Genomic DNA, 143,716 nt, shown 5'->3' with positions numbered 1-143,716 from the left:
ATATATGTACTTCTGTGTGCACATGTATGTATTTCAAGGAATTAGAGACTTGCAGTGGGAACGCTTAAAAGACTGATAAAGGGGGCTAGTTTTAAAATTCAAAACGACTGAATTCATTCAATAGCAATACACATCGTGCTAATGGCTAGCTCTTGCTTATAATTAATCATAACTGCTACTTCCATAAAGCTTTCAGCCTATTACAACTGGACGCTATGTGAGCTGTGGCTGTGCAGTAGCTGCTACTGTACAGCTGGTGCTGAGTTCTCTCTAGTCCTTAAGGTGATCAGAGAGCTCCTTCCCCAGAGCACCCAGAACCAGGCGGACAGTCTGTCTGTCTGCATCTTTCCCCACTCCCTGCTGCTCCTTACCCCACCTGCAGAAAGCAGGGTTTCAGCTCCTCCCTGTTCCTCAACGTGCTTCTGGTTTTGCTGGTCACCCTCCTGTGCCTGGGGCAGGACGTCCGGCCCTTTTTCCTTCCTGTCCTCATTTTGGTCTTGTCAATTCTGTTGCTTGGATGTCTGCAGAGCACAACTGCAAGTTTTTCTTTGCTGCTTTGATGGCTATATTGCTCGCTACATGAAATGCTTGTGCATTCTGCTGGGCTGTGCTATAGCAGTATTACAAAATACCTGCATGCTGTTGATTCTGCTCTTTAAGTATGCTTAGATTTGGGTTCTAGGCAAGCTCATATTAATTATACCCAGATCAATTCACAGATGTCCACTTCAACTATGCTAGCCACAAACCTTGCTCTGCGTTGCTGTTACCTGTAATTCCAGTAAAGAAAGAGAATCCTCTCAGACGACTGTAAATTAAATCCAACTTCAGGGTGAAAATCATTGTTCTTAAAAGAACTGGACCTGGAGGACCTGCGTGCAGAGTTTCTGACTGCAGAATGCATCACCTTCAGTTCAACACGGGGACAGGCTTGTCTTCTCCTTACATTTGTCCCATCAAAGGCCTTTCTGTAAGGCTGTAGGTTGTAATTCTGAAGCTGTGGCTGTACAGATACTGGTAGGTGGGAAATCTGTTCAGCCTCTTCCTGTGTTGTGCTGTAGTGCACTAAAATGTGAGCTTCTAATACTGCATCGCCTGATTCCAGCGTGCAGGTTGTAGAAGCTGAATCAAATACGGTCAAGCAGAGAACCTGCCCATGTTAGAGACAGTAGGGGGACAGTTCTCTGTGATATATTTATAATAATGTTTAAACATTCTGCTTGCAGACAACCTCGAATTACTTTTGAGCATGAATTACTATTTTGGTTATCATAAACATTTTATTGTTTCATACTTCTCTGCATTATTTTGGAAAGATGTGCAGGAGGAAGAGACCTGTGTTCCAATAAGGATACAAAATTGGTTTTCATTCAGTTTCTTAAAAGAGAGACAAAGACGCAGTAAAAATTGAAATATAGAAGACGGGGGAAAAATTCCTATATGAGGGTGCATTTTATTATTTCTGAAATGCAGAATGCTAATTTTTTTTAAAGAATAGGCTCAAATACCCTTCTGGTTTTGAAGTGGAAATACTCCCCTTCAACCGGATTCTTTCTGCGAGCTGGGTGTCAGAATGTCACTGTCGTAATGGTGAGGTTTTACCTTTCCTATCTTTCTAATGTGCCCAGGCAATGAAGGATTTCTTCTGTCGGATTTCTTTTCTGTGTAATGTTTGTTCTTCGGCTGAAGCAACCTGGGCTTCATCTAAGATAAATATACTCTACAGACACAGCAGCCCTGTGTCTTTGTATTGTTTGTTAGGGCTAGACTTCTCAAGTTTTCAATTCATTTAAAGATTTAATTTTAACATTTTCATTTTTCCAGATTATTCCGGGTAACCCAGCAAGCCCTATAAAGCTATTCTACTGGGAGGGTTGGAGAGGGGAAGCAAACAAAACCAACAGCCCCTAACAGCTAAATGAATACAGTTCTCCTGGATGTAACTGGGTGTTACAGTCTTACCGAGCGTTTTTATTGTTGGACAAAAATGACAAGTGGTAGGTACAATAAAAGCTGTAGCCTGGAGGCCGGTTTCAAGTTCACTTCTTTTGCAGCCATTGATTTGTCAACTTAAAAAAAATCTGGCTTAGCTGACTAGTACAAAAAAATAAAAATGTATGGGGATACAGATAATTTTGCTACTTACCCCTGTATAATTTAAACATCTTATACAAGACAGATTGAGAATTGTATTACATTGTGCTATTTCAAACTTTTTTTTCTAGCTATCCTAATTATTTCTACAATATTTAGTATTTACATCAATTATTTATTATGGTTTGAAAAGTAAATGAAAATGGTGTTTTGATCCTGTGCTTATTTTGAGGACACACCTGCTGGGTTTAGAGGAAACTTGTTTTGCACAAGTATTTGCACGGAGGCACAAGCAAGCTATGTACATGCAGGGTGATCCCTATCTCCTTCGCACACGGAAAGTGGTATCTTGATTTTTAGTTACATGGGTTGCCTTTCAGTAGAAAATGTCTATTTTCACTGCAATTTGAGTCAATTTATCTGGAAATCATAGAAAATAAATACGAGTGAATGCGGTAACAGGTAAGTCACTCTTCACAGATGTCTTTCAGAAGTGTCTCTGCTGCTGCTGCTTAATCTTCTATTTTCAATTTAAATTCCACTTTTCCTTCGTAGGGATCATGAACATTATCAAAGGTAATCCCAGCTCCAATGATTTTGCACACTATTTTGAGTTCTACGTTCCTTGTAAGGTTGAGAAATTTCACAGCTACCAGAGGATTGCTGTAAGTAGGCTAGGAGAAAAAAAAAACAACAATGGGTACTTTAATTTTACGTTATTGGTTTCAAAATAAACTCTCGAAATTAACCTTCTCTCCAGTTCACGTAAGATCACAGAAATGATCAGATGGGCATTTCATCTGATTCACAGATGAAGAAAACCCAAGCTGACGTAAATGAGCACCCACCTGTGCCTTTTTTCCGTAGTAAGGGAAGTAGTGCAGGTTGAAGGTGCCATTCGCTGGGTAGTAGTCCACCTCCAGCGGGCGAGACTCATCGCCCTGTGAAAGCAAGAGGGGATTTGTTGGCCAGCCCTGTGCAAATGTTTTATTGCTGTTAAAAGCTGCAGAGTGTGTATTAAAACGCGAGTTCAGCAGTCTGTTTAGTGCCAATTTTATTTTTCAAATAAAAGTGGAAATCTCCTGCTGTTTCTATTGCCAAGAGAAACAGCCAAGTGGTCTTTTGTAGCAGTTGGGAACTCAATGAATTAGGATCTGCTGAAATTTGCAGAAAGCCTGCAGGACTTGCTCTGATTCATAAGCTTCACTACTGGGAGAGGAAAACAAATAGCAAAAGTTTTTGTGTTTTTCCTGCAGCATGGAAAAACAATTTTAGGTGGTTTAAAGATTTTTTTTTCCTTTTTTTATGTTCTTAGGATGCCTGCTGGTGCCAGAAATTGCCCAGCACTAAGAACATTCCTACTGCGCTTTGCCAGAATGACCCGATTTCCAGAGGTGCAGGGTGACCTTTCTGTTACAGCTTGCCCTCAGACCTGCAGTGCTGGAAGCCTTTGAGCCCAGGCCTTACGCACTTACCACGTATGTGCAGTCCACTCTTGGTGCAGTGCCATTACCGGGGTAAAACTTGATAATCTGAAACAGAAAGCACATGTTTGGTTATCTTGGAATTTGTTTCGAGAGGGAGAAGTGAACAAATGGTTAACTGAGCTTCAGGTGCTGCTTAATGTGTTTCTGCACAAGGCACTGACAAACTGATTGGCTCATTTGAGGTACCTGGCATGGAAAAAACTTGTTGGGTTGATATTTAGGACTCAGGACAGTGCATTCTGGGCTGGTCAGTGCTTTAACACACCCAGGTTGTGTCGTGCTGCACCTCCTGGCAAGTCCAGCTCATTGCCTGCATGCAAGGGTTGCTCTTTCCGAAATCCAGGCAGTCGGGTGTCCCTTAAAGCAGGTAGTTGGGTGAAAATTACAAAGAAGCTGTGCCTGTCATTATCTCTTACTAGGAAGCCTTGGCTTGAACAGAAACTCTCGAGTCCATTTGATCCTGTCAAAATAGTAGGGTCGTGCCCTGTGGCAGCATGAGCAAAAGGAAGTAAAGTCCCTTGAGCACTGCAAACATGTATTTCTCCTGCCCTGGCTGGCATGCAGCAAGCAAAAATTTTCCTTGGGGAAAAAGATTTTCCTTGCAGGTTGGAGAAATAAGGTGTGCAAGAAGCACATCTCTGAAATCACTTTATTTATGGCTCCATCTTCACTCTGTAACTGAAGCCACAGGATCTGTGTATTGCAGGAGAGAACCACTGGGGCAGCAGGCTATAGAGCAGCTCCCCAGTGGAGAATCATGAGACCTGGTGACTCTCAACTAATCGTTTCTTCTGTGCAGTCCGAGGCTGTACTTACCCTGTTCATTTTTATAATAAAGCAAGGTTTGCCTTCTGGAAATCCAAAAGTAGGATCTGCAATGCCAGAGCAGTTCTGAAGCATATCTGATGTAAATTTGCAGGATAGCTTTGTGTTATTTGGCCCATCAAAGGTGTCCTGGATGAAGTACTTGTCACCTGTGCAGTTGATGTTCAGATGCTGAGCAGCAGGGGTATAGGCTAGATTCGTGAAAGAAGAAAGAAACATTCCTCCCTGAAGAAGTTACACATCCCAAAATCAGGCTGCAGCTTCTACAGGGAGAAGGGATGTGATGAGGGAGATACAGGCACTGGGGTGTGATAAGGGAGATGTGACAGCACGTTTCTTCAACGTGATGCAGGAAACTTCACCACTTCTTTTACCTGTCAGAAAGGTCTGAAGGGTTGTCACCAGTCGCTCCCAGGTTTTGTTTTCCGATGTGTTGTAGTAGATCTGTAGTCCTCTGTCCCCATACACGTCCGGGCGTAACGTTACACCTTCGTAAGGGAAGGCAAAGCAGCAGAGGTGCCGGGCACCCATTAGTTTGCTTAAATTGACAACAGCCTTCGTGCCTGGCCTCCCTATCTCCCAGGACACCCCTAGACCCTCCTGGTGCTTGGGGCTGGAGCTGGAGCCAGGTTTCCCCTGGGGCCAAGCCCTTCCCCAAGGGCTTCTCCACTTGTAGGTGACTGCTGTGCTCGGGCACTGATGGTCTCAACAGCATGGCATGCATAAAGGAACTAAACGCACTGATTTATTACATTTTTTTTAAGTTGGTAAAGTGTTTTCAGGATGAGGTTAAGTGTTGCGGGGATGGTTTGGGCAGCAGCTGTACCTGGGGACTTCAGCTGGTCTTGATAATCTGGCTCGTACGGGTTCACCGTTCTCATTAAGGAGTATATGGAGAGCGCGAACAGCCCGGTCATCACCACGTAGAAGGCCAGGTAGTAGAGGCTGATCCACACTGGGGGAAAAAGGAAGTGAAATTCTCCCTGTAGAGCATTCAGCTCCTTATAATGCACAGACTAAGCGAAAAGGCTGATGTGTTTCATCAGCAAAGACAAGCTGCTGCTTGTGTTGTTTGGATCAGGGAGTGCAGTATTTCAGGTGTGCTGATTTGAGACCTGTATCGCCTCTGACATCCAAAACCACCTTCAGCAAAACGCAGCGTCTTGCCATTTCATTACTGCATAAGACTTAGGATAATGCTCTGTTTCCGTATCTGTGTGTGTAATGTAGACACAAATAGGAAAGGTTGACATTTTGGTCTGATTTTTGTTCTCAAGAATGGCCCATAAGCTGCACTCACAAGTTTCCCACCAGAAAAAAAAAATAATAATAATAATAAAAACCTTCTGGGAGCTTGCAGCTACCCTTAGGGTCTGTGGGAAGAGCAGGGACCCTCTTTGAAGTGTTCAGAGCTGCATTTTCAAAACATAGCTCATAAAACACATTGTTGTTGCAGACACAAGTTTGGCTGTGGAGAGGGAGACTCAGCTGAAATATACATTAGCCTGCTATGATAGCAGAGGTTTACTAAACAGACAATAATTTAGAAGGAAAATTCAGAAAAGCAAAATATGTTTCCAGAGAACTGGACAAAAAACATTTTCTCACAGTTCCCCAGCTAGGCTTGGAGAAGAAGCTGCTGCCATGGCGTTAGCACCAGCCAGCCCAAGCATATATGAGAATTGATGTTTGCAACAATTAGGAAAATGATCTATCCATCAACACATTATATTCCATTTATCAGGACAACGCTCCCTCCCCCTGCAAGGTTTCTAAGGGTACTGAAGGAAGAGGAGACCCCTGTGCGTGGGAACGTACCCCAGTTAATCAAGGTCCTTCCCATGAACAGCTTCGTTTCGGGATTCCAGACAAAACGACGGAAATTCTCCATCCGTTCGCTGCAGGTCTTCTTTTCGTTTAAAGTTGCCATTTTGTCACCGAATTTCCCCCAAACACGTCCTCCTCAGAAGCTGAGAAACACAAGGGACACCCAAACAGTTGCCTAAGGGAACTCCTTTGTTTTTTATACCTTCTGCTCTGCTGAAGGTCAACGAGATTACTTCCTAGACCAGTGAAAGCCCCTGCCCACGGCTATTAACCCGCAGCAGATACAGTTCTTTATAAGCAGTGCTGATAACGACTGGGTGGCCAGGCTGCCGCAGGAAAGTTGGCTCCTATCAAATGCCCTTCTACTTTCTCTTGGCCACCTCCGTAGATTGGCAGAATTACGCATTTTGCAGAGTGCCTTTAGGGCTTGAGATATACTCGGTGCGATAGCGGTTATCTAAGCAGATAAAGAGAAGGAGAAATTGTTTTTCTCTGGTTTTACTTCTTTTTTTCTTTCTTCCCTTTTTTATTTTTTCCATTGACCTGTAAATGGCAGATGCAATTCCCCCATTACAACCCATAACACTCTGCTCAGAGATATGGGATTGCAGTGGGGTGACTTGGGCCAAAACTGACTGTTTCCCATAGTATTTGCCACATTTCAGAGCTGGGGAATTGAAGATAACACTTTCCATGCGATCTCTGATGATGCTGACTCCAATTCTGATTGCCCTTTAATTCAGCAGGGGCAGGACTTCCTCCCTTTTAAATCAGAGTATTGGCCTGCCTGGAGTACTGCCCCGACATTTGTCCAGCTTGTATTTCCCATAGAAATGGGAGGAAGAAGAGCAAAAAGGTGCATTTAGTCATCACACCAAGAGCTGACCTATGTTTAGGACAAACATGTTAACATAGGACAAGGAGATTGGGCAGTGGCCTGGAAAAAAAAAGGAAATCAAGCACTTACACAGAGGTTAAAAGGATTGTCAAGGTTCCAACGAAGCAGTTTTGGAAAGGATAACAAAGACGTGAAGGACCTGGAGGTAAAGCAGGCAGGAAAACAGCGGGTCTTCAGCATGACCTCAGCCCTTCTGTGTGGAGCAGTAGCCATCCTGGTGAATCCTACGGAGGGAAGTCACTAGACGTGGAGTTAACAATTTTAGGAAGAAAAAGAAGGAAAAGTAAATTTTGACGCTGCTTGCAGAAAGGTGACGATTCAGCAGTGCAGCACTCCACGGTATTCAGGGAGGCAGAGCCTTGGGATGCCACAGGCAACCATGAGCCGCACGGATACACAGTGACCTAGGTGGGTGACTTGGGTTAAAGCTCCTTATTTCTAAGCTGGAGTTAGAAAAGTTCATTGAAAATTGAAAATGAAAACGTGCAAAGTTTTAACAGCAGCATCTACAAGGATAGGTAAGGATAAGTGGGAAAATTATTACAGGTGGAAATCTGCTCTGACTGGAAGCGCCCAAAATGCAAATTACATAAGTAAATTAACCACATTAATACAACAGCGTAAGTAAAATCAGAGTCATTGAATTATATCCTTATTTTGTAATGAACTAGACACCTCATTTCAACTTTGCATAAATTAAATACATACATTAAAAGCAAGAAATTACAAAGAATGTTTACATTAAAAAACAGAAGGAAAACAAAAGGTGAAAGCCAGATGGCAGCGGGTGGTCACAGAGAGAGGGCTTCTCTCTTCAGTATTTGTAATCATCAGTGGAAATATCAGATAGTTGTTAGTGAAAATGAAGGATGCCAATATTTGGAGAGGGATGCAGCAGCAGATAAGAGTGGAGAAACTTGCATTTTATTGAAGAAATCTCTGGGAGTTTCTTAATGGAAAGCCTTGCTGGTGCAATCTCACCTGATCTCTAAGCACAATTAAAGGAAGAAGTGGCTAGAAAATAAATATAAAGTCCAGACATCCTCCAGGACAGTATTTGCAAGCACGAGGAAGGCAAGGGGGTGACAGGGCCTGACTAAGTGAGACGAGCTTGTGAGGCGACCAGCCTGGTGGGCAAAGGCAGAGCTGAGGACACCATCAATGTAGATGGCAGCAGAGCTCCCGGTGCAGTGTCCCGATGGGTTGGAGAGTGGCCGGGCAGAGATGCTGACAAGGGGAGGCTCAGCCAGGGTCACACCTTCTCGCTTGAGTGGGTTTAGAAATGTGCCAGGGGGAACCTGGGGACTTCCCATCACTCTGCAAACTTAGAACTTGGGTGTCTCCTCTGCAAGGCTGAAGGAAAAGTTTGGAGTGAAAAGGTTTCTAGCAACAGATTTTCCTCCAAGGGTTTTTATCTGAGATATGACTGCTGGGTTTTACCTTAATTAATTGCAAAAATCACCAAATTGCAAAGGAGGCCAAAGGAACCTCCCTCTTCTCATCTCCTGCCGGGCTTCAAGGATGTAAAACTGGAGAAGGAAGGCTGTGAGCACAGGGCACTGATGCCTGTGGGTGGAGGTAAAAGCAACCCAGGGTAAGCAATTTACTGGAGATCAGGGTCAAGAAACATTGGTGCACACAGAGGTGAAGCCAGAGCTCTCGTGACGTGCCACCCGTGTGGCACAGCCAAGCCATGGGCCCAGCCAATGTGCAGCTGTGGCATTTTCATGGAAATTTTGCGCATGTGAATGGGAATGAGCACTGCCTGTCCAAAGGGCTATTCCAAAGGCTCTCCAAAGGGCTCACAGCCACTAATTTGGGAGGACCAAACACGCAGAGCTACCCATCAGCATCCAGTCACTGCCCAGATGCCCTCATCTTTCTGCCAGCTCTGCTCTGTTTGCTCTGCCAAAATCCTACAGCTTTTTGTCCTCTGGTAGCAGAGCCGTGGCCAGGGGGTGGACATGCGCACTCCATCCGGAGAGCAGCGAGGTGTTTAATGTACTCGGGACTGCTTGCATGGGGACTGGTGTTTGCTTTCCCCAGCTGGTATTTAATGTCTGCATCTCCGACCTTGGGCTGGCCGCTGGGCTGAAGGACGGCCAAGCGGCAGGGGGAAGGTCGCACTAGAGTGTGGCACAGGACTGGGGGTGAGACCACGGCCCCAATTCCCCCTCCTGGGTGGGCAGCAGCGTTCGCACTGGTTTTGGGGGTTGCTTCAGGCTCTCCTGCCCAGCCCAGGTGGTGGTGGGGATATTGAGTTCATTTCCCTTCTCCTGCTTGACCTCAGTGGGAGCAAAGCAGAATCTGGTCTTGCGGAGGTCCAGACTTTCCAAAAGAGTAATGGAGAACATGCTCAGGAGAACAGTGCTGCTGTGATCAGTGATAGCTGAATTTGTATGTACAGAGAGGGTTTGTACAGTCATTAAGCTCGACTAATAAGCTTGAACCTCTCTTTCATGCCTTAAATGTTAGATCCAGCCTGAGATGCTATCCCTCTGGGATGTTCTCCTCAGCAGAAATGGATGATGGCACACCTCGTACAGTGGTGGCTGAGCCTGCCGTATGCAGAGCTCACAGCAAGCCATGCCTGCTTGCACTGCTGTAGGTCTGCATGGCACCAAACGGGAGCTCAGTGTCAATGTTAGTAAAACATTAACATCACTCAGTCGTGATAACAGCATGCCAAAAGGGAAATCCGTCCTGGTGCAACAGGGCCTGGAGGAAGGCATCTGCTGGGCTCCCTTCCCTCTGTGTGTGGAGGGATGCTTTTCATCTCCAGGGCTGAATTTTATTTCAGAGTCTTTCTTCTCTCTTTTTCTTCTCTCTTTTTCTTCTTTCTTTCTTTTTTCTTTCTTTTTCTTTTCCACTGTATTGTGTGTTTCACTAACTACCCCTTCTATTTGCTTCTCTCGTGTTTTGCAGCTTGACAAGAGAAAACTTGTTGGCATTTTTAAGATTTGGGGAGAACAGTTGTTCTGCATTTGAGACTAAAGACATCAAAGTTGCAGCCTGAGGAATTCAGGGGAAGAAACCAGCGAAAATATCTTTGAGCTGTGATGTTCCTACTGTTTCTAGCTTTGGGGTGAGCGATAAGAGCAAGGCAGTTTAGGGGCAAGTGCAATGCTGGTCTTACAATAGCAGCATGACCAAAGCTGCGGGAAAAAAAGGAAAAGAGAGAGGCAAAGCAGCCTCTCTTCAGGGCTAACCCACTGCTCGGTGTGGTATTTCGGAAGGATCTTGGCTGGCCTCTGCTTTTCTGCTCTGCTCCTGTTTGTCCAAGGGCTGCTGACCTGACCCATCATTAGCCCAAAAAGCTCCCTCCACTCCCACTCCACCTCCTGAGAAACTGAAGGAAATTACGGCTGTGAAACCTTGCAAAAATAAATCCAGCAAACCCCAGTGATGTTCCTTTCAGACTGACAGTGAACGAGTGCTGATGCCTGGTGTTGTGGAGGCAACATATAACTAACTGCTCGTGGTGTTTTGTGAATGATGGAGGGTAATGAGGTCCTTGGAAACATGAAGCATCCCATGAAACGTCTCCAGCAGTTCTGGCCTCATCGATTTTTGCTGAAAGGATTTCTCTATCTGCACAGACATCACAGCCTGTGGCACTTTGCTCCCCTCAGGCCACTGCAGCGTCTCGCTGCATCCCAATTCACTCTGCATGGCCCCCCTCTGAGGGGCTGCTGCCGGCTGGCAGCAGGAGGATGTTTTCGCGACGGAAACACTGATTTTTATTTTATTTTATTTATTTTTTCTCCACACGAAGCCAGCGCCGGATGCCCCACAGGGCCCAGTCGCGGCCTGCTCCGGGCGGGCTGCAGGGCCCCGGCCGCACGGCGGGCGGCAGCACCGCGCAGCGCACGGAGGCCTCGGCGGCAGCGAAAAGAGACACAAACCTTTATTTTCTGCTTGCACGTGTTGAAATAAACCACTTAGTTTATTATTTTTCTCTCTCTCTTCACATTTTATTATTATTATTATTATTATTATTTGTGAGGTGTGAAGCAGTCATGTGGCCTTGCAGGCCGCCCGGGAGGTCACAGCCTGCTTCCTTTGTGTGGACACCTCTGTAAAAAAAAACAAGTTTAAAAGCATGTGGGCTCCCTGTCTCACACATTTTGGGTAGCACTGAGTGATGCTTATTATTAACAGGGATTGTTCATTACTAGTGGTTCATTACTAGACACGAACAGCTGGTAATCTTTCTCCTTTCACATGTGTATCATAGATCCCCATGGCCCGGTCCCTTCCCACCCCAGTCTCTCTCTGGCCACCACTGCGAGGTGCAGGGTTCAAAGCTGGGCACATCTTCCTACATCCACAGGAGATTGGATTTTTGTTCTTGTTGTTGTTGTTTGTTTGTTTTTAATGCTTCTGCTTTTTACCTTCTCGTGTGGTTAGGTCTGAGGAGCAGGTACAAAAAAAAGTTTTGGAGCTATAGGAAAATCAGTTTATATTCTGATGGGCTACTGCAAAATAATCCAATTTGGTGCCTCACTTCAGGATTTTTCTATCAAATAGCTTTAAAACCTAAAGACATAAAGTTTGTCTCAACCCCAGGTGCACGTGTGTGCAGCAGGTCCAGAACAGAAACCCTTTGCCCTCTCCTATATGTCCCACTCTCCCACCCTCCCAAATCCTGCTCTCCAGCCCTATCCCCACCCCACTTTAACCATATTTTCTCTTCCTTACATTTCACCCTGCAGTAATGCCAGCCTCAGCTGCCCACAGGCTTCTCCCTCCAGCCAGAATCTGTTCGCCATGTCCCGGAGCCTTGGTCTCCATGTTGGAGGGGACCTCCTGGCCCCATGTGCACCTCTTCCCACTTCAGCTTCATGCGGACATTGTGGACTGGTTGTCTGAAACAAATCTCCTACTGGGAACATTGCTTCCCCTCACTTCTGTCTTCTTCCTTCATCTTTTCCTGCTTCAAAGACTGTAGAGATATTGCTCAGCGATGCTATTAATAATTTAATAACTCGTCAATCTTACTTCTGAAACCAAGTCTCCTCTGTTATTGCCATTTTCCTTTGAACTCCTCTCAGCTTGTCAGCGTCTTGAGGGCAATCAGGCGCCCAAAATTGAATGCTGTTCAAGATGTGGCATCAGCAACCACAAAATCACTAAAATCAATGACAGTTCCCCCACTGACTTAAATTTGTTTCAGGATCTGGCCCAAAGAGAGGAACAGTGCCTGGTAATATGATGTCTTAGCACAAGCCACTCAAAATGACTTAGGACATATTTTTTACATCCCTGTCAGATTGCAAATTCATGTGCACTTACTGTTCAGCAAGTTCCCCATACTGCTGCTTCTCAGACCCCTTCTTATCACTGAATTTTAGCCATTCAAGTATTTGCCTCATGGCTTAGTACCTTGTACATTGCCACAATGAAATCTGTATTATTTTTTGCTATTTGGTAAATCTATCACTAACACGAGTAGCACATTGCCAGTGATGTTGTGAAGGCAACGAGGTACCTGTTCCTCACTAAATGCACAGTGTATTTTGAGGAGGAGATTCCTTGGATCAAGAATACTCTCCCAGTTTACAGCAAAGCATGGGTAAACATATATAACTGTTGAAACTGCTTTTTGGGAACAGGTTTGTGAACCCATATAATGATTATTTCACCTACATACTGTTACTAAAAGTTGCTTTTACAAGTTTTCTTAGGAGAATACCATGTGAAACAGATAAAAATCTTACCTAAATCAAGATATGCCAAGTTCACCGTCTGCCCTCCTAGGCAGAGCAAGAAGTGAGACTGCTGTGGCATTTTCAGCATGACTTAAACTGCCCTAATAAGTTGTAGGTATTTATAAACTGATTGTGTAATCCTGTTTGTAGCCCCTTCTTCTGCACTGAAGTGGCATTAATGTATTTCCCTAGCTCCTTCCTTTTCGTGTTTTTAAACCAAGGTGGTGTATTCACCTTTCTTTGGGCCCCTGGGAAGGAGGCTGGTCCTCAGCAAGTTTATCAGGGATTTCTTTGGCTCATTGTGACCAAAAGTGATAATAATAAATAAATCAGTGGCTGATTCCTCTTTTGCTGCTGTTCTTTGTAATACTGTATTTGTTAACAGCATAAATCCCCAGAAGCCTTACTTCCCCTACTGGTGCCAATGTTATTATTATAATACTGGTGCCAATATATATTATTATAATTTATACAGAGAGAATGAAACATATAGATGTGTATATATAGATATATCCATATATTATTTATATATTTACACAATTGTATGTATGTATATCTTCCTTTATATTAAAAAGGCTGGCTTTTTTTTTTTCTTCTTTTCTTTTCTTTTTTTTTTTTTCTTTTTTTTTCTTTTTTCTTTTTTTTTTCTTTTTTCAGGCTAAAACAGGGAAATGAAGCCAGGTAGAAAGACGTGGAATAACCTTCCAGTATAACCAGAATGTCTGTTCAGTGGCTAATGAGCTCGCTTTAGTGTACAGACATCCTTCTCTGCTGCCTGTCCCTCTGGGGCTGCTCGGCTGTCCCCCTGGCCTTGTTACAGCAGACTGACGCTCTTTTAATTGACGTGGCTCCAGTCAGTCACTGCATAAAGAGATACTTGACTGTGTCAAATGAAGCCTTCTGAGCGATTGAAAAGCATGATGTGCTACAAGGGACCCCAAACTCAGGCCAGGTTGTTTCTGAATACTCAGGTCTCACTGCCCCTTGCTGCTGGAGGGATGCTGGAAGGACTGTTTTGCTGCCCTTCACCCATACCCACAGCAGCACCAAGGCACAAGCACTACCTGCAGCATCCCTGTGGGGCTGACCCAAGAGGATGAAGTGAAGGGGAAATGGCCCCCAGGTCCTCTGGGCTTAGCCCCACACAGTGGCATGGCTCTGGAAGGCACCATAGGTCTCCCTCTGCACATCTCCTGAACAATGCCTGCTGAGAGGCTAAGGCATTTTAAAATGGTGCCTAAATCAGTGAGGAAATGGAAAAAACAGCTCAGTCAGAAAAACAGAGGCAGAAGTATTCCTCTTGTTCCAGTAAATGCTGGTAAGAGACTTTTCCTGATAGTGTGACTGTAAGTGCTAAGGAGGGATCCTCAAGAAAAGAGGAGGGGAGAAAAATCTGAGGACAAGAGCTGAGCACAAGCAGGTTTTTTCATCAAATGATCTGTGTGCCTCCATGTGGACCTATTAAACCATTGGTCTAAGCTACACTGTCTTCTGGTACAATCTTTTATTTAGCATTAAGAGGTACATGGCTGCAGAGGAAACCATTCTGCTTTGGGCTGCTGGTCTACAAGACAGAAAATGGTGCTTTCTGAGACAAGCTAAACAGTTTTAATGGGGATACCATGAATACAAACACTGGCTGAATCAACATTTCAGGGGAAGACAGGCAGAAAAAATCATTCTAAAACTGAGTGCTTCATCAAAACGGGCTAGGAGCATTTATGGCACTTTTATGTTTAGCTGACGTCCTCCTGTGAGACAGGAACATCTCGGGATATTGCTGTGCTTCAGAATGTGAGCAGCACTGTGTCTTGGTATCGATGTAACTACCTGGGATCAGCAGCGGTAATCAATAATGAAGCTTCAGGTCCCGAGGCAGCATTATGAAGTCCCGATGTTCAGAATTGATTACTGCTATCTGCAGAAGCTGTGGAGATGCCTGTGAATACCCGGCCTGTCTCTTGAAACGTATCCCAATTTTGTTTCTCAATTCTCTCCTCTGTTAATAGACTTGTTCCTTCCTAGAAATATGAGTTAAGATCAGCAGACGTAGCGTGATCAATGGCAAAGATGGTTTTTGTCTGACTCACACAGTGTCACCAGAAAGTCGAATTGTATGCATGGACCATTGAGCGAAGACAGAAAGAAAACAACAGATCTGACTGAGCCTTCGGGTTACCCCTATGATTTGAAGGACCCTGTGTGACTCGTGGTACAGATCTTGATGAAAATCTGGGCGGTCACCAGTGGGGTCCCTCAAGGCTCCATTTTAGGGCCGGTACTTTTCAATATTTTTATAAACGATCTGGATGTAGGAATAGAAGGTATTTTGAGCAAGTTTGCTGATGACACCAAACTTGGAGGAGTTGTGGACTCGAATGAGGGTGGAAAGGCCTTGCAGAGGGATCTGGATAGGTTGGAGAGCTGGGCGATCGCCAACCGCATGAAGTTCAATAAGAGCAAGTGCCGGGTCCTGCACCTGGGACGGGGAAACCCTGGCTGCACGTACAGACTGTGCGATGAGACGCTGGAGAGCAGCCTAGAAGAGAGGGATCTGGGGGTCGTGGTAGACAACAAGTTGAATATGAGCCGGCAGTGTGCCCTGGCAGCCAGGAGGGCCAACCGTGTCCTGGGGTGCATCAAGCACGGCATCGCTAGTAGGTCAAGGGAGGTGATTGTCCCGCTCTACTCTGCGCTGGTGCGGCCTCACCTCGAGTACTGTGTGCAGTTCTGGGCACCACAGTATAAAAAGGACATGAAACTGTTGGAGAGTGTCCAGAGGAGGGCTACGAAGATGGTGAAAGGCCTGGAGGGGAAGACGTACGAGGAACGGCTGAGGGCACTGGGCCTGTTCAGCCTGGAGAAGAGGAGGCTAAGGGGAGACCTCATCGCAGTCTACAACTTCCTCGTAAGGGGGTGTCGAGAGGCAGGAGACCTTTTCTCCATTAACACCAGCGACAGGACCCGCGGGAATGGAGTTAAGCTGAGGCAGGGGAAGTTTAGGCTGGACATCAGGAAGGGGTTCTTCACAGAGAGAGTGGTTGCACACTGGAACAGGCTCCCCAGGGAAGTGGTCACTGCACCGAGCCTGACTGAATTTAAGAAGAGATTGGACTGTGCACTTAGTCACATGGTCTGAACTTGGGTAGACCTGTGCGGTGTCAAGAGTTGGACTTGATGATCCTTAAGGGTCCCTTCCAACTCAGGATATTCTATGATTCTATGATTCTATGAAAATGTTCCCCCTGCTGGGTAGGGCTCCTCCTGCAAAGGGTCTTGAACAAAGGGAGCCAGAGCAAGCCTGTGGCACATCCCGCATCTCAGCTGCCAGTCACGTTTCAGTCAGGTTCTCATACCGAAGGAGCAACAAATCAAGACACCCTTTGAATAAGTAGAGTTTTTTATGCTATTTTATGTGTTTTTATGTTATTCGTAAGAAGTGTGCAGTAGGTTCAGCAAGCCCCTTCAGAGGTTGGTGTTGTGTGGTTTGGTATTTAGGAGCCTGTGCACTGCCAGATGATTTGGGCAGCATTTGAGAAGGGTTCTCACCTCCCCATTAATCACTGAGAGATGCCTGAATAACGATAGTCCTCAGAGCACTGCTGCTATGGGGGGAAAATTATAACAGAAAACAAGACCTGGTCCATCGCAGGGTCATGTAACATCTCACGCTGAGCAACAGCCCGCCTTCATACTCACACTGCAACAGAGATCCACTCACACAGGACCCCAAAATATTCCCTACAGGAGGGCCAGACCCTGGAGAGGTGTTTACAGATGGAGACTTGGAGGCAGAGGGCATTCACAAGACTTGCCAAAAAATATTTTGGACTTGACCGTGTCTGATAATTCTAGACAGGCTTTTCCCAGCCCTAAAATGTGTCCAGAAATAGATCTTATCTTGTATTATTACTTTTCTCCCTGGACAGATTTTCAACTGGCCGCAAAAACAAATCATAAATTTATCTATCAGGTTCAGAATGATGGTTTCAGTGCTCTCAGTGAAATCGTAAGAGCTTATTTATTTGCTCAGTGAGTGAGACTGAGCAAACAGTCCTAACATTTTTACAGCCTTTTTCTGTTTACACAGGTAGTTGTGCTTTATATTCCAGGACATACCCAGGATGAACAAAAATATCCTGCAGGTACAAGTCTGTGATGAAGACCTCAGGCTGTAACGTGGTAGTGAATCAGATGTTAAAGACGGGGTGATAACTTCTCACAACCTGTACTGGATGCTATTTCTGTATGAAGGAAAGTGAGTAGGAAATATCATCCAGGTTACTGATTTCAACAGCACAAGGGGCTTTGTTCTGCTGCTCAAAATCACTTGCATATATGCAGATTGTGCCTTTTTTTTTTTTTTTTCATTTGAGTTTAACGATTCGTATTTCTCCTCCTGCCCTTTGTACATCTCTTTGCAATCCACCGCTGTGAGATTATTTCGGGCAAAGTCTGACTTCACACTGGAAATGCAGCTTGGTAATAACATGTAGTAGTGCTTATCTGTAAAAAGAATTAGCGGGATGATGCACGACAGAACCAGAGGGAAACAAGCACGGTAAGAGAGGATGTAATGACAAATATCTACGACAGGCAACAAGATACTTTCCAATTAGGAAGCCAGAAAATCGTCTGAGGAGTTCCTTTCAATTTAGAAATGACATTAAGGCTTGTTCTGCGTGTAACCATATATACACAGAAATTCATAGAATTCAATCAAAATTTCTCTTTGCTTCAATCACTAAAGCACAGAAAGATCTTAATATGGACACTTTTTTTTTTTTTTTTTTTTAATAAGCCTATGGTTACTCGTGCTTTCTCTCTTATTTTCTATCTGCTTCCTTTACTCTGCCCTTTGCTTTTCCAGATGCTTTGAGGTACCTGTGCTTGGCCAGTGTCTTCTCACATCACCACTGTTTGCCCCTCTCCAGCTTTGCCCACCTTGCTGAGAGCCTGCTGCTGGCTGTGGGATGCTTCTGGAAGGGCATCTGACCTTGTTTCTGGACATGGCATCTGCCGTCAAGTCACACATTGTGCTGAAATTGCCAGTTTAGGGGTTTTCATCTCAGTCACACCAACTGTTTGAGGGGCTGTCATGGCCTTAATCCCTTTGAGAGTGAGGGGACAGAGGGTCACGACCACCATCTGTGCCAGTGCAGCTGACTCTTTTCAACAGGTCTGCATGCTTTCTGAGCCCAGGCAACCTTTTAGCACATGACAGGTCTCTGGCAAGGCAGCCTACAGACTACCTGCATGTCACATGCATGGGGATTTGCCTTTCTTTTAAACCTGCTGCCTGCCAGGCTCGTTTGCTACCCTGTTTTCTAGTCTTTGATTAGAAGAGACAGCCATTGATGACTGGCTGAGACACTGATGTTTTTGCAGACCCCCCTCATGCCACCCCACTCAGCTCTTCTTCAAGCCTTTCAAATCTTTAGTGGTTCCTGTTGCAAAGGCCACCTGGTACCTTTGATCATCCTGACACGTCCTGATGCATCTCTGCGTCTCTTCCAGTTCTGTCTTTCTGGATATAGGGAGGAGGGCACAGAATTCAACTTAAGAAACATCTCCTCCCTGTAAAATCAATGGATCTGTCCAACACAATCCTATGGGTGCCTGTCAGTCACTTACAGAGTGACTTACAAAGCAGGATGCGTCCAGGCAGCTATACAATTCCATCAGAGCCCAATAAATAAATGATGGATTGTCTGGTAGGATGATCAGGGTTATCAGATGTCCTTTCATAATAAGGAAGTCTAAAGCCTTGTTTCCTGCTGGGAGAAGCCTCCCCCTGCAAGCAGCACAGTACCTGGAGAGGTATTGCTGGCTGCTGCATTGCCTCTTGGATGGGTTGTGGCAGAAAACTTGGCTTCTGCCTCCTGTGACTGCAGTCCGTCATAATTCCCTTCAGTGGACTCCACAGTTTCTCCAGGACATTGATGAGATATTGTGAGACAAATCAGCATATACGCTTTGAGGTTAGGAAACTAGCCAGTATGCCATCACTTCTATTTAATGTGGGTGTGGGACGTGGACAGTGTGGAGGAGAAATGCTGTCCTCTCTATGAGGATATATACAGACTGTTAGAGAAGCAAATTCATGGCAAGAGGGAAAGAAAGCTGACTTACGTTTTTTACTCTTTACTAGATATCCTTCTCCTTAAGTGGCTCTCTGCAAGCACTCAGCAATTGATTCTGGAAGGGCAGGGTGCCAGGGACACCTGAGCACTCTCTATTTGCAAAAGAACAAATCCGATCCCATCGATATAACGAAACTGAGCTGGACTGAGCTAGCCCAGCACACCTCATATGTCTGTGAGTTTACTGGGAGGCTGAAAGGCAGGGCTGCAATTCACCCACATGCAGATGCGTGCTTGATGTCAGTGCAAACAGCCCACCTGTGGTTTTGAAGCTGCCCCATGATGAGCAGAGTTGGCAGAGGCTGTATCCTCTGTTCCCCTCCCCTCTGTAAATTCCCTGGGGCCCCTCGGTGTGGTTGGTTTCTCCTTGAAACCCCTCTGCAGCAAGGGCACCAACTTGCTCCTGCTCCCTTCATTACCTGGTTGCCTCTTTCCTGAGCCGGGTTATCTTTACAAGTCTATCCCTGTGCCAGGTGTGATTAATTTGAGGTGGGTTAAAATGTTATTAGAGGGGATTGGCAGGCAGCACCACTGCACAAATCTCAGCTTGGATAGAACAAGGATAAAAATGCCCTGGAGGGAAAGAAAGGAGGGAAATAACTTGTTTTCAGAGACCTCCATTCATTCTTGGACTAAAACATGGGTTAAGCAGGGCTTTTCCAGGCAACATTCTTCCTCACAAACCAGTGGAAGAACATCCCTGCATTGCAGGCACAGTTACCACATGAGGCTGAACCTACAGACATGAGACATGAACCTACACGGACAGATACATTATCTGCATATTGGCTAGCAATAACCTGCAAAATAAAAGGACCTTACAATTATTCATAACAAAGAGACTGTAGAAACAGGAGTTTGGCGTCTATTTTAGATTGTGAGAGAACGTCAGAAATCTCACTTTAAGGAGCCTCCATTTCAAAGGGGCCAACATTATCTGGATTTCGACAGGCAAGTCAGCTGCTTAGAGGATTTTCTTCTGTAGCAGCACAGCAAATGTCTGTACTTAATTCCCTTCATATCAACCAAGCTCGCTGGTCCTTGAACATTGCACATATGTTTGGGTGTGCCCATGTAGGTGTGGATGTCTTGTATATTCCCACATCAGATATGTACTTTGCTAAGCACTAGCTCCTGTATCAGGACTCGTCAGGATGCATGGATTTGCTTTTTCAGTTTGGTTGATATGGCTCTGGGACCATAGCTCAAAACTTCAGCATTTCCTTAGGTATCCTCTTTCAGCCTCTTGGTGACTGACTGCTTTGGAAGTAAGTATCTCTGTTTTCACCTGGGAAAAAGGACACAAGATCTCAGATTCCTCCTGATACAAAATAAGAACTTTTTTTTTTTTTTTTTTTTTTTTTTTTTTTTTTTTTTTTTTTCACATTAAACCAAGTCTTTCTAAAGGAATGAGATATCACCCCCGATAGTCTTAGAAATCCTAACTGGCAACCTAAGCACCCAGGCATTATTTATAAATGAAAGCAAAGTAATCGATAGCAGCAATACAGACTTGGTGTTCAGTTTCCCTTTCTGAAATTTCCAGTGGTGTTGCTGTATGCAGCCCCACAGCTCAGGGCTGGCTGCTACAGGGTGTACAGCTGAACATGTAACAGAGCCAAAATTAATTTTATTTTTATTCAGTATTTGCCATATAACTGGGCAGGATACGTGTGGTGCTTCAGGATATGGGGTCTCTTTGCTCTGCCAGGGATGTCCGGCTCCAGCCAAGCTCTGTTCTTTCTTGTTTCCCAACTTGCAGACCAGCCTTTTACATGCCAGGTGCTTGCCAGCTCTTCCCCTTTCATGACCTGTAATATGAATAGATGGATTTATCATCTCTTTCATTTAGTCCTTTCTTCTGCTCCAGCCCCCAGATGACGGCCTAATCATCTTCCTGGCAAGGAGGGCTGGCTGACTCCTCAGATGTTAAACAAGAAATGCATTTACTTCAGGGACTCCGAGGCAGCCCTGTCTGGCTGCTTGGATGGTTGGCGTGAGCATTTTTAGAAAGCAGAGTATGGTATCTGCATGGGAGGCCCTGCTGAGCCATGTGAAGAGCATCCTCATATGCAGGCCATGCTGGTTCAGGGCCCTCATCCCTGGAGGCAGCACTTGGGCCACCAGCACCTGGAGAAACTGCTCCTGTTCTTGGCTAGTGTCACATCTCAGCTAGCCAGGGCTTCAGGAGAGAGATGGACGGCACCAGGACAAGCAGAGCTGTCAAAATCCCCCAAGCTCTTGCACCCAAAGCCGATAGGAAATAACCTGGGGCCTTGAGGCAGGTCTGTCACGATTACAGAGAGGCGATGCAGAAGATGAAAAGCAGATGAGGGAAGGGATGGGGCATGATCAGAAGCCACGATCAGTAATCAGATCGGATCACAATTAGGAGCGAGTGCTCTGCGATGCCCAGTGGAGGAGGGGAGGTAATCTGATTGCAGAAGCCCCGCCGGAGCGCCACAAGGCTGGGCCTGCCATTTATTCAGGCAGCAGGAGAGCACCGCCAGATGCAGATCATCATTATAGAAAAGAAGCGTCCATTTCTCTCTTGTTCACTGTGCAATTAATTAAAGAATTATCTTTGATTTGCAAAGTCACCACAAGGTTAGGGTCAGTTTATGTCTTGCTGAAAGCACGGTCGCTATCTGAGGAGCTAAAAAGCCGCTTCATTTGCTGCTGACCTCCCTGCTATCCCTAAATCCTTCCTCTCGCTTTCTCCCTCCTCAGCCTCAGCCTTGCCTCAGCCTCTTGCTCCCGTAGGACCCTTCCCAGGGGCATCCCCCAAAATACTTGTAGGCAGCATGACTGCTTCAGGCACATTTCCAGAGCAAGTCAGGAGAAAAGCATAACAAAACTCTTGAGTAGGCCAGACATGGCCACCCTCCGACCCCACTGGGGTGTTCGTGTCCCATTTCTTTTCTTTCCACTTGTGTTTCTCCTTTCTTTTAAGACTTCGACCCTCAAAAGCAGGTCCCAGCCCTTCTTTTATCCTCCCTCATATGAGAAGCCAGGAGATGCTGGGTGCTGCATGAAAAGCACATATACCGCAGACTCACTGTGATAGTCTCCTAAAAGTGTCATTCATCAAAAAAAAAAAAAAAAGGATAGAGGTTCTCACAAACAACTGTCATGCATAAATACACGAGGAGATAATATTAAGATTAAAGACCTGATGCCTTTTGTTTGGTAGGGAAATATTGGATGTTGTATAGCAGGAAATTTTATACACAGTAAAAAAAACAGCAGCTCATAAATCAGCAAGTAGCTTCTCATTAAAAAAAAAAAAATCTAAGCAAGAAGTAAAAAATGGAACAAAGTGCTCTAGGAAGGGAATGCCTAGTGCTTATTTATGATGCACTGTAGTTAAAAGGGCAAAAGGAATGGTAGGCATTTATGTCCAAAGCAGAATTGAACACCCACCTGCATGCATGGGAACTGTTTGCTGATAATTAAAAGTCTCTGAAAGCTGGGTAAGATTAAGGTTTGTTGTCAACAGGTGGCCATAATCTTCCAGACTGATTAAGATGGTTTTGTTGAACTGTATGGAAGTCCTCTAGATTTATGAGGATTCTGTAGTAATTAAAGTTATTAAATACTTGTGTACAGAAAGAACAACCTACATGCATCAAGAATTAGAATGATGTGCATTTTTTGTTTGACCACTTTCAAAAATTGCTTTCATTATAGCAGGAATGTTGGTCTCAGTTCCTGCTATATTTCCGTGGCTTATATTGCTTTATTATCATTTTTAAAATTTATTATCCTTTTTCCCAGTGGAATGGAAAGTGGCCTTGTGTTCATCATGGACGAACACCATGTACATGAGCCCAGAAGAAAGCTGATAGAGGTAACATTTACACAGTAGTTCAACCCATGTTAATAGAGGTGTTTGTCCATAAGCTGATGATCATACAAGTTCTGCCCAAGTTGAATTCAAACCTTGGAAACAGCCCAGGGACTGTTACACAGTGTGCATGGAGTTTGAGGAAGGATCACAAAGAGTGGTCTGTAGCAATGCCATTCTCCAAGATTTAGGTGCATCCTAAATGGCTGCAGGCAAGATGCCTCTGTCAAGGGCCATGAAGGATGTGGATTAATGGTGTACCAACCATTAATGGTGTTGACAGTAGCCCCGTGGCACTCAGCTATCTGCCTCTGAAAACATTAGTACAGGATTTGAGGGAAAAATTGCCAGGAATCTGTGAAGAGATTTAACATATAGCTGTGAAACAATGACTGGGAATGGATTTTTTTCCAAACCCAGGTCTTTAAGCATCACACTATTTCTTTTATGTTGATATTGAATAATTCTCATATTCATGATGTAGCTTATGAATGAATTCTGTTGGGGTTTCAGCTTAGCTGGTGTGTTCAGGAAACTTGTGTTTAATTTTACTCTGCATACCCTGAATATTTTTTTTTTTTTTTTTTTTTCCAACTGTGTGGATTTGTGAATTTTCCAAAGACTGTGACTTCAGGCCTAGCTCGTTTGACTTTGCTAACCTCAACTGTGCCAGATTCTGACATCATGCATAAAAGCTTCCTACAGATGTAAGAAGGGCCAGGCTCAATATCTTAAATTATGCTAAGTGTACTGTCAGGATGGAGAGCCCTTGTGTCTCATGCCATGTCCCTTGAGCATGCCAGGCTGGCATTATGCTCAGCAGGAATTTGGATGCAAAGGAAATGTAAAATCAAGGTCCATACAAGCAGACTTGGTTTAGGATATAAGTGCTCCCAAGCGACTAAAAAGTAACTTCAGAAATGTACATCAGTAATCTCTGCTCAGAAAGCCCTCCAGGGATTGTAAAGTGGATCAGTAAACTTAGTTATTACTAAAGGATTTATGTGGAGAGAAAAATGCCTTTACTTGAAACAACATGAATTAAAACTTCACAGCCAAATGAAAGCCCTTTTGAAAGTATTATTACAGGAGAAAGCAGTAACCACCTATAGCACTTGCAATGAGCCGCTGTAGGTGTGATCACATCTACTGACTCATTTACACCTTGGGGTAACTATTATTTAAAATGAAACACATACATAGCACGTGGAGAGCTGTTTAAGTCAAATGCAGCAAGCAGCTACTTTTAGCCAGGTCCCCTGTCTCCTCTTTGTCCTGTGCAGCCCAGCAGATACAGGGAGCCATAAAACTGAGTCCCTCCCCAAAAGTCCCTCCCCAAAGCCAGAATTCACTTTTATGAATGCTGATGCAATTCAGATTTAATGCGAAGTTCCCATTTCAAGGTTTGTTGGTTTGATTTTACTAGAATAAGACCAAAAATAATTCAGACTCAGAAACATTTATTCTTTATAACTGAATATCTAGGCTATGCTAATTATGTTACTTTTATTATAGGTTGTTCATAACCTTTGCGTAGGTGAAATTTTGTTTGCATAGTTGTTCAAGAAACAGCTTACCTCTGTATAAACTCAAACACTGATGAGCAAGCATTATAAGAGCTATGTCAAATTGTTATTCACGTTTATCTTAAAAGGCTTACCTTCCTAGGCAAGGTGCAGGGGCACGTGGGCAGGAGCAGGTATGTTTGTGCAATGGGGGCTGAAGCCTTGGGTTCAGGAGCCATCAGCTCCCCACCATAATGGTAAGGGAGTTCAATGCCATCCTGAGAAGTCTTTTGTCTCCTTGTCCCTGTGTGGGCATAACACAAGGCTGAGGACATACAACAACATTGAGGCAGTAATCCGAGGGGAAATCCTTTGTTCCTTCATTCTGGGGCAATGATCCCATGCCACAAACATTGGAAACCATTGAAGAGAGGTGCCTGACCACACACTACAAAGATAGATCAGTGAATAGATCAAATGAATGGCTTATTTCTTGTATTAAATTGTGTCTTTAGGATTAATTATGGTAACACATATATGCGTTGACCTTAGGATCAATTCACAGGGAAAGGGTCAATGTAAATTCAAAAATTTTCAAGTAGCTACAGTAAAATATCCTACTGGTGCTGAGCCCCACTAAGGATGGGGACGTATGATACAGCTCATGCCTTTATGAATCCAACAGCATGTTCTAATAGGGTGCATGAGTCTGTCTGTATAAATATTTAAATAGAAATAGATATGCCCGTAGAAGGGAGTAATGCCAGTGTGACAGCTTTAGCTATGTGCATTTCATTCACCAGGTATTTTTTTAACATCTCACCTGCACCCTGTTCCACTGCTCTGTATCCTTTGGGCTTAGTTTTTGTATTATAAAACCCTGATGCTTTCAGGCTGCTGCTGCCACGGAGGATGAGCAAGTGATGCACTCCTGCCAACACCAGTTCTCAGCAACCATTCCCTTTCTGAAGATGGATCTTTCTCCTACGCTGTCTCCGCAGTGTTTTTCCTCCCGTCCTTATGCCCTTCACCAGCCCTCCCAATGACACTAGAGTTGAGGAAACATCTTAATTCCTGAAACAGTCAGATTTAAGACCTGAAATCTCAACATGCAACAAGGCCAGCACTGAAGGCTTTATGCAAGTGGAAATGGAGAATAAGAACAGATCAGAACAGAACAGAATATTACAGTAAACAGGAGGGAAAAGAGACCAGCATCTCCTTCTCCATTTCCCCTCCTCAAGAAGGTGTAGGGAGCAGTGAGGTCAGCTCTTAGCCTCCTTTTCTCCAAATAGACAAACCAAGAGTCTTCAGGCTGTTCTTGAAAAGGAAAAGATACATAAATATTAGCCTAAATAAATATTCAATAGTGTTTTCTTGGAGGTTATTTATTAAAATATTAGGTTTCTTACAGCTTCATTTATCTCATCAACATAAACAGAAGTTTGATTTGTAGGTAACTGATCACAGAATTAGAACTTTAAGAACAAGGGCCAGGAATTCAGGAATATCTGTTGCATTTATGCTGCAGCCAAGCAGATGCTGTGGCTAAGGGGAACGACCTGAAAAATGACGTCTTGATCAAAATCTGGGAAGGAAATCAGAACTGTAAGAGACCTTGTGTGCAAACCCGTCACAGCTACTTAATAAGTTTAAGTTTGTTGAAACATGAGTGGACAAAGTTAATGCAATATCAGATATAAATGGTCATTCTCAGTCTGTGAGGCAAAAGAAGTGCCTCATTTACCAAGGTATCTGTGTACCGTGAACAGCCAGCTCACCTCCACATATAACCTATTTTGTCTCTTTAAAAGTCCATGAAATCAAGAATGATGCACATGTACCTCCCCAAGCGTGTCGGTGCTTACAGCCCACAGAAGCTGATAGATTTTCCCCTCTCAGTCTACTTTTAACCACTTTTGTTGCTGGCACTGAAAAAGTGCATGATGGGGAGGCTGATTCCCTGCTCTCAGCCTGTTTTTCTTATACGTTTTCAAGCATGCATAGGCAAAAAAAAATACATTTAAAAAAATTATTTAATTTTTTTCCCCTCTATCTAATGCTGTGCCTTGTTTGCCGAGGAGAAATAAAGCAGCTAATTAAAAAGTGGCTGTCTTCTGAGGGTGCCCTCCCAGAGACTTTGAAAGTCCTGAGCAGCTCTCTAGTCACTTGGCCACCTTTTGAGCTGCCTCACCGGACTGTCACCCTTCAGCTCTCCTGCACCGCTGCCAATATCAGCAGGGCTTTCTTCCAGGGCAGCAGGCAGTTCTGCATGAAAGAGAGCGAGTGAGACAGAAGGGCTTTGATTTTGTCCTTCTCCTGCCACTTCAGTTCTGTGGGATGGGCAGGGTCCTTCAGGAACATCCTCTTCGTCTCCACCCAGCCCCTTGCATCCAGTGACCAAAAGCCTTAAAGCTGTAAAAAAGAGACAGGGGGAATGAAAACACTTTTTAAATTTTCCAAATGTAGTTTTCTTCTGCACATTTTTTCCCTTTGTGAAATGTTTTGGGCTCTGCATCTTTTGTCCTCTACCCGGATTGCTAAGCCATAGTCCATCTCCTGGATGGTTAAACCTGCCCGGCAGCGAGTCATGGTCCACCAGCTCCTTTTAACTCTCTGTTACTGATAATTTACTATTTTACAAAACAAAGTGACTGGAGAACTCTAAAATGTTGCTGAAAGTGTCTTGGCCCTGAAAGTAGAAAATGCATTTTAAAACCCGTCACCTTTTTTTATTTCAACCCTCTATCTCTCCGTATCTCCACAGGCAGCCCATGTCATCACAAGCACCATTAATTCTGGTACTTTCAAATCAAGCAGAAGAAATAAACCAGGCTGTTGCCCTTCCTTTGTGTTGCCATCATGAACTGAGTTAGGAATCTGGAAGATGAAGTAATGGCATTTTAATGTTTGATTGAAGACTTTCTTCCCCACAGAGGTATCAGCAGAGAATGGAGCATCATCTTTCCTTTTAAAATTAAAGGTCAAGCTCCTCGCCTTTGTTTGAGCCAATATATTCTCACCTGACCAAACTATCACAATTGACCAAACCATCACAACCTCCAAACTTTGCTGTTCTCCTTACCAAGAAATTTTTGACACAGTGGAAACCACAGTACGTGCCAGAATGTTACTTGTATGTCATGTTTTGTCGTCCATAGTTTCCGAATACTTTGAGTTACCTGAGCTTGAGGATTACATCTGTAGAGCAATTATGAGATCAGCTTGACATATGTTGGGATAAATTACAATTCTTACAGGGGTTCTTGGTGTGGAACTTGCCTCTTGGCTCTCCTCAGTAGCAGGTAAACTGTCAAACAGCCTGTTGAGGTAAGGAGGAGAACCTTGTAACTGAGACTTTAAATCTGAACTGAACAAAGCTGTTGAGCACACACTAGAGGAAACAACTTTGCATGGGCAGAGAGTGGAGCAAGGAGTTCTTTTCCATCACTGGGACTGCTTTGTGCATTGTCTGTGACTTTAACAGTGTCTGCTCCAGCAGACAAGAAGGGCACCTTGACTAAATGTGCCATCAGATGGTAGAGGAGAGGTGCAGGATGCTTCATTTACTTTTGGACTTAAAAAAATAAAATAATAAAAAAATCAATGGATAGTATAACTCACTGTGCTGCTAAAGGAACTTTTGAAGATGCTTTGAGACAGCCAAAATAATTAATCAAAATTTAGGTTTACTACTTAGAAATGGAATTGAAATTATGCCTTTTAAAACAATACCAGTACCACGTTTGCTTTTCAAGTTGATTTATTCTTTCAGCAATGAAATAGATAATTTTGAAATTTAAGCCACATTTTCTAGAGGAGTTCCTGTAACATGCATTCCAAAAATTGATGATCCATTTCTAATTGCACTGATAGAGATACAGCCACATGTATACACTTTTACCCATGCACAAAGTCGTGTAACATTTCACAGCACAAATTAAGAGATTTTATTTTTTTGCTTGGTCCCCCTTCTGATGTGCTATCGTTGCTGCATTGCGAGCACACCTCTACTAATCATCTTGCAGAGGTAGACATCCAATGGCTTTTGGTATCATCAAGCAAGTGTTTTTCTTTGTAAGGGCAACGTACCTTTCCTCAGGTTCATTCTCCTATGGCTCTAAATACACCTGGCATTTAACTTGACTTTTTTTTTTTCTTTCTTTCTTTCTTTCTTTCTTTCTTTCTTTCTTTCTTTCTTTTTTTTTTTTTTTTTTTTTTTTTCCTAGCACTTTTCAGTTTGCTTCTCACCCCCATTGGGACATCCCACTTCTTCACGTGGCATACAGATGTCTGTGGAACCCCTTGTCAGAAAATGCTGTGAATCCTAAAAGCTGATAGAGTTAGCAAACTGACTGCATAAATTGATGGATGAAAACCCAATGGAAGGCAATTAACCTCCCTTATGACACACATGTACCTGTGTGTCATTCATTTATCTTGGATACCTCTAAAAATTGTTATATACAGCTGTACCTTTTTGAGTCCCTTTTTAGGCTGACAGCCTTTTAAATCTCCTGCTAGTAAAAACACAACACACCACAACAAAATACACCTTGGAAACTGGCTGGAGCCAGGAAGCAGGTTTTTTGAAGTGAATTCTCCAGCAATTTTCTTTTAATAGCCAATGACTGTTTACCTCATGGTTACTTATCCTGGACCTTTCTTCGCTTCCTGCATGATTTCCTTAGAATGCCCAGCTGAATTACAGCAATGTATTCATAGAGGGACCGTGCCAGTAACCGTGCCAATAAATACCATTTATAAATTATGAACAAAGGAATTCTTCTTACCTCATGGTCATAATCCCGTGTCAGTGGGCGAACTGGCTTATTAAGAGCCATGAATTTAGCCTCAGCAATGACTGCTTTACTGGATTTCAATTAGGGGTTCAAATAATGGGAGGTGGGGATAAGCCCTAAACTTTTCGAGGAATACAAAAGCACTCTGACTATTAGGGTGAAGAATTAGGAGCATCAGGATCATTTAAGAAATAAACTCCTGCTGAGAGCAGAAATCATGGAAAAAAAAAGCTGGGTTTTGTGCTTTGAACTTTATTAAAAACAAATAAACAACCTTTCCTCAAAGACACTGCCACCACCAACAAAAGCCCACAATGGATTTCCAAAAGGGGCTATTGGGAAAATAACTCTCGTGAGAGAAAGAAGATGATGTAATAGGACTTAGTACCAAACCAGACCTTTCTACAGAGAAATAGTCTAAATTACAAGAGTACAGAAGAGATGAAAAAAGTAGCTGGAGTGTCATGCCCGCAAATCGTCCTGGAAGGTGGAAAGTGCTGAGGTGCTTCCACTGTATGATACCACTCAATTATCACTGATGGCCGTGATGGGATAGAGGGCGTATTAAATTTGTGGAGGATGTAAACCTGGGAGAAACTGTTGAGTATGTTGGAAAAAGTATGCTGGTAGACAGGCTGTGAGTTCAAAGTGATCTTGAATATTGCCCAGCCTTTGAGCATCATCCTTTAAGAAAGGAATGGCCTTCACAGCCTGTGATGACACAGAGACAAGGGGAAAGCAATGGGAAAGTCCACTAGCCTAGAAAACATGACCTGTGAGGAATAACCAGACAGCCTGTGTTTGTTTAAAATAAAGAGGAGACTTCAGGAACCCACAGGATACAAATTTCACATCACCAACATCATCTCCAAAACATTCACCAGTATAAAGATGATCTGTAGGATGGGAAAAAAAACCTTCAAAGCTGTAGTGTGCCACAGGAAAGGAGTAGGAGAAATCAAGGTCATTGTGGAGGCCTTCAGGCCCTCTACCAACAGGGAACATTTTAGGTGAGAATGCAAACATTATCCTGACAATTATCTATGCTTCATGAGACACAGCCTCTGGAAAAACTCTTAACACTCTCACTAGCCTGCCCTTGAAGCATGGGGACTTCTGGGCACAGATCTAGCAAATTATTTAATTTTGACATGTAAGCAAGTACATAAGCCAGACATCTAAGAAACAAAGATCTGAAAAAAAAAATATTAATTAAGAAAATTCAGGTCCAAGTTACACACAAAATTAGGGAGAAAAAACAAAACACAACACACACACACAAAAAAACCCCACACCACAACAGCAAAAAAACCCTTTTGGCTTTAAAGACAACCAGAAGTATAAAAATAAATGAAGTTTGACCAGAGTTACAGTGCATTGAACTAATTAGCAATTATTAAATAACATCACAGAACACATCTGTTTAGCAGTCCTTGAACTGGAGTCTTGCAAGGACTGCAAGTACTGTCAGTGGTTCACAGATCCCTTCTCGGTTTCACTGAACTGGTGAGACTCCAAAGTTGCAATAAAAGTTAGTTTCTAAGTGTGTAAACTCCACTTCATCACATTTTTAATATGCTAATATGCTCCCACATCCATAGTCCTCAGTAATCATAGAATCACAGAATGGCTTGGGTTGGCATGGACCTTAAAGCCCACACAGTTCCAACCCCCTACTGTGGGCAGGGACACCTCCCACCAGACCAGGTTGCCCAAAGCCCCATCCAGCCTGGCCTTGAACACCTCCAGGGATGGGGCAGCCACAGTTTCTTGAGGACATCTGTTCGAGTGCCTCACCACTCTCATTGTGAAATATTTTTTATTTTTCTCCTGTGAAGTTTGGGTTGTTCAGCTTGGAGAAGAGAAGGCTCTAGGAAGACTTTATAGGGACCTTCCAATACCTAAAGGGGGCCTACAAGAAAGATGGGAAGAGACTCTTTGTCAGAGTGTAGTGATCAGTGTGTTGGTTTTACTCAGCTGGGCAGCTGAGCTCCACCACAGCTGTGCTCTCCCACTCCCACTCCTAAAAGGGAAAGAAGAAAATATGATAAAAAGGGATTGAGGGTTGAGATAAGGACAGGGAGATAACAATTATCATCGCAGGCAAAACAGACTCAGCATATGGAGATTAATGAAATTTATTACCTATTGCTAACAAGCTAGAGCAGTGAGAAACAAACAAACAAACAAACAAAAACAAACTTAAAAACACCTTTCCCCCTCCTATTCCCTCCCACCTCCTTCCCCCATATGGCACAGGGGAACAGGGATTGGGGACTGTGGTCAGTCCATGACGCTTTGTCTCCACTACTCCTTCATGGTCACTTTCTGCCCCTGTTCCACTGTGGGGTCCTATTTGCCACATAAACCCAATACAATAGGACCAGGAGTAATAGTTTTAACTGAAAGAGGTTAGATTTAGATTAAATATTAGGAAGAAATTCTTCACTAAGAGGGTGGCGATTGCCCAGAGAAGCTGCAGATGCCCCATCCTTAGAATTGTTCATTCAATTGCTCAAGGCCAGGTTGGATGGGGCTTTGGGCAATTTGATTTAGAGGGAGGTGTTGCTGTCCCTGTCGGGGGGTGTGAACCAGATGATCTTTAAAGGTTCCTTCCAACCCAAAGCATTCTCTGACGCTCTGATTCTGTGGCGATAAACACATACATGTATATACCTTAAACCCAGTACCAGAGATCTTGCCTTCAGATTGGTCCCTGAGGTGTACCCCAGGCAGCCTTCCTTTCACTATCCTGGCTCCTCTTTAGCAATCTCCACACCTGATGGGTGAACTGTACTTGTACTTGGCTGCTCCAAGTTAAGCCATTTTCTCTGAAGGACTCCACCAAATGCTGCGCATAATCCAGACAGATTTGCTTCACTGCTTTCCTTTTGCCTCAGGAATTACTTACCTTATCAAAGATTTTGTCAGTTTGACATAGTCTAGCTTTGACGAAAGACACTGGATTTGAACACATTTTTCACTTGCCTGTAAGACTTTTCCTAGTCAAATCAATGGGGCATGGAGTTGCTGTTCTCACCTCCTCTGCCTTCTTGTGGGAGAGGTTTCCTGCTCTCCAGTGATAGAGCTTCACTTCCAGCTTATCTGATTCACTGAAAACATTGCCCAGGGCTTGAGAAGATAGCTACCAATTCTTGCAACTTCTGGGGTGCAATTTTCCTGGGCCTGCCACAGGAAACAACTTAAGTTATGCTTCTACTTCACTTCTGCTAATGTCATTTACATTATTCCTGCTTGCTTTGGGTTCTCTACCATTACCCTCATAGAGATAAATTTTTGATTGAAAACTGAGTCGATGTGTTCATCCAAGATTGGAAGCAGCCTCATTCTTCATCCTATCCTCAGCATCTAGCGGTCATACATCTCCCTTATTTGAATCACTGTTATTTGTATAATTGAAGAATTCTTGGCTATCTGTTATATTTTTCTTTGCAACATCAGGCTCAGCTAGATTTATATCCATTCTTTCTCCCTGGTTCTGCAGTTCCTGCCCTGCAGGATGTAGCTCACCTATTTTCTTTCCTATAGGTTCACTCACTACTTCAATATCCTCTTTCAGGTAGTTACATATCCAGTACGTCTATAGCTGTTCTGAAGCTGTTCTACTTTTTTTTTTTTTAGGGGATGAGAGTGCTACATGTTATTTTTTACATTGGATTTAAATTAATTCCATGATTCTTCCACAATCAAATGCTTGAGTACTTAGGTCCAGGCAGTCTCACCAATCGTTTTCCCATAGTTTCCTAATGTTTGCCCTCTGATATCCAGGACTTTAGAACCAGATCTATTTTTGACTCTCCTGAAATTTACAGTGAAACACATGAGTCATCGATCAAAGGTTATTTTCCATAATCAACTTATTTTTAAAAGGTTTTATAAGATCATTTCTGTTTACTGAAAAGAAGTTGAAAACAACTTCCCATTGGGCTGTTGTGTCTGTTGTGGCTGCTGGTAGAAAAAGTTTATTGCCCATCACACCCAAGGATACATTCTGCATTCAGGTATATTTTTTCCAAATTATAGCTGGGGACCGGACATTTTCCACAGTCCTTCCTGTTATTGTTAATGGAAATCTCTGTCCAAAACCACCCCTGAAGCTGAGGGGCTATACTAGCTTTTGAGGCTTTGTTATCACTCTTCTGCATCTCACTTTCACTAGGAGAAATGCTTCATTTGTACCATCACCTCTTCTGTCTTCATGCCTTCATTAATTTCTGTTAATAATTAGTAATCAATATGTAGAACGAATACTACCTTTATCTTCATTTTTCTCTTTTCTACACAGACTACAGCCTTCAAGCCCTCCAGGTTAGAGGACACAAAGAGAAAAGTGTGGCTTTGACTCAGAGTGGACATAGTTTGTGGTTGGCCTGAGCTCCTGGCTTACTTGACTTCATAGACTAGGAGCGGTATCTGAGAAAGTTGTCTCCTTTCATGTAAACATTTCCTGGGGAAATATGGGAAAGACTGAGAAAGTAGGGACAAGTCCTGCAAAAGGAACAGCAGACAATGCAGTGGCTGGTGGCTCTTTCTTCTCGGCTGTTCCTAGACTCTTTCTGAAAGACCTCACACCTCCCTGAAGTCGGTAACACTAAGAGCAGCAGCCAGCAGCTCCTGTGTAGCTGCAGGACAAGTAGCAGGATCTATTGCGGGAATGAGAAATAAGATGTAAGGAGAGAGACAGTGAGGCTGAGAAATTGATAGATACTCTTTAAGAAAAGGAACAGCCTTGCGATATGTCTTCGCTATTGGCATTGCCCGTCAGCCTATGCCTACCTTAACCTATATCTCAAAGATTCCTACTTTTTTTTATTAGTTTTATTAATATTTATGGTTGCTGCGATATTTTATTTCTGTTTGGTATTGATTATTTTTTTTTTTAAAGGGAAAAGGAAAGCTGAAAGGAAAGCTTTATAACTGTAATCTCCACCAGGTGACAAATTGGTCCCCTGCCATAGGCCAAGAGCAAATGAAGAAGTGAAGCCAAGCCTGAGACACGGTTAGAAGATGTAATGAATTAAGTTATTGACTACTGCACAAACAAAAATCTAGTACCTGCCCCTCCGTCCCCCCAAAACGCTCAAAGGCCAGCCTGCAAATGAACAGCTCAGAGCGTGCAGAGGTAGTTTTGGAGGAAAAAGGTGGCTGAAAGACAAGAAGAGCTGCATCTATTAAGGGTGCAGGCGGAGAGGAGGTGGACCTGCACTTGGAGCAGACCTGAAAAAGTTTGTGTGAGGTCCCAGCTTCTGGCTGGGACATTTTACAGACCAGGGAGATGGGCTGAGGGAATTTAGGTTGGATATTAAGAAGAACTTCCTTTATGAAAGGGTTGTGAGGCATTGAGATGGGCTGCCCAGGGAAGTGCTGGAGTCCCCATCCCTGGAGGTCTTGACAAGACCAGAGACCCCCAAGAAGCTCCGGGGACATCCCTACGGGAAAGAAGCTCAGGGAAGTCCCCCCCTCGGGTCCCCCCCTCGGCGAAGCGACCGCTCGCCCCGCCTCGCCCCCCGCCGGGCTCCCCCCCGGGGCGGTCCCGGGGCCGGGGCCGGTGCCGGTGCCTCCCGCACCCCTCCGCGGGCAGCGGCGGAGCGGAGGCTCCGGTGTGGGGCTGGGGGATGGCTCCTCCGGGAGCCCCGGCCGTGCCGGGCCCGCTGGCCCTGCTGGACCCCACAGGTGAGGAGGCTGCGGGACCCCCGGGGGGGGGCGGGCAGCCCGGGAGCCTCCCGGCGGGGAGAAGGGACAGAGGGGTTTTAGGGTCTGTGAGGGGGGTGTGTTGGGGGGGGGCGCAGCACAGCGCAGATTTTTTTTTTCTCTTCATAATGCAATCGTGAAAGGGCACAGCAGCGTTTCTCAAGGAATATGTAACGCGCTGATGGGTTCTTCCTCGCAAATTCCTCATCAAGGTAAGAGCCGCCGTCTCGTGGCTCGCCGCGGCTGCTGTTGCATGGGGTTTCATTAGTTCAGCACTCTGGACAAGTCAGGCATTTCATCAGGAAAGGCAAAGCGATTGGCAATAGCGGCTGCGGATAGCCCCCCGAAGCGTCTCAGCCCATCGCGTTTAGTTTTGGGGGGCAGCAGCGTAGGATTGACACAAGCCGCTTTTGGAAATACACGATGCAAAGCATAGCCAGGGGAGAGATGGTGCTGAAATGAAGACTGCGGTAATTAAAAATGATTAATTTAGCTCCAAAGACCTTCCCTTAAATGTTTGCTTGACAGCATCAAAGCAGCGCAGGCAGAATTGGCATTGCTGCTTTGATACCGTGCTCCTCTGTCTGTGGTGACTTTCTGCTTAGTTATCTGGTTACGTATGGTTAGTGCCACTCTGTCTGAAACAGGCTATCACAATTCTTTCATTAAGTAATGAAAATATACTCTCTTTCTTTTTTAATCCTGCTGCAAAACTTTCCTCCCTCATCTTTTCTTGTATTAGGATGCTCATACACATTTGGCTGGAGCATTATTTCAGATCGGTGTTTCCATTCGGATCACCTTAACGGGCTCAAAGAGGAAGGTATGAAATTGGATGGCAAATGTGATTGTGGTCCCAGCAAATTGCGACATCCTGCAGCGTTTCCTCCCTTGCCAAAAATCGTTCCACACATTTTTATAGGTTTTATGATGTCTGGAGCCTGATTTTTAAAAGGAGTTGTGACGTTAGCAAAATATAGTTGCCTTAGTTTTAATTAAGCCTTTTTACAATTAAATTCCAGTTCATATGCAAGTTTTCTGGAGTTGAGAGATAGCGTTTCACTCTATTTTTCTCTCCTTTGACCATTGCCCACATTCCATGCTATGGACACATTTCATTGTAAACTCATTCGTTCTCCTTTTAAACTCATCCTTTTCTTCATTCAGATCCGGAGCCTACTGTTTATCTAAGGATCTACCTCTTTGCATTCTCCCAGAAATCTGATCTATGCCCTCCCCACAAAATCATCCATTTTCCACAGTCTTCCTGCAAATTGAATTTACCTCTCTGCCCATTGTGAGCAGGGTATTGTAAATACAATTTTATTTTCTGCACAATGAATTCTGATGAACGGAGAAGTTCTGCTGAGTCTTTTGCTGCTGTGTGGCCTGCAGAGCTTGATCTTCAGCAGGCACTTTGTTTTTTTGCTCTGGAGGAAGAGGTAATAATAACACGTTCACGCCCTCTGTTGACCCTGGCCACAAGCTAATGTTAATGTGGATATGATGAGAAGATTTCTTTCCACACGCTTGATTTTTGGTAAGCTGAATTGTGAATTTGAAGCATTAATAAATTGGAATGAGGTTCAGACTAAGAGTATGTGCTCACACTGCATCATTGTTAAAGAAGTTAGAGGGGATGAATGTCAAAATTATTTCGAGAGTCACTTAATTATTAAAAACTTGGAAGGTCAGTAGCCTTCAGTAACTGTTTCCTGCACTACAGAAACATCAGCACTGGAGGAAAAATCAACCTAGAATTACTGATAGCAACACTTCCTCCGCTCCTAAATGACTTTCCTTTTATATGGTTGGCCTTTGTTCCAACACCTGGCACAGAGATTGTTGGGGACGAGGGCTGAATCAGACCCTCTGTCTGTGCTACGGACGGTGTTCCTGGGGAAACAGTCTGGCATTGCTTTTTGGCTGCACAGACCCATGGGTAGGTACAGTAAAAGCAGATCCAAAAAACTGCTTGGCAACTGCTACAAACAGCAGTAAACAAAGATTCGAAAAATCTCGGGAGCCAACATGACCGAAATAGCAGAAGGGTGGTAATAGTAGGAACCATTTGCAGCTGTAGCCCTTTTCGTCTGAAGATACCATGCTGCTTTACAAAAATTACTTTGGCCTCACAATAAGCTTGTGACTTATAAACATATAATTGTACACATTTTGATAAGGACAGCAACGATTTCTGTTGATGTGACTAAGGAAACCCTGACGGTCAGAGCAGAAACCATTTTAGAACCCAGTTTCTACCCATCTACTCTTAGCATGTGCCAGTCTCTGCTCCAGAAGGGGCTTTCCTCTTCCCCAGTAAGTCATCTCTGCTAAGCGCGGAGTTTGTGGCTACCTTCAGATAGTTATGAGGGCTCCCAAAGTGGAATATAAAGTAGAAGGTTTGATTGGATATTTGCATCCAGCGTGAGGTGCAGCTGGTAAAAGATCAAAGCATGTGAGGATTGAGGGGTATCACATACATAAATTGATAATGCTTTCTAGGAGCTGTATATTTCAAAGTTAAAATGTAGTTCAGTCCAAAAAAAATGCCCATATAAATAAGGACATCCTTTTCTGTTTTATCTCAGTAAGTCCGTATCCGATTCACTCCAATTACAAATGAGAGCATGTCTTTTCCTAAGACATTTTTGAGAAAACCCAATCTGGAGAATCAAACTCACGTTTCTTTTTTGCGTATCATTGATAATCAAAACTTTGGAAGGCAGCTTGGACGTATGCTTCATCTCCATTCAATCTGATCGGCCTTTGCCAGTACAGGTGTTGCTGTGAAAATGCAATAGCTTTGCTCCTCAGGCACTTCTCATAAAAGCCAACACTCAGTGCTTTCAAAAACCCCTGGCTGAGGAGCATCTGTCCCATTGACTTGCAGAAGGTTTGTGTTCCTACATCCCTTTAGTGTATGTCTGCATTACAGCTGTGGTTTTGTAGCAGTGTGGGTGTTTAAATGAGCTGTCTTGACCATTGTAAAATCACAGAATGATAGCATAAGTCAGGTGGGAAGCTACCTCAGGAGACTTCTAGTCCAACCTCCTCCTGCCAGCAGGGTCAGCTGTGAGGTCAGGCCAGGTTGCTCAGGGCCTGAGGTACTACACTTGTCACTGGCTCCAGGTAGAACCCAATACGTGAACCACTCCCTGTGAACCCAACCATCCAGCCAATTTTTAAAACATTTGCATGCCTACCCATCCAGACCATGGCATCCCAACTTAGTTTTGAGAATAGTGTAGGATGCAGTGTTAAAATCTGTGCCAAATGTGATGTAGATGATATCCACTGCTCCACAAATACAGACATTTTGTCATAGGAGGCAGTTGGCTTGGTCAGGCATCATTACTTTTGGTAAATCCATGTTGCCTGTTGCCAGTCTCCTTTTGCTTATGTGCCCAGAAATGTCTTCCAAGAGGATCTGCTCTGTAATTTTTCATTCCAGTCTCCAGGAAGCCAAGTGAGACTGATTGGCCTGTAATTCCCTGCATCATTGTTTTGACTCTCTCTGAAGACAGATGGAGTGTTTGCCTTTCTTTACTTATTGGGGATTCCCTGATCTTCATGATTTTTCAAAGGTGGTAGGGAGCAGCAAGGACATCAGCCAGTTCTGGTGGCATCCCCGGATGCAGTCAGTCAGGTGGACTTGAATGCACTGAGATTTCTCAAGGAATCCCTAATTCAATCCTTACCCACTGCTGGTCATTCTCCTCCTTGAATCATCTCTCAGAGGGAGACCTTGCTGGTGAGCACAGGCAAAGAAGGTGCTGAGTACCTCAGCTTGATTTGTGTCTGCTGCCACTAGTTCATCTGCTCAGGGTTGGCCCACATTTGTTTTCTTTCAGTCTCTGTAAGGACATGGCAAGTGGGAATAACAGAGTGGCTCACCACTTGAATAAAGGTTTAGGTTTCTAATAATATTTTATAGCTCTTGTTTTTCTAGGTTGGTCTGTATGGATTAAAGCTGGCTCAGGTCTGTGCTGCTCTCTACTACAGCATTTCATGTTGGTGACCCTGGTCCTGGCCAGTTCTCCCATTTTTCCTTTGCCTTTAAAGCACTTGTTTATAGAAATGCTCTATTTATAGGACGGGGCTCATTCTCCTCCCTGTTGCATCGGTGTTGATAGGTCTGAGCTGTAAACTGGAGTAATTCAGTTATTAGGGCTTAAAATAGCCCTTTACAAATCAGTCGTCAGGCTCAGTACTGCTAGGAGGAGACAAGATGGGTGGGTGACCAAAGATGGGCACTTTGGTTGACCTAAACTGTGAAGCCAATATCTTGGAGAGCCATCACCTTGGTAGCTTCTGGGGATACTGCACTAGTAAAACCACTGGGGATACTGCAGAGCCTTCCTTTGGCTGAGTGTTGATGTTTTCATTCCTTGTCACAAAGCAATCTGTACTTCACAGCCATCAAAGCACTGGGAATGCAGAGAACGACTTAGGTTCCGTGAAGCACTGAGCAAACTTAAATTTCTGCTGTCTCTGAGACCTGAGGACACCTGGCACTTGTTTTAATATGACTGTGCAATGGGGATTCCTTTTGGGGAGACTTAAATTTCTGAGTGCAATTCTTACAAATGCAACCACAGGTAAATGAGTTTCTTGTGTTGAAACTACATGTGGGCCTTACACTTTTTTACTGTCAGGCCCTCCTTTCATTTCCATCCACTTGCATAGTTTTGAGCTGGCATATGGTCTGTGAGCTGCACTGGCTATAAACAACACACAGAGGTACATTTTGAACATCCACTCATCCACTTTTCCATAGCAGCTCTTTCAGGTATCCAGAAGTTCTGAAAATGGTTATGAAGTAGTTCTGCATGGTTATGAAGCTTCACCATTTCTCCCAGCCTGATTTTCATGGCTGTAGAAGGTTGGGCTGGGATAAAGATTCCCAATAGTGAATTTAGGTCTTGCCTGCAGTCATGCTCCTTTTGATTTTGCACTGAAAAACATTTCTGCAATGTAAATGGAGTGGTCAACAGAAATTTCCCTGCTATGGGAGGCTTGGCTGTTTCATGCAACAGCTGCTGCTACTAAAGCAGTAGCTGCCCTGGGTCGTATGGCTCCATCATGTAAAATCAGTGCATGCTTGCACAAGGCTTCACGCAGACACAGCAACCTCCAGACATATTCAGAATAAAGATATTTCGTTGTTTACTTCTCCCTCTTCCTTTTTTCAACACCAGTGACTTTTCTTGTGTTCCATAAAGGTTGTGAGCATAGCCAAGCATCAGTTTCCTAAATCTGTGGGGCCACACTAGATTTCATGTCTCTCTTAGTGTAAGCTGTAAGGTTATGGAGTAGGCTGGACAAATGACTACAGCAGCAGTGTAACTATGAGATACAACAAGCAACTAGTTTGGGTATTGTCTGGGAATCTGAAATGAAGTAGCTTAATCCATATGCTGATTGAAGCATTCCACTTCTTTTTTATTTTTTAATATTTTTTTCCTGAGACCTGGGGTGTTAGTGGTATTCTTCTATTTGCTGTGCAGTGTGCTGCATTTCCATGCATTTCCTAACACCTAGCTCCTGGAGCTGCATGCCTGAGAGCTGCATCTTTGAGGTGGAGCAGAGAGCAGTTTGCTGTCTCAGTAATGTCAGAAAATCTTAAAAGCCTGAGCTGTAAGAACACGATCACTTCAAATATTTCCAAAAAATCCAGTCTTTGTGGGAATGGTAACTGACTTGTGGAGTTGTAAGTGTAAAGTCTGCTTTCCTCTTCTGAGCTGGCTGCAGTGAAACGAAACTGGCTTCATTTAACCCCACGCACTTGGTGAAGAGCTGATTGATAATGAAGAGCCTCTCCGTTTCCATGTCCTCTCTGACCCCACATGGATTAATGGGGAATCACCAGAGGCAAGCAGCTGGGGCACAGACTGGAGGGGAGAGTGCAGAGAGTTACTGGAGAGTCCTGTGAATTATTTCTTGATCTTTAACAGGAAGACTTCGTACATGCAGTGAAAGAGATGTACGTAAGGGCAATAGATGATACTTATCTTCAGTAAAGTTGCTTGCTTCTCATACTGAAAGGCTGGACTTGTTTTGTCTGTTAGTGCCAGTGGAAAGATGTCAGCAAACATACAGATTTTGATTTTGAATTCATTGAAATTGTTTGACTTGGTTTGTGAGCATCCCTAATCTAGCCTGGCTTTTGAACTGTCACCATTTAACTGAGTTGCCTGGCTTGAAATGATATAGGTTGGTTTGGATATGTTAATACGAACAGCAGATTCATTTTCATGATAGTGTGTAGAGCTTATTCTCATCTCATTTAAAATATAAGTTTATACGTTCTGTCCACATAGAGTTAAACTGGAACTTCACAAAGGTAAGCATTGTTCAAGGCCTGCAGGGTTTGACTTAGAGATGTGAGCAACAACTTAATTATAAATGTTACTGCAGATAAGGCATAATTATCATTGTCACTGACATTCAGTTCAGCTTGATAAAAACTCATCTCGTACGTGTACCCGATGCGTGTGCATTAAGCTGTGTAGAGCTCCAGCTAACTCCATACGTTTCTTCGGTCTGTCTGTTGCCTGCCAGAAGTTTTCCTTAGTGGGAGAACAGCAGAAGAGGTCAACAAATGGTCCATTATTTGCTCTGTCATGTTTGCAATTAAAATCTCCTTTTCCCCCCACTTTCTACAGGGCAGTTTGCAAAAAGGAAGAAGACCTCGCTTTGGTTCACAGTCGCCCTGCTGGTGGTGTCTACTTTCATCCTGACCATAGGGCTGGCAGCGACAACGAGAACAGAAAATGTTACCGTGGGAGGCTACTACCCAGGCATCATTGTGAGTAAAGAAGCCTACTTTAGGATATTGGGTACAACTAAATAAATTATTATCAGCTGGATGCAGGATGATTAAAAAGAAAAACAATGAAAATTCAGTTGTCTTGAATTTCACAGGAGGGAGATGCTCATTTGTTTTGATCTGGTTCTAGAGTGTGAGTAAATAGGGAGGTAAACTCAGGTTTTCTGAATTGCCCTAAGGGAGGGGAGGCTTTTAGGTGTCACAGGGGGGTCAAGTTTACACTGCACAGCGGTATGCTGATCTCACGGTACTGTGGTGGAGGCTGTGCTTGACAAATGAATAGAAAACAGGCATGGGATAGATTTAAATGGCCTTTTAGAGATTCACTGCTTTGATGGTTGAAAAAGTCACTTTGCTCTTGTGTCCATGTGCCAGGAATTCTGCTGGATCCAGTGCAGGGAAAATGCTGGTGATGGGCATATGGAAGCTTCTCCCTGGAGTCTGCCCAACTTCTACATCCTCTTATACAGTCTTGGTGTCTGTCCTGCTGTACAAGTTCCCCTTCCAAAATCCTTAGTCTTGTTTTTACCTTGGAATTATGTACCCTGGAACATCTATCTGCACTGGGCACAAGGCTTATGTTGCATCTCTTTAACCCTGTAGTGCCTTGGTGGCTTCTGGGGAAGCGTAGCCCTTCCAGGTCTTTCACCCATGGCCCTTTCCAATCTCAGAAGTGATCAGTCATACCCCAAAAGAGTGGAAACCTCTGGAGGAGAAAGTTTTTTGAGATGAATGGGTTGAATTTTAGAAAGAGTAAGGGCAGCAAATAGTCTCTTTGCCTTATTTAGTCTCCTGTGGCCAGCCAGAGGAGGCAAAGGGTGCAAGGTGAAGAAAAGAGGTAGGCATCTGCTTAGGTATGTGGCTCCACCAGTGCCAACATGTGCTGCGAGGTACCCTTAGTTCTTGTTCTCTGCAGAATGAAATGCCCAGAGGAGAGGGATCTGTATCTTCTAATACAGTGCATACATTTTGCATTGCCATTAATAATTGAACTATTCTTCCTAAGCAAGTCCTCTTACATCTTGGTGTCACGCTGAGAACAGGTCTTTCAGAAAGATAATTTTGGGATAATGATCTATAAAGAGCGGTGTTCTAAAAATAGAACAAAAAGTAGTTACAGGAATAAAACCTTAAAAGAATGGGTTTTCCTTTCATTAATCTGAAATAGATAGATTAATACCGATAAAAAGTCTTTTTCGGTAATTTTGAATTAAAGTATTTTAGAAGGCCACATTATCTACATTCATTCCCTTGAAAGGAGTTTCATTTTTAAAGTAGATTCGGTATGATAAGCCCATGTGCACAAACCAGTTTATTTCAGCATTTAGGTTCTTTTAGGAAGAAAACAATGTCTATTCACTCAGAAAAAAATAATAAAACGTTTTTTTTGAAATATTAATCATTAGTAATCAGTTAGAATAACTAGACTATATCAGAACACTTTGAAAGCAAAACCTTTAGTAATAATTTTCCCTGTCAAAAGATTGTTGGAGTTAAATAGTTTTCATGAAATTCAGAATTCTTTTCATGCACACGTAGTGTATTATTGAAGCAACAGAAAAGCGATGGTTATTTATCAACGTAAATGTTTAGGAAGAGCTAAAGATGCTGCACAAGCCCTGTGTGATAACTTACAAAAACCTTGTTAGAGGAGCACAGCTGTGTTCCTGCCCTGCTGCCGGAGGTTGCTGGCTCATGTGTAGCACTGACAGACTGATGGACTAAGGGAAGGCCTTGCAAAGCTGAATAACCCTCGAAAGGTGCTCCTCTTCTCCACTGGCAGTAGAGGGAGCTTGGAAAGCTGTCATAGCACTGGTCTTGAACTTATAGATAGCTAGAGCTCGGTAAGTGAATCTGACATTACATATTTAACTCTTGGGCTGAAAGAAATTTATCTTAAAGTTAATTACAATTAAAACTAAGGTCTAGTTCGCACAGAATTTAACAATAAAATAATAACCTTGAGGATGGTTGATGCGACCTAAATCTCCATTGGTCTTAGGTAAGGGACTTTGGTCTTAAAACACATGCAGAATTAGATCCTTACCGTGCAAAAACCTACAAACGCGAACAGGACTGTTCATTTCCATAGACTTACTTGCATCTACAAGCATTTGCAGATCAGGGCTTTAGGGCCAGATTCACAATAAAAGTAGGGTGTCTGCTTAGTTCCCGTTGTCTTCAAGAAGAGTTAGGTGCCTTAATTTCTCTTTCTGATTGGTGATTTGTCATTTGTTTGGGGAAAAGCTTTTTTTTTTTTTTTTTTTTTTTTTTTTTATAAATGCATCTTTATAGCAGTAGGTATTATCTACATTTACACACCTGAAGTAATTTAACATACAATATTGCTGTGTGTAGGTGAGTTAGTATAATGTTCCACTTTGGAAGGTGTCTGCATTTAGTAGATTACTGCTTGATCATCTGTTTGGGTTTAGGGCTCTCTGTGGAACAGGTTGCAAAGCTAGGTTGGAGCTTCTTCGACCTTATTTTCTTCTACTGTTTATACTTAAGGATTTCACTTTTCTATGACTACTGCTTGTCTTATTTTAATTAGCTATTTTTAAAACCTTTCAACCAGGAGACCACAGAGTCCAACTATCCCAGTCATCATACAAGAAAAGCAGCACATATAACCCTAAACCAATCTCAGCAATGCCATGGTTTACAACATGATCTCTATCTGGTTCTTTTTTTAAAAAATATATATATTTTTTTTTTCCTGTATGTGGATAATAATGCTCTGCTCTCTGCCCTCATTCGTAAGCCTTAAATGGGACTGCATGGATTGCTCCTTTTAGGATGAAAAACTGGGGCTGGAACCAGCTGTCATTTTGATGTAGCTGTGTTAATTTACAAAGTTGCTGTCCCCTGAACAATGTGTCCTTGCTCACAGTTCCAAGTCTCTCCCCTACTCAGCAGTCAGCACAGACGTGCTTGCACACTTTTTCTTTTTTAAAATCTCTTCCGTACTTTTGCCTTCTTTCACATAAATCTTCCCAGAGCGCTCAGTAGCTAATCCCCTTTCCCTACATTTGTCTTCTTGAGGGGGAATCACGGATTCCTGTTGTTACGTTGAGCGATTGAAGTGCTTACAGGAGATTTGCTTTCTGCTGTGAGTGGTTGTGCGTAAGAGCAGGGAGTTCATGGGCCTCGCTCAAGCCCTTGGCTGGGACACTTCATCCTTAAAAACCTAGTTGGGCTTGGAAAAGAGGCTTTGAACCAGATTTGGAGAGCTAGTGCCAGCCTTACTGAGTGCCTGCAGAGAAGCATACATCCAGTAAGGCAGGGAGGGAATGCAGTGGAAACAGACCTGCTGGTGACACCGACACTCCTACTGTGGCTCTTTCTGTGTCTGTGGCCAGCTAAGTCTTAGGTGTGTGGCACTGAGGAACATCCTTTTCTCCAAGCCCATATCAACCTGGTGAGAATCCTGGTGCCAGGAAGGTCTGATGAGGGCTGGAGCACCTCCCCTCTGAAGTAAGGCTGAGGGAGCTGGGGATGTTCAACCTGAAGAAAAGAAAGCTCTGGGGTGACCTCGTTGCAGCTTTTCAGTGCTTAAAGGGAGCTTATAAAAAAGGTGGAGAGCAAATTATTGTTCAGGCAGACAATGACAGGACAAGGGGGAATGGTTTTAAACTAAAAGAGGGGCGATTTAAGTTAGAGGTTAGGAGGAAATTCTTCCCCCAGAGGGTGGTGAGGCCCTGGCACAGGTTGCCCAGAGGAGCTGTGGCTGCCCCATCCCTGGAGGTGCTCAAGGCCAGGCTGGATGGGGCTTTGGGCAACCTGGGCTGGTGGGAGGTGTCCCTGCCCATGGCAGGGAATTGGAATTAAATGATCTTTAAGGTCCCTTCCAACCCAGACTGTTCTATAATTCTGTGATGACATTCCCCCTTTCCCCTGACACACCCCAATTATCCCATCTGTAAGATGCACCTGCTCAGATATCACTGTGATGGTTTGGTATGTTGACCAAATAAGCTGACCTCATGTGTTTCTGTTGGTTTTGTTCTTTGCCTTAGCTTGGCTTTGGATCTTTCCTAGGGATTGTTGGCATCCACCTGGTAGAGAACAGAAGACAAATGGTAAGCAACTGCCCTTTTTGTGTTCTTTTTTTTTGTACCTTAGAGTCTTAAGAACATGAAAAGCAGAGATTTCCAATGGAAAATTGACTGTATCTGCTCCAAAACATTTTTTCATTTTTTCACCTTTTCTGAGAAGTTTCTGAGAAATATGAAGTGGCCAGTGACTCTCTCTGTATGGGGCAACGGATGATTTAAGGGGTTATCACTTCTGGAACACTTTTTTTTTTTTTCTTAAGCAAATTAATTCCCTGATAGTTTGGTGAGTTCAACTGGCTCAGGGCAGGGTCAGATGAGTGCCAGAATTTGGCCAGGAGTGTGTAGCATAGAAAAGGATGAGGAGAGAAGTACAATACATGGGATGTGCCAGTCTGAGCAGCAGTGAGCCATGTTCTCAGCTCTACCATAACAGACGATCTCATCCTGCATGAGAAATTTAAGTCTGCAACACTTTCCTGAAAATATACATGTTAAAAGAAAACAAACCTCAGAGCTCTTGCTATCAAGGCTAGATCAGACAGGATCTGATGATACTTTGTGGTTTGTTTTTAGATTTAGCTTGGCTTTGCAAACTGCTTGCTTTTATTTATGTGAGGAAGTCAAATAAAGTCCTTGGGTCCCTCTGGGCAAAGGAAAGTATATGGGACTTGTGCAGTCTTATACTTTCCTTGCTCTCAGCAAAAAATTGCAGTGTTTTGGTTGATCAACAGCATGTCCAACGTGCTCTGTACAGTAGACTGATTATAGCTAAGCATTATGAAATACAATTCATTTCATAATGCAGAACCTTCACAGGTATAAATCAAAAGAGTGCTGTTGAGCTCAGAGGAGGAAATGATTGATTTACCTTGCATTTTGCTAACAATTTAGAAGTAGTCTGCTGCGATTTCCCGTTTTCTTCTTAGTAATTCCAGTCTTGATTTGATTATTTATAGTCAAACTTCTTTTGTAATAACTGTTATTTTTTTTTTCATTGTCTGAAAGTTTCAGTGGTGTATTCTCCTACTTTCAACTTTTGTTTCTAGCTGTGTTTCCCAGAGGTGAGACTGATAAAGCCATGATGTTTGTCTGTGTCTTTTTCTCTTCCCTATTCTATTTTTTAAATGTGTTGGCCAATCTCAGGCAAATTTGGCAGGAAGGTAGAGAATTCAGGGATGTGCAGCGCCTTCAGGTTTCGTGGAAATTCATATGTGGGTTCAGAAAAGAAGTGTAAATCCCCCATGGTGGTAAAGGCTGCAGTGTCAGCTCATCTGTACCAGGCTAGACCTTATTAATATTGCTGGTAACAAACCAGCTTATTTGTTTTTAAGAACTATTGTCCCTCATTTCTACACATAGGTATATGGTCTTAGTCTTCGTTTGCATTTACCAGATTGGAACGATGAAAACTAGTTTCTAACAGTTATGATCTGGCTGTTGAAAGATTGTTGTGTTGGGGAACAGACCAAGAAGGTAACTAGAAAGTTTAATTATACGTCTTGTCTTGAGCATCATCCACAGTGTGTTAAGCCTGGAACACTGTCTAAGGCTGAGCTGCTTGTTTTCAGACGCTTTGGAAATGAGTTGGAAAGGGTTTACATCATACCACAGCTGAGGACAGTAATTATTCCCTGGAGTGTATCTAAGTGTATTCAATTGAAAAGGTTTAGGGCAGCTTAAACAAATTTGCAGTCATCAATAAGACTTCAAAGACTTAGATAAGCATAGAAATGTAACAGAAATATCATTTTCTGGTAACTGAAAATTCTGTTCATTGCATCATAACAGAAGTGTGTGGGGAAGAAAAGGAATTATTTACTCTGTTACTTCTATTTTAACTGGACTTCCTTTGAACAGTTACATCTATATAATTTGAGTTTAACCCAGTGTAGCTCTGGCAATTTTTTGGCCCTTGTAATGACTCAATGCTTCATTTTCAGTTTTTAAAATTGAAAATAAATGCAGGTTCAATTACACTAGAGAAAAATCCATTTTAATTGACCTTTTCTCCATAAATCTATTTCTCTCTTTGTCTTGAAGTTGCATTTATTTGTGACCTATCCTCTCTAAGTCTGGATTTATCCAGGGTTTATGAAACACTAAGTGCAATATGAAATATGTAATGGTTAGCAGAGCTAGTCCAGCAAAAACCCAGCACTCAGTAAATGCAAACACAGGGTCTGAGAAGGAATGAAAGCACGGTTAGGCCAAATGGACAATAGTTTGTTCTTAAAACAGGACATTAATAACATTGCACTTCTTTGACCTTCTTCTTGGCATGCCAGTGTCCACAGTGGGAGTTCAATGTGCTGACCAAGGTATAACCCTTAATTCAAAGGAACTGCTGCTTGCAGAATCAGGCTCTGCCTCATTGACTAGCATGATTTCAGCTGAGCTCTCAGCATTCATGCTTGCCTCTGTTATGCAGAGCTTGGCACCAGCAGAACAAAATCTCCCTTTGACTGAGGATGAGATGCCTTTGCACTGATTTGGGATGTTTATAACTAGCAAACAGCAGAAATGAAAGCATAATGTTTTGCTGTCCCTTTTTTCCTCCCTTTTACCCCGCAAAGCAGGTCACGGGTTGAAGAAGAGCATAGCTGTAAGTCATTCCATTACACAGGCACACTTAGTCCAGCCGGATGTGTGGAAGATAATGTACTGCTCAAATCAAATGGATTTGCTTGCAAGACACGAAGTCTCCTCGCTTGTTTGCTTGCTTGCCATCTCCTCATGTTACAGTACAACATATTTCCCATTAGAAAAAGAGATGCTGAAATTACATCCAGAGGTAGGGAAGGCTGGAGCGTGCTGGGGGTCTGTGGCTGTAGGGCTGAGCTGAGAGCTGTAGGCAGTGCTGAGCAGGTAGGTAGACACCTCTTTCAGCAGAGTCCCTGGTGTTTCCAAAAGGATGGTTTTAAGCACTGCAAAAGGTTTCTCCACAGATAAGTGTGGAGGTAGCATGAGCTAGCACCAGAAGACTCATCACTGTTTAAACGTGCGGTGTAAGTAAGACACAATGCATATTGTTTTGGCTAACCCTGTGGAAAAAACAAGCACTGTCTCACACTTTCCACTCATACATCTCTCCAACTCATCAAGCCATTCTGTTCTTAAGGCTGAAAATGAATGTGCTGAAACAGTAGTGCCTCCAAGAGTGACCGAGAGATACCAGGGCACCATGATAACTGTTGGGTTTTGGAACAACTGCAGTATTATGGTGCTGCCTGGAATGTATGTGAGGTAATATTTCATTACTACTTCTGGTTATTTTCTTGCCACTAGACTTTGTGTCTGTTGCAGAAGAAAAGCTTTTTCAAAGAGGTTATGTGTGTGAGCCAGTTTTCAGAAGTATATGAGCCAAACCTCTTTTGCTACTCAGAACCAATTATATTTTAAAAATAGATTTTGTCCATCAGAAAATCCCCCCTGGGAATTTTGTGTAAAGGTTGTGGTTAGCAATACGTATACAAAGAAAAGATACTGATGCAGATACCTACTGTGCTCTGTTCAAGCAAATTGTGCTTTGTTTTCCTTTTCATTACAATTGAACATCCTGACAGCAACTGGCTTTTGTACCGATTTTCATCAAAGATGCTAATTGCTGATAGATTCCATATCACACATTAAACTAATTAAAGCAGCTTGTTTACCTTAAGAGAAATACAGTTACAATTCTGTAGATCTCCTGGGACTGTCTTTGTTGTTCCTGCACAAATAAATGGAAAAAAAGTCTTTACTGTAGTACTGGGGGACATGCAGATCATGTAAAGGTAGTCATCATTACGGAGGTATTATTTCTCACTGGAACTCAAGCTGCTGAGAAAGTCAATAGTACTTAACTTTTTAGTGATTACTTTTCTGTGTGCTTATATTTCACAGCATCCAGGGTAAAACAATTAATGTTGATGTAAAAATGATAACAGTGGAATAAATTAGCAATCATCCTTGTCTTGTTTAGCACCTTTAAAATGATTACAACTGAAAAGACCTATTACCATCTTTTCAGTCGTAAATGTGCACAAGATTTTGTGTGATTTAGCTGCATGTTTTAGAAGCAGGCACTGAGATTTGTATACAGCTAAACAGTTCATGTTGACACTGAGGCTTGTGTGAGCTCAAGCATGTCTCTTCTTTACATATCTGTGTTTCTTTCAAAATATAACAGCATCTTATTAGCTGGTAATAGTCAAGCAGTTTATTCTTTGAGAACTTCTTCTTGGTCACTTATGTCTAGTTCCTAGACTGCTGCAATGAGGTGCCATTTAGAGGTGTCTCTTTTTTCCCTTTAGATTCTAGGAGGAGCCTTAAACAGTGATTTGGGCTGGACTATTGAGTTTTACATAGCTGAAGAGTGGTAAGAACAATCCAATATTAAGTGACGGTTATATTTGTCTTGTGTAATGCTGAGGAGATCACAAAAGATATCGTACCACAACTCTGCCCAGTTTTAGAGTGGGGCAGCCTGTGTCTAGACTGTCCAGTCTCCTTTTAGACTATAAACATGGTGCCCTCCTGGATATTAGCTGCTTTATTTGGCAGGAAGCTGCTCTGTAACCCCTTTCTAATCCTTCTAGGGAAGGATTTTGCATGTGGTCTATCAACAGTGGGTCTGGGAAGTCTGTTTTATTCCTTGTCATGAACGAGAATATTCAGTAAAGTCATATGCAGAAGCAAAGCAAAAAGATGGAGGTGTTCTGAAGTTCAGTTATTTCAGCTGAAGAGGAAGAGGACAGGTGTGTGCCTGTGGGTATGAAAGAACCTTCCAAAATGAAGGCAAATGAAATTAAGAAATACAAAATTACATAGGCAATAAAAATGTAAATAGTTAAAAAGTTGTTTATATTTTATTTCAGTTAGTATGTTAAGAGAGACTTTATTTATTAGGATTAAGTATTTCATGAATGAAGGACCAAGTAAAATATTTTATGTTTTCTAATGCAGTTCTTTAACCTTGTGTATTAAAAGTGAGGATTTCCACTACATAATAAATATGCAACAAGTATAGACATCAAAGTCATACTTCATGGCACCTCTTGTCTTCTGTAAGGTTTGAATGACTCAGTATTATTAATGACTCAGTATTATGACATGTTCATTCCAAAAGTTGAATATGGGGTGGTATTTTCTGTTATTTCCCCCCCCTGTTTTCAGTGTTTTGGCAGAATCAGAGAAAGGTTTAAGTTGGGAAGGGCCTTTGGTTCAACTAGTTGCTTAAAGCAGGGGCAAATTCGAAGTCATATCAGGTTGTGCAGGGTTACATGTAGACTCTAAATGTCTGTAAGGATGTGGTTGACTGCTGCCTCATGCCATGGTGTCTTCAGTGAACCTGCTGAGGGTGCAGAGTCAGAGTCAGAGACTCAAACCACCAATTCCCTTTAAATCCTCCATCTTATTAAGTGTAAGTCTTTGGGGACGTAGTTCCTTTAAGATCTGTGCTTGGAAACATCACACAGAGTTAAGTGCATAACAGAACTTTTTTTTTTTTTCTTTTTTCTGCCAGTTTGTTTTCTCGTGGTGTTTATGTAATGAAAGCATTACTGTCACACAGCTGAGAACAAAAGTAAACTTTATGACCCATGAAATGTGTTTGTGGAACAATAGAGAAATCAATTATTCTCCATTGCAAGCAGGAGGCAGGGGATAAAAAGGGTTGGTAAGGAATCCTGGACAAATTCTCATGTGTGCACGGGTGAGAAGGTGAGGCAGGATGTGCTCAGAGAAGACAGGCAGTTTCTGATCCTGTTTGAAGAACGAGATCAAATTAAAGAGATGAGTATCCCAGTTGGCCAGATAAAATCTTCCAGACTCAGCAGGCAGAATTTCAGTACAGGAAAGCTTGTAATTTGATTGTAATGCATTTTGGATAAAGAGCATACACATATCAGAAAACAGCGCAGTCACTGTAATGTGTAAGAGGGTTTGTAAAGACACTAACAGACTTTGGTGTTGAAAAAGTACCTGCTGCTGAACAGTGTCAGCTGTAGTAGCCTTGGTCTATGTCAGTTCCACCATTTTTCACCAGGAAGCACAAACTTCTGTGACACACAACATGCTATTTATTTCTGTTTTATTGTTCTCATACTGCTCTGAACAGCTGCCTCTGTTTAAGTGATGAAATGAGCTTGCTCCACTTGCATCAATAAAAGAGCATCCATGAAAGGAAAAATGTGCTGAATTCCTATAATGTCAGCGCTGCTGAGCAGTGAATCTAAATTTATGTTTCACTTTTGTGTCCATTCCACTTAATACTACATTTATTTTTCACTTCTTGTTTGTATATTTGATATCCCTAAATCTGCAACCGTCTTAAACCATTGTTAAATAAGCTCTTTTGCTCATATTTATCATGGGAATTCTTACCAGCTTGATGTTTCTGGTGGACTAAGGCTTGCTTAGGCTTGTTCCAAAACCATTAGCATTTCTCCAGCTGTGAAATCCAGCTATTTTTGATTATTTTTATTTTATTTTTTCCCTTCTGTTTTATATGAGGACTTTTTATTTTTAACCTTCTGTTTTATATGAGGACTCTGTCCTCATCAAATCTAAGGCATCCTCTTCTCCTTCCACATTACTCCTCTTGCTCCCCTGCAAGTCCCAGGCAAAATGACTGAGGGGAAGTAAAAAGAGAAGAGAAAGCACAGAAAGAAGTACTGACAGCAGGTTGATTTCGCAGCACAGGTACTTCCATATCTAGAGTCCCTCTACAGCCAGTGGAAAAAAGAGAGTTTCAGAAAGTAATTAATCCCATCCTGTAGTAGGTGTAGAAGGTATCTGGAAGTGCCTAGCTCTCCATTGATTACAGAGGAACAGAGATGACCAGCTGAAATACTCAACCATAGAGATGTAAAAAAATATGAGTAAGTCCATTGCCAAACAACAGCTCTTGAAACAAAGTAGTAATTTGCAGTTGTGCTTCTATTTAGAAATGTTAGTTTAGGAAGGCAAGGACTTGGAAAAGCAGAATAAGATGACTGGGGAGCACGGTCTCATGTAGAAGCACACTACATCTAGAACTGCCCCGGGAAGCCTCAGCGCTCCTCTACCTAGCAGTAAGAAGCTGAAAGAGGGGGAAAGGATTTTGATCATATAATTGATGCCCATTCTGTTTGGGCTGACAGAAAAACAGAGCAGCTATTTAAACAAATCTCTTTAAAAACAGCTAGAACATGGGAGGAGCAGAGCATTTGTATTGCACCTGCTGGAAGGAGAGAGGATCGGTCATTAGGGTTGCTGTATCAGACCGGGGAGAAAATACATCAGTGCTGTTTGAATCAGTAACTGTGTGGTAAAGGTACTGGGATGTGAACAGGGGTCCTCAGATGCTATGAGGGCTTAAAATAGCACAGATAATAAAACCAGCCCCATGCCAGGAGATTAAAAAAAACTTTAGGTTGCCTTCTGTTTCTTGTCTTGGATAACATGAAGCAAGTACAGCTCAGTCTTTCGTCTAACACCGGTTTAATAACATCTGTTGGCCTCCAGTAGCTGGTACTCTCCCAAGAATTAGAGTGTTTCAGCAGAGATGAGAGACAGCACAGCAGTAGTGGTGATAATTTTAATTGATTCAAGACAAGCATTTAATCATCAGTGAATGAATTATCTTGAATTTGATATATTCTCTTTATTTACACATACATCAAATTCATTCTCTGGCTGCAGTGTAGCAGTGGCTCCAGTTTTAAAGTTTAAGAGCTTGTAAACCACTTGATACAGGCTGATTTCATTCAGTTGGTTGGTCATTCCAGTAAGTATTTGCTCATAAAAAAATTTGAAATAATTTTCTCGCTGTTTTAGATCTAGATTTGTAGCTGATAATAGATTAGGAGAGAAGGAAGAATATATTAATCAAGGAGCCCTTCTCAATAACTTTGGCTCATGTTCCATAAGGGCTAGTGATTGAATTCCCTGATACGTTTATGGTGATGTCATTTTATTCCTGTTCAACAAGGCAGTAGTGAAGACGTTGTAAAGGAGGGCTCCCTGATTTTGAAATAAAAACAAGAATTTAAGACTAATAGAGGTGGGGAGACGGTAATGAATGTGCTGATGGATGTAGGAGTAAAAATAGATGGGTGCTCCCGAAACAGGGTGCCCCCATGCTAGACTGTGAAAACCATTAAGAAAGCCAAATGTGATGGAAGAAGTTGAGGTGGGTTTGTCTGTGCATCTCCTCATCTCCTAAACAAAGTATTAGTTTTGAAAACATGTAGCTGAAGGAAACTGGGCCAAAGCCAGTAAAACACCCAGTTAGTCAAAGTGTGCAGGGAAATTTGCTGGGAAGAAATCATTGTGTATGTGCAGAGGTATCCATAATAGAGCATCTGCAGCAGAGAATCCAGTGCTGATAGCAGAAAGAGAGGTAAAGGAGAGCAGTAATGCTGCCTGGTGACTCAGGTAAGCCTTTACACTTTGTAAAGATGTTCAGACAGTTATGTGGCATTATGCACTTAGGGAGATCGCTGTGTGGGTGCCACACAGCAGGGCCACCTCCTGCCATTGGACCCAGCACGCCCATTGCACATCCTTGGGCACGTTGTCAATGTGGTCAGATGCCAATTCCTCCCATATCCATAACTGTCACAGCAATTGTCACAGGTAAAGCCCCCAGTAACTCAAGAAGTTTGCTTACCTGACCAGTAAGGAAATTGTCCCTTTCCTCCACATCTCTTTGTGTGCCTGGAGGAGCTGGAGTGAGCAGACTCTGTTGCCTGTGCTCCTTTTTCCTCTGTGTTACTTACGTGTGCAACACAAGCCCTCTTGGGCTGGAGGAGAGCTGGGACTGTTAAGTCACCCTGTTGCATGTTTCCTGACCGTGGGCACTTCTGTCGTCCCTTGTCATTGTGAGTTGTGAAATTAATGAATTATCTGCACAAGTCAAGCAAAAAGACCACTGGAGGAGAAAAAGAGAAAGCAATATTCATTCACTATGCCTACATATGATGTGAATTAACCATGCCAATCTAAAGAATAACAAAGATGTTATTCTGCCTTTTACCATTTTGTATGTGGGGCAAGAAAAAAAAAATCTGAATGGAAAATGCTGCTTTTATTTTCAAAGTAGATTTTGATCTTATTTTTTTCTCCTTGGCATAATAATTGATACTTCTCATTCGGTTTCTGTATTCTTTACCAACATTTGTTTATCTAATTACTTTTGCCCTTTTATGCATGCGAGTTTGCTTAAATTCCTCATGAGACCTTTCCCCTCCCCACGTTTCACCAACTGGCCTTTTCACATTGCTGTTCTTCCTAATTAACCCTGACACAGTGCTGGCAAACAGCAAACTTCTTCACAGGCAGGAAAACAAAAGTCTCCTTGACCACAAGCAGCACAAGCAATCCAGCCCTTATCATTTATTCATTACAGCTAAAACCTGCCTTTTTCTTCAATAAACCCTAGGAGTGCAAATTACATGAAAGAGGTGAGAAAACCTAATAGCTGCTGCCAGCATTTCTCCTTTCTTCCCTTTTATCTTGGTTGTATGGTCCCACCAGCCCATTTGTGCTAGGTCTAGTGCTTGTCCCCCCTTTTAGCAACCTGGATTTACTTACTTGGGGAAACAAACAAGTTTTCTGCCTCGTGAGTGAATTACACTAGCTGGCTGTGTATTCAGGCAAGCACCAGAGCTGGCGTGCAAGGATGGACCTCTTGGGGACAGGCAGCAGGAGACAGGGCTGGAAAGGCAGGATCCCAGAGGCAGGGGTCCCAGCCCTTCTCTTCACGAGCTGTACCAGCACTGGTGCTCTCAAAACAAACATTTAATGTTTTCTTTTTCTCCCCTCCTTCATCTGGATGTCAGTCTAGGAAGCAGTTCTTCAGCCATTCGTTGGGCAATCACAGAAGTCTGCATCATTAGGAATTTGTGTCATTGTAATTAGTGTTATGACTGAGACTGGCATCAATGAATAGCAAACGGGACATAATCCTGTCTCCTGTGGGGTGACAACCCTCCAGCAGAGCCTCAGTTACAGCGGTTCTACCACCGAAGAACCAGCCTTTGGAAAGAAGAGGTGGGCAGGCATTAACTCACAATTACACCCCCTTGTATGCCCTCCCACCTCACAACACAGGCAGCATTTGGTTGACAGCAGCATCTCATATGCAATGCAATGAGTTTTCTCGTCTTATCTTGGCAGGCTATAAATCTACAGCCCTGTTTCATTGCCATAGTGCCAGATGCAGTTCTGGGCTGAGCTTGTGCCAGGTGTGACAAGTCAGTGCCTGTTTTGCGTTGGTGATAGTTTTTGTAAACTTCTCTTCATCCTCAGTGTATGGAAAGAGAAGAGTGAATTTATTTAAGCCTCTACTAAGTTCTGAGCTTGCAGATGTGGGGAAGTTGAACCAGTGAAAAGCTCCATGGAATTAAACTGTATTTTGGGGAATGTAATGTTAGGGATAGCCTACAACAAACTGCCTGGTCCATTTCTTTTCCAGATACGTTTGCTAGAATCTGCATGGGGATAAAAAGGGCTTTATAAACCTGTGGCATAACATTTACATAGCCTGTTGCAAAGCTTTCACTTCTCAGAGCAAAAGGCAGTGGCTGACAGTGTTTCTCAGTTTACATTGATGAGGGTAATTGCAATTCTTCCTCTGTCTGGAAAGAGATCCCAGAGAGACTTGATGAAGAGCATAGTACTCGGAGACACTGGAGGCTGTGCAATGCAAAAACCCATTTAGGATGGAAAATGAGAGTCTGTTAGATATAATGTAACTTACATTTGATACCAAAGTGATTTAGAAAACAAAAAATCCATAGATTTTCTAAAGTTTCAGATCTACTTAGTCTAAACTGAGAGGATGAGGCACCTCAGAAAGCATCTGGTGCTAGAGGTGATGGTCATTATCTGAACAGTTGTGCCTTTTGACTGAAAGTAGGTAGGGGATAATCCAGAGCCATGAAGAAACCAGGCGTCTGCCAGGACTGTGACCTAGCGAGCCTCACAGAGATGCTTCACAGGGGTATCTAAAACAGCTGCTGAGGTACTAGCCTCTAGTTTGTGCTGGGGACTGGTGTGATTTTCTGTGTCTGCTGGACAATGTTCTTTCTGAAGCATATGTAAGCCAGCTTAAGTCAGAAGGCCTCCCAACATGACCGAGGAGAGCAAAGTCAACTCCATAGCTCCTGTCCATCCTGCAATTTACTGTGCACCTTTGTATGGGTCTCTTAGAGCTATATGGTGAAATTGAAAGGCCAGCATGCTCTTATTAGGTGATTTAAGCTCTCTCCATGAGTGGAAAATGTTGGTTTAGGGATTGTAAATCATCAATAAATTGCTCATGTGTGAAATGAAAAGCCACCTTGAGGTCAACTTCCAGTAAATTGATCCTGAGCTCACGCAATTTGGAAACACCTGGCTAAGCCCACTAATTATGTGATTGACTGCTATGACTTGAAAAACAAGATAAGGGTATCAGACAGTAATGACTTAATCTGGACTTTTAAACACTGCTGCTTTTTCAAATCAAGAGATCAGGTACTGTAACAAATGTACCTGCCACAGGGCAGCACAGCCCACTAGTCTGCATTGGTAATAACTCCCTGCAAGGAGCCCACAGCCTTATTGATCTTAAGAGTTTCATGCCAAGATTTTTAGATAGCCAGGTTCACAAGACATGACCTGTAATGCTGAAGAGACAAGGGACAGTGGAGGTCGAAGGGTGGTGCAACCAACAGTGGTTTCGCAGGGTTTCAGCTTTACTACTGCAGAAGGGGGCTGGTTGCAGGGGATGTGCAGCAGGTTCCCAAGATCAGCCAGTACCATCAGCCTTTCCCATCTCCTCCCCACACAGGGGATTCAGATCACTCATCAATCCCTGTCAGTGATGGCCTACCTGTGACTACGAGTTGCAATCTGAGAGCCACGAGCTAGTGAGAGATTAAGAGTATATCAGACAGATTTGAAAGATGTGATTCTAGTTTGGCCTTCTGCTTTTAAGTCATGCTTTTTACTGATTCACTGAAAGCTCATATTTCCAAATGTTTGATATTGCTTTGACCCATATGTTCAATGCTATGGGCTTCCAAGGCTGTAATTTAGCCAACAAGGCTAAGTGCTGGATCCTGCACTTGGGGCAAAACAACCCCATGCAGTACTACAAAACTTCTTTACCGAAAGGGTTGTGAGGCATTGGAATGGGCTGCCCAGGGAAGTGGTGGAGTCACCATCCCTGGAGGTCTTGAAAAGACGTTTAGATGTAAAGCTCAGTGATATGGTTTAGTGGAGGACTTAGTGATCTTGGAGGTCTCTTCCAGCCTAGATGATTCTGGGATTCTGTGACTTGCTCACAAAGCTATTGTTAACAGCTGAGCAGACCAGACAGTTATGATGTTACTTAAAAGACATATAAAAGTGGTGCTTAGGGATATCACTTAATGGTAGACTTGGCAGTGCTATGTTAACAGTTGAACTTGATCTTAGAGGTCTTTTCCAACCTAAGTGATTATAGGATTTGATGGTTCTAATTTCTTACTTGCCCAATATGCATTTTCCTGAGCGAGTCATGAGTGCCCTGTTCCCTTTTGACATTTTTGACTTTATACTGTTCTTAACATAACATTAGCAAAAGAGTCCATTTTTTTTTACATCATTTTGTGGTATCTTACATGTTTTAGGCATGTAAAAACAGTACTTACGTGATGCAGATATGGGTTTTGTATATTTAGAGGGGATACGTGGCTGTGATTTTGGTAATCTGTACCTGGGCACTTCTGGAATTAATGTTGTGAAGGAGCAGTTAATGACTGGTAAGTAACAAATTCTAAGCTGAAACCCTCAGTAAGCGTGCTCTTCTATCAATTATCTAACAATTAAGGTCACTGTTCTGTAAATTTTCAAAGGAATTTTTTAATCTATTGAAATTATTAACTATAACTTAATACTGTGGTAAATTAGACTTGAGCTATCATATAGGATGCTTCTGAGGGTTCTTCTTGTGACTTTGCAACAGCAATGCCAGGAATACGAGAGAGAAATATTAAATTATATTAAAAATATAGCCAGAGAGTGCATGTTAGGTTCCCCATACATCCTGCAGGTGTCAATGGTCCAAACCCAAGTTGCAGAGTTCTCGTGGTCACTAACCCTTTAATTGGAGGGAGGAAGGAATGAAGCAATCCCTCTGATCAGATAGCACTGGGGAAATGAGTACCAGGGGAGAGTGCCCTGTCAGGCATACAAAGGGTTGAGGACTCACCTCCTCTTACTTCACTCACAGCATTGCATCCTTCAAACATGCCCTCAAAAGAGCCAGAGCCATCAAAATTTGTCTGTGAAGGAACACCCGATGAAGCACTGGCAAGCCACAAACCTATCGACTGTTGGTAAGGGAGAGGCCAAGAGTTTTGCCTTCCAAAGTGCTGTTGATATAGAATTAATAATATTTATTGAGCAAAGCTGGCTGGGAAGGTAACAGAGACAGCATGGTGTTTGTGCTGTAGCTGTGACATGGGCTGAGCTCTGCTGGCCTTTGCATTACCCACCCTGCCACCGAGGGGCAGGCTGAGAGCCCCAGCCCTTCCAGGGGTACCACTTCAATGAGTCTCTGCTTTAAGCTACCTTTGCTGCAGCTCAAGGTGTCATAGACTATGTGGGATGAGAAAAGTTTTCTGAGTGCCCAGGCTAGGTATTAACTTATTACAGTGCCTTTATCAGTATGCGTGAGTTGCTACCAGTGTAGAGACTGATGCGAGCCAACAGGAACATGGTTTTTTGCCATGCTCCCTGTGGACACCACTGCTGTTTTATTAAATAAGTTGATTTAGAAGAAATCACCACTGAATTTAATAACTCTTACAACTGACCTAATTTTCTTAAGAAAGATTTAAGCTTTTCTAGTAGGCTTGATTTTAAGTCAACTCAGTGTCAAGAATTTCTGCTTTTTTATTTTTTATGCTGTGTATCTGGCAGCCTGCCACACTGATATGACACGCATTACAGCAAGAGAAAATGTCATTTAAAAATACTGGAAAAAATACTACGATTGTTTTACTTAAAGAATTATATTGAAAATATTACTCACTCTGCTTTTCTCTTCTCAGCTGGTAGCCTCCATTGTATTTATCAGCTTTGGCGTGGTGGCAGCATTCTGTTGTGCAATAGTTGATGGAGTGTTTGCAGCACGACACATAGTAAGTACAGCGATCTTTTGTCATCTTTCATTTTTGATTACTTATGTCATTTCTGGCAGGAAAGCATTTTCTTCTGTTTTATGTCTAGCAGCATATTATTTCTTGATGGTTCTCTTTGTTGGAGAAATGTCTTTTGGCAAAAGATCAACAGGAAAGCCCATCATGCGAGTGCCCAGAGATGGTGCCAACTGCTTATTCATCTCTCAGGGAGCTCCAAAGACTGATGTGATGTAAAATGATGTAATGACAGGTGTGCTAAAATGCATAAAGGGAAGACACTTTGATCACCACCAGCTTTTATTTCCTTTTGCACATAGGATTTGTGAGCATGGTCAGAATTTAGAATGCATCGAGCAGTGATGAGCACCAGAAGTCCCCTTGGGATCTGTAGCAGAGAAGTGGATTGCGACAGCACAAAGGGAACGTTTTGTTGGAGCACAGGCAGCAGAGGAAGTGGCAGGCTTTGGTTAGAAGTAGCATGAAGGGGTAACTACTGAGGTACGAAAAACTCAGACTTCAGCATCTGCCTGCCATCAAAGGATGGTTTATTTAATTAGAGCAATGAGTATTTCCAGTGTGTCTTTCTCCAAATCTATTGCCATCTTTGCCTCAGAAGGACATTTATAGACATGTGCAGTACTGCAGTAGCAGTAGTGTTCTTTACCATCTGTGAGTCTAGGAGTCTTTCACCTGACCTTCTTGTGTAAGTGCTATACAAGCTTAGAAAAAAAACAAAAAACAAAACAAAACAAAAACATTATTTTTCTTTCCTGCTCACAGAGTTTGAGTTAAAATATTAAACAAAAAGGATCAATCTAGGGACAAGACAGTCTGGAGATCATTTGAACATGCCAGTTTACACATCAGATTTTTTAAAATTTTATTTTATTTTTTTGCTCTTCTATGTTTTGCAGTTGAACACCTCAAATCAGTCTTAAAACAACCTTTCAGTAGAGCTTTGATTTCAGAAAACCTCAGGAAATAATTAGCTGTACGTTTCAATAGGCACTAGGACTCAGATACAGTATGCTGCTTAGTACAGCAAGTATGGTACATGATCCCCTCACTGCCATAAAATACCATGGTCCTGATCATCTTTCTGCTTATGTTCATGAAGCAGTAGCATAACACCACTGGCATCAGTAGAATTATACATAATTTTCAAATGCATCAGAATATTTAAGCTCTGGATCACTTGGAGAATAAAGCTGTAAGCCAGTTTTTATTTTATTGTTACTGAAGAAGACTTTAAACAAAATGTGGGCTTGAAAACCCCATGTGCATTGCATAAGGGAGGAGACATCTATTGGTATAAACAAGTGGGTTGTGCAATATGAGCTTGAATAAACACTGCAATCATATTTTGTGCTAAACAGACACTGTCAGATGCTGACGTGGCCTGCTTTTGCTCGGGTTTGCATTTTTGTTGCATTGGATGACACCTGGTATAACTTTGTCTCTGATTAGGATGGAAGTATAAACCCAGGGAACCTTTCCATGGGAGGTACTTAAAAGAGGAAGGGAGCAGATTCTTATTCGGATATCCTGCTGCCAAAAATTGAGTTGTTGTGGCCCAGGAAACCATTGCCATTTTTTTTCAAATATTGTTTCCAACTCCTGATTTTCCAGGAATCATGCTTATTTTTGTTCTGCTTTGGTGTAATCATTAGAAAGTGTTCATAGTTTAGAAGAGAAAGAGAAATGTTAACAACTTGGGTTTTCTGAGAAAGATCTCTGAATCTCATGCTTCCCGAGGGGACAGGTTATTCTCTTTCAATGACTGTTGGCTCGTAATGCTGTAGTTTACCTCAGACTCATTAACATGGTAAGATTAGCTACTATTCAGCACCACTTTGACGCTTTTAGTGGTCTTACTTGTATTTCTACCAAGTTTTATGGTGTGGTAGCTTCTTGATCCCCCTTGATTCCTTTGCAGGGCTTTCAGAAAATCAATGCCATTCTGAATATAAGCGTAATGTGATTTGTAGTCATCCTTGGGTACAGTATAGCACACGATCTACACTAAGAGCAGGGAGGAGGTTATATTAACAGCTCTGCTCACCATCAGCCCAAGAGCCGGAGTGGTGCATGGAGCCCCGTGACCTCCCTGTGGTGTGCTGCCATCTCACTGGCACCGTGACCACTCTGCCCTTATCACTTTGGTGCAATTATGCAGCCACAACCCCATTATGCTGAGGTTAGATGTGCCATCTCCTTCTGGGAGGTGAGCTCCTCTGTTGGAGGACAGTGTGTGTGCTGAATCTCAAACACGGAGACAGACATCAGTCCTTTTGTCTTCCTAGGCATTTCCTGTGTCATTTTTCACTTTTTTGGGCTTTAAGTTCCTTTCACGTGTGTTACTTAGGCATTCCTTCCTATCTAAATCAAAGAGCAATATTGTGTTTGAATATTATTCTGTCATGACATGCCCTTGATGTGGCATTATGGACTAAAAGAGATTCAGTTCATTGCAGCGAACTGCTGTCCAGGAAGAATATGGGCCAGAGAGTCATCACAGGGGAACAACAAGGCACAAAGTCACTGCAGTGGTGCAGCAAGAAGTCATCCTGCAGTCCTGGGGGCAGTTCTGTATTTGGTTAAGTCAGTGAGTGGGCATGGTTCAGTTGCCTCTGCGGAGCTGGAGACTGGAAGGGGCTGGTCACTGCCCAGGCACTCCTTAGTGTGCTGGAGATGTACAATCCAGTGACACGGAGGTGGTGCAGTCATGCCGTGACATGCTTCACAGAAATCCATTTCCATCTGTTTATATTTGATCTGTATTTATATCGTGGTGCTGACACCAAGGCACCAGGTCCCTTTCCTCCTGGATGGGGATGTGCTAGCTGCAGTGCTGGTCTTCAGACGTCCATCAAATACAACATCCTCCTTCACATCAATTTGCAATAGGAAATGTCTCCCGCTTTTCACTTTATTTTTAACTTCATTTGATCTAGGAGGGGTGCTAAGAAGACGAATCATGGTGTTACAGATTTTTCTCAGTGTGTGCCTGCTGTCAAATGGGAGACTATTACTGTTGCACATTTTCTCCTGCTCTTGTAACACCGTGGATGGAATAAGAAAATACTTTCTGTTTTATTTTCTTCTCAAGAAGGCATAAAACTGACAAAAAATCTTCCTGGAAAGGAACGTATTTCAGAAAAGAAATATTTAAATTATTTAAGACTCATTTAAAACCACTTTCCTGAATAGAAAGCTCTGGAGCACAGCACTTATAAAATTAAAAACACTGAGAGAGAAAAGTAGCTTGATTTAAAATAGCAGTAGCTAATTTAAAAAATAATGCAGATGTAATTTATTGTGTGAAGTTAATCTCACCCTTGGTCCCTACAGCTGCGCTTTTCAAAAAAAAAGGGCCAGAATCAAATGAAACAAATCAAAGTTAGAATTAATGTGCACTGATGTTATTTCAGAAAAATATGGTGATCACAGTAACCCATTATCTGCATTAGTGTTTGCTTGAGGCATTTTGTTATTCAGCAGATGAGTGACTTGGCTGTGCCACAGCTAATGGAGGTGACTCAGCAACCTCCTGTCACCACACAGGGACACCCCCTGTCCCACCTCACATGCACATTCCCTGCAGCATCTGCTGCCTTCCTACCCGTGACTGCGAGACTTGACCATTGCCACACGATCCTTAACTTTGCAGTTATCCCCCAGACAGGTCCTAAAGTAGCCATCAGCAAGAAATCCAATTATGAAGTGAGGAAATTGCCTGCAAGAGCTTCCTGAGGAGATCAGGAAAATGACAGGTAGCAAAACCATAATCAGACATTTTAAGCTGTGGAGATAAATGCTTTGTATCATCTTTTTACACACTAAGCTGGGAATCAAGGAATATCAATACTGTCACGTGGCCAGTCACATTTTCCTGAGGCATGAGATAAAAAGAGACTCTGATGTGCCTGAAAGCTCTAGGTGAAAGCAGGGACTCAGACAGGGGAAGTGTGCTCTTCTTGACTATAAGAATTGCTTTTTGATCTTGTTCAATTGAATTCACAGACCACATCAGGGCAGATGTGTTTGAGCAGATTTACTTAAAAACAAAACAAAAAACAGCAGAAGTGAAGGATACCTTACATGAAGGATACCTTAGGATAGCACCAGTGAGAACACCAGAAAATGTACCAGTGGCATTGCAACTAAGGATAGTTGCCATTATCCCTTCTCTACACACTTCTTTGGTTCTGTCTTCTGTGTAACAATTCTTCAGGTAGCTCAGTACAGCAACAAATATCCCCCGAAGCCTTTCTTTCTTTTCTCCGAACAAACCTTCATACTGTCCTGCCACATCCCATCCTCCAGTCCCCTCATCATCTACTGATGCTCCGCTGGTCTGAGCTGCAACTGGTGCCTGTCTTTCTTATATGGGAGAGGGATTAAAACTGGACACCCTACTCAGATGTGGACCTATGACTTTCCACCAAAAAGGAGTAATTACTTCCTCCAGCCTGCAGGTGATGCTTTTGCTAATTGCAGCACACTACACAGCTGGCCGTAAATGCTTGCAGGGTTGCCCTTGCCAGTGTTTGTTTAGCTTCTCTATAGGAACTTCAGATCTTGTTTTGCTGAGTTGCTACCTAGCCAGCCTGAGCTGTTGCCTGGAGTTATTCCAGCTCAGATGTAGGATTTTACATTGATGGTATACAAAAACTGACAAAATATAGCGAGGGATTTTAGGTTCAGGTTCAGCTATTTTTAAAGGTGCATTAGTTTTCTCAACTTATCACCAGCAGAAAGGAGTAAAGAGATTTGGATGCTATATTAATTGGCATTTCATTACCATTTTTGGCTTTCTTTTAATCATCAAATTGACTTATTTTTCTCTGTTTATAAAGCTTAAGTCTTTGAAAATGACCCTCATGCACCTTATCATTAATTACTGCTACATCCTCTTAGCTGAAGTTCTGTTTTAATGTGGTTCATAGTCAGGCATGAACAGCTTTAAAAGAAAGTGATTTTTAAAAGAGTGTGATTTTTAAGAGTCTGGTTTTATGTGGTGCAATGAAGGAACGGCAAAAATCTACAGCTCAGAGCTGCTGCACATATGCACTGCCCTGTACCTTTGTTACTGGAGCTGGGCTCCTCTGCCACAGAAAGCTGTAAGGTCCAGTAAAAGCCTCGGCCAACAACTGTATTGTTAAATGTCTTAGTACTGCTTCCAGGGTGTTCCTCTGCAATAGTCATTATTTCAGGGGCCTTCTAACATCAGCCTCCGTATTTCTTATCTGGGTGTGTTGGATGGACGCATCTTTGAATGTTTGTTTAAATAGTGTAATAGATGGTGACTCTTCGAATGATTATAATCTGCTTACAGCTTCTGGTAGTGAATGTGACAAATTGGTAGCATAATCAGATGCACTTCAGCTCAGTTTTTATAGGACACCAACAACATAGTATAGTTTCATTATGTTATTACCAGAAATTTGAGGAAACACTAGAGTAAGGCACCATATCAGGAGTGAAGCCTGAAGTGGGCTGTCTGGAGGGAAATTATGTTGTAAGAGCCTGAAGAGAAGAACATCTTGCTATGTTGTTATGTGATTTCAGAACTTCATTTTCACATAGATAGACCCTAATTCATTCAAGAATTTTCTTAAGTCTTCATAAATAAGAAACTGGGAAAGTGATGGAAAGTGAAAAGTTAGGAAAACTGGTCCAGAGAAAGGATAAAATAGAAAATCCTTATCCATAGAATTATTCTGCCCAAGATCAGTGGAGATTTGCTGATCTTCACTGAAAAACACAAACACAAATGAATGGTTTGATTTTGGAGGTCTGGGGAGTTTTTTTATTCTTGCTTGACTTCTCTGGATCACAGCAGTGAAATGGTGGAGAAATGAGAGACCACCTGCAGGTTTTTGATGATGTAGGATAAGGAATTCTGTTAACAGTAGCTGTTCCAAAGGAGGCAAGGCCTCAATTTTAGCGCCTCTAGGACAAAAAAGTATGTTGCAGTGGCTTTGAAATTGTATACTGTAAATACACATGATGAGTAATCTTGTCTAGCCGAAGCATTTTGATGTGACTGCAAGTATATAGAGGAGAGGCTGCTAGGTGCCTCAGGAATTACATCACTCATTTCAAGCAAAGGTTTAAATTCCAGTCTTGCCTAGAAACAGAGACAACACGTTGGATTTTGATTTACAATAGCAGATTCTCACAAGCTGTTCTCAACACTTCAAATGTGCAAAAACTGGAACAGAAAAAGAGGTAGGCTTTGGTCGTGGGCTCCCTTCTTGCACTCTTTCTGGCTTTATGTGCCAGCATTACTTTTATCATAGGTGTCATTCTCTTCCACTGAAGTTAACAAAACTCATGGAGATATTTGAGGGATACATGTATAAGTAAGGTTGAGGGTGCTGTGGAAAGGCTGAGTTGCTTGTCTGTGATGACATCTAAAATGTACATCAAACTATGCAGTGCTAAACTATCCCTTAGATTCCTCTCCCTTTCTGCAAAACCACTTCAGCTCCTCATTTTTTTCATTTCATTTTTGGCTGAACTGGCTTCTTTCTCTTGATAGGGGTGGTTTAAGGAATTAGTTAAAATGGAACATACCAAGATAACTAAGCCCTGGGCCTGCAGCTGAACCAGAGGAGGCTAAAATACATAGTTCTCATGTGGGATCTTTACCCAAATGATTTAAGCGTAGCTTAAATTAGTGCACTGCAGAAGCCTATCAGCTGAGTATAGATTTGGGGGTTTAGAAACTAAACCTGAGATATTTGTCTTACTTTTATGCATGTTAACTCAGATTGCTATTTAGTAAAACTGGCTTTATGTAAACTCACTTTCTAGGAAGCGTAGACACCTGAGAACGGAAAAATGGAGTCTTTCATCTGGGTGATGCTAACATGAGTTGACCTCTGGTTGGCAGGGCTCAAAATCTGCCATACTAAGTAATAGCAATACGGCAGCCCTCAACCAATGAATAAATAACTATGTTATAAAACTGCAGGCCCAGCCAGCCCCAGCAAAATGTAGTGTTTGACTAATGTGGATTTAGTTCCTTCAGTTTGCCCAAAGGATTTAGATCAGGGCTATTTTACACCATAACTACAAGTATAACCCTTTTTCCCCTGGGGGCACTGGCTGCCCTTCTGGAGCCAAGCAGCCTCCATCCCTCTGCTTTGAATTGTTGGCAGTCACAGTGTGACGGTCCTGACGTCTACACACATCCGTGTGGGTCAGCACATGGGCTGCCTGGGACTGCTGAGCTCCAGCTGTGGGGTCTGGACACAAACACATTGCTGCTGGCCACTATGTTCTCTCTGCTTTCTGCACTACAGCCACGTACCCAAATCAGGGAGATGGGCATTGCTATTTTCTCACAGAAAGCATGTGTAAAATACTGTTACGTGGCATGTTATGGCTTTAGATTGAATCACCATGGCCATGGAGGACAGTGGGTGGCAGTGAGACTAGATTGCCTGGCTGCAACGTCAGCATATTTAGCTACCGAGTATACAGTACCGAGTACTGTAGCTCAGGTTAGCTGTCTGAAGTCAAAAAGTTGTGAGATTTTAAGTAAGGTAGCTGTAAAAAAGATGCATCCACCTCCCCCTGCTTTCATGTTTCTGCCTCTCCTCCTGTACTAAAACTTAGGAGCCTGCCTGAAGAGAAGGCTCACCATGTGTGTTTGTCCTGCTAGGTTGGCTCATTTGGATGGGCCCTCCATCCAGTTTATCAGGCAGACACACAGCAGTCAGTGGCAACCCAAGGCAAGGGTTGGAAGGCAAAGCTGAGAATGGAGGGAGGACAGGACCAGGTCTTCTGGCTGTAGTGTTCATTTGGTTCAGCTTAAATCCAGTGTACAACCAGGTTGGAAGCAATGAATTCAGTGGTGACTGAAAATCAAACATTGGGAGGTCTCTGCTCGGGACATTGGTTAGTCAAAGAAGTACACTCTGAAATTACATAAAGATCTGATGATTTCTGCTTTTTGAGTTCAATAAGCGTTGGACAGCACTCTCAGAAATATGGTTTGATTTTTGGGTGGTCCTGTGTAGATCCAGGAGCTGGACTCGATGGTCCTTGTGGGTCCCTTCCAACTCAGGCTATTCCATGAGTCTAAACCAGAAGCCCAGGCAGGGATGCCCACACAGCACCAAGCTACTGGTTCCCTGCTGCTTCCCGACAGACAAGGCTGATGCTGCGTGTGTGCACTCAAGAATTGATGGCACCATCTGGTGGTTGTACGTACAATGGCCGAGAATTTCAGTCTTTTCCTCATCTTTGAAGTTGTGCAGATTACAGAAACTCGGCTTGCAACACGCCTTACCTGCATGCCTACACCAATGCCTTGCACGCTTCAAGCCAGGTTCTGCAGATCTCTTAAAAAGCCATCTAAAATGTTCTGAACATCTCTGTTGACCTTTAATTTAAAGAAAAACAACAACAACAACAAACAAATAGCTGTATTTCATGTCTAATGAAGTTGTTACCTTGACAACTGGCGGTAGAAAGCTCAACTCAAAGAATAAGTAATTTCTTATCACAATTAAGTTAGCTAGCTTCTCTGGAGAAGAACACTAAATGCATTTTACTTTCTCCATGCTGCTACATGAGGCAAAATTACAGCTAATTACTTTTAATTCCATTTCCATCTTGTATGACTCATTAATATAATAGCATAGAATAGAATATACCATAGAGGTGTGTTTTTGTTTTTTTTTAGTGGAGTGAGCTCTAATAATTTCTAACTGAAAACCAGCATTAGTTCAGTACAGATGTTTACATTGGTGGTCCACCAAGGTAAAAAATATTGTATTGGTTAACTTCTTAAATACAAAGTGCTTAAGTTTGTATTCTGCACGTTTTGAAGCCAATGGTCATCTACCCCACAGTATTTATTCACTTCAGTATTAGACCTTGCATCTGACATTGAGCTGGAAAGTGCTGACTGTGTTCCTGTAGTACCAATTAATTATAAGGGGAAATTTATTCTTTTTTTATGGACTTAAGTTAGAGATTGGAGCAAAGGAGGACTCTTGCAGCCAGCTTGAGCCATTCTTCCAAGACTTCTCTTTTGTGCTGTAAGATGACCACATTGGTATAACAGTTATGTTCATGCATCAAAATGCGATTGAATATGCCTTAAATCAAAGGACAAATACTCTTGTTTGAACATCACAATTCAGATGGTAGAGCTCCTCATGCTGGATAGGTCTCCAACTTAATTTGAAGAGCCCTGGCCTGAGTTACAGATATCTACAGTTGTCTGTACCCTTCCAGCCATAGCAGAGCCTGGAATTCCTACATTGCTGTCTGCTCTGGCACATACTCAACAAGCAAAATCAGTTCCTTTCAGGTAAAGATCTCCCCCACAGCAACCATAGTTACACTGGTGCTCTTGTAGGTTAGTATGTCAGAAGAACTTTCCTGGGAAAGGAGGCCTTTTGGGATGCCTTTTTTCTTAGCAAATATTTTCAGTCAACACACAATGATCAAAGCAAAGAAAAAGAACATCTAGCTCGAGGATGCAGCCACAGGAAAAGTGGAAAGCAGTAGGTCTAAGGAAGGTTTAGACATCAATTTGGTAAAGAATCTAAATGCAAAGTCATCTCCCAGGGTGGTGTTGTACTGCAAGAGGAAGCTGAGTTACCTGTAAAGACAGGTATTTTGTGAGATATTAGTGGCCATGTCTATGGAATAAATTGAAGCACTAAAACCCTGCCTAATGGCCTGCTGCCACTGCAGCTCTGTTTCAGACCACCCCCCCAAGCTCTCTTGAAAACGAATCTGCTCTAGAGGGGTAATGCTAAGCTGCATGGGACTGAGCAGTGTGGATGGGTGTCGTGTTAAAGGGGTGTAGCTGATTAACCGTTACGGGCCCGGTTGGATTCAGAGTACTGAACCAGTCGGACATTCACCAAAACTGGGGGTCCGTTCGGACATTCACCAAAAATGCATTAACCCTCTGGGGGTCTGGCTATATTCAGAACACTGAACTATCACGGATAACCACCCTCACCCTAGTTGCATTAATGAGAGCTATCACAATGCAATCAAGTATGGTTTATTACAGCAACAGATAATCAGGTTCTTTTGGATTGCCGGTGATAGTGACTATCTGCAAAAGCAAGCTAGTATGCATGAAATACACAGGTGTTATAGGTGTTACAGATGTTATACAGGTGTTATAGGTGTTACAGATGTTATAGATGTTATAGGTGTTACAGATGTTATAGATGTTATAAGTGTTACAGATGTTATAGGTGTTACAGGTGTCACAGCCTAGAAATAAACGCGTTAAAAGGATTAAAGACTCTATAGAGATTTATAAGCAAATATTCAGATCTCACCCAAAGGCGTCCCAATGGGGGGGGAAGAGAGGCTCAGCCCGTCGACTGATCCCAGGAGTCAGGAGGTCCTAAGGATGTTGTATGTCCTCGGGATGGTATCTCCCCTGACGATGGTATCTTCCCTAACATCCCCTCTCTCTTGGGCCAATTTATATTATTTTCTATCTTTTAGGTGGAGCTTGAGTGGCTCTAGTCAAGCATATCTTAGTTATGATTGGTGTAAAGTTTTCCCGTCTCCGTTTAAAGTAATAGGCTCCGAGAAATTCAGAGCGCATGCTCAGTGAGGGGTGGTCGCACCTTGGAGGCGGGTAGCTTTTGGGATGGAGGTGTGTTTTGGTATTATAATGCTTCAGGCATTTACACCACAATGGGGCTATTTGAACTCAGGACCAAAAATCAGTCCCTGGATTTTGTTTGGCAATATAAGTATAGCCTGTGGGAGTATTGCTAGATTGCTGACTCCAGCTCTTGTGTTTCTCTGTGTGTCACAAAAGGCATTATCATCTTGGAAGGAGTTCAGATTGGTCTTGGCCTCTATATGGTATCTATATAATTAAAGGTTTTCTGATAACAGAGGGCTCTTTAGTCTCACACAAAAGCACAATTAAGAGTATGGAGCTGAAATCAGAGTTAAATAGATTGAAACCATGAAGTAGACACTGGTTTGATGGTAGTAAACTATGGAAACAGCTTTGTCAAAGGTATGTAAATTTCTTGATCATTGACATCTTTAAATCCCAAGTTTCTTTTTACATGATCTCATGAAATTTATCCAGAATTTATTAACTTGATGCAGATATCTTGGAGCAAAATTACTCTTTCAGAAGGTCATTCTAGAGCAAGGTCTTAAAAGAAGGGTCCTGTGGAGTATTTTTATGGTCAGGTAAAAACTCTTGTTGCCAGGACCTGCTCCTTGGTGAAAGATATTTCAGGGTTCACAGATTAAAAACAGCTGAAAGCACTGGTCAGAATTTCTGATTCAGGTTTTCTGGATTTCAAATCTGCAAAGGAAACATAATCTTTGACATGACCGTAACTGAACTAGTATCTCTACTAAAATCACCATTCCTCAGGTATCAGATAACACACAAGACAACCCAGTGAGGAGTATGTTGGATGCATACAAGGGCTTGTCAGCCAAACTGTCATCCAGCAAATGTTTTCTAGGCTAGAACACAAAGAGCTTACACTGAATAAGGGACAGGGGAAGGCTTCAGGGTATATTTCTCAAGAATCTGCAGTCTGATGTTCCTCCATTTTTGGTCAGGTAAGTACTATGCATACAGCCTGAATACATTGATATCACATAGGAGCTGGTAGGGTACTTTAATTTGGTTGCCAGATATTTTTCAGCAAGAAAAATAATTACAAGCCTTTCTTTGGAGAACTCCCTCTAGTTTGCAGAGCCTCTCATATTGGCAGGGATAAAGCCCTCTGGTTATACAGCTCTTTTTTCTTTTTTTTCCCTGAAATTCCTTTCAAGTTTAGCTGAGTTGCAAATTCTTAAGAATCACATTTTCTTCCCTGCTGTGACTTGTTTTCCTGAGGGAGAGCAGTTGGCATTGTGTCAACCACATACAAATGTCTGAACCTTTAGCCAGCACATACGTTGTGTTTGGATGCCAAAGAGCAATTCTCCTGTCAATGGGATGGAAAAAAAGAGAGATTCCTGGTCCCTTTCCTAGCAGCATCTCTCTAGATCTACAGTGTGGTCTCCTCCTTCTTTTCTGCAGCCCCAGGACAGGACCAGAGAGCAAGCTCCCTCAGGCCTCCCAGCTCTTCATCTTCTGCACCACAGAACAGGACAAAAGCCTTCACTATTGAGGAAAACAAGGACTAGTGCAGCTTCTTCTAGCCCACGGTGGACACAGACCTTGCTCCACTGCCTCCCCTTCTTGAGATCTAACAGCCCGCATTTAAACATTCTGCAAAAACAGAGGGAATTGAGCAGGATTTGATCCATGTTTAAAATGCCGTTCATATTCTTGTTTCCATAGGTTATAGTCTTCTGCATCTGTAAAGTGCTCCTTGTCTCCTAGACATCCAAAATTCAATTCTGGGTGGAATTTGTTTAGTAAAGTAGAATCAACAGCTTGAATCAAGGGAGATTTACTGTCTACTTCCATCTTTAGCCTTCCTTATAAAGCAGTAGCCATGCTGGAATTTATGCAAGGCATACAAAGCAGGTTAATTACAATTCAGTCCTATGAAAGGTGGTGCCTGGGGCAAAGGGTTTGCAGTCTGCTCTGAAAAGCATCATCTACTTCACCCTTATGGGCTGCCAGCAGAAGAGAATTCCCTTCATTGTTTCCTATTCTCAAAAATGTTTCTAGACTATCAGCAGATGTTTCTATTCTGGGGAAAAAAAAATAAAATAAAATAAAAAAGAAAAAAAAAAGTAAAGCTGCTAGAAAGATAGATAGAGGGGATAGAGGGAAGAGGTAGTAACCACCTGCAGAGTTCAGACTGGAACAATAATACTTGGCTTTTTTTTTTCCAGTCGTTTGTCAAAAGACCAGTGCTTTGAATTGCTCTGTGCAAAATCTCGTGGAGTGAACAAAGTAAAATGTGCCATTTATTCACATTGATCTGAATTAGCAAAGCAAAGCATGTAGAAGTCCTTAAATTAAAAAAATAAATATATATTTAATTATTATTTATTTAAAAAATTTAGGGTATTTAAGTGTATGCTGCATTTTGCCCTTGCAAAAGGTTTCAAAAGGCCAGAGGTTTTGTTTGTTTCATTTTTAAGAAGAAACCATGATTAATATGAATAATAATATCATGTAGCAGGAATTGTTCTCTGTGGGTGGATGATTGTCGAGCTGCAAATAGTGTTGATAACCAGGTTTCCAGGTATTCTGTAGTTTTGCCCTGTCACACCAAGGTTGTGAGTTATGAAAGTTCACACTTCTAATACATTTATTTAGTCTTATATGAGAAATTCAAGTTTTAAAAAAATTTGCTTATCTATACGTGTATAATGCTTTAAAACTATCATAGCTCTAAAAAAATGTTACAGAACCTGCCTGTAATCAACTTGTGTGTATGCCACCATGCAGTTCTCTCCATGCTCTCATTTACCACTATATCCAGCAGGGTTTTTTGCCTCTGGAGCACTGAGCACCATGTATTTGAACATCTCAGATCTTCTGAAGTGCATGCAAGCTTCAAAATGACAAGCCCATGGAGATAGGCTCATCGTGCCTGAACAATCAGGGTGTGCATGAACCATTTCACACTAATTGTTTAGACCATCTTGATTTTGTAACTTCTGTCTTTCCATTCCTCCTGGGGCATCTTGCATGGACTTTTAACTTTCTTAAATTTTGGGCTCTGGTCCTGCAGTCCCATCCATTTGGGTGGACCCTTTCAGCCTGGCCCCTTGTGTGCTGTGATGAGTGCCAGCAGGGGGACTTCCCTTTACAGAGATGAGAGGGAGCTTTGATGGCAAATTGCTGGGCATAAACACCCATAGACATAAATTTGTTATTAGATTACTTAGATTTTAATGGGGTTATTTAGAGGTCCCTATCAGTGGTGTGCCATGCCCTGAAAATTAAAAGCAACAGTGTTCCTATGCAACATTGATTAAGCCTCAAACATTTTATTTGAATATGTGTATATTCAATATATACACTGTTCAAATAGTGCATTTAATGCAGCCTCTTTTCCTTCTCTTTAAAGTAAAATAAATAAATAAATAAATAAATCCAAAAAAGTATTATAAATGTAAAAAAACCCTACGTTTCAGTCAGCAAGGTATTTGGCATTTCAGATGTGTAGAGGTTAGTGTCTGGCAAAATGCCATTTCCCGCAGTAGTATACTTAAAGATTCAGATATTTGTTATATATACTAAAAGCTTTAAAGGAAAGGGAAGGAGATGAGTTGTATTTCACATATCTGAGTTACATTACCAGAAGCAGAATAAACAGCCCTTGCTTTCTTGTGGAAAAGTTAATTACTTACATGACACAACATCATTTTAATCAAGGCAGAACAATCAGTTCACATTACAAACCCTATAATTGAGGTAATGTAATCAATGTAAGTAATCAGCTATAACAAGTAATTAAATATCTAACCCCATCAAGCAATAACTAAAATTACGGCTTTGAATAATATCAGCTAATTGCATCATTAGAAACTTGTGCGAAAGCCATTGGTAAATCTAAGTTTTAAACTGTGCAAAGGAGCTCTTGCAGGTATCATTGGAAGGTCTGCAGCCTCATCCTGAGACACATTGGATACAGCACAACTACAGAAAAGCAGCCCTATTCTAGTGTCAGGCTTGGATTTATCACAGATCTGGCGTAGGAAGGTAGGAGTTGTCTTCCTCCTTGGAGTCTTGTGTGGCCCCAGCTCTCCAGCACAGCCAGAGCAACCACTTGTGATGACACAGAGGTTTGCACACACCTCTTTTCTGCCTGCCACCACTGACATGCATCAGCACCCGAGCTGCTGAACCTCCACGGCGATGTGCAGGGATGTCAGCTCTTGCTTCTCTTACTTGTATTGAGAGTCTTTAAAATAGCAACAACAACAAAAAACTGTTTGGAGAGGATTTAACCCCTCCTAACAGAACTGTATCTGTATGGAGCAGACCTGTCTGTGCACATCATCTAGCAGTGGATCAGCTCCAGTATCTGAAGGCTATTTATTCAACTGCAGCAGTACTGCCAGCTCAGAAACTTTCCCAAATAAAGAACAGTGCAACTGAGGCTACCAGTACAAAGCATTTAAAGTGGAACAAAAATCACAGAGGAAAACCAAAGTGAGATAGATCCACGTATGTGTTTTCAACCATGTATGTGTATTTTTCAACCATGACGGTATATAGGTATTCTGAGTGCTCGCTGGTTTGAAAGAGCTGAATGTGAATATCTAGTGCTCCTAGGCATTAAAAGAAGAGAATTCTGTAGCATCTAGTCTTTCAAATTAAATAGAAAGCCTAAAAAGAGCCCCTGGGAAGCACAGCATGAAATAAATCTAGTTTGTGAGAGTAAAGATGTGTTTCAGCCATGCCAGCTGCTTTTCCTATTTTCAGCACTGGAGTCGGATTATTTCTGAATAGCAGACGAGACAGGCAAGGACCCTAGACTGGAGCCCAGCATTTCTGGAAGAAGCTTAGCTCCTAAGTTAAGTTCATGCAAGGCAGACAGAGAAGCACGAGACAGAGTAAGTGGTGAGTACAGTCTGCAGTGAAGCTCACAGCATTGCCATCGTGGCGTGGCATCACTCAAAGTATTTCAACAAATACTGACCTGACTGCATCCAAAGCATTAAACAAAACTGGGAATGTGTTATTTGCACTAGGAGATCACAAATGTCTTGTTACAGTAGTGGTACAGTCTGGACAGAAGGAAAACCTTTTGTTCCTGATGCTCCAGTCCATTGCAGCCCTTGGGCAGTAGCATAACCTCAAGGCTAGGCTGGTGCACAGAAGTCAGTCTGTGGGAGTCCAGAAATAGCTGGCTCTTTGTCTCTGTGCTCACCCTTCCAAATCCCAGCCAGTGTGCACCGGATACTCCTTGACAGCCTGGGACTTTCTATGTTGTTAGTCGAGATGATGCTCCCAAGAGGACAAAACAGAGAAGAAAAAATAGGAAGCAAGCACTGATATCACAGGGGAGGAGAACTGCTGAAATGCAGAAACGGCCAAGATTGGGAGTCCCACTTGATGAAGTAAAATTACACTGACATTTGGGTTCAAGAAGCTGATGATGAGCTTGGTGGCAATGAAAACAAAAGCTGTTAATAATTCTAGGAGAGACTCACTGTGCGTATTCAAAATATGAAACAGGTAGGAAATATAGAGTTCATTTGTTTCCCATAATTGGTTGTACTTTCCCAATTTACTTCCTTTCATTTAAAAAAAAAAATAATAAAAATAAAGGTACAAAATTTTCTTTACAGTTGCTGTCTTTCAGACATCTTTCCATAGTGCTCAAAGCTTTGTTTTATAGCATCTGGCTTTCCTTTCAGGGTTATTATTTATTTATTTATTTATTTATTTTTTAACCTGGGGGTTTGTACATGCTTACAGCCAATTTATTATGTGTTTTTATTTTTTTAGTGAATGTGAGAGAGATGGAGATGCTGTGGCTGGTTCAAGTACCAGCCTCCTTAGCATCCCCAGCACTGAAGGGGCACATTTTTTTCAAGCAGAAGAGAGGATACAGGTCTATAAGAAGCTAACTGGTTTAAAATGGTTATGGTAATTAGTTTGTTTTCTATCAGCTGATGTGGATTTAATATTTAGAATTGAAGAGTCTGGTGGGGAGAGGGTTATTATTTCTGTCCTTCTCTTAAAATAGTGAAATTATGCAAGATAAGTTGTTTTCTGAACACCTCTTCTGCTTCAGAAACTGCAAACTGAAAAACGAATTGCATATTTAGCTGCCAATTAGTAAAATCTGAAAACAACAGTGAAAAAAACCCTTGTGTCTTATTTCAGGAGGTGTAATTGTGTGTGTCGTATGGGAGTTGCAAGGCTCAGGAGCACCTATAAGATGTTTTGTTTCTTGCAGGTGATACCCTCTCGCTGTCGTAAGATGTTCCTTAATGTCCACCTTGTCACAGCCTGTATGGAAGCTAGTCATAATGTTTAAAAAATAAGCAAAAATTATTTTATGAATGAATGAAAGCACAAAGATACTTATACTGATCATTCATGGGAATCCTTGGGATCTCCTAGCCATGGTCCTACTCAGAAGACACCCATCTTGTTGGGAATGTTGTTGAAAGACTGAGAAATAGTTCTACAGAGAGGCAGTGTGAGGCGGACAGATACTTACGCTCCATCTTGCTCTCCAGAAAAGCATAAGAGCTGGTTGCTAGTAACATCTGTTTGTTCGTATTTACATGTCTGCTTCCATAAAGCTTGCAGAGAGCCTGATCCTGAAGGGAGTGATAATCTCCAGTACACCCAGCTGCTGGCACAGGGCTGAGCTGGCACTGAAGAACTGCGTTTTGGTTTGTGTTTAGGATAAAACTTGAAAAATCTTGGCAGCTCCTTCTCCTGTTCGCTGCTAGCTGTGCTGTGGATGAAAAGGACCTGCAAAAAATGTATTAGGAACAAATAGAAAATAAGAAACTTCAAGTTAATGAACCACTGAAAACCTCAGTCTGATTTCGGACTCATCAGTTTTCTTTATACTAGTCTTTCAAATGTGCCTGGGAGCATTTTGTGGTCCCCAGGCCAACTGGTGTGGTAAAGCCCACGTCCTTACTGTTAAAGTCTCTTAGAGTCACAAACAACATGGCAATGTCCAAATTGCTTATTGGGAATGGTTCTTGGCCCACACTGATGTCAAACCAGGCCCAGAAATTGTTTTGGAAGAGTGATAGCTTGCCTAGGCCAAAGTTATCGCAGGCCCAATTCTAGCAAGTTATTGGGCTACACGATCAAGTTTCAGGCCTGGGAACAGCCCCTGGCAATGATTAATCTACGCTTCTATCGATGTAGCCATGGAAGTTAAGACTAAATAAATACCATCATTGGAAAAAAAACAGCCCTCTCTCTGTCATTATTTCAGTGGATTCTTAGCAAGATTATATTTTGTGTATGTAAAGTGTGGCATAAATTGCAGTCAGTCCAATTTATGCTATATCTCCCTTTTCAGAAAGCGGTTTTAAGCATAAGGGAGGTGGAATTTTCCTTATGTTATCCAAAATATGTGTGTTCTCCAAGGAAACAAAAACTGGAATAGAAAAATCTACTTTCCATACCTCACTTAAAACCCACACAACCTCTCCCCCCAAAGACATTCTATCAAGTTCCCCAAAGATGCTGTTCATAGAGTACTTTCCTTACACAAATAATGTATTGCAATGCTCTCACCATCAGATTTTTTATTTATTTATTGTATGCTCTTAAAAGAAGGCTACCAATGAAAACAAACCCCTCTATATTTGGACCTAATCTTCTCTTTCTTGGCGTAAAGCCTTCCTTCTTATCTGTCTGTTTATCACTCCCAGGTTCTACTGTACATGCAAGCAAATATGGAAATAAAAAACATGCAAAAATATCAGGGAGAGCTACAGTTTTCTCTGTCGGGTTCAAGACTGAGCAATTTTGATTTCCCTGAAATTACAGGGAATAACTGGGTGTCCAGATTTCTTTTGATAACTCTGAAAATAGCAGCGGTAGGCCTTGTAGGAGCCGTGACAGTCAAATTGCAGAGGCGCATGGGTGTTCTTCAGTAGCCTGATTTTAATATAGCACTGAAGCCAAATCCTGTTTCTGCTGAATTCAGCAGCAAGCCTTCTTTTTATTTCAGTGCATCAAGTTTTCATAGAGTGCCACAAGTTCAAAATTATTTCCTAGCGCAGTGTATTACATGACCATATTTTACCAGCATCTTCCTTAAACAGTTTTGAGCTAGAGCTGTGCAATGCTTCCCACTAACATTAATTTATTAATACATGATTAATAACATATTCCCCTTCTCTGCTTCTTTGAGTAACTCCTTTTAACTGGAAACGGGCAGGCTGGAAAGATCTGCAAATTAAAACTCTGCTGGAGTACACAGAGCTCAATCACCAGTAGGCTGGCCAAAGAGGAAGAAATCCGTACAGAAATTTAGCTGCAAGCTTGGGTTTGTTCATTGATGTTTATACGAGTGGTAGGCACCTTTTCTGCTCTGTGTATGCATATTTAGGTATTTTTTGTTATATGCTAATGATATTTTTATTTTATGTATGAATATCTGTGTGTGTATATATATATATGCATATATATATATATAAAATAGGCAACTATGGTCAAACTTCCATCAGTTTAACTTTAGAAAATGTAGTTTCATTTACATTTATTTATTTATATATAGTAATAAGTAATGATATTAGAGAATATTGTTGCTGTATGCTTCAAAGCCACTGTGAAAAGCAGATAGATCTATATATAAACTTACATATAGTATGTGCACTTATATATAGTATAGCATAGAAAAGTAGCTCTGTCTGTACCAGTGTTGCTCTGAGCAGTAGAATCAAATACTGGTGGCTATCCTATTTTCATACACTGTCTGTAATGAGAAATATGAAAGTACAAAGTCTTTTATGAGCAGTCCATGTGAGCAGTCCCATCATGAATTCTTTCATAGCTTTGAAACATGTCTCATTTGGCTCTGTTTTTAAAGAGGCCAATAAAATCCACTGGGTGCTAATGCAGCGTGACATGCTGTTGGATATTTTTTAAACACTTTTTAATGTCTGTGTGGTGTCTTATTCATATAAGTGCTTTAGTAGTCAGACAAACTGTAGCACATCTGAGACATGGAAATCAAATTGAAGCTTTTAACACGTCAGCCTTTCGGTATCCCCAGTGTGCCTGTATTTAAAAGCTACATGCTTTAGGCGTTGAGTTCTGCGGGTGTCTGAATAAAGTCAATGTTATCTAACCTTTGTTATTTTTACACACTCATCATTCATTTATTTTGATTTGGGATCACCAGGCTGACGTCACATACGGATGCATTTAGAAGAACAGGATGGATGTAGGAAGCTGGCTATAGCAGCACAGCAGGCTTGCTTCTCACAGTTGGGTGGATGAAGGGATGTACACGTCTGCCATGACTGTGCGTAAAGATGTATTGATGTCCTGATTCTTCCAAGCAACCCTTGGTTGTTGAAGATGGTTCCATGGCCGTGAAAGTGAAATTCATGTTGCCAACTCCAGATGCACAAGCAGTTGTTGACCCACTAGATCCATCCTGTCCTCCTCAAGCCATTCTTCTCATCAACAGGACCACCTGGGCCCCCATGCTCTTGACCATTTTCCCCTTCCAGAATCTTCCAGGATAAAATCGAAGCTTGTTGTTGATATGAATATGACAGACATGTTTTTCATGGATTTGCTTCTTTTGGTAGAAAAAGACATTTCTACTGCCCACTTTTCTCTCATTTCATCCTGATTTCATCCCCATTCAATAGGTGAATCAGTGCTGGAGGATGGATGGTTCTCTATGAAAAAAAAAAAAATAATAATAATGATTAAGAAAAAAAAAAAAAAAAAGCGCACAGCCTTTGGCTGATCCCATGCTTGCTGTGCTGACCGAGAAACTGCATCCTGTCAGACCTCCCAACCAGATCTGTCCCTCGAAGTCATGGCTGAAGCCTAATGCTTTCCCAGGCCTGTAGAAAAATGCTGTCCTAGTTCAAGACATGGCATGCTGTTTGTGTGATATTTACTTTGTCTCTAGAGAAAAAAAGAGTTACTAATGCATTTTTTTCTTATACTTGTGTGATACAAATAAATATTTTGGATACAGGAAGCTAACCTTTCCCTAACCCTTCATAGTTGGTGTCCAAACTTTCTTAGGTTTGCCAGAAAAATCAGAAAGGCAAACAAGTTGATGGATGACCTTTATTTATTGACTTGCCTGCATTCCTGCCGAGCTCTGCTTTTTTACTGGTTATGTATTTTGGGTCAACAGATTTGTACAGTTCACACTTCATTATCTAACAAACATCGAATACTGAGAAGTGATCTTAAGTAGTGAAGCTCTTTCTGCAGTTCCTGGGTTAGTCCTGGATGGGTCAAAAAGTTTTAAAGCTCATGCTGATGCAGTGAAAGTTAATCAACACAGCTTTCTGCTAAAATTTGAAGTATTCCCTTGCTTGAAAATTAGTGTAGAAAGAAGAAATGGCAGATAGTGAATTTCCATCTTCTCTCTTGGCATTGATCTGACTGACTATTGGCAGTGGCATTTGAGTGCTTTGAAGGCATAGATCATGATCAAGGACTATATAAGTGACAAAAACTTGAAAAAGACTTCTTCAACAACATAAGTTACTCCCACACTTTGCTTTGGGAGATACAGCTTATCACAGAGAACTCTTCAACCATTAAACGCTCCCTAGACAAATATGGTGAGGTCCTGAAATTGGCTGAGGCGTGCACCCTCTGGCCTTACAGGGGCCATTCCCCAAGTTCAGAAACACACATCTTCCATCTAGACAAGGATATTTCATTGAGTCCTTCCTTTATATCAGTTTTTGGAAACTGTCCCAACTTGAAATATAAATTGTGAGCAATTAATGCATCTTTTGCAATAATCATAAATGGAGAAGTAGGCAGAAGCAAATTTATTGCAAATTACTTCTCTGAATGCCTTCATTTCTTCACTATTCCTTGTTTTGAAGTGTATGTAGTAAGCAGAATGCTCAAAGTGTTAGGTGCTTTACCCTGTTGTCACTGTGGACATTGTTGAAATCCTTTAAAAGAAAGTCCCATCAAAGTAATTCTTTGTGCTGGGTAAGAAACTGTACCAAGAAAAAGATTGACTGGACAGTTCTCACAGAGCAATGCTATTCAACATTGGGGAAGGAAGTATTTAATTAGAGGGGTGACGTCCTCTCAAAAAGGGTGACTGGGATAGAGAAAATTAAGTGATACTCACATAGCTTAGTGGCAGAGTGAGGAAGGAAAATGTAACCCTGAGGAGATCCTTTCTGGAAAGGGGCCAGCGCTGGAGTGTGCGAGCTGCTTACCCGGCTGTCCGCTTTGGCTCCAGCTCTGCAGGGCTGTAAACATCTGGCAAGGGGACACGGGACATGACGCCTTCAAACTTCCCCCAGACCGAGTACTTTGGCTGTTTTTCTCTCTACAGGAACCCAGACCTTTGTATAACAGAAGGTGCCAGTTTTATTCGAGCGGAGTAGGATTCCTGTATGATGCCTACCAGACAGAGGTAAGCAAAGTCACCTCATCACACGTTCATTTCTGTAGTATATTGAGGGGCTGGGGAGGAGGGAGGCAGCTATTTGAGAGTGTCTCTGTGCATGTCAGCCATGGGTTGATGGAAACCCAACTGTTTTTTCCTCCCACAAGTGATTCCTTGCCTGTCCAAGCCTCCAAATATTGCAAATCATTACAACCAGTGAGGTTTTGAGTCATCATCAATGTCTGCGCCCAGCACACTACACCGGGACTGGAACAATTCCTAGTCCATCCATACTGTTTAATAGCTGTCTGGAATGTATTTATCACACCGGCATCGTTCTCTAAGGAGGGTTTTGTTGACTTCAAGTGGTATAGGAAATATCTAGAAGAGTCTATCTGCATTGCCCAGAAGGCTTCAAATATTCTCTATATTTATCCAGCACAGGCCAAGAATGTCAGTGGTTTGTGTGCAGCTTTTTATTATCGCAAGGACATTAACATGGTAGGAAAAGTGCCCATACCCGAACGGCTGGCCTCCTGAGAAGTCCAGATTTAGTTTCTTCTCCTATTTTTCATTTGGCTATTATGGTAAATTGGTGGGAGTGAAAAGGAAATCAGGCAGAACGGGATGGAAAACAAACACTCGTATAACTTGCAAGAAGCCAGATGTCCTTCATCACCATTCCTCCCGTTGCTGTGAAAAAGCATGTGGGGAATGTTGCTGTTAATAATTCTAGACAGGTTAGCAAGGTCCATCGCCAGGCTAACACTGCTTAAATCTCACTGCTCGGGCACCCTGTTGTTGGTTCCAGAAAATGCGTGACAAAAATGTTTCAGTGACCTCCTTGCTTAAAGACCTACCCAAACCAAGCCAGGGTCAGTGACAACACGCTTTCCTGTACTCTGTCCTCTTGTATAGTGTTCATGTGCATTCAGACGGAGACGTGGCCCAAGGAATGCTTCTGATTCCTCTAATTAAAGTGCATAGCTGGGGTCACAGCGAGCACATTTCCCTGCAGGTGACCCCAGCCTTGGGCTTCTGGCCAGGCAGCTTCCCCCGGCTCTGCAGATACAGACGATGTCTCAAGATTGGGCACCCTGAACTCCCGTCTCTATTCTGGGCAAAAATTCCCCTACAAACCTATCTTTTTAAAGTGTATCTAGCTTGTAATAACATTCCTGTCTGCTTGTCCACTGATCTAGAGTCAGCATGTGCTAATTCAGAGTCAATGACCCATGGCATTTGAACTTGGCTTTTGCTTTCCTGAAGTTAGCCAGCTGGTGAGCAGGGGACGTGCTCTGCAGTCCAGGCGATCACCTAAGCAGGAAGGCAGATTGTTTACTGAGTGTGAGTTTCCTTTTGATCACCATCACTCATGGAGTCTTGTTTTCAGTTCTTTCCTTTGCTGATAACAGAAGCAATTTGATTTTATTGCAATCACTATGAGGTGAGAACATCTCTTCAATTGTGCTGAGGGGATAGACAAGGCACAAACAGCCAGAACCTGAAAAAGCGAAATGTGTGGTCACTGAAATGAAAAAAATAGGTCTTGACATGCAGGATACCCACAAATGGCCTGTTTCCACCATCCTTGCTCACACCACACAGCAATTTGTTTATTTTGGTTTATCCACTGATCTCCTAAAAAGGAGTGTCTTGCTCTTTGCATGTTTTAAAAATGCAGTGATAAAAATAGACAACTACAGTAACTCCCTTGGCCAAAAATTCAGTATGTCTTGCAGCCTAGAAGCAGCTGAAAACATGTCTAAGATCTTGCTGAGCTCCCTCTGTGGGGGTCCTAGGCCATTTTGACCCAATACAGAGGGTCAAAACCAAGGCCTTATGTTCCACTCAGTACAAAAGGACTAGAGCATCCCAACAAAATATCTTTGGCAGCAGGTACATTGGTGTGGTCTGCTCCAGGATCAGTTTTCAGAATGCTTTATGAAATAGCCATGTGATATTTCAGTCACTTCTGAGCTGGATGTTGATTAGTCTGACACAATCGTTGACATTGGTGTCCTCTTCTCCTGCAGTAAATTGCAGCTTGGGCTGAGGAAGGCTACAGCTGATTATGCCTTCAGGTCAGCAAAGCCCTTGTGTGAAATTACAGTACGTTCAAACACAAGAGGAGGAGGTTAATGAAATTAGGTCATGCCTCAGGTTGAGATACTCTTGTGACAAGTGGGACATAGGCTGTGAACTCCAGTTCTGGATTGCAACTCAGATTGGAACCATCCTTTCGTAACCTAATTTCAGTTTGGGGTTAGAACAGCTGATTTGTATTGGAGACTAACTAACCATATGTATAGCCTTGTCCTGGGCTGCAAAACAATCCTGAGGCATCACTTTAACTTCTTTTTAGCTTTATCACCCTCTCACTGCCACTGCTCAAACAAGTCATGCTGAGGACAACAACTGTAGCAAGTCTGAGACCAGCAGCAAGATGAAATTTCTCAGGTGCTGTGTGTAAGACTTTTTTTTTCTGCCTGGAACAAAGACGTGAGGAGTATAGGCACATAGCCAGTGGCTGTTTTCACACTAAAAAGGATGCACAGATCCAAAAGCTGGGAGCTGAGAAATGTGGTGTAACATCTTTGGGTACTGTCTCACAGAGGAATGCATTCATGGCACAGCAGGAGTGAGAATGACTGGCTGACAGATGCTTTTCAAAGGCAGGCATGTATTCTTAAGCAAGCTACATCTACTCTTTCGTTGTGAGGAATTTTCTGTTCAATAATGTGCTTTATATGCATTTTTTAAGCAAAATACCTCTCAGTTGTTACAGCACGTTCTTTCTATCAAAATAAAAACTATAGCAAGAATGTGTTTGCTGTCCTTTTAAAATGCTTTTAAAATGTGACAGTTCTCCAGGATTTCAAACTCGGTAAACTAAAAATCTCAGAAAACAAAACAAAACATTGCATATAAAATATTTCAGTTGGTCTATAGTGCAACATAGAAGTGCTATATCCTAACCACACCTAAGGATTCATTAACATGATTTCTTGTCTGTGTGGAGAGTGGCTTATGTGTATCTACCCTTATTGTTCCAACATCTAGTCCCTGTAATTCCTGCTCACACAAATCAATCTTTTGAAGTTTTATATCCAAGAGCCTCTGTAAATGGTAATTACTTGCTGGAGTGCTTGGATCTTTCCTGAGTGGTTTTGTTTGTGGGTTTGGAGATTGTTGCTGTTGTTATTCTTACTTCCTTCTTCAGGAGGATGGTACTAAAAGGAAAGAGCTCCCATTTACCAGAAGCTGCTCAGAAAATTGGCATTTTTGCCCAGTTCCCCACTATAATGGAGTGGGGTTCTTATCTGCTACAGTGGCTTGCCGTAATGTATCCCTCAAGATCCATGGTGCCAGTGTCACAGCTGTAGGGATCTGCTGTGGACTCTTGGTCTTCAAAATAGCATGGAGCAGTGAAACTGAAAACTCCAGCAGCCCTGGCACACCATCCAGCCAACACAACAGCCCATAAAACCTGGTGCTGCTTCTTGGGGTCAGTAGGATGACTTGAATGCTGTGCTGAAATGCTGAGATTAGAAGTCAGTCTCTTCTCTTTGGCAGGTGACGTGTTATACCTTAAACAGCAAGTGCCAGCTGAAAGTAAAGAGCAACACGTGCTATTGCTGTGACCTGTACAACTGTGAGAAGTAAGTACCTGTGTGTTGTTCAATAAGCTTTTTGGTGTGTTATGAAAGAACCACTCAGGCATAGCCCTGTCAAGATTTACTGGTGATCTTGCAGTCAAGTTTTCTCATTAGATTTAATTAACCATTTATTTTCTACCAAACTCTACCCGAGACAAAAAAAATAGGAACATAGGTGTCCTTACAGAGAGATCATGTGGCAGACAAACGCAGGGCTCTTTTGTTAGCAATAGCCTCTAGATACATGGATTTTCACTAAGTTGCCAGTGTAGATACAGAAGGCCTTGTGAGTGTTTCCTGAAGCTGTCCACTTGACTTCATCATTACTAAAGCATGAGAAGCCAGGAGATAAGAAGTGAGGAAATGTCTGGGTATGCTTACAAAGACCAGCAGAAGGTTAGCATGGGGTTGCCATGCAGTGATTTATCAGGAGTACAAGGGCGGTTAGGAAAACTACATCACAGCCAAGCCCGCGGGTTTGTAATGTGGAAGATGGATGAAATGAACTCACACAGCTGACTGGCCACCTGGAACACAGAGATTTCAACTGCAAACATCATCATGTTTTGCCATAAACAAGAGGCTGGAGAGAATTTCCCAGGGTTGAGCTTCTGCCTGACTCACTCCCTGTGGGCTCAGTATCATCCATCATGCACCCCCGTGCAACCTTTCTAACCCTCTCGTTGACCCACAGTCCCTCTTCTTCCTTTTCCTCTGTGTATTTCCCATCTTTCTTCCTTCCTATGTCTCCTGGTGTTTGTTTTTTTTTTTCTTCCTCCTTTTCACATGCCACCAGTCCTGAAAAACCTCAGTCCTCTGTAAACTTTGGCTAGCATGCTACAGGACACGAATGTTTTTGGTGTATGAGAATGAGGCTGGCACTATGAAATAAAACACAAGGTTTCCGCTTGAAAGAGTAGTTTTTGCCCATATCCTAACTAAATTAGAGAAGTAAATTTAAATTCAGGACTAGAGGAAGTCTTCTGTGAATATTGCTCAGGCACACAGACACGAGGTGAGTGCAGCTCTGTGGAATGAATTAAAACAGGCCAACCCAGCACAGAAAAGGAGTCTTAAAGGGGTGAAAGCATTCAGAGTTATCAAATAAATTGACTGAAACTCTTGCTTGAAGTATAAGGTAGCAATGAGGAGAGAACAGGAATCCCTAGCAAGATGGGGATTGGGCTCTTCTCCCAAGCACCAAGTGACAAGATGGGGGGAAATGGCCTCAAGTTGCGCCAGGGGACATTTAGGTTGGATATTAGGAGAAATTTCTTTACCAAAAGAGTTGTGCAACATTGGAAGTGGTTGAGTGACTATCCCTGCAGGTCTTCAAGAAATGTTCAGATATAGAATTTAGTAGGATGGTTTAGTGGTGGACTTCAGTCCTAGTTTAAAGGTTGGACTAGATGACCTTGGAGGTCTTTTCCAACCTGAATGGTTCTATGATTGCATGAACCCTCCTCCTCCATCTCCTCAGTGCCAATTTTCTAATACATTGGGTTTGTTGGAAACATCAGAGACTTATTATGGCTGTGACAGTGTTTAATGATATAATTAAAGGTGTGTTCTGCCAGTGTAAGCAATCCTCAGTGGACAGCAAGACCTTATGGGACAGGCAGGGACAAATCCAGAGTAGAGAAGCAGTCTCACTGCTTTACAGACTCAGCAATTCCAATTCCTAGGATGGACAAAGAGAAGCTGGAGGATGTCACGGTCACAGTAAGTGACTTGGTGTCAGCCATACAACAGGCCAGTACACAGGCAGGGTTGCAACTCAGACACCCTCAGCCTGATGGCAGCTGGAGCTGTGGCTTTATTTAGTGAAGTGACGTCTGGGCTCGTGTAGGAGAGCCCAAGTGAACTTGACAATAGCAAATCCACCGTGCCAGAACCATATCCCACAACAAATGATTTGACATTTCCAGAAATTCCCGTGCTTGGCTTGGTCCTACCCAGAAGTGTTGTGGGTTTCTCCATACTGCTACCTCTGCAGAGCTTTCCCTAACCACCCTTCCCACTCCTGCCCCACCTGCTGGGGAGGGGGGAACAGAAAAATATTCCACAAACCGCTCGCTTCTGCTTTCCACCATAATCTGATGGCACTTTCTTAACAGTGCAAAACCAGACCTAGCATTTAACAAATCTTTCCAGCTCTTTTCCAGCTGCTCTGGGAGCTCATTAGTGGGCCAGCACTAAGACAGGTGCTGGGAAGAACTGCAGGAAACTTCTTACATTTTGGAGTAGAATATTTCTCACTGTCAGCGAGGTAATGAGGATTGACTTCACGACATGCCTGATTTACAGTAACCATTGCAGTGTAGAAATATACAGAAATAAAGTTTTCTGGATAGTACAACCCATAGTTGAAAGGCACATCTGTATACTGCAGTAAGTTGCATCTGTTAATTTGGAACTGCAGACACCATAACCAAATGGTCAGATAGGTGGGAGTATGGATGATGTCCTTTGCCAGAGAGAAAACTAAGCAGGAGGGACTCCGATCCTCATGCTCTTTATTTCATGACCCCGTCTGCGTTCCCTTTCAGCTCAGAGCAGTCCTCCAGCTACTACGAATTTCTCGGTGTGAGCAGCTGCCAGGACGTGGTTCACCTCTACAGGCTGCTGTGGTCCTCCACGGTCCTCAACATCATCGGGTTGTTCCTGGGGATTATCACGGCAGCCATTCTCGGGGCCTTTAAAGACATGGTAAGGCTCATGGTCTTCTGCCTTCTGTAGTGACTTCCGTGCTTGTTGACGTTATCAGGCAAGTTAGAAAGCCAAGGAAGCGTGAGTGTACAAAGGAGGCACTTTAAACATGTTTCCTGTGTGGTCTGGGAGTCTGCAGTCGCATATTTAGGCTAAGCAGTTGCCAGCTGCTCGCAGCTAAGTAGGTCAGGCCTGGTCAATACATGAGTGGAGGGGAAAAAAAAAGGCGTCTGCATGAACAGATGCTGGCCCTTCACTTACTGACATCTTTTTTCTTCTAATTCAGCACTGGACATGGGGGCCAGCACAGGCTTAAAGCATGCTAGTCTGTAGGGAACGTAAAGCGCAGGTCCCAGGTGTGCCCATTTGTGCAGCTCTTTTTTTCCAAGAATGGGGATTAACTCTGAAGGAGCTGTCAAGTTTTTATTTGAACAGTTGTATTTGGGTCACGTGAATCCTCTGCTGTTGCACTAAGGAGCGCCACTCTCTGACTGCTCCCTGTGCCACACTGATAAACGCTGTGGCAGTCAGAAAAGTTTGTGCCAGGAGGGGCAGAGAGCCAAGGGGCTCCCAATTTTCTAGCTCTCAGAAGAATAGATGGTATTTATTCCCCCAGAGAGCTTCCAAACTAAAGCAGGCAGAGGTGCAGGGATGGGGCTGAAACGCAGGAGCAGAGGGGAGGTGTAAGAGCAACAGATGTCCTCTTAGTTCCATGGTGTTTCAGGTGACTGTTCAGAGGGGGGAGAATTAAATAGAAAGAAAGGTGAAAGGAAAGAAGAGAGGGATGGAGCAGGGAAGAGAAAGGAGGAGAGCTGAGGGTGATGTGCACTGGGGACAGACTAAAGGAGAGGGGCTGCTTCGAGCTGGCCGCCAAGGACCCGGTCAGACTGGAGGACATCCAGGGCTTGCTCTGCCCACCCAGCATCTTTGCAGCGCTCCTCCACACAGAGCAGTCTCCTCTTCATGGCCTTTACCTGAAATTCACCTTTGTTAAGTTGCAAACATTCGCTTTGTAGCAGGGTGAGCTCAAACCCAAGCAGATCTCGGTGCTGTGAGGATGTCCTGGGAGAACTGGAGTCTCTGTGACCTGGTGGGGTCTCGGTGACCTGGTGCATTCCCCGTGCTGGGAAGCAGAGTCCCAGGTCGAGCTCTGGGTCCTCCAACCAAGTGGCAAAAAGCCATGCAAGCAATTTGCAGCAGCTTCCCCCTGGACTTGGCTGGCGTGAGTCTGCTGAGGCTCCAACCTAAAACCTGATCTGAATAAGTTGTTTAATAAGACCTCTGCAGCAGTATTGGGGAAAAAAACAAAAAACAAAAACAACTCACTAGCCTAAGGGGAAGGATGAATTTGTGTCAATTAGCTTAGCACAGGAACCATGCTATGTTTGTGACAGTGTTATTAAAAGCAATCCAATGACCATTTCTTGCTCCTTTGCTTTTTCAGGGTCCTTTTGAGGTATGTACCATGACTGTTTTGTTGATCTGCTGCTTGCTTTCATTACTAACAGAGTAATTCTTGGGAAAAGTGTGGGGGGAGAGGAGGGGAGGGCAAGAAAACATCAAACAGAAGGGAGAGAGAAGGGGGCAGGGGACTGAAATAAGAAAAAGCTTTGAAATGTGTGGGAGAACAATTTTCACTTTCTTTCAGGATGTCACCTTCCCACAGATATGCTCACTGGCATTTTCCAGGGGGAGCTTTAAAGCCCATTGAAATGCCTCAGGGCATTGCTCTGAGGTTGACTTCCAGAAAACACAAGGCCGGCTGACTATTCAAACAAAAAAAACAGCATGTTTATCTCTGGGAATGCTGGCAGCCAAAACATGCTGCAAGGAAGAGAGTTTGCAAAACAGCACAGTTGCTTCTAAATCCATCATGTTTCCTGGACAGAAAAAAAAAATAAATGTTGTTTTGGTTGTTGTGTGTTTCTTCCTTGTGACAAATTCAGTGCAGACCTTGGCATGCTTGCCGTGGCTTTGCTGTGTGCCAGAGAGTAGTGCTGGCTTAGTGGGAAACCCGTCATCCTTCCCTGAGCCCAGGGTATCAGCTCGTGGTGGCCCCTGGGTCACCTGTGGGGCTGTCCCCTGTGATCTGCTGGGGGAGCTGCGGTGTTTGTGATGGTACCTTCCTCTCCAGATCTGCCATGAGCCTGGATACAATCTTAAATTCACCTTTAACAAAAGGCAGGTTAAGACGTAATGGAAATAGGAGTGTCCAAAACGGTGAAAAGCCCTGATCATTTCTTATGTGAGAGGTAAAGTGCATGAAAAAAATCACTTGCTAGTACAAAGAGTTAATCTCAAATCTCTCTTCCCTGCCCTGGTATTCAGCTGATGACTTGGAGATGTTTTCCTGACACACCTTGCCAAGGAATCTGCCTGCCCTGAGTTTAGGGTTGCAGTAATCAGAGTGACCTCTGGTCCTGGAGGAGTATGCTGGCTTTTTATTATTATTATTATTATTTTATTAAATTAGTTTCCTCCTCAGAGTCCTCAGGGGAATGCGGACAGATGAAATATCATTCCTATCTCTCCTTTCCTCTTCCTTCACCCTGCTCAAAAGTAAAGAAAATGAAATAAACCCCTAATCATCGAGCTACTTTCCACTTGTTCGTATCTTAGCACTCCCGCAACTAAGGTTGCAATTTGCTGTTAAATTTGTTGTGTGGAGCTGCTCCCCGGCTGGAGATGCCTACACTGACAGTGCTTCCAGGCCAGTTAACAGCTCATCTCTTTGACTTGGGTGCATGTGTTGGTTTAAAACATCTCCACCTACCCTTGTGTTTTAGATGATTAATTAAACGTAGTACCACTACTAGAATACCTGGTATAGGACCAGAGGGAATGGCCTCAGGTTGCACCAGGGGAGGTTCAGGCTGGCAATGAGGAGACATTTCTGCTCAGAAAGAGCAGTCAGGCACTGGGACGGGTTGCCCAGGGAGGTGGTGGAGTCACCGTCCCTGGGAGTGTGCAAGGAGAGGTTGGGCCTGGTGCTTGGGGACATGGTTTGGTGGTGACACTGGTGGTAGGGAGGTGGTGGGACCAGGTGATCTTGGAGCTCTCTTCCAACCCTACTGATTCTGTAATTCTATGAATACCTGCAAGTCATTACTGGCTCCAGGCTGAGACCAGATAGTCTGATAATAAGATGCTCGATGAGTGGGTTTAGAGTGGCTGACTCCCCAAATCTGTCTATTAGGACTGTTGTGATGTTTGTCCTTAGCAATGGGAGAGTGTTCCTGTTATTGGTGGAGAGAATGTGAAAGGATTTAGAGGCATTCCTGGAAGGACAGAGACACCTTAGAGGTCCAGAGCAGAAAGTTGGTAGCAGATTCAGACCAGGCATCTGTATTTCATGTTGTGCAAAACAAGTGTTTCTTGCCTTATGTCCGTAGCCAGAGGGATACGGCTGCTCCAGAGCCTCCCTCCTCCAAGGAAGGACACGTTGGTTGCTGGTCCTGCCCCAGCCCGGGCGAGCCATGTTGCTGGCCTGAAGCTTTTGGATCTGAGGCAATCTCATGAGCTCCTTCTTGCTACGGCTGTCTGAAAGGCAGTTTCTCTCTTTCTTCCCACCATACTCACCCTGCAGGGCAGATAGAAGGGAAGTGTTTTGAGAGAGTACCTCAAAACTGAGAGATTTTCCTTCTCACACGAATTAGGCCTTCTGCTTTAACCTCGTGTGGTACATCAGTGACCTAGATGCCATTTTCCATGTAAAAACACAACAAATGCACCCCTGCCTCAACCACGACGTGTGCGCTATCTCTGAAGGACACAGTGGTTCATGTCTCTCACAGATAAGTCTGAGAGGAAATGCCAAAAAAATCCTGGCAGCTGCTTTCAGTATGTGTCTTGCAACCACCAACTTTTATTATTTCAATAAAAAGAGAATTCCATGCTCTCATGTGAAGGAATCTGCTAATAAAAATCAACAGAGCGGAGAGAAACCACTGAGAGAAACCACTGAATTTGTCTCAGTTTGCAAAGCAGAGGGTCACGAAAATCGTTCACAGAGCTCTGCTGTCCTTCACAAATGGTTATGTAGCACAGGGTTTTAGGAACACAAGTCCCCCGTCACGTTCAACCTTCTGTTTTGTTTGTGCTTTTTTGGTTGTTGTTGTTTTGTTGTTTGTTTTTTCCTAATTTTATTGGTTGGTTTAAAATGAGCTATTACTTCCTCCTGCAAATTTTATCTCACATTGTGGTCAAGGGACATGCCACTAGAGCCACGAGATATGGTCAAGGAGTCGATTCAACTCTGATACAGATGACAATCCTAATTTTGTGCAGTAGAAATGAGATATGCATGTAGGGAGCGGTATTGGAAAGCCAGCAGAAAACTCCATTTCACAAGTGAGAAGAAGCTGTGAAAGACAAACAAGTGGTCTGGACAGATCTGTGTAGGAAAAGTGGTGGGAAAAGACACGAGGGCATCAGGTAGTTGCTATTGGGAAGAGTCTGCAGCAAAGGGTGAAGGAAGGGTTGCTGGAGTGGGTAAGACGAGGCGGTCAAAGCTGTATGCTGTGCTTTTCAGGGTGTCTCTGGTCTGGAGCCCTGCCAGAGCTTCTGTAACTGGTGCTAGGGAAGCACCAGTAGTCTTTTTTTTTTTTTTTTTTTTTTTTTTTTTCCTTTCCGAGGGAAGAAGATTAAAATAGCAGTGTAATTCTGGCCAGAAAATTCACTCCAGATACACCCTCTCCTCATTATGTCTGTCACTTATTTTTATTTATTTATTTATTTTGTAGTACTGGCGTTATGCTGGAAAATAGGAAGTTGTTAGCTGTTAGTCACTTCTGTTGGGACTGGTTCCTGCCCCAGACCCCTCTGCACTGTGCTAATAAATTGTTGTTTTCCGTGCTCAACAGGTACCTATGTCCCAAATTGCTTTCAGTGCTGCACCTCCTCCTCAGATCCTGTACAATCCTGCCCAGCAGATCCTGACGTATGCTGGGTTTTGTCCTTCTGCTGCCACTATTTCTACGTATCCATCCTACCCGTTGCCTCTTCAGGTACAGTACAAAATGGTGCCATTTGCTCCATCAGAAAACCTTGAGCTGCTTCTCGGTACAAACTCTCAAGTGTAGGTCTTGGCTCCAGCAGGGTCTGCAACCAGGTCAGGAAGTTGGATCCCAATGCACAGGCTTGCCTCTGGGATGATTTAGCCTGGGTCTTGTTCTTAGGTCTGTCCCTAGATCTTCAATTTTCTCTGGTTGTCCTTTGGGCTCTATCTGTTAGTCAGAAATCCCAATGTGGGATAAGAGCTGTGTTGTGGCAGTCACAAAGGTGAAAGCAGCTCCTGTGTTGGGCCAGGTAAAGCAGGAGCAGAGCCATATGGGGAAGCCAAAGGAATATCAGTTATACAGGATTTGTCAGAAAGGTTTACATGCCTTAGTCCATGCTACTCATAATATAGGAACCAGTAGATGAGGACTCAACAGATGGAAAGGAGACAAGAAAGGGGAGGAAATAAGAGGTCTGTAAAACTGAGTGATATGGAAAGGACTGTGGCTGGATATTACTGATAGCTACTCATCACACAGTTTTGGTTGTACTGGTAGAGCTTTTTGGTGGCAAGACAAGCCAGATGGAGGAAGTGTTTTGACACACCAAAGAAGAGTATAAATGAGGGGTTAGGGGCATAGTCCCTCAGCTGCTGTTAAACACATGGAGTCCAGCCCAGAGCTGGCCTGGAAAAAGCAGTGAGTGATGCTGAGGATGGTGCTTGATTTTTATTTATTTTTTGCTCAAGTAGCCTGGTGACAAGACAGTTCTTGACTCTCCTTTGCCTGAAGGGTCCTTCACCTGCTCCTATGCCACTTGGCTATCAAATAGCTTCAGTGGAGAAGGCACCATTCCCACCACCAGTCCCACTGCCAGGGACCCTCTGTGGAGCACAGGCAAGACTAATTCCCTCCACAGAGGGTCCCTGGCAGCATGTCCCATGAGCTACGTGCCTTGTGTCCTGACAGGACTGTTGTGGAAGGTAAATGCTCACGCATACTCGTCAATCCACAGTGGCTCCCTACTTACATGGGTATTACTCAAAAATTCTCTTTTAGGACACTTGTCTCTCCCCCTGCACAACATCTAGGTGTCTGTACTCAGAGTACACGTGCTCTGCAGGCCCACGCTGGTTGCTGTAACTCTCCCTTGTCCCTCCCTCACAGAGCTGGGAGGCCAGCAGTGCTCCTGGCCATGGCAGGGCCTTGGGCACCAGTCACCGTCATGGTTGGGCTCAGGCCGTACAGCACAGAGCGGGCAAAGCGAGATGAAGAACATTAGGGATGAGGTGGTAAATAGCCATACTGAGACACTAAAGAGATTGCTGGCATTTTTTAGGTTTTTAAATCACAATAAAGCTGGTTTGTTCAGTCCAATGCCTTGTTACGCTTTGGCAGTCTACTGTCAGACCGATGGGTACTGCATGTTTTGCAATTCTTAATAGAAAACACTGCATGTTTAGCACGAGCTGGCTGTGGATCAGCTCCCCACAGCCTCCCAGGCCACATCTCCTCAGGGCCAATGACCACCCACACCAGTGAGTTGTTAGCATCCTCCTGGCATGGGTTTGGCCCAGACCATCTAATAGTCTCCCATCAACACCTAGGAAGGGGTCAGGAGCCAGCAGGAGCCTTGGACCATTCCTGGTAAGTGGTATGCATACAGAGAGACACACTGGTTTGGTTCAGCTGTATGGATGTGATGTGTGCTGTGCCAGTTGGCTTCACAGCCAAAGAACAGTCCTTGGCACATTTTAATAAATAAGATAATGGGGCCAGGCACTTTTGGAGACCACTGATTGAGAGGAAAAAAAAAAAAAAAAAGAGTACACACGGAGATCTTTTTTTTGTTTGCTTTTAGCTGAAAAGCTGTGCTGTTCTGCAGAGTTCAGTTAGCACGTAGCCAAGAATAGAGAAGGGGATAAACAGAGACGAAAGAAAGCAATGAGGCTGAAAAGATGCATGTAAGTAGTCTTGAGGATCAATTGTAATTGTTCAGTCCTGTGTCCACTGAGAAACAGAAATATTTACCCCCAAATTCTTAACTGCATTCCAAAACAAATACTTTTTTCCCCTACATTTCTACTTTTTCTAAGAAGGGTGTTCATTTATCTTCTCTCCCCTTCATAACACTCAGGGGCAGACATCACCAGCTGTCCTCAGGCCAGGAGAGGTTAGCAAGAAGCACTGGGCTCCAAAAGGGGAAGCACTTAATCCTTTTCTTGGAAAAGAAAAAGAAAAAAAGAAAAAAGAAGAGAGAAAACCAAAAAAAGTCAAGCAGCTTTACTGCATGTATGAGCTAATTATGTTGTAGTTTAGAGAGAATTAATTTCTGCATCAGCATTCAGCATAATGGAATAGTTATGAGTTAAAAATTGTAATAAGCTTACTCAAAGTTACAAAAGGGTGAATGTGAGAAGCTGGCCTGATTTGTAACAGCCAGATGCTCAGATGACATCCACTGAGAGCTGTGGGCTGAACCCATAGGGCTGGAGGCCTTCATAATCCATCTAAGTGCTCCAAGCAGCTGGTGGCCTGGTGTCTAGCTGCTGAATTCAGGCCTTCACAAGCCCTGCTCAGCTGGTCCTGGTCCTTAAGGCAACTACAGGCTTTGTGGCTGGGATTCAGCTGGCTAAACACGGGCTGTTGACATGTAGGGATCTAGTGATGTGAGATAACGAGATCAAGTAGCCACATGCCCCCTGGTGCTGCTCTATGAGGGTCCAGGTCCTGTAGTCACTGTACCATGTCTGTGTGGATATCTGGCATGCCCCATGACATCCCCAAAGGGCTAGACACTCGTGTGGGCAGCTGAATTAAGATCTAGATGTCTACAGTGTAGAGGACTCCACCCAAGCAGGCCTGCCCTTCAGAGTCCACAGAGAGCGCAAGGCACTTCTCACATGTCGATTATCACAGGTGAAAGATGTATGAAGTGAGTGCTATGAATGCACCCTAGAGGCCTTTCCACCGACCAGGGGTGGGAATCAGTTTCTATGCTGTGCACCATGTGTTTGGGGTGGCACTGAGCGTGCTGTGCTGCTGGCCGGCCCCAGCAGGAGCTCACCCCTGTGTCCTGTCCACATGTGAAGCCCAGCTGGAGGCCAGCATCTCACCCTCAGGCCTCATTCCTTTTCCAGTGCCCTTGCTAACTGTACAGCGAGGTGGGCCCCATGACACATCTCTCTTTCCAGCATTCCCTTTGGCTCCCTGCTTTGTTGGGGTCCCCAGTTGGGGTCACATATGTGGAGGCTCAGCTCAGCTAAGACTAAGATTTGTTCTCAGTCTTCTGCTGAATTCAGTATCTCACTGCATACCTGCTTGCTGAGGCAAACAAAGTCTTAAAAAAATAATCACACCTTGAGCTGGTGCCAAACCAGCTTAGTTTACCTCACAGTTTGCCCACAAGCAGCAATCAGCCAAACACAAAAACAGAGGTGACACCAGGAATGCATTCTGACGAAGTTGTAACCAGCATTTCATTTGTTTACCATGGCATGTGGTAACAAAATCACTCATCCCTTACTGGTACAGGTCAGTCACAGCCGGTCTGGGTAGGAGGCCTGCCAGCCGGTCAGGTAAATGACGAGCTGTGCAGGGGCTGCTGGGGTTGTGAAAACCAAACCAAAACAAACAAAAAAAGAGCAATAAAACCCAATAACTCCATTTGGAGCTGATCTAGCCAGCAGGTCTATAGGTATACTTGCACTGCCTCCTGCATAGTTATGGTGCACAAACAACCTTCCTGTCACAAAGTCCCCTTCCTTCAAAGTCCCCCCCGTGGCATGGGGACTGGCAACCCTGGGCAGCTCTGAGGTGCCACCAGCCAAGTATCAGCCCTGGTACTGGCCTTCTAAATGATGACTACTATTTTTTTTTTTATCATGGTAAGTACCCAAGACAGCATTGTTTGCTTGCCTGGATTTTAGATTTCCCTTGAAATAGATCCATGTTTACTATTTTTTCTTTTAAATTCCAGGCATTTTAGGCCTGAACTTGAAGGGAGCTGAGCCCAACTCTTCTGATGGAGCCCATGGACTGGCATGTGAGGGGAGGAGTGAAATCCTGACCCTCTTGAAAACAATGGCAAAACTTGGTTTAGAGTAGTGGAGGATTTTATCCAGAACAATAGTCCCTAGAGGCATCCTGTTGTTTTAATAAATCCTAGTTGTTACTCAACATGGGCTGCTTATTTTTTGTGCCTATTTCAGCCAAGGCCTCCTTGTAACTGGGACAGCCGAGGTGAAAGACCTACAAGGAGGTCTTTTAAAGAATGCCTACCTGTAAATTTTCTCTTATAAGGAGTCTGCATTTGGCACAGCAATAAGAAAAAAACCTGCATTTATGCAAGTATTACAACTTTGAGATTTTAGAGTGATGCCTAGAAATTTGCAGCTATATGTAACTTAATCAGGCAGTTGGGTGCCATGCCTCACCCAGGAAACCAAAGCACCTTCTGCAGAAATTCCTGTTCTGTTGTCCAGCTGTATGCACAATGTCTATTAAAAATGACTTGGATTACAGGTGGAATCTGTCTTCTTTCACTGTACACTGTAATCGCTGTCCTTAAGCAGGTTCTCTAATACTGAAGTGAGTGTTGTGCTGCAATGCATGAGAAATAACCGTGGGACATAATACTTACATGGTAAACACTTAAAGCAGAGCCACAAACGGGATCATAATCATTTATTGAAGCATTTTTCTTTGTCTGTATACAGCCTGCCAGCAATTTTCCAGGAACATCATCTACTGACATTTCTTTATCAGAAGAAACTCAGCCTTCATCTCAGTCCAGCTCCAACTACGGCCTCCCCCCCAATGCTCCACCCCTCTATGCACCGACTTACTTTTTGCCTGGAGAAAAGCCTCCACCGTACGCACCGTAGGACAAAGAATGTCTTTTAGGCAGCTGGTAGGCTTCTTTGTTTTTAAGAAACCTTTGGAAACCCTGTGCCCCACAGGCACTAGACATAGCAAGGAACCCACCACAGAGTGTGTCACGGCCACTCTGCTTTTAGCCACATCCCCCCAAGCAGAGCAGAAACCTGGCAATGTCAGGGCAGGCACATCACCAGCAGTGTGACAGGTAACCACCTAGTTTGCCTACCTGCAGTCAAATGCAGTATTGCTTTCTGCCTACCCTGAGTTTTTTCCTTCTCCATATACTGCAGAGTGATTTTTCTTCAAGAGGAGAAGTGAAGAAAACGCTCTGGATATGTGTTCTGCTTTCATAGACCAGTATAGAGGGGTTTTAGTCTGTGTTGTCTGAGTGGGTAGTCTGGAGCTCTCTGAGTAAATCACTTTGGGTAGGAAGAGCCTCGGTGTTTGTTTGCTTGTAGTATTTATTTAAGAACCCTTTTTTTTGGTGAAAGAGTTGTACCAATAAAAAAAAATGTGTGGCAATTATTTTGCAATAAAATTGACTGTGTATATTTATACTGTACCTAAGGCTGTTATATTTATGAGAAAAAAAGAAAGAAAAAAAAAAAAAAGAGGGAAAACTACCCTATGGAATAATTCCCTCAAGTTTCAAACAGAAAGGTTAATTTTATTGGATTTTTTTTTTAAATTTGCACTTCATGGCAGTCTAGTCTGCATAGTAAAATGTCATGTCAGCATGCTAAAGGTGCAATTTCCAGACAGATGTTTAATCTGCACTTTAGTGTTGGAATTAATTCCAAAGAGGATCACAACCAAAAGCGCTCTCTGTGAACCCCAGTTATTTAAGTTTAACAAGGTCTGGTCCAGTAATTCTGCAACCACTGAAAGAGCTGATGAAGGGTCGGAATTCCTTCATAATTTTCCCCATTGTACAGAACTGGAAATACTTTGACAAGGCTAAGCGGCAACACTTGTAACAGTGCCTTTGACAGGAACAAAGTTGTGTGCGCCCTGTCCCCTTTCTGTACATCATATTGGCTGAGATCCCTCTTAGAGCATGGCTTTCATATCTAGGGGCAGGAGTGGCTACACAGGCATGGAAACCCATCAGATTATGGCACCACGCCACTGCGTTTTGCTCCTGGAAGAGGGATGGTGCTGCTGCTTGCTCTGTAGATCTTGCAGTCTAGACAGCAATGAAGCTATAGATATTTTCTGAAAGGCCAAAGAGCAAAGCAAGGAAAGGAAGGTATTTCTCATTAGCTTTTTAAGCAGCTGCTTCATATTATGGAAATATAAAGAAACACTATATAAACAAAACCAGCCTACTTGACAGTTTCCTTTGAAAGGAAGTGACACCATCAGACCAGCTGAAAATAGACCAAAGGACGATCATCCTTTTACATAATACTTTCCACCTTTCAAGAATTTCTATTGATTCATGTGCTGTACCTCTACGTATAAAAAAAAGATTCAGAACTAATACAAATAAAGTCATATAAAATAATTTATAAAGTCATATAAAATAATTTATATGGACCATAAAAAACATACTCTATGTATTCCATCTTTTTTTTCTGATATGCAAAGTTTTAGGCCAGTGATGTTAACGTTGGTGACAAGGCGCCTACCTTGTATTGTTGATGAGGTCAGTGATATGAACTAGGTTAAGAGAAACACAGTCAGAGGGGAGGCTGCTGTTTACTTCTACTCATGAATTCAATACATCCAAAATTCGTAGTTCTTGTGCAAATGCATGCTGTGAAAAGCACGATCACCCTAATCATGCACTGAGTAGAACAGGAGTGGAACTGCAAATTGACTTACTTTGAGTTACTATGAATACTCCCTGGAGAACCACCTGGGTTCATTTTTGGGCACTTTTGGAGTCAAAAAAAAAACACACCCCAGACTTGGTCCCTTTGAGTTGAGCACCTAGACTGCAAACAGAACAAAAATGAAATCAGTGTTTCTCTTGGGTTGAAGCACAGTGATTGAGGAGGGATGAAGGAATGCTTATCATTTTATTTCTTCTTCTCAACAATATATAGAAGTAGCTGCCTCTTCTTCCAGTGTTAGGGTATAAAAAGCAATCAAGTTTGACACAAAAGCACCCCCCCACACTCCTTGCCTCCCTTTCTGTAATTCTCCAGACTTGCAAACTCTGGCTTTTTCTTCTAAACCACATTTTGGTTGGAGTTTGTTGTAGTCCATGCAAAATATCTTCTCATACATGCACAGATACGCACAATCCTAGCGATATTTTTAGTTCCGAATCAGACTGTTATTAAAAAAAAAATGAATTACAGTCTTTTTCACATAATACTAAGCCTGCAACTGCAGGCTGCCACAATGTACCACAAGATTCGCGTTTCCAGGATCTGGCTTCATAAACAGTACCACTTACATTAACACAAAGGTCAGACATATTTGTGATTCATTTATGCCACATGTTATTTTTCTGGGATCCACCACAGAAACTATACCAAAAAACAAATGCTAGACATAAGACTGCTTTGCTAACACGCTTCCTTTGAAAAGAACAAAGTAAAATGGGGTTTGTTCCATCTACTTGGTTTAAAAAATAGTAGGTGCCATCCAAGTTTGTACTGTTTGCATTAGAGCTCCTCCAAGTTAAAAGAATGGGAGACGTATTTTGGTAAAGTACTAAAATAACCAGGAAAAACAAACAGAAAACAAACCACCACAGTGAGGAAGTGCTGTTCACCACAATACCTTCAGGATTCCCTGCTCTCACTGGAATAATAAGCTGATGTTTCTTCAGTTCTCCATCAAATCTCAAGTTGATCCAGCATCATTGACTATAACAGAAAGCACTCCTGCACATAACTTGGTATCCCTTGCTCAATATCAAAAAGTGAACCCATAGAAATACTTCTGGATTTTCCTATCCAATCCACGCACAGTCCACCAGTGAGTCTGTCCCCGTTATCACTGCCTCGTTAGCAATTATCCTTCCAAACTGGCATCTGGTCATTCCTGAGTGTAAAAACTTTTGTCAGCTGGGATACAGTTGGGATAGTCCTGCCCTGCGTCCATTCATTCCTCTGGGACAGTTACATCTCCACACCTCGGTCACTTACCTTGTCACGTGTGCTTTATTAGCTTAATCCATCAGCTCCGTATTTGACTAGGCAAAACATGGCATAGAATGACTGGGAACAATTTATATAAAAAAAAACTAGTGGAATTAGACCTGTTCCATATTAACCCCGTGAAGCATAGGGTGACTTTAGCCACCCAGTGTTCAGATATCCACCACGGCATACCTCTCGTTCTCATTTCTTTAACCCACTGGAAAGCAAGGAGCAAATAAGCAAGATTCAGTTGCCTCAAAGCAGGCTAGGCAAAGCCTGCCCCAGCAGCACCAGGATAGTTTAGAAGTTAAATGCACTTTATGGCTCTACAACCTCTCCCAAGTAAACCCACAAGCATATTCTCACCACACTGCAATTCAGCCTGGCTAACTCTCAGAATCACAAGCCTCTGTGCTCCCGTTAGGCTCACGGTGAATGAGCCAACCTCAAAATTAAGCAGCAAAAAAATGTCATCACCACTTAATATTCCCAATTCTCAACACCTCATCATTTGCTTCAGTGGTTATTGACACAAAAGCCATATGGCTTTCAGCTTATGAGTCTTTTCTTCTAATTGTTTCCTGCTGACCCAGTTTTGTTTTTTTTTTTTTTTTCCATTCTCTGTTGACCAAGTTTTTCTAAAGGTCACAATTGAGTCTTCCATCTGTGGTACCAGCAAGAAAAACTGTAGCAATAATAATAGCAGCAACCGTGCGCTTTCCAGCCCAAGGATATGTAATACTGACACAAACACATAACCCCCACCTCCAAACAAATTGAAACAAAAAAACCCCACAACACTATTGTAATCTCCATATCAGGCACAGCCTGAGTCATCATCTCCAAATAGCAGAGTACAGAATAATGTGAGTACAGGTAAATTAAAAACTTGTATGTAAATATTTTATTCTCTCATACTTTGCAAATCAGAAAGCAGTGTTGGTAATAAAAATAATACAGAATTATTATTTTTCTTCCAGTCCACACTCATATATTACCAGGTTTTCCACATTCCAGATAAAACTGTCTCTTACAGTTTAAACATGACATTCATTTAGGCATATTCTGTACTTTTGGCTTATTTAATATTAGTCTTCTGAACTATTTACAAATATATTACAACCTTTAAACCTCAAAGCAAAGGAGTATTTCAATAATCAATCTGACATAAGGATCAGTAGCTCCTACATAACTTCAGTGTTTAAGAGAAACTATACACGCAGTGCGGTAGGTCTGAATAATTTATATCTTTAAAAAAAAAAAAGAAAAGCATTGAAAGTTCCCTAGTATAAAACTTTCGCCTTGCAGTGGTACCTACGGACCCGCCTCAGCTGGAGGACACGAGTGTGATGTGATGTCGCTGTGCTTGTACAGTGCCTCGTCCAAGTCCAGTGCCTTGCTGTTCAGCTTCACAGTCATGCAGCCGTGGTAGAACGCCGTGACCGGAGTCGAGGTGACGGGAACATCTGTGCCAAAGGGGAGACAAGCATCTTTGGGGGCCCGTTTTGCACGAAAAGCTGTCCCACCTATGCTCTGATGAGCATCAGTGAACATGAGGTTATTAGCTTCCTTACAACCCAAAGCTGACCCAGCCGTGCTGGTTGTGCAACGGCAAGCAAGGAAATGTCTCACAGATTAGGCAGCCTCCCACTGAGACAGGTAGCAAAGCAACCCCCTTATCTCTACACCGAAGCAAGGACAAGGTGAACAATAGGTTGCCCTGTTGGTCTGAGATTATACGCCATTTAAAGGGTTCTGCCAGGCCAAATTCAACACTGATGTAATCAAACACAGCTCACACTGTGGCGGACTCCAGGACTGAGCGAGAGAAGGAGTGTTTGTGTGGGGTTTGTAAGCCACAAATAGATACTATAAATTTTTCAGCTTTCTGGCTGGAAAACACCATCGCTCGGTGCTTGCTTAAACAAATGATTTCAGCTATTTCCTGTGCCTCCCTGTTTACCAAATTTTATCTCTGGAGTCTGCTTAAGATAACTGCACTCTTACAAAGAAGTGGGTTTCTGTGTTATAGTACCTCACACGAATTTAAACTAAATTTTGACTCAGAAGAAGTTGACAGCGTTGGCCTCATGGCTTGAGCACTCATCTAAGGAATCATGCTGACTGCTGTTACATGTGCCACACGGCTTAAGGAAGGACAGCATGGGCTGGATGAGATGGATTTGTAAGATACTGTCAAAAAGAAATATAAAAGTTTTTTTTTTGTGTACCTTATAATTGCAAATCAGGTCAAATAAATAATTTTCTGTTATGACTAGACATAGATCTGTCTGTTTGGGGCCATGTAAAGACTGAGAAGGCTTGTTTAAAGGCTCCTTTACCAGGTTGGTATACACATTGCCTGGAAAAGTGACTATGCATCATATAAATTACATAATTCAGGATTTATCCAAACTGAAAATACCATAAAAAGGTAGTAAATGCCTTTAAGTTCCCTCTTGTCTCTTTAACTCTAAATAATAGTTCTACACCTGCAATCTTATCTGTACTTAGTACGGGACATAATGCATATTTTGACCCAGGATTCTCTATTTATTTATTTCAAATGGAATAAAGAGATTAAATGTGATTGGTTCTTTTCCACAGGGTAAAGAAGCAGGGGAAAAACAAAAACAAAAAAACGTTATTCAAATCTGAATGAGCCAAACTCACTTCGATCTGACCATTTGATACAGTTATTTAACCCAGAGTTATGAATCCAGCCAAAGTGCTGAAATGTTTATTCGTCTGGCGAGGAACAACGCTCCTCAGCGCAAGCGTTGGGTTCCACTCGATGGTAAAAGCAGAGCAGAGGCAGCAAGTCCTGCTGATGAGTACAACAGATCAAAGGGTGAAAGCAGCTAAATCTACAGCAGCCAGCTGGGGCTGACAGCAATAGTTAAGATACTTCCCACCTAGCCCTAGGTAATTAAAAACTGCCTTTCACCCAGCACAGTTAGTCTGAGCTAACCACAGACAACTCAGGGCATGGTGGCAACAGTCGTGCCATGTGCCCTAGTGTACACAGCACCTCAGCCACTCTGTTCCAGCTTGACTGCTTCAAAACCTATCAAGAGGCCAACGCTGCTCCCTCTCCCTCGCTTGGGCGAGTAAGGGCAAGATTTTGCCTAGCTGCTGGCAACAAAGTAGGATGGACTGCGCTGTGTCACAAACACAAGTGTTTCCTTAATTGCATTCCTCAGCAGTAGGGACTGATAAACCAGTTCAGCCAGAACAAGAGACAAACCCCCAAAGTTTGGCCAAAATTCATGAGTCAGATGAAAGCTTGATCTTGCAGGCTCACAACAGAGGAGCAAACAGATCTCTTTCAAGAAGCTGAAAAGCCACCAAAGCTATAAACTGTGGTAGGCCTCTGGTTGTGCTCTAACTACCTTCAGCTGGAAGGAAATAAATTAATTGTGGACTGCTGTGTTCAGCTCAAAGAGAGCATCAGCCAGGGAGAATCAGCACACTGGGCTTTCCAAATTTCAGTCAAAACAATGTGAGTCAGGAGCCTGACAGGAGTGAGACAGAAAAATCAGATTCTGGAGACAAAAGGGGAGAAAACCTGTGCATATATATTTGGCAGGTTGGGAAGCTAGGTGCTGTGTGCTATGGCATGAAAAGTTTAGCCCTCGCAACAGGTTCTTGGAACAATTCTGAAACTTTCTATCAAAGATGATGGGATATACAAACTCCACAGAGGAGAACAGATGAACACTGAGATCTCTTCACGAGGAGTGCTTAAGTAGCAACATAAAGCTTGCGCATTCTAACGTAACGAATGTTTATGTGTGTAAAAACTGCAGGATCCTGTGGTACAGGTCCTATGGATCTTACCATGTGTAAGGTGTTACAGCTACCCTTCAGAAAAATCGATCCTATTGCTGACTAAGCAAAAGCTCCTCCTTTTTTTTTGCCTCCACCTGTCCTCAGAAGGACACAATCATTGAAGAAAAAACAAAACAAAACAAAAAAAGCACACCCTCACTTCTGTTGGGATCACACATGCCTGCATCACAGACAAAGCCTGCTCAAGCACAGAGAGTGAGGCTCCCAGGTTTAATGAATGGGGACAGCTTTCCTGACTGCCAGCTCAGGGAGGTGGGATTCTGTATTTCATGCTATCAAACTGGATGCTCACCTGGCAATCCTCCCACATATGTCTTCACCGTTGATTGCAAAGAGCTATCCAAGATGGACAGGCTGTCCTCTAACTCAGAAGCGCTTAATTCACTCTCTCCTGCCATCCCATCTACCCTCAGGGATAGTTGGTCCTTCTTGACGAGGATGTCCACAGAGTGTTCCTTCTTATCGCAGAGATTTATTGCCAGTCTGGACACAACTGTGTGCTCCAAGGCCAAGATGACGAACTAGACAGCAGGGGAAAGACAAAAAAATGAGGCAGTGAGCTGAAATATACCTCTCCACACTTATCCAGGGCCAGGATGATGACATTGTGGCCTTGTTTATGAAGGTTTTGCAGAGCCATGAGAAAATTAGCATTATTATTATTATTGCTGATCTTATTCTGATCTCAATTGCACTGAAAAAACTATGAATGAGGGGAACTAACTGTTTCTTGTAACCACTTTCTCCTAGGAGGGAATTCTTAGTGGGTTTTAGTGGATGTAAATACACCGTAGCTGCTGTATTGTACATGAAAAGTTGCCTGATGGGTTTTAGTGAAATTATTCCTTATTTATACTCTTGTAATGCCAGAATTTAGCCCTTCATTCTGAATGTAATTAGAGCAGCATGTTCAGCCCTCCATCATAACTGACCTTTCACAGCATCTGGAGTGACACCTAAACTTGTCTCTTGTCTGCCTTGGGATTATCACTGAACAACTCCAGAGAATGTAAACTCTCAGTTTATGAGATTGAACAGCTTCTAAAACCAGCAAAATTTAACAAAATCTTCTGGCATTCAAGAGACCAGTTCAATCTTTTGCCTAGGCCACATTTGCAAAGAGCTCACGAGTAGTATCTAACACGTACCCCTCAGGGGCAGAATTTCAGTGTTGGCCAAGCAGCCCAGTCTCAGACCACGTTCTGAACTGCTGGGCCCAAATAAGCAGGGAGGCAGAGAACCTGACAGCTCTTTCTTGATAATGACTCTCAGGTCCCAGGAAAATAGCAAGGAGCTTTCTCTAGAAAAATGCTTAATCTATACCTGCTGTTTCAGTTTCTTTGTGGAGTGATAGTCAATCAGAGACAGTGATAACGGGACAGACGCTTCTTCCGTAACCAGAGCAAAGAGCACACCGGTGTCTGTTGCTGGTTGAATTGCAGCATTTAGTTCTATTTTCCAACTTGTCTTGGTTTCATTTCCAGAAGAAGGTTGCACTATAAGAAAAAAAAAATAAGTGTAGCAAGACAAACGTAAGAATATCAGGTTAAATGGTAGAATGTGCAATTTCTGGCCGGAGAAGAGGATAGATGGATGAGCATATGGAGAGACAGCCACATTCCTTTTACTCAAAAAATGCTGAAGCACCTGAACATATAATCAGAGAAGAAAATGGCATCGGTTCCCTCTTTTTACCTTCTGTAATCTGTTGCCTTTCAGAAGTCAAAAGACAAGGTTAAGCTTTTTATCACAAAGAGAGGTGCAAATTTCCATGGCTGTCAATCCATCTCATTCAAAGAACTGCTGCAACACAGGGCAGCCATGGCTTTTGACTGTCAAAAGATCATGGGAAATCTGACATACACTTCTATAAAAGCCTGTATTAAACTGAAAAAGCATATAAGTATACTATATCAATCACCGATTAATCACTTCCTGATCATCACCCTATCACAAGCATGGGATGTTGCATCTCATCTGCTGAACTTGGAATTAAACATGCTGGCATCTTGCTTACTGATGTGTGTAATTCATGTAATTCACTATGGCTTGCAGCTCTCCTTATTTAGGAGAAGACAGTGGTCAAGGCTGGAATCAGCTATGATTTTGACAGATGAAAAGGGAGGCTCCTAAGGCTGAGGATGAGCTGGAGCCAGCCCAGGTGTGAAATGCGTTGGCGGAACCACACAGAGAGAACCTATTCTGTGCTGGCCAGGTCCATACTGGCTCTAGTCTCCCTTTGCTAGGAGCCACAAGTTCAGCTGATACCTCCTCATCCACAGCTGACAGTTGTTTCTGCATCAATCAACACTGAGTTGGGCATGCATGCAAGTTTCAAACTGTTCATTAACCAATTACAGTTAATGGCAGGACAACAGAAATAAAAATATGAAGTACTTACTGTAAGTAAGATTAAATACAGCAAAACCTCGCCCAGGATAGAAAGACCCTCGTCCTGCTACAGAAAAGCACTGCATCCTTTCATTCATCCTTATGGTCTCTTGGATAGTGCTGTCCTCCCCGTTCAGCCAGTTCCATGCTCGCATGCAGCCATCCAGCCGAGGGTTTATCTAGGAAGACAAAGCAGTATCTCACACCTTAAACTGCAAGAACGAGTGATTTCAGGTGCAGGGGATATTATAATATCAAACATGGAAAATAAAATCTTTTGTGTCTTTGCAAATAGCCTTTGTGACACACAGCATGTCAGACCTGATTCATGGTAGGTGGTGTTGTGTTCTGCTTTAAGTGAGGGGTGCCTGAGCCGTGAGATGGGCACCCTGCTCTGTGCACACCTTGTTTGTTCCAGCTTCCCGTGCTGTTATCCTGCACCAGCATTAAAATGTGAGGTAGCATGCAAGGAGAAGGCTCCTTGCAAAAGCACCTAAATCAGAACCATTATCCCAAATTAACTGAAGCAGACAGAATTAAGTGTCTGAGCCAGGATAAAAACCTCAGGAGTTTTTGGCCCTTAATCGTATACGGAGACCACACCCCTAGCTTAGCATTTCAGACAAGCATTGGCCCTGAATGACTTCCTGAGAGGAACAGAAGCCCTCCTCAGCTGCTGCACTCCCAGTCATGGAGCCACAAACTCATCACTTCATTTAAAAGTAAGGGGATGCCAGTTTTGGTTTCAAGGTGCCAACTCCGTGTGTGGCAGACTTTCAAAATAGCCTGAGCAGCAGCTATTTCAGAAACATAACAACCATCCAATCCCATCCAAAGGATGCTTTAACTTTCATCTGTGTGCTTTATCTGCTTGAATTAGGAAGAAATGAAGAAAAACAGGCTCCTGTTTTCCCTTGGGTCCTACAAAACTGAAAGAGTAAAAGCCAGGAGCACAAAGCTGTGATACAATACCACAAAGCTCAAACCCCAGTCACAACACAAAAACTGCCCTCCACGTTGATCCAAGTCCTACTGGGCACAATGTTACCCTCACTCAGCAGCATGACACGCCAGGGCCACTCCAGATCTCCAAGCCAGCATGATCACCATCAGTTCCCAGGGCCCTGCCACATGCTCCAGCTTTGCTGTGTCCTAATTCTGCAGGCCAAGGGTGGGATACATCTCACCCAACCTTATCAGTCAAAAAATCAGGAGTCTCACCTTTGCTACTGGCTTAGGCTCCCTCTATAGTCAGTGGAGAGAAATCTGTATCCAGGAGGTGATAATGCCACCTGTGTCAGGGCAGGCTGAACTGCTCTCAGGAGGGACCTACATCACCCCAAGAAAAGATGAAATCAAGCCCTTCAGGCATGCAAAACAAGGTGAGTGCTGATGCTGTACTTACTGGCAGAACAAGGTCCTTTGTTTTGAAAGGAATGCCTCCTACTGTCAGATTCAGCTGATACAGTCCTTTGTCCAGAGTAAACAGATCACCTGAGACAGCTATTTTCATAACTGCATCCCTGTTGACCTTTATAACCAAGCTTCTCTCGAGTTCTTCAACAGAGATCTGAAAAAGTAAAATTGTAAACAGACAATTTCAGTACAAAAAGACACGCAGCCTCAACTATAGGACAGACACTATAGTAAAATCCCTACGATGCAGAAATATTTTCTGTCCCCAAGCCTCTTTGTTTACCTTTTAAACTACATTCCACCTCGATATTCAAGTCTTTAGAAAGCAACCTGGAGTTGCCCTAGTGGCAAAGACAGCCCAGCTACTTCAAAACAAACACAAATGCATGAATGAATGAATGAACTACGTGACATCTGCAGCTTGCTCTAAGCAAAATTTAAATGCAGTAACAAGTTATTAATGAGAAACTTCCTATTGCGCCAGCCTGCGAAAGGAAAAGCCGGAAAGACAGATAAGAGGATGTCTTTTGTTGGCTCAGCAGAGGATAACAGAGAAGCCTTCCAGCCACAACAAGTCTAGTCTTTGAGTACTGACCCCTGAAAAAAGAACAACAGAAGATGTTGTTACGTTTGAGAGGGTAATAAAGATGTCCATCAGGCACTATTTTTTTCTCTCGGAAAAATTTCTCTCAGGTCCCTGCCACTTTTACCTCCATGTCTCCTAGGAGCTACTGCTAGGAAGATTCTATCCCCACTAAAATATAAAAAAAAAAGTTGTATTTTTTAATAAAATCACTGCATTTGTGGTGTAACATGGGAACAATGATCCACAACAAGGTGCCCCGCTGGAAAGCAAGAGGCCAGGCTGCACAAACACCACGAAGCAGCCAGCTGGACTCGGCTGCTGTGGGACCTGGCTTCTGCTGCCAGGCAGGGCTGAGCAGGTTTATACCTGGACACTCCCTTTGGATTGTAGTCTGTGGTGATGAAGATAAAGGAAATTTGAGAGTTGAAAAGATCATGCACAGAATATCAACCTTCTTCCTTCTCCCGTGGATTCCAGTGCAGCCTGGTTTATGCTGTTAAAACACCGTTCACACCTGACGTGTTGCTCCATGCTGAATCCTCTCTGACATGAATTTACTTGCCCTAAGCCTGCTCGTTTGAAGTGGCATCTACACCACTGCTCTGTGTCCAACAGAGACACACAACCCAGTCTCAGATGGGCTTTTTGGGGAGATGGCAGGCTGCAAAGTCCACTCAGAGGGCTGGGAACATTAGCAGCCCAGCAGCCACAGCCAAACTCAAAGAGAAGGGATTAACGCCCCTTAACAAATGCCAATTGTGTTCTGCCTACCTCAGGATGCCCTCTGGCACTTCCAGCTGTGGCTCCTCACACCCCAAGCTCACTGGCTGGTGCCCCACCAGCACCCAGAGCCCAAACAGGCAACGGGACCGGGCTGCAGGCAGCCACGGGGTGAAAGCCAACTTACCAACCTGCTTGTGATTGCTTAACCTCAAGCTTGGACATTTGACAGTGCACATAGGTTATTATCGGTGCTAAACATACCGTCTTCATGCTAGTGCTAAATTAAACATTGAAAAAAAGACAAAATGATAATTTTTTGGGGGGGAAATGCAAAACAAACAGGAAAGCGAGTGCATTCTCTGCTCTCCTCAGCTCATACGTGACACTTCATTCAGCTGGATTACATTTACAACGCTGTGTTAAAAGCTTTTCCTGAGGCTTGCCTGTTTGTGCTTTCCCTGCTGGGAATGATCACCTAAAAATAGATCAGGCAAGATCAACATCAGAATATACCCAGGTAGAAACACTGGCCTGAATGTTTGAAAATGCCTTCACATTTTCATAAAATAATGCAACTTTTGCTCAAGAGACCAAAAACTTGTGCTTTTTATTGTAATTTCATTTTAAATCGTCTTTTTTTTTTTTCTATCTCCTGGAAGTGAAATTGTAAAATGACTATTTTTTCCCAACACCTGCAAAGTCACCATCAGTATCCAGGTCTAACAAGAACTAAGGGCTTCATCCTGTGCACAGGGACGCCCAGAGTAAAGCTCCCAAATGGCACCTGAGTCTGGACTGTGACCTCTGAAGGTCTGGGTTGTGTTGCAGAAGGTGAGGGTGAAAAGTACACAGAAGTCCATACTTGAGGTTCAAAGTTGAGGTTCAGACTTATTGATTAAATGGTATTTAGAGACAGGGCTGGCACTGGATGTTAAGCAGAAGAGGACAAACTACCTGCAAGGTGGAGGTAAGGGATAAGACACCAGAGAAAGGAGCACCCAGCAGCACCCCAGCAATGCAAGCAGCATCCCAAGCCTCTGAGGGGAGTCAACCATGGAGCAAGGAGCCTGAAGGCTCCTTTAGCTCCTTCTGCCTTCAAGTTGCTGCAGCAACTCCGCCAGGCAACTTCTTAGGTCTGACGGTACGTGGGGATACGAGCCCTGGAAGCGATGGCTGGCAGGAGACCAGCGATTGTACTCACCGCCTAAAAATGATAATTGCTTTTATCGTGCTGCCTGCTCTCCCTGCAGGAAGCAAGCACACTGCTTACCCTGTAACTCCCAAGTGCTCAAGCATTTTTGTATTATTGCTTGAAGAAAGAAAACACGTTTCTGGTATCTCTCCCACAACCAGTATGGGAAAGTTTGTAATTACTTCATAATGAGGTCCAGCACTTAACAAGTTTACACTCCTGTGTTAAACGGTTCGGCTTGGTAATAACAGCTTTTTGTGACTCATCTTCTACTACCACCCTCCCTGTGCAGGCAATTACAATCACCATATTTCAAATTAGCAGGACAAATCTTTAATTTAGTAAGAATTGCCTCGAGGCTATTCCTACCTGCCAAGATACAGCATGTCACACGTTTTATCTACAGCTTTGCTGAATCTCTACAGCTCTCCATTTGGAGCCTAAAATTGTTTCAGTGACAGCAAAGGAACTGAATTAAACATCACCTCATCTGCTGGAAATATTACCGAATGTCAGCAGCTGACAATGTATGCACTCAGGAACTTCTTTATTTATTCATTAGAAACAAATTTTTTCCTACTGTGCTTTTTTTTTTTTCTTTAATGTATAATTCTGATTTTTAACGCTAAAAAACTTTAAACAGAAAATGACTCACAGTTACCAGCATCTGCATTTGTCTCCTGTGGAAGTTAACCAAGAGATTCCCACCCACTGCCCAACAGACACATCAACTTAAAGGCCACAGATCTAATTAAATAAGACAAGAAAAAGGGAGGGGGGGAAGGCACAAGCGAGAGGATGCACATATAATGCTGATCTGTTGTAGATCATACTATAGGGTGCTTTTTATGATCCTGTCACAAAAGGTAACACCCCAGAAACACCAGAGACATTTGAGAGAGTGCCAAGAACATGAATCCTTACAAGCTCCAAGACGCAGTGCGTCTTCTCATGAGACTGCTGGGATTATGTTGTTAGCAAGCAGAGCTCGACACAGTTTCTAATAGACCCCAAAATCTTTACAAGGGAAATGGAGTGTTTTATTTATAAACAGATTTGAAGAATATAACATAGCGTAATAGATTTGTTGAGGTTCAGAGCTGAGCTCTGCTACTAAACAAATAAACAAACAAAACAAATACACACCCCATGCACAAAACAAGCCACCCTTGGAGACTTTCTTAAAAGATCTTTCACTTGCCAACGCTACCCAGAGGACATCTTTTTAATCTTGCTAACGTAAAGTCAGCTCAGCACTGCTGCATCTTGGAGGCGCTGTGTCTGTTTATGGTAGCATCATGCAAAGTGATGTTGTTTAGTTTTACTGGACATAAAGTGTAATTCAGCTTCTTAGGAAAAACATCCTGTTCTCACCTCAGCATGGATAATGTACCGGTGTGCAAGCAGATGCTCTGACTATTGAATGCATAGGTTGGGAAAGCATCTCAAAAATATGAAGACACACAAAGACCTATGCTTAATAGGGTTCAGCAGGATCAAGAGAAGAAAGGCAAGCTCTGGGAAGTGGCCCACACTCACCGTCTGCCACATGCCATGGTTGATAAGTGGTCCGCTGCTGGTCACGCGGCCAATGCCGTTGTATTTCAGCTGCAGCTCTAACCGTCCCTTGCGCAAAGCCAAGACTACCCATGTGCTGTCTTGATGGCCTCCAGCAAAGAAAAGGATACCTTCAGGATCAAAGGTTCTAAAGTCGAACTCAGCCACAAGTCTGACCGCACAGGTGTCAAGAAATAAATTAGTTATGCAGAGTTCAAAAACCACAGAGTACTTTCCATACAGACAGCATCAACTCTAGTAGCTCTACAGCTCTGTTAGAACACACTAGCTTTTAATGCACTCTCAAAAAGCTTAAGCTGTGAAAATGGGCCTCAAAATGGCATCAATAGTAAAAATTACATTACTGTGCTTCAGTAATTATCTTAGGAGCTCTGTGGTCAAGACTGCCTTTCCCAGTTACTGGTTTGGATAATGTTTCCCGTAAAGCACTCCATTACCCAAACAAATAAACATGATCACAGCAATACTCAGTATTTTAATGACTTAACTCCCTTGCATGCATCAAAGCTGGCCAGCACATTTGACTGTCCTTCGAAATTGTCCTCACCTTGTCGGTTGTTTCCTTTTAAAGCGCAGTCTGATGACAGGAGTCCCACTGAACATCCTCCCCAGGTACAAGGACTTAACGCTTTTTGCAACAGCAAAAGGCACACATGGTATTATGTTCTATAACCAAAACACATTTTTTGAATGCTTACTCTCCTCACACAACTGAATGAGAATCTAGCAATATGCTTCCTTGTCTTTCCTCAAACATATAATTGCTATACATATAGGGCTAGGGCACTTTAATGGCCATACTCTCAAAATAGTGCTGCTTTGGTCCTGAGAACATTTCCTTTTTCCTTCCCTCCTCCCTCCTATTCACCTTGGCAGAATGCTTTCCTGCTGCAAAAGGAGATGACGCTCACAAGACACAGCATAAGGTTTTCTACTGCAGCTTAGTGCCTGCAACACAAGATATGCTAAGAACTTGCTCTTGGTTGGCTTATGCAGAAGCAGCCTTTGCCACCTCAAAAGCCTGGACCATGGAAGTGTAAAGTGCAAGTGCTGCTCTTAACTCGCTCTTTTTGGAATGGGGACAGGAGGAGCCTGAGAAGAGAGACTTTGGATAAATATACTCCCATAACAGGCAAACAAGACCCTTCTATCTTTCCAGGAGAGCTACTGTCCCCAGTGCACGTGGCCTTGGCCCTCTGACTCCTTCCTGCTGGTCTCAGCTCAAATGGCTTTGGTCCAGAGCTTCATCCGTTATTCTCAGATGCAGTGTAAACTAAAGGTCTGTTCTGCAGTTACAGCAACGAAGGAAGACTAACGTACCTCACACGTGTTCATGTCCTGGGAAAGTTTTACTCCCCCTCTGCCATCACAGTGACAGGTGTAACTCCCTGGTGAGTTGACACAGGTCTGTTCACAGAGCTGTTGTTCACATTCATTTATATCTACACAAAACCAGCAAAGAAAGGAGAAAACAGCCGTTGGGTTTGTTTGAACATTAATTGTCTGTGGAAAAAAGAAGTTATTAGTGATATTTTGTGGCATTGTTCACTTGAGTGTGCTCAAGTGTTCCATGGCCAGTGCCTACCCTGTACCACATCTTTACAGGAGAGAAGAGTTGCATTAACAACTGCACAAACCTACTTTCACACACAGATTCCTGCTGCCCAAACACACTCAGCAAGTGAGCAGGAGGGCTGGATGCAGAACTCAGCTCCTTGTCTGCTGGTTTGGAGCCCTGGGCTTTACCTTCCAGGTGAGATTTCTTCCCTGAAGGCCCCTGCTTCTACTCCTGTGCTGACTGGCTCCTGCTCCCGTAGCTCAGGTTAGCAGGGGCTGCTTGCTTCACTGCTACTCACCAGATGGATCCTCAACAGACAAGTGAAAACTGATTTTTTCACTCAGTATTTTCTTAATCCTTCAGCACGTTTTTATCTGTTTCACCAACAAATGCAGGGAAACAAAGTGTGACAGCCCAGAGATCATTTCAGGCACAGATAAACACGTAGGGCCCAGTAGGGCTGGTGAGTGTGTGATTCTAGTCAGTGCATTAACTTAGACAAACGACAAGGCATAATGCTAGTTTTGGAATGCTTTCAACACGTACTCAGTTGAGAAAGCTTGCAGGCAGTGCAGCCAGCAGAGCTGTACATGGTTCCAACGCATATTAAGCTCCTAGTTCTGAGTAATACCACAAGACAGGTTTTGACAGAACAACAGCTACTGCCCTGTAACTCTTCTTGTCCTACAAAGAGAGACAGCAATATGTACAGATGCTCCCACCAGGTCTTGTACTTCGCATAAATCCAAGAAATCTCAGTACTCTAGGTCATATAGTCGATTAAAGTCATCAAAAACCACTGCAAACTCAGTGTGTTGCTCACAAGTACTGACAGGCACTAAGTAAGATTAGAAAAATGTTTTTTACTAAAGCCTAAAGTTAAATTTCTGATCGTTTTTTAATAGCTTTAGACCACATAATACATATTAATATGCTGTTATTTCATGAGCTTACCATCACAAGTCTTTCTCAGCTCATTGTACTTGTAGCCTGAATCACAAAGACACTCATATGAGCTTATCAGATTTTTACAGCGAGCCTCTCCACAGATGTCTGCCGATGCTGCACACTCATCTATGTCTGCAAAACAAGCAATTAAACAACACTACTTCAGATGAGTACAATCACTTCACCGTTTGCACCCCAGAGTGGGCTGAGAGCCAAATGATCCCTTTACGATTTTTGTAAATGAAAAAAGAGTATTTTTAAGAATCTACCTCTACTGTTCAGCTAGCTAGAAGGGATGACTGCAGGCTTTCAAGACCAGCTGTTATTTCTTTCCCTAAGCCATCAACCACTATTGGAAAAAAAACAATGCAAAGCAAGCCTAGAGGAAAACCATAAAACAAAACAAAGCAACCCCATGATAAAACAAAAAACCCACTCAGTTCAGGGGGCTGAAACTGTGGGATAAAAAGCAGCCACCATGAAATTAGGAAAAAGCAGTATGTTTTTGAATAAAACACAGAAGCAGCACTCAGTCTGTGGAAAAGCCAAGACCTCTGTTCTTCCTCAGACAAGCAAACAACCCTGTTTTTTCACACATTCACAAAACTGAGATCCAAATCTGCTGATCTGCAGTGGTAAAGGGGAATTGAAGCAGTCCAGTTTGTCACAGAGAACAAGTCCTGTTTAAGAGGTGTTGAGGGGTTTCACTACAAAGGCAGGCAAAGGACTGTAACTGGAGGCCCATAAAGCAAAAAAATGTTTTCCTAACATGTTAACTAATCCCTAGCAAAATCTTGGTGGTGTCAAAACATTTACAGTATATTGAGAGTTTCATATTTACTTTTGCTTTCTATTGCATGTTAAGACTACAGTTACACTTGGTGATTTTCCCACGTATGAGAGAAGTAACCTATCTCGTACGCTGTGTAACCTAGTCTACAAATCAACTGGCAAACATAATGTTTTCGTGTGCACACCTAATAGGAAAAAACTGCAGGAAACTAACAAAATGTACAAAAGCATTAAAATGCAATGCCACATTAGTGTCATTAGTCGTATCTGATATTAACACCAGCATCCTGATGGCCACACATCGGATACAAACCTTGTATGCTATGTTCACAGTGTTCTTATAAACAGCACTATACAAACACACATACATAAAATAACAACTATAATTGCAAGCCCACTTGCTGCCCACCTGTTCACGCCAGCTGGCACGAGGGGGAAATTCAAAGGTGTTTTTGGCTCATCGGAGTGGCTGTGCGCATTAGAAGCGGATACCATGTGATCTGTACGATCATCACTTTAAGCAGTGGAAGTGGCACAGAAGTAAAATCCTGCTTTTTTTTTTTTTCTGATAGCGTTAACAGGTTGTTCAGGTCAGGCATACAAATTGCTGAGAACTGTGTTGTCATAGCCGTTAGAGTTATACACAAAGACTCTCATGTTTTTCACAAGATAAAAAAAAAAGAACATTAATAGCTACCTGTGATCGTTAATGGGTCTGTGTCTCAGCACGCAGTTTCTCAACACTTTTAAATGTCAGTTGCTTAAGTTCTGGCTATGTAAATTCATTCCACCATTTCAGGCAGTTATCTCAGATCCTTATTCTCCATTCCTGGATGCTATGTAAAATAATTGCCTGCCTTCATTAGTGCCTTTCTGCAGCTATTAATATTTAGTGGCAGGGAATTTATCTGTCTTTATCTACCCCAATTCATTACCTGAAGCTGCACGTATTCAGATACAGAAAAATGAAACAAGAAATGCATAAAATAAGAACAAATATCTCATGTACTACAACACCATGAGACTGGAAAGATGCGTAATGCTGCATCTGGGCAGCCTTTCCTCCTCTCAGTGTTGGGATACAAGGACAGAGCAGCTACACCAATTTAGCACAACCCCAGCCACAAACCCTGGTGAATCAGACCAGTGTTGAGACACAAGAGCAGGATGGTGGGACCACTGAAGAACCCAGGCACGTAGTGCTGGCGTGAGCACCCAGTACCATCCCAGCCCCAGAAGCTTCCCAGCTGGGGCTAGGAAGTAGGAGAGGCCTGCTCAGCACAGCCCAGCTCTCCAACGTACAGACCCAAGCCTCCAAGCACCATCTGAAGCACGCTGAGAGGGCCAGGGAAGCTTACCTTCACATGTTCTGCTGTCTTTAAGGGCATAACCACTGTAGCACGAGCAACGGTAGCTGCCGAGCTTGTTGAGACAGATCTGGTTACAGCCCCCGTGCTGCACTTTGCATTCATCAACATCTGCAGCAAAAGAAAGTATGACAGTCAGCTTTTCACCTCTGCATCTGACCTGGGGAGTGAGAGTAGGGTAAGAGCTGGGAAGGAGACAGAGCAAACAAGAAACACTGTCACATCTGCAACGTGACGATTACAAAATGTACAGAGATTTCATTCAAACATTTCAAGTGCATCAGCTCAAGTTCATTTGATAATAATAAAAAAGGCAGAGAACAAACTGTAACTGAGTTCCTCCCTCTCAGTTTGGAGAATACACAGAGTGTCTTTAGCCACTGTGGAGGTGAAGAAGAAGTTTGTTTGCAGAAGCAAACTACCTGTAACTAACATATATTTTATTATAACTAACTTTTAAGATGTTACTATGACCAGTAACTATGGGGTGAAAGCCTTAAATACGAAAAAAATATCCTCACTACTACTGAGAATGAAAGAACATACAAAATTCCAAGTTGTGCTCCACTGAAGCAAAAGCCTGTTAAATTGAGAGCATGGATTTCACCCTCCATGTGCCCTACCTGCTCGTGGTGTCCTGCTTGTATATGGAACTCCAGAGTCAGCTGATTGGTAGGACAGAAAATTTCATGGCACTTTGCAAGAAAAAGAGGGGATATGCTTCAGACTGACTGACTGCTGAGCTCTCAAGCCTGTTTGCACACTGATGGATCAGTATACAAACTCACCAGCATACAAACTGCCTCAACTGCTTAAATAAGCTGCTTGTGAGTGATCCTGTAACTTCTCCACAATATTCACATCAGAAGTACAGTGTGTGGATCTCCTGCTGTCTTGGTGGCCACAAGTCTGGACTGTCTGAACGTGATTCCTGGCAACTACTCAATTTTGGCAGGCACAAAAGCAGTGGCCCTGACAAGAAAACTTGCAGGCAGAAAAAAAAAAAAAAAAAAACAGAAAGAAGATAACAAGAGGAGGGAAGGAATGTCCTGCACAAATATTCTGCCTGAATACTCTCTTTGGAGTTGATGGGAATACACAGTGGGACGCAAGTGGACTTGGAATAAGACCCCACTACCGAGGAGTCTTTAACAGACTAATTTCACCAGTTTGTGCATCAGCAGCATAAGACTCCAACTGTGTGCTGAAAGTCTGTTCCCGTTGGAGGGGAATGGGAATATGGGCCAGCTCCTCAGGCTCTGCAATTTGTCATCTGTTACACTGGGGTAAACAGCACCAATTGAGGTGCCAATAAGCTTAATTTCTGCTTCCTTCTTTGGAGGGGTGGGACAGAAAGATGGGGCATAACCTCTCCAATTTCTTTGTCAAGACCATGAAGAAATCCATTAAAGTAATCTGAAAAATGTATGCAGGCTTAGTTATATGATTCCCAGAAGCACAAAAATATGACTTGTGTATAATGCAAGTTCAGTACCATGACTTTTGAGTTGCGCAGCACAGCATCAGTGATCACTTGAAAATACAGCAAAACCCAACATATCGTTGTTACAGATCTGAAAGATAAAAAGAATGTGTATTACCTTTGTCACATATTTCTCCTTGCCAGCCACGTTTGCATTCACAGTAGAAGTCCCCCTTGAGATCTTCACATTTGACAGTTCCCTCTTTGTAACAAGGATCGGGAGAACACTGGTTTGGCAAATCTGATTTACAGAAGGAATAAAAACAAATAAAACAAACAGAACAATGCGTAGAGGTCACTAATGAAAAGGCATTTCGACCTTATTAAAAACCAAGACCCTTAAACACTAATGGAAAATCACTATCAGAAATACACCTGGGAAACCTGGAAGCTAATGCTTATTGCTGACACGCCAAATGAGCTATGCCAGGAGCATGCAGTGGAATTCATTTCATTGTGAAGGGTAGTGAGCTTCTACCCCCGTACCTGAAGGGCACATCCTGAAAGAACAATTCAAAGTAGCTCTTTTACAATCAAGTTAATTCTATTCTTCCTACTTCTGGCGAATACAGAAAGCAGGCAGCAACTAAGCACTCAAGGAAGGATAGGCTCTCTTTCCATTTACGTTTGGTAATTTAACTGAGGATCTCACCAAGGCTGATAGATTTGTTGTTAGGAAAGGTTTGTATCTGAGCTATCCAAATTAGGCTTTTCTATTACACTGAATGAGAACAAAAAAGAAACAGCAATGTGTTAACAGTATAAGAATTGCTAAACACTAATTCAATAGCTAAGTGAAGGAAGGAGCAGAGGATTCCCTCTCACACTGCAGCAGTTCCAAGTCACTTGCTCTCTGTGCACACCAGCACATGGGATGCATTGGATAAGAAAGTCCTAAGACATGAACATGTGACGTCCAGGCTTTTCTTCTGATGAAAAGATGTGGATGTTTCTCATGCCTTGACCAACTCTGCCAGAGTGGGGCTGGCACAACTACAAAGCAGTGCTTCTACCAGTCCTTTTGGTGCGTGAGACATTGGAGTTGTCACAGCTGCTGCAGCAGCAGCCTTTAGAAGAAGAATTACTGTCATTAGCAAAGCCTCCTACAATCCTACAGTCTTGGCAACACATCCTTACAACTCAGCAGAAACCCAGTTCAGTCCAGACAAAAGGAAGACTTTACAAAATAGTGGAGCCGACAGGTGAATTCAGAGCACCTATTGAACAGCAGCCCTCTGCACAGGGCCTAGAACTCTGTCCACTGCTCAGCCAAAATATATCAGCTTAAATGACAAATCATTGCACTGTCTGCCTTAGATTTCAGTCACAGGGCCCTGTGGAGGCCACCAGGCCCAGCCCTGCCCCAGCAGGGCCACCCAGCACAGGCTGCCCAGGCAGCTTTGGAAGGCCTCCAAGGAGGAGACCCCACAGCCTCTCTGGGCAGCCTGTGCCAGGGCTCCTCACCCGCACAGCACAGAGCTCCTGGGGCTCAGGGGGAGCCTCCTGGGGGCCAGGTTGTGTCCATTGTTCCTTTTGGACTTGTGGGTTGTGTTTTGGACAGCTGTTAAGACTGGTGCTATGTTGGACAGAAAACTAAGACAAGGGAATATACTCTAGGATTGAATGACATTTGTGTTATAATTGTCAGGAAAAAATAGTCAGATTCTTACTATGGGCTGCACTGCACAAGTCTCATTAATACAACCCCAAAGGACGGCCTTCTCTGCACTACATGAACATACACTGTTTCTAAACCTTGCACTCTGACTGAATTACCTGAAGGCTGAAGTTAGCAGCATGTTAGTGCAAGGAGGAGAGAACCAGAGGGCTGATCTGGGATGGAATATGACTAAAATCCTGCCAAGGAAACACATATTCTCAGCATTTCATCTAGACCCTAATGCCTGAGAAAACTCTTCAGGAAAAGCATGCATACGCAAGTCGAAGAGCCCCACAGAAATAATCATCCACTCACCACAACCAAAGCTTAATTACCTTTCTTCCTCACCACTCTCGCTGTGCAGAGCTGGGGCAAAGCCACAGCCAAGGCAGACTTCAGGCCACACAGAAGACACCACGGCCACGTGGGCTGCCTGCAACAGCACCTTAGAGAATAGCCCCAGGTACACCACTGCCCAGCTGACACACCACTGGGAGCATATAGCTCACAAATTAAGACAGAGAATAGAAACATAGGTTCCATTTTTTAAGTCCATATGGAAACAAGACTTTACCTAAGTACACGGACTGCTGCTTCCAGTTCCTTATTCTGTATTCTGAACTTGTATTTTGCTATTCATAAATGGTGCAAATTAGAACTTCATTTGGAAAATGCGAGGTCGTGAAAACTATGACACTCGCTGTTAAAAAGCAGACACTCACAACATAACAAAAATCTTATTGTATTTTTAAGGTCAGATGTAAACTCATTTCCAAAAAATACCGTAGCATTTTCCAAACTCTTGCAGAACCAAATCCCTAACTCCTAGCTGACCCACAACACCTCTTTTAGAAAAAGCCCCAGTTCTGCAGACCAAAATATAGGTATCTATGTGTAAAGCAAGTATCTAGGTGTGTAGCAAGTGTCTAAATTGTGACTGCAGTCGGTGGAGATCTCGTTGGTACAATAAACAGTCCATAAAGTGATTCAGCTCTCCCTAGAGCAGACACAGCTTGGTCAGTGACATCACCCCAGGGCTGTGACTACAGATGAACTCCCCACTGACTACAACGGGACCCACGTCTCATGTAGGCACCTATGCTGGGAACACCTGCATCTACCTGTCCAAATCTGCAGCTGAACCCTACCTGCAGCCCCAACCTAAAGATCTGGTGAGACAGAGAATCCTCAAATGCCCCACGAAGCTGCCTGGTCACTACCACAGTTAAAATCTGCACCTTATTTCCAGCATAAACTAGCCTACTATCACCCTCCAGCCTTTGGGTTGTGCAATGCCTTTGTAATGCCAGATGAAAAGAGCCTTCTACTACCTTGTTTTGAGAATAGAAGATGAATGTTAAGAAACACAACACTTAAATGTGTCTCACAGGCACAACTCCGAGGAGCTACATAGCCTTTTGGCAGCATCTGTGAAAAATAAGAGACATGCTGGAATCAGCTAAGCACAAAGTCTGTAATTCTTCCAAGCGCGTTTCAGGCTCCTTCTCCTGTGAGTTAACAATGGCTAGCCAAAACTCAGCCACTTAAAAATATTTTAGTATTTTAATGGGGGAAAATATTATCGTTTTATTGCCAAACCGCTGCATTTCCAAAGGACTGCATCCCTAAAAACAATTATTCAGCTTTCATTTTTTTCAGTGCACAGAAAACATCATTGCCCTTTAGACTTTCTGAAACACTAATCAGCTGGTCAGAGTAAGTGTTCCCAGTTGATACCACCATTTTCAGCAGCAGCTCCTGCCTTTATACCATCCACACACAGGAGCAAAAGGAAGCATCCAGCCTCACGTCCCACTTTGAGCTAGCTTGCACACCACACTGGGACTTCAGGTCCAAGAGTTCCCAGTTCAGAGGACTCTAACATCTGTCTAAACATCTTGACTAAATCCTGATCCTGCTTTGGCAGAGTCTGGTAGAGCTGGTATGAACATGAGACTGATCAAACTCGATCACAGTAAAAGACTGAACCACAGGGGTAAGCATGAAAATAAATACGCATGCACATGGTTTTCTCTCCATCTTAGCTGATCTGCTCCCAGAGTGTATTTAGAATCTTTAGCAACAGAATATTTATGTGGTTTGTATCTTTAGCACTGCTGAGCTCCAAGAGGGAACTGGAAAGGTCTTAGAAGAGTTACTGAAATTCCAATCTCCGGTGTCAGTGATGAACAAATACCTCTCTCCCTTCTACACAGATATCAGATGGACTTCTGGATTGATCTGGATTTTTAAATGTTGTAACACTTAAACCACAATCACACAATGAGTGAAAATGATCTCCTTACTTAAACTTGTCAAAATCCTGACACAAACTTGGGCTTGACTGTAAGCTTTATTTAAGATTACTTAACAGGGGTGAGCCAGAGTTAGCATTCAAAAAAAAAGATGAAAGGCCAAGCACACGGTACAACCTTACGGTAAATCCGTGTCACTCTTGCTTCTCAGTTTATTCAGACCTTGAGAAACTGGTGGGAAAGAAATGTCTTGCATCACAAAACACCAAACAACTGAATGATGAGTGAGAGAAGGCAATAGCAGAAAAGCAGAAAAGCCTTGGTTTATTGCTCACATAGAACAATCAGTATGAAGTGTCAGGCATAGAGAATAGGAAGAACGGTACTAAAATACTATCCAAAATGTCTGTAACTGAGCTGGTTCCACTACTTCAGGTATAATGAGAGAACATTTAACTACAACATACGAAACAAAAGTGCTTACTGTGAACGCACGTAAGGAAATCTGGACTTCTTGTATACGGCGACCCATATTTTTGAATACAATCTGAAGAACAGAAAATGAAATTGTCGTTATTATAATGACCACATGGCAGCTGCTCAAAGCATGCAAAACGATAGCTAGCCTGCTGATGTTTCATTAAACAAGGCTTTGGAAGGTGAATGCAAAATCTATGCAATGTTATAATCTCTGAAATGCCTTAAACTTCTTAAGTTCATAAAAATACTTTAGCTCTGATGTACAGCAGAATTATAATCACTTTGCCAGAGCTATGATGATTCTTAAAGCATATTAGTAGCTACTCAGATTTGACCTGTTAAATCTCTTTTGAATCTAAAAACCACATGTAAAATTGTTGGCATTAGTGATTTCAAGAGCTATGTATTAAACACAGATAGAAAGCAGTACGGTGGCATGACTATGATACAGCCAGTAGAGAAAGCCAGGGGATCGATCAGCAAAGGCACTTTTTAAAATAGGAGATTAGTTAATAGCTAAGTTAACTAAAAAGGAGAGAAGATAAAAAAATAAATTATTTACTAATGCTGCAAGCTACAGAAAATAAATGCAATACCAACATTTTAACATGCAGAATCTCTGGATGCAAACCTATACGTAAGTGAAAAACAGCCCTCAAAACCACATCAGGAATATGGAGTCTGTCTTAAAAGTTGAATGCTTATTGCAGTCCCACATCCACCACTTTCCTCAGCAGAAGCTTCAGCTGTGACACGCTCCAGTGTTAGGCACCACATACCAACGCTGCCACAAAGTAAAAGTAAAAGCTGCAACTCACCCAAGTATTTCGGGTAAAAATATTCCTGTAGGAGGAAAAAAAAGCAAAGATTTATTGAATAATATTTGTTTCTATTGTCATTCTACTAATATATAGCAGCTGCTGTTAGTTCAGTGGTCTTGCGTGGCACTTGTTTAACAAGATCCAAACACAAACATCCTCATTTCTTTTATTCAGAGCCAGAAGAAACACAGTGTTACAGACACGGTTTGTCCCATAGGGAAGGCGAGAGGCATCAGCTCCAGCCTCGGTGCATGGCCAGACAGCTGACCTGTCGCTAGCACGAAGCCACTTACCCACTGTCCCAGAGGCAAAGGTGCTCACCGTGTGTGGTGAGACCCAGCACACCGTGAGGTGCAGGGAGGAAGAGGGATCTAGGGACAAAAAACAGAGGGAAGGTGCAGAATGATTTAGTCACCCCCTGCCTCCTCAGGAGCCCCTCTGCTGCTGCAGAGCACGGGCAGCTCCGTGACACCATAACCAGTAAAAGAAAAGGGTACACTTTGCTTTTACAATGAGCACCCTACAACTCTAACAGCACCCACTGCCATGGTCCCCACTACATCTCCTCAGGGAGAGGAGGAGGGAGTGAGGAGGAGTTGCAAGCAGGGGGAAGGCAGAGATCGAAGTACCATGAAAGTGCCACGGGATTGCTTCCACCAGCACAGGGCCAGAGCAGGAAAATGCAGCTGTGAAGGGTGGGAGGCTGGCTTGAGCTGATCATTAAACCACATTCCTAGAAAATATGAAAACTCCTCACCTTGAGAAAGGTTACTTTTCGACTTCACTTCAGACCGGATTTCGTGATGTGTAAGGCACTAGTTCAAGGGCTGTTCAAGTTGTAATTGAGGCACGCAGTGAGGGAAAGCTCATGGGTTGCATCAGTGCTTAACTCTTTTTGGTTAAATTAAGCCATTTCTCAGCTAATTATGAAACTGTATACATACTGTCATTCTCTGTCACACAAGATAGCAATTTCCACAAAAGAAGATTTGAAACTATTTTTTCTCCTCTTACTACTGATGTTTGGATAAGCTCATGCACATATACAGACGTGTCCACGCCACAGTGACAGGCACACACTGCGATTCCATTTGACCTGGACAGCCTAATGAAATCAATCGGCTGACAAGGTCATCTAAACCAAAAGTTTTGCATTACTGTCATCCTCCAGAAAAATCAATCACTTCTGGCAAATACGCTGCAGTTACTGAAATGCACCATGCAAATATTCAGCTGAAATCATGAAAATCTCTATGACGAAGCAGTAACCCAAGCTTAACTTAATTTTCGATTCCAACAAGAGGATAATAGGCTTAGCATCCTTTGGGGCTGAGCTTTGTAATATCTCTTTGGGTTAACAAACTGAGTGTGGAGCTTAGAACTCACCACATTCCTATTTTTTTTTTTCATTATTTAAATATTTTTTCATTATTTCTCCTTTATTCAGTATACAGACTGTATCCTTATAGGAAAGACCAAGGTCGATACTTATTTTCATCGTGCAAATAACCTTCCAAAGGCAAACTCACAGGACATTGATTCGATGACAGCTTGTGGTGTCAGCAAAAAGAGAACCCACAGAGCCTCTGCCATTGCTCCCCATCTGCTCAGTGAAATCCCACGCCACTGTGCCACCACGAGCTGCATTTCATGAGGCAGGTAGCAGAGGGAAACAACTTCAGTGGGAGGCTACTAACAGAAACTTAGCCTCTCTTTCCCCATCTTCCTCATTCCCTTGTAATTACACAAAGCTACTTTCTGACCACTAACACTTCTCCAGATCTGCAGGACCTAATACTATATAGATACTCCTCGTTCCTCTGTGATCAACTTTTCACTTTTCTCCCCAGTTACTTTCATTACAACAGGCTTCTGGAAATATGACAATGTATTTCCATTCAGCCAAAAAGACTGATCAGAAGCGAAGGATGAATGATCTTCCACCTTGGGGAAAGGACCTTGCTTAAACTCTAGGTAGCAGCCTCTTTAAAACAAGCAAACAACACTGATCAGAAGATTGCCTGGTTAAAAATTCAGCTTGTGCCTAACTTGCACAGAAAGATGGCCAGATATGAATTATTTCCAGTGCAAGCACTCGATTCTGCAACGCCTTTTCAGACTTCTGTGCTGTATTAAGTCTTAATGACCCACAGATGTCGGGGAAGATGAGATCTCTCAGCCCTGCACAGATCAGGTCCCTGGTAAAAGTCATCTTTCCTCCACCAGAAGTCTTCGTTGCTATTTTCAGGATCCAAGAAAAATGCCAGAAAAAATGCTCTGAGGCTTGCTAGCAAGAAGCCTGCTAACAAGAAGATTCCCTGTAGCTATTTGGCCATTTTCTCAGCAAGTCACCTTATATTTCAGGCTCACCGAGCATCTCGCCATCCAGAAAGCCACTCAGGAGTCGCAGGATCAAAATGCAGGAGGGAATTGTAAGACGGGGAGAGAAATGTTGGCCTTTCCCTCCTGTGCTGAGCTCACCAAGCACACCATCCAGCAGTAACACCTCAGCACAGACAAGAGGAAGACAAAGGTGCTCAGGCCAGCGCCTCACAGGAGCACCAACCTCTCTAAGATCTTCAAGGGCCTGGCCCCTGGAGACCTGCAGCATGCAGGCCCACTTCCAGTGAGGGTTACAGGTGACAAGACGTCTGCCACCAGCAGCACAGCTCAGCTGAGGCCTCAGGTGGAGAGGGAGAAACAGCAGAGACCAGGTGCCTCACACCTGCAAGGCCCCGGCCTCCCAGCCAAGTTGAAAACATGGCACGGGGCCTGGCCCTCCAGACAGGTTCGTGCCTGCTGATTGTAGCTCGGTGCAAGAGACCTTTTCTTTCCTGTCCAGGAGGCAGAGCTGTGAGATTTGACAGATTTAAGCACTACAGCCCCCACCCTTGCCACACAAACCCAAGTGCATGCTATGGAAGTACAGACACACCTTTTGATGCGTTAAACACAACGCTTGGGCTCCAGCATTCAACAGTGGTGCAAGACCTAGGCGTGCACACTTTTGTTTTGGGGTAGAGTGACACCAAATATTTTTTCAGGGGGCTAAGAAGTTCCTCTTCCACCCACATCCACAGCTAGCCTTGTAACACAGTCGCTACGACCCTTAGCGTGGGTATCTAAAATGGGAAGAGAGCTTAAGTCTATAACCTCTGCACAGAGAACAACAAAGCAAAGCAAGCCACCGCCAACAAAGCACAAAGCTCCAGGTTGTTCAGTGTGTTTTAATTTAATTTAATTTAATTTTAAGTCATGTTGTGTTACTTCAAGTGTTAATTTCAAGAGCAGTAACCTGAAGGTACGGATCTGTCACAGGGCTGTGGAGCTGACGGGGCAGAAGTATCAACGTCAGCCTGCCAAAGGAAACCTACCCTAAGCTCACGACCTCTTTTCAGCTCGATGGCCAAACTTTCTCTTAGTGCTAAAATCCAGAAGTCAGTGAAATTATACAGGGTATGCTGCGTTTTTAGAGAAGATGGAAGAACGTGAAATCAAGCAGCCCTTCCATGACTCATGGTGTATAAATAGCCCTTCCGAAACCATAACAATGACCCCGTCTACACCAGCAAAATGTTCTCACTATTGCTTACAGCAATTGGCAAGGCCGGGAACCTCAGCCAGGAGGGCCTGCCAACTGCTTCTGTTTGCTTTGTTTGAGCACCAGGTCAGGTAATCCCGATCGGGGCTGAACCTAATCAGAGCCTTGTCTGAGCTGCCGCAGCAGCAGATAACCATCTACACGAGGACCTCATCGACTCGCATTAGCAATGGTAATTTCTGAAAAAGCATTTGCTTAGTGCAGACAGGCTGCTCCGTCTCTGGCAACTCCCAAGTTGCTGATATTATGAAAAGCAGAGCGAATAAAAGCCACAGCAAATTCAGGCCTCCTTCAGACACTGCAGAGAAGCATGAAAAGGCACAAGTCCAACTCATTTTGCCTTCGCGGCTCTGCTTCTCGACAAAAATTTGCCTCCAGAAATAAAATCCCGAGAAACAAAGCCTGTGTCAGAACACATGGCTTTGCCTACCAGCACAAAATCTGTCTTCAGCACAACTGCTGCTTTTGTAGAGCATTTGCTGAGTAACTCGTAGCTGACGTGCGTGTCATGCTGCCTCTCAGGCTGCAGTGACAGCTCCCACATCATGCCCTTTTCTCATTTCCATATAGTGACTCTCCCTTTTTCTCCTTTCAGTACTGGATGTTTGACTTGGGCATGGCACAACCTCTTTATTTATAAATACACTTCGTCTTTCCACGCTTCTGGCCTGCAAAGAAATGGCCAAACATAATTGTCTGTAAGTTATTGTTTAACTTGGGTGTGCAGTTATACCAACCACTGCTTGACTGCTGTAACTTGGGAATGCAAATCTCATTAATGCTCAAGAGCACCCTGCATTGTTTTTTAAACCGGACTCTTGCTGCATAGCAAATCTCATGCTGAATGATTAGGCCTACCTCCCAAACAATGTCATTAACCAGTCCTACAATTCAGAATTTTAACTCTAAAAGAAACGCAAGGTATAGAAATTAAGCTCCAGTCAATGCCATGTGGCTTGCACAAGCTTTGCCTCTTCATGTGAGGAGCTCAACCACGTCAGTTTGCCTCCTGTTTTGCTTTGGAGCAATGTGCATTCTCCAGGCAAAGAATAAAGAGTTTCTCCCCACAATCCAGCAAGCAAGGCCCTAGAGAACCAAGCAGGTCATGCTACAATCCAACAGCAGCCTCAAAGTCTCGTCTCCCATGACCACAGTTAAATTGGTTAGGGCAGCTTTGAGATTTTGTGTCCATTTTCACATTGCCCAGCTATTCTGATGCACGAAGTCTATGAGTGCCCCTTTCCCTGAGTTGCTGATCTTTCCAAACAAGACCATCAGCAGTAGTACCTGTTTCATAGAGATGAGGCACCCCTGTGCAATCTTGAAGACTGGAAACCAAAAGGATCTGTAACCTCACCCTCTGAGAGGCAGGACTGCTTTTCCCACCTCAGCAAAAGATGTTGCGCCGCGGCGAGGAAAAACCCAGCAATGATTAGAATGCACAATCACAGGAAAATAAAGTAATGAAAGGAAAGAAAAGAAGGGGAAAAAATGTTCATGTGTGTCCAGCCAAGCAAAACACAGATACTTGACATTTGTAGGGCACACAGGGAGATTATTTCTATATGTAGCCTGAGGCAGGGCTTGATTGGACAATAACAACATGAAATCAATGCAACCAGTGCTGAGGACCTAATATTCCAAGAAAAAACACTGGAAGAGTGTTTCCAATGAGTGGGTTGCATGCTTTAAAATTATTCTGAACACTCTCCAATCACAAATGCCTTGAGGTTGGACTCGATGATCTTGAGGTCTCTTCCAACCTAGAAATTCTGTGATTCTGTGATTCTGTGTGAGGTTTTCTCCATTGCTTCAAGATTTAAAGGCTACTTTCTCTCCAGCTGTATTGATGTGCAATTTGGAAAGAGGATCCCAATTTGAGAACAGATCTTCACTCAGTGTTGCTTGTTCGAATCCTCATTGCAATAGTTATAATCCTTTTAAATGTGGTTCAACTCATGCTTGCTTATAAGCTTTAGGCAAATTAAACACAACTGAATCTGAAAAAACCCTACCATACTCCTTGACACTATGTGACACTCCGTGACACTCTCCATGACACCACATAGTATTATTACTCTGAAATCATTTGCTGTATTTAAAATAAAACAGATGATATGTCCCATCCAATGTGATTTAAATGTTTGTGATCTCTCTTATAGCTTCTGTAATGTTTCATCCACTGAAGTGAGAAAATACTGTATTTTTCTCCCCCTTCCTGTAATCTAATGGCATTGTAAATTGTTTCTTAGGATTTTGCATAAATGCAGCTGTTGCAATTCACAACAACAACATTCAGCCACTTTTGGGCACGGCCAGATTTTGCCTTAGTGTGGACAGCGAGCAGGAATGGGGAAGTGACATCTGAGACAACATTAGGCCCTTGTGACAGAATCCGATCTTACACTTCCCTGTTCATTATTTTAATAACTAAGTAACTTTTGCATTTCTGTTCCTGTCCCACACATTTTCTTGGAACTGACCTCGGACTCGTTGTTCCAGTGGTCAGCCAAATGTGGTAGCTCTCCGGATGCATGTGATTTGGTACAGTGCAACCAGGATGCATTCTCCTTCTGTCTCTTAATGTGTGCACCCCAATGTCCTGACTGGTAGCGTAACATGATACAGAATGAAGGCAACACCAACACTTGCCCCTCTTCCAGGGTTTCCACCTCACTTTCCAACTTTACCTTTCCTGTGGGTCGCAGTGCTGTTGCTCAAAGGAGCAGGAAGAAAACCCCAAACAGTAAATAAGGGAACTTCCCAACAGGCATTCTGCATGTCTAAAGAGCCTCTAGAACAGCAAGTTAAAACTGTGAGTGGAGGAGAAGGGAAGAGGAAGAATCCCCTCCCACTCCTTCCACAGGTTCTGTTTTCAAATTGCCAGGGTTTTGGTGACTTAGCACTTGCTGAATTACTTCATCGTGGACTGAACTATGAGAAAACAAATGTTTCTGCTGCTGCTTTTGTAGCTGTCCTGCCCTGACACTTTCCCCTCTTCATACCCCAGCTCTTTGTCCCGCAGCCTCCAGAGCAGCTGTGCAGCGCGCACCGCCCTTGCCATGTCCCTTCTCAGTTTCTTCTGAACCTCTGATGCTGGCTCCGTTCTTGTTCTTCATGCCTATTGGAAAGTAATTGCTCATAATTCATTAAGTTCATTTAGAGTTTGGAGCGCACATGAACCGCAACTGCCAGTTTGTACAGTTTCAATGTTTCCCTTACCTGATTCTCCAGCAGCTGTACTAACACAGTCTATTAATTCCTGGTAGGCTGTTCCTCATTTTTTAATTTAAAAAGCAAACAAAGCAAGCCCGTAACCACAAAACTGTTGTCTTTATTTAATTGGCTTTCTTCCTCTCTCACACACTTTTTAAAACCTATTGTATTCTGCTAAAAAACTCCTGACTTACCCAAACCTTATCTGCTTTTTCCATTACCCTGCTCCTTGCCCCAAACCTGCACAATCCCCCTGCTTCCATTTACCATTCTTAACATCTTTTTCCATGCTAGCTTCAAGCAGCCCCTTGGTGTAGTATCAGCCACTATTGTTTTCTCTTGCCGCCCCCCTCCTGCTCCATGGGCAGTGCAGTGTGGAGTACTTCCACGATGGGCTGCTTCAGTATTTCCAGTCCTATTCTGCACTCCTGGGCTCAATTCACACGAGTGGAAACAGATAAAGATCAAGTGGGCACAAGTCCAGCAGAGCTGACGGAGCTTTGTCTGCTTCCACCAGCTGCAAACTTCGCTCTCCCTTCTCAATAACCTTTGATAACGCAGCCTTTAGCTAAGGACTGTACGAGCTGCCTCCTAAGGCAGGCAGAAGTACTTTTGTCACCCTGCTGCTACCAAACTCCACTACCTCAACCAAACACTGTGTCCTCACCACCACAAACAGGGATGCATCTTGCTCCACTGTCCCAGTCTGTCTTCCAGATCAGTTAGGCCCACTAACGCTTGGTATAAATCCCTTCCATCCTTTGTTCCCTGTATAAAAAGCTATACGGAGAAGGAAGAAAGGGAAGGGAGAACCTGGTGCATCCCCAGATCTCATCCCAGCTATGCTATGCCTCCATGACATAAAGCTGGACACTCAAACTTTTCTACTTCCTTCTTCTCTCCTTCAAGTCATTCCTGGACAAAAGTCTAAACATCCTCACATTTTCTTTCTCCAAATCTATTGAACAGGTAGCAGTGTGCCTAGGAATCCATTCTTCCATACACTGAATCCAAACAGGTTAACTCCTCAAGCCCAGAGCTCTCTGGTAACTTTCCCTCTCTCAGATGAATTCTGCAAGAAGAAGAAGAGACCTAAAAATCTATACCAGCTATAAATCCAGCTCTTCCTGCACACTGCCAAAGTGCTGTAACAAATCGATACACTTTGGCAAGAATTTTTGCTGCAAATACACCCATATTTTGCCTGGATATAGAACGAAATATTCTATGCAGGGATGATGACATCTCTATTTAGAGATGATATCAGGGTTATTCATGTCTAGACAGCACAACATTCACTAAATTACTCAAAGAAATTTTACACTGCTTAACTTTGCCACTTCACTCTCCTCCTACATGCCTTCATGCTTTTGTTATTAGTATTTACAAACGTGCATCTATCTTGGTGTTCTGAGAAATAAGACCTAAATGTTGCTTGCCATGCATTCTTCCCACAAGATCAGAGTGAAGTCTGGACTACCCTAGTCGATGTGTGCAGCCCATCTGTGCTACCATGACCATGCCACGTCATGGAATAAGTAAAGAAATAAAAACAGTGACCCGGTAGCATTGTGAAAAACAACCTATACCCTACACATTGCTTCATCTGCATTTCAGATTCCTGATAAACCCAGCCCAGAAGAAAGATTGCTGGCATTGCTGGATGTTTTGTCAGGATCAGCAACTTTCAAGCCATGACTGCGAAACGCCCCAAGTAGCTTGGTCAGGTCTCCCTGCTGACCCTGCTGAGGGTGGGGGACTGGACAAGAGACCTCCTGCATCCCTCTCAGACCAAGTGTTCCTGCAGTTCTGTGCCAGTGCTTTCTGCACCTGATTTTAACATCAGTTTGGATTGGAGTCCCTCAGAAAGCAACAGAAGTTTTCATGCAATCAGACACTCATTTTGCACATATCTGAAAAGCAGCTGGCTTTCCGTGATGCCCTGTTGTGGGGCAAATCCACAAACAGCACACACAGGTGGCCAGGCTGACCTGCATCCTCATTTCGTGGTGGGCCTGACTGCTTTCAAAGTGTTCACCGTGGCAATTTCAATGGCAGACTGCAGCCAGACCAGCAGCTCTTCGACACTAAGAGCAGCAAACATGACGAGCAGCAGCAAACAGATGCTGTACTGATAAGCCGTGGTCCGAAATGATGAGGCTGCACTCAAACATCTTCACTAGGTTGAGCCTTTCAAAACAGAGAAAATCCTTGCACAAGGTCCCTTTTTTGCTGTTATTTGCTCTGTAGTGAAATCCAGTGTTTTCCAAGAACAGCAGCAGCCACGTTCCCTTCTGCCCTTTGTTTGACGTGCTCGGATAGCCGCATTTTTAGAACAGGTCAACCAAATTCCAGAGCACTTTATCAGTCAGTTAACAAGCTGCAATACCTTGACTGCATACCAAGGTCAAATATTTCTGCAGCACTGCTTTTTATAAGGCCTCATCAACATTTGAGAAGAGATAACATCCTTATCTCCACATCCAAGATATTTTGTAACATCACCCATCCATCACACCTCAAATATCTTTTTAATAGGCTCCATTTAGGAACATAATAGGCTCATACCTCCCATGAACATGCTTTCCACCCTTATTTTTTCCCAACATGGTGTCTTTTCATTTTCCTGCTTGGTATCCCTAGCCTAAAAGACATCAAAACACAGGGACCTTCCCAGAAGCCTGCAGTAATACCTAAGGACGTTATAATCAGCTCCATGAACAAGATAGGCTGCAAGACTCATTAGCCAAGGCTCACACTTGTTTTTACCATGTATAGTCATACAACTAGCACAGACTGAGTTTTGTTCAGCCTCCTAAAAAAAAAAAACAAAAAACACCCACAATCTAAAAATGTTTCAATTGATCTTCCTTCCTCCAGTCTGGGTGAGCTGATATTTATATTTTCCGTAACATAAAAGACAAAAGCAGCGTTGGCCTGCAAATGAATGGCCATTTGGCCCCACCTAACTCGCTATTATTAGTGGCTGATGTAAGTAATTGCACATGTGGCCACACTCGCATGCAGGTTTCAGAAAATGCCCTTCTTCTGCTGACCTCTTGCAGATGTCCCTTTGAAAAGGTGGTCGCTGGATCAATGAAAGCCTGATGCAGAAGAAGGGTGCTCTGGTACAGGCACATGCCATTTTGTTCCTATATGCTGACCTGCCCACTAGATAGGTGCCTTGCCATACCATGCTGTTCTTGGTAAGGTGTCACCGTTGGCTGGATCAAGCCCTGGTTTTACCTGGGATGCATCACGCAAGCTGTCCTGCAGCTTTGCTTCATTTTACCTCAACTTCTGGAGCTGCCTGATTGAACTGGTTAATGTTGTTTCACATCACAACCTGAAGTCTTAGGTCTTTGCAGTGGTAGGCAGCTGCTCACTGTCACAGGACGGGGGAAGAGGAAAAGAAGAGCAAAAGCAAGAAAACTTGGGGGTCAAGATAAAAACTGCTTAGTAAGTGAAAGAGAAGTGGGAGAAGAGAGAAAGAAAGCAAAGTAGAACAAGTGACCCACCACCTCCAGGTAGATTGATGCCCAGCCAGATGCTGAGCAAAAGAGGGCCAGCCTCCCTGACCCCGATTCCTCTCCCATCGTAGTGCTGATCATGATGCTAGGTAGCATGGAACAACTCTTTGGGTCACCTGCCTGGCTGTGCCCCCTGCCAGCCTCTTGCACACCCCCAGCCTGTTCACAGAAGGGCTGAGAGCCTTGCAGAGAAGGCCTTGGTGTTGTTCTAGCCTTGTTCACCAACAGCTGAAACACCGGGGTGTTATCAGCATCGTTCTGGTTGCAGACCGACAACACGGCGCCATGCGGGCTGCTGTGAAGAAAACAAACTCAATCCCAGCCAAACCCAGTGCAGTCTTGAAATTAGGCCTCCAAATTCCCTTCACACAACCGTAGGAGAAGTAAGAGCAGCGTGGTTTGTAAGACCCATACATTTTGTTAGAACATCTGATGGGCAACCAGGGATGAGAGACAAAGCTGCTTTGCTCAGGAGACAAAAAAATCAGGAGACAGAGGTAGACCTAACAGTGAGATGAGCAACATGCAGATGTGTTCCCCATGGCTGGCCCACCACGAGGTCACCCACAGGGCTCAGTGCAAGACAAGAAGTGCTGCAGCTCTCTCTTTCTGATGCCACCTCAGCAGCCAGCCTCTGCGACCACAGTAAGCCAGCAGAGACGAAAATTTCAGCCCTCCTACACACAAGAAATCAACAGCTGTCAACGGTAATCTTTGCATTTTCCCCAGTCAATAAAAAGTCCTCGCTTAACCAACGTGGTCCAGCTGCAACCTGACCACATGCTGAAGCGTGACTGCAGATACCGTAACTCCTCGAACTGCTAGGCCTTGGTTTTTCAACAGTTTTCATCATTCCCCAGTGAGCTCTCTCTCGGCTCGCTTCCTTCTTCTATCAGTCACCAGGACTGGGTGTAAATGCAGCAGCAGGGAGATGGCAACGTGTTAACTCCCCAGTGTTTAAGGGAGACCTCCGTTACCTCTGATGCATGGCAGGATGTGAAAAGATGAAGTCAGTGAGGAAAATCCTCTGTCCGTCGACGCCACGGACACTGCCAGAAGAGTAGTCATCTGTGCCTTACAAAGCCCTGAAGGCTTCCAGTGTTTATAATAACAATATCTCGTGCACATGGCCTCTGCCACTACTTATTAGAAAGCTGCTAATGAACAGGGCCATCAGCCCCCCCGGCAGGAGGTGCCACAGCTGCTTCCCAGGCAAATTCAAGCAATGTGACAGCAAGGAGCTGCCTGTAGCAAGCTCTACAGATGTACTGCCTGTAGCAAGCTCTTGGGAGCTCTGTGTCTCCAAAGAGAAGGTGGGGGTTGTACTGCTACAAAATACAGTACTTTGGCGTAACAGTGCATGTAAAATAAGCAAGAGGGCACAGATGCTTGAAGCTCATCCAGCTTCGGTGGTATTTCTTCAGGGGTTTCCGGAACTGGAGACTTAGCAGTAATGAAGGGAACGCACAAAAAGTTAAATCCTTTGCAATGACAGGAAGTTTTGTTTGTCCTACAGAACGTGCTCCGATGGCACGTCTGGATCTTAGAGAATTTCTGTTAGACATCGAACCCAAATGATTTAATTCTTTTCATTAGAGAACTGCATGTTTGTTTGTTTTTTTCTAATATGTAAAATACCAAGTATAATTAAAAACTCATGACACATTTACACAGCCTGTCACCCCCTACACTGATCTATCGGTGTCATCCACCTCTGGCAGCTTCCTTGGTCGGAAGCCAGTCAGCCAGGCTGGTGACCTCACATCACCTTTTTTTCCTGAACGCCACAAAATCCCATCTGGGAGGCGTTTCGTCCCGTGCAGTGGATATTTACACTGTCAGCTCCGTGCCATAAGGACGGTCAGGAAGAAAAGCTCGCTGCCGTCCATAGCGCCTTGTGAGATGGATGTGCCGGCTGGGAGCTGCCTCACGAAGCACACATGTCAAGACTTGCCCGAAACGTAACACATCTGCTCCGCAATCCCTCCCTCGCCTCGGGTGCGTGTGCCCTGTGTACAAACACTTGCACACGTGCTGCCTCCGTCCTGTCATCTCAGGAGGTGCCGCACCATTAGCAGGAAAGCTCTGCACAGCGTCGGGCTTTTCCATCTGAGCCCTGTGGGAAACCGTGCTAAATCCCTGCAGGGTCACCTCTGCAAGGAGAATCTGAGACTGGAGGCAGGGAGGAGAGGGGGTGAAGGGTAGCTGGGTGTGCAGCTGAGCTTCGTAAAGCATCTCGGCAGCATCCATAGGGCAAAGAGGCTGGCTTTTGGTGCAGGTGGAGCTGGGGTGCACAGCAGCACTGCATCCCCATACGTGGGCTCCCCTGCTATCGTGGTGACAGCTCCTCAACCCGCTGCTCCCTAAAACTGCTAACCGAGCTGAGCATGACCTGAGGGGCTGCCGAACCCCTTCTGAGACACCTCTGCTCGGGCACACCGCTTCGTGAGGGCATCGCACCCACCTGGGGAGGCAAGCAGGGCAGCGAGGCGCCCCAGGCTGGGGGGCTGCAGAGCCTGCTCCCTACCAGGGGTCTGTGGCGGGGTCTCCTCCCCAGCTTACCGTCTCGGGGTCGTTCTCGAAGACCTCCCGGGCCTCCTCCTTGCTGCAGCGCTCCTCCACGCACTCCCTCTCCAGGTGCCCTTGCTTGGCCTCCTCAAACACCTGGTAGGCTCGCCGCTGCCTCTGCCGCAGGAACTGGGCAGCCTCGGGGGCTCGCAGCAGCACGGCTGAGGACGAGGACGAGGAGGAGGAGGAAGAAGAAGAAGAAAGGAGGCAGCAGTCAGCAGCCTTGCGGCAGAGGGAAGGGGCTGTCCCCGTGTCCCCGTGTCCCCAGGAAGCCGCCCGGGGGGTACTCACTCTGCGAGGAGTCCGCCGCCAGCAGCACCAGCAGCAGGGCGGCACCCAGGGGCGCCGCGGGCTGCGCCATGGCGGCGGCCGGGGCCGGGGCCGAAGCCGTGGCCGGGGCCGGTGTCGGAGAGGAGCGGCTCGGGGCGGGCGCTGCTGTGGGATCGCGGAGCCTGCCGAGCCCAGCAGGGAGCCGCTCGCCCATCCTACACAACCGCTCCCCCAGCCGCCGAGCCGCGGGACACCCCCGTCCCCTCCCTCCATCCCTCCCTCCCTCCTCCTCTCTCCTCCCCTCCGCAAAGGTGGAAGGCAGCGCCAGAGCCGGCTGGGCTCTGCCTGAATTAATAAACGTGCCCACCCACCCCACACACACACAAGCCTTCCCGGTGTGTTTTCTTCACGGTTAAACATTAGGTTTACAGTAGGGTTTTAGGGTGGGTGAGTGAGGTGAGGGCTGTGGAGGCGCTGCGCCACTGCGCCACACGCCGCGCTGACAGACCGCCACCACAGCCCCCTGTCATGGGGGCTTGGAGGGTCCCAGCGCCTGGGGACCCCCAGAGCCGCAGTGGGGATGGTTTTAGGCTAAAAAATTAGATTTAGATCAGATATAAGAAAGAAATTCTAGAGGGTGGTGAGGCACCGGCACAGGCTGCCCAGAGAAGCTGTGGCTGCCCCATCCCTGGAGGGGCTCAAGGCCAGGCTGGATGGGGCTGTGGGCAGCCTGGGCTGGGGGGAGGTGTCCCTGCCCATGGCAGGGGGTGGAATTAAATTATCTTTAAGGTCCCTTCCGACCCAAACCATTCTGTGATTTTATGATTCTATGATCCCAGGAAGTTTTCCAACGTAACTTTAGTATTTTGGTATATCCAGTAGACACTTTGTGTCCCCACAATAATTTACAGCATATAGAATATAACATAAGCAATATGTTTATATTACATCTGGTTGAAGTAAATTAAATAGAAACACAAACGGCAGCCTGCTAGCTCAAAGGAAGCATCCCTAGGCTGGTGTCCTCTGCCCGGCAATGGCCAAATGCTGACATATGAGAGATACAAAATATAAACCAGCACCGAGTGCTCTTTTCTTTCTGTTTTCAGCATCTGAAGGGCAGCGGAGGAGCTCCCTTGGGTAAAAATTGTGGTCGCTGTCATGCTGACAAATGTACTTCTCCATCAATTTGTCAAACAGCTTTTGGATCCATTTGTACTTCTGGCCTCTAGGAGTGGCAGCAAGGTCCCAAGTGTGCACGAAGCCCAGACAGGAGATAATTCTAATAATTCCGTAGGATACCTTGAATTTCTGTCTTTTAAGAAAGAGTGAGTTATAATTCCCCTTTTGTCTTCACTGTCCACATACAGAGATGGGGCTGCGCCTCTTCATTTCACTCACACGGCAGGAACTCTCCACCCTTTTTACTGTGCGTATATTTTCTGCCAGGTTACTGTGCTGAATCATCTCAGGGAAAGGGCAAAGAAGTGAATGATGAAGAGTGCCACTGCAGCAGTAAGTACATAGGTTGCTGTGGGACTGCAGCCTGTACTTCTCATACTGAGTCAGCATTCCCCATCTTTGTTTTCATCTTTCTTCTCTTTTCCACATATTTCTCTTCGGATGAAGTGGACAAAACTACATGCAAGATGCAGAACTACATTCAAGATAAGGGTTTACTATATTTAAGCAATGGCACTGTGCTGCTTTTGTCTCTCTCTCTCTCTTTTTTTTTTTCCTTACTATTTTAATGGGTTCCTTTTTACCTCCAGACTTGTTATTTTCAAGAAGCTTTGAACAAAAGGCCTGAGTGGAGATGCTGCTTTGCCATGGATACACACGGTCAGGTTTGCCTTCCGTGGGTGCATCACTTTGCATGTACCTATATTACTTTTCATTTATTTTTTTATCAGCCTGCCACTTTAAAAGTGCTATCAAGAGATACTGCCAAGCTAATCTAACAGCAACTTCCTACCAAAACAGGTCATCCCACTCTTCCTTCCCTCTACACTTCTCCCCACACTGTCCCTGGATGCACAGTTCTCCCCTTTTTAGGGTTTTGTCACTGATGTGACATGTAAGCAAACCAATTCAGCTCACTAAGCCAGCAGAAAAGTCTTCCTTTTTCTAAGAGTCTTTCACAACTCTTGATTGCCGGTTTAAGCTCAACTGTTCAGAGGAATTTTGTGTGATCCGCAAACCATCATCATGGTGTTGAACTTCTCCATAAAGTTCCTGAATATGTTAAGCAGCAGAGATTTTTGTGGGTTCTGGAAACTGCTTTATATTGTGTAATCTAGTGGTGACTTTCCTTGCTTTTGGTCACTTTTTCATCCCTTTATTCATAAGAACACACTTTGAGATCCTACGGTGAGAGACCAGGTCAAAAGCTTTTTGCAAATTCAGGTATATCATATTATCAGAATCATCCTTCTCCACATAAAGAAGTCACTCCTTGAACCTCTAATGGAACTGAAAAACATGATTTCCTCCTTGACGTGTAAAGCTGATTCTTCTCCAACATGTCACTGAGGCTATCAATCCTACTCTTTATTATAGCTTCCAGTAAGCTGCTTGGCGCAGACCTCAGAAACTGACTTGGACGTGCCCTAAGGTCCTTCTAACAGTCACAGTTTCCACCTTCCATTCTTCTGGCACTGTGGGATTTCAGGCAGATTTAAGCAGCGAGTTACACAAAGCAAAGCTTCATTTTCTTCAGGATTCACAGGTTAATACCAGCTGATCTCAGCTACTGCCGCGAGGTCTCGGGGAATGTAAAAGTCTGGATAGAAAAATACTGCAGAAAATACTAACAGAACATTACAGGAACTGCCTGTACTCTCAGCACATTATCATTTTCGACCCCCTTTTGTCTTTCAAGTAGCGTTATCTTGGCACAGACATTTCCAGATGTAAATCCGAGCTTGTAGGGTTAGGTTCTATTGATTACTGGCACTGCTAAAAAGAAATGTGCTCTAAATATCACAGACTTAATATATCACTTGAGAAAAGTGATAAAAGATACCGCAAGAAGGTGTTAGAGAGAAGTCATTGCTATGGAGTGCAGTAAAATTAGTTGTAAACAGCAAAAGCTCCTGCAACTTCTTCCTTCCTTCCTTCCTTCCTTCCTTCCTTCCTTCCTGGGAAGCTCTGAACTGCCATCTCCTCCGTGTCTGCCTTGGTTCCAGCTCAATGGGATTTCCTTTCGTTAGAGGTCATATTTGTGACTGAAAATGGCTTTAGGCACCAGCAAACCCACATGCTAACCTAGGCAGTGGCACTCCCTCTACTGCAAGCGAGGAGCCGTGCAAACTCGCAGGCACCACCGTCCTGCACTGACCATCCCTTGGACTAAATGGCACCAAGCAAAAGCAGTGAACCTCCTGCCCCAAGCTGAAGAAGAGGTTGCAGATAAAGAGGAGAAGCTGCAGGAGGTCCTTGCATAACTCAGTCTGCTTTTCACTTCTTTGAAAAGAATGTCTTTGCCTTCCCCCATTTGGGGAAAATGGCTCTTGGACCCGTGGGATGCAGGCATTAGACTGGGGAGTTAACTGCTGTGCTGAGGAAGCCCTGCTCCTTTACCACACACCTGCCTTTGCACATGCATTACCCAGTTAAGGACAACCCCCGAGGATCCTGAGACAACTACTGATGCAGAAGAGCTGGGCTTTTAGCACAGCCCTTGGTTTCCTTTTTAAAAATGGAGCTTGAAACATGTCAGCTGCACTCAATGTCTGGGTGGGAAATGAATCAAAGCAGACCAAAAGTGTGAAGTGTTTGTACTGTCCAGAACAGAAAGTTGAAAGAGTTTAAAAAAAAATAGGATGCAAGCCTTCTAAAAAGATTTCAAGGCTCTCAGGATAACAACGGGTGGTCGTGCAGCTCCACTGAAGGGTTGTACTAATGCGTGTGTGAAACCTTATTCAGAGATACAGTTTGGTGTATAATGAGGACAGGGGTGAAAAGAGATCTGCCAGAACAATGAGAAACTTGAACTGAAAGCTATGAGAAGAACCCATGGTTTCATTCAGGCTTTCTCAGATCCCTGGATGAATATGAAAAATTGCTCCCCTCTCCCCTCCTCCAAATACAAATCCTTGCTGGCACCACACAGCCAAGTATGTTTGTTTAGATTAAGCCAATGTTTTTGAGGGGGGATGTGAAATTTCACGAAGAGATCTCTAATAATGCCAATGGCATAAATACCTCTTAAACAGCATGTTCGAATTAAACATTTCCTAATAAAAAACAAACACAGAAAAAGTCCCTTTATACCATTTAACTCTTCTGAGCAAACAGTGTGTGTTAATTTTCAAAACACACTTAATTTTGCTGGAGGAAGAAATGGATGAGAAGAATAAGCAAACGGAGGCGCAAGAGAAAGAAAAGCACTTGGATAAAGAAGGGGAGCTGGATGCACGGAGGAAGATGTGGGAGAAAGGTTAGTTATCTTTCATAATTTACTCAAACTGAGCTTCATAACAGACTCTCTAGATGGTATCTCCAGACTGAAACATTGCACCAACACAGAAGGAGGTGTTTTCTCTCTTCCCTGGCATCACCGTCCCTGGGGGTGTTCAGGGAAAGGTTGGACGTGGTGCTTGGGGACATGGGTTAGTGGGTGACACTGGTGGTAGGGGTTGGTTGGACCAGGTGATCTTGGAGCTCTTTTCCAGCCTTAATTATTCTGATTCTCATCCCTGGGGATAGGTTAATTGTGTGCTGGGTTAACAGCTTGGGGCAACCCAGTGTAGGCATATGGAGCCCATTTCTGACTTAGGGTGAAGACAAGAGTCCAACAAGCCAGAATCCCAAAGCAGGCTCTCTGAACATGAAGGAAGGTGTGAGTGACATCAGGTATTTCATCAGCAGTGCGAGTGGATGTGATTTGTCTTAGGGCAGCTGTATATTAGAGTATTATGGCCCTCAGGGGGTTTTCTTCATGGTTTCTGTTCTTATGCATTCCACTTGAGCTAGGTGATTTTAATTGATTGAATATAGACTGAAATAAATATAAATAAATTCAGTGGTGACATAAGGAGTCAAAGAACATTGCAGACAAACATTGAGAACAAATATAAGCCTGCACAGTGTGTTATGCCCTACAAAATACCAGCAGGGATAAGAGGAGCTGGTGAATGGATGTGCAGAGAGATAATGTAAGTGTGAGCTGTCCCTGGGGCAGCAGGGAGTGTGCTGATATTTCCACTACTGCCTTTCAATGGGCTTCTTATCAGAAGGGCGCGATGTATTCTTTATCATGCTCATTAACACAGAGCAATGAGGATGCAACTTAAAAATCACTTGATGGAAAAAAGTTGGCTTCTTGGAAGTCACTGGCTAACCTCCCAGCCGTAACACGATGCAAAAGGGATGGTGAGCGAGGAAGCCGCGGTTGGTTTTCACGAGATGTGGCTCTGGCAAATGCTCGGAGCTCTCTCACATTGTTTACCAGGGTTCATCACTGGCAAAGTAAGGAAAAACAGTTCAACCTTTTGCCACAATTAACATTTCTCCTGTGGATGGGTTTTATTTTAAGCAGGTTTAAGAGCTGGTAAGTCATCAGTGCACTCCTGTGCTTTGTTTCTGCCGCTCACCTTTTTCCTATTAGCAGCAGGAAATACCTATCCCCTTGTTGAAGCCAAGTGTGTCCCTTCTTGATTTGTCCCTAATGAAAAGGCAAACAAAAGGGGTAACGTAAATGAAATTCCATAAATGTGGAGTCTTCACCAGAAGTAAGTTGCTACTTGCCATATTACGTACCCACACACCCCTGATGTCCTGTTTGTATGGGTTCAGTAGCTAACAATATATTTATTAAATATGATGAGGAAGGCATTCTGGACTAAATCTTTATTATTTTGTGTTCAAAGGACACAAATATTTGCAGCAGAGTTGCAGCAGGTTCACGTTGCAAAATACAGCAGGGCTTTCTGTAACCTTTTATCGATTAGCTACTTGTTCCAACAGGGTTTGTCGGCGTGATGCTGCAACCTCTGGCATGAGTGAAGGATGGGGAAAAAAGGTAGCAGTGGAGGGGAGGGAACCAGAGCAGGACAAGCCATAGATGTGACTGAGAAACTGGAGAGTCATTTTCTGAAAGTACATGCAAAGATATGTATTAGAATAAATGTATGAATAAATAAATAAATGCTTGAAAATATTTTGTTTAAAATAAATTTGAATATAGGACAGAGTATCCAATGTTCTG

At 43.4% G+C, this 143,716-nt stretch overlaps 3 protein-coding genes across 8 annotated transcripts; 1 reads left to right on the top strand and 2 right to left on the bottom strand.

Moving 5' to 3' along the window:
* Positions 1-1,301: 1,301 nt before the first annotated feature.
* ATP4B (ATPase H+/K+ transporting subunit beta) lies at positions 1,302-6,959 on the bottom strand. The gene is made up of 7 exons (XM_013101872.5): positions 6,225-6,959; positions 5,233-5,361; positions 4,781-4,894; positions 4,398-4,597; positions 3,570-3,626; positions 2,943-3,035; positions 1,302-2,768 (listed from the first exon to the last, which is right to left on the bottom strand). Exons 1-7 carry the CDS (start codon positions 6,334-6,336, stop codon positions 2,607-2,609), a joined length of 867 nt encoding a protein of 288 aa, XP_012957326.1. The 5' UTR covers positions 6,337-6,959; the 3' UTR covers positions 1,302-2,606.
* Positions 6,960-34,681: 27,722 nt separating this feature from the next.
* TMEM255B (transmembrane protein 255B) lies at positions 34,682-98,675 on the top strand. Of its 6 annotated transcripts, none has more exons than XR_005262845.2 (11): positions 34,682-34,833; positions 41,520-41,662; positions 45,703-45,765; positions 59,787-59,876; positions 81,821-81,901; positions 85,451-85,536; positions 88,083-88,242; positions 89,687-89,698; positions 93,105-93,248; positions 95,101-95,203; positions 97,958-98,083. XR_005262845.2 is itself a non-coding variant. In XM_038173306.2 (10 exons), exons 1-10 carry the CDS (start codon positions 34,776-34,778, stop codon positions 98,123-98,125), a joined length of 1,005 nt encoding a protein of 334 aa, XP_038029234.1. In that variant the 5' UTR covers positions 34,682-34,775; the 3' UTR covers positions 98,126-98,675. The 6 variants fall into 6 exon arrangements, 4 of the variants coding, with proteins under 4 accessions (XP_038029234.1, XP_038029237.1, XP_038029235.1 ...); XR_005262846.2 differs by lacking the exon at positions 97,958-98,083 and adding an exon at positions 97,219-97,760; XM_038173306.2 differs by lacking the exon at positions 95,101-95,203 and having other exon boundaries at positions 97,958-98,675.
* A 3,424-nt stretch (positions 98,676-102,099) lies between these two features.
* GAS6 (growth arrest specific 6) lies at positions 102,100-137,762 on the bottom strand. The gene is made up of 15 exons (XM_038173305.2): positions 137,527-137,762; positions 137,230-137,396; positions 124,318-124,342; positions 123,504-123,566; positions 119,223-119,345; positions 117,613-117,732; positions 115,469-115,594; positions 114,277-114,398; positions 113,504-113,622; positions 112,918-113,107; positions 108,867-109,031; positions 107,472-107,640; positions 106,394-106,566; positions 105,363-105,591; positions 102,100-102,684 (listed from the first exon to the last, which is right to left on the bottom strand). Exons 1-15 carry the CDS (start codon positions 137,717-137,719, stop codon positions 102,533-102,535), a joined length of 2,136 nt encoding a protein of 711 aa, XP_038029233.2. The 5' UTR covers positions 137,720-137,762; the 3' UTR covers positions 102,100-102,532.
* Positions 137,763-143,716: the final 5,954 nt, after the last annotated feature.

This window comes from Anas platyrhynchos, chromosome 1, assembly GCF_047663525.1.
Source record: "Anas platyrhynchos isolate ZD024472 breed Pekin duck chromosome 1, IASCAAS_PekinDuck_T2T, whole genome shotgun sequence".
In the NCBI taxonomy this organism is placed as follows: domain Eukaryota; kingdom Metazoa; phylum Chordata; class Aves; order Anseriformes; family Anatidae; genus Anas; species Anas platyrhynchos.
Note: the sequence above shows the minus strand (reverse complement) of the source record. Positions and strands in the feature narration are given on the sequence as shown.

Coding starts and splice junctions, on each gene's coding strand:
- ATP4B (XM_013101872.5), bottom strand. CDS start 6,336: ATGGCAACTTTAAACGAAAAGAAGACCTGCAGCGAACGGATGGAGAAT. Junction 5,362..6,224: donor AAGGACCTTGATTAACTGGG/GTACGTTCCCAC, acceptor TTTTTCCCCCAG/TGTGGATCAGCCTCTACTAC. Junction 3,627..4,397: donor TTATTATAAAAATGAACAGG/GTAAGTACAGCC, acceptor TTTCTGTTTCAG/ATTATCAAGTTTTACCCCGG.
- TMEM255B (XM_038173306.2), top strand. CDS start 34,776: ATGGCTCCTCCGGGAGCCCCGGCCGTGCCGGGCCCGCTGGCCCTGCTG. Junction 41,663..45,702: donor GCTACTACCCAGGCATCATT/GTGAGTAAAGAA, acceptor TCTTTGCCTTAG/CTTGGCTTTGGATCTTTCCT. Junction 45,766..59,786: donor TAGAGAACAGAAGACAAATG/GTAAGCAACTGC, acceptor TTCTCTTCTCAG/CTGGTAGCCTCCATTGTATT.
- GAS6 (XM_038173305.2), bottom strand. CDS start 137,719: ATGGGCGAGCGGCTCCCTGCTGGGCTCGGCAGGCTCCGCGATCCCACA. Junction 114,399..115,468: donor GCTGAGAAAGACTTGTGATG/GTAAGCTCATGA, acceptor GGTTTTGTGTAG/ATATAAATGAATGTGAACAA. Junction 113,108..113,503: donor AAAAGGAAACAACCGACAAG/GTGAGGACAATT, acceptor CTGTGCGGTCAG/ACTTGTGGCTGAGTTCGACT.